This window comes from Hippocampus bargibanti, linkage group LG17 (assembly GCF_051943395.1).
Source record: "Hippocampus bargibanti isolate YZ-2025 linkage group LG17, ASM5194339v1, whole genome shotgun sequence".
NCBI lineage: Eukaryota > Metazoa > Chordata > Actinopteri > Syngnathiformes > Syngnathidae > Hippocampus > Hippocampus bargibanti.
In genome coordinates, this window is record NC_142750.1 from 15,575,338 (window position 1) to 15,719,516 (window position 144,179).

Here is a 144,179-nt window from a genome sequence, read left to right on the forward strand (position 1 = left end):
CTCAAGGACATGACAACCCTCTGGTCACATGAAACTCTTCAAATCACAAAAATATAGTCAAAACTCGTTTTTTCACCATAATCTGTTCCATAAACCTGTTTAGTCTAAAACCGAAACATTTCCCATTATAATCAATGTGATTAATGTCTGTCTTTTTTTAATCGTGATTGAACAATACAAACACGCCTGCTCTGCTCACAACTTAACTCTACACGAGGATAATGCCTCGATAACAGTGAGACACAAGGAAGTGACGTATAAGGAAGCGGAGGGGAGTCGAGAGGTGCATTCAGGTGCGCTCAGTTTGGTCGAGAACACATTTTTGGTTCTAAACTGGCATTAAAAAACGATTTTTTTGGGGGGGGTCTAATACTGAATTGGTCGAGAACTGAGACGTTCGAAAACCAAAGTCTGACTGTACTTTGACACAGGATACCACAAGATGGTGCCAAAATAATAATTATTGCTCATGTCCGGACATTAAAAGAGTGAATAAAAAACTTCTTCGCAAATATGAAAAGATAGGTTTAAAAAAAGATAACATTTATATTCACCATACCGGGGTTCAAAGGATAGATAAATGAAAAAATGGCGCTTAGAAATCAAATCTATTTATTATTATTATTATTATTATTGAAGAAAAGGTTTCTTCAGCCGTCATCGTACTTCTTTGAAGGTGTCGGACGTTTCGCTTCTTATCCAAGATGCTTCTTCAGCAAACTAAAGTCTTACTGGTAGTTTTGGCCCTATACAGTAAATTCTCGTTATATCGATATTCTTGGGAGTCAGAAAAAATGTTGATATAACCGTACTATCGATGTGTCCAATCCTGTGCCGTACTGCATGAAGTGGGAGCAATAAATGGGGGATCTTTGATATGACATGTAATTTTCTCATTGGGTTCATGGATTGCGTATCGAGCATGCTTCTGTACTGTAGTGAAGTGAAAAATAAACTTATGCATTAAATAAAAATATCATTTATTATTTTTATAATGCACTCTTTCAATCGTGACTGAGTATCAAACCACGAACGCCAGCATGTACAAACATAAGAAAAACAGTGATTATTGCAAGTGATAAAGATATCTGAACACAACACAATTAAATACATGTATGGAAAACGAAAACTGCAACGTTTACATTACTTACGTTGACGACGGCACGTCGAACTATTTCGCAATGAAGGAGTTGCTTGTTGTATTGTTCCCCACAGCCACGATTGCCTTGTACGTTGTTCGGATATCACAATTTGTTTCCCCATGGTTGAAATTGATGTCAAACAACTATATACTGTATAAGAAGACTAGAGTATTGTGACGTTCTCATCCTCTTTGATCCAGGTCCGAATTCCAACGCTTCGTATGCCGTGTTTATTTTATCCTTACTCTTCAGCCACGTTGATAAAGTATTTTGCGGCACGTCGAATTCTTTTGCAATGGATGATTTTCTCCTTGTGTGGATTCTCCTCTACAGCCACGATTGCCTTGTACAGTATTTCGTTCCGAGGTCACAATTCTTTCATTTCGCCATGGTTGAAAATGGTAGAAAAATGGCGTCTGCTACACTGCGCAAGACACAAGTCACGTGACCAACGGTGACACTGATACAGAGATACTGAGATTTCGATAATGGTGGTACTGTATAGAGACCCCTAAGCAAATACCGATTCACCTTAAACTGCTCTTGTATCGATATAAACATAGCAAAACGGCCGGCGGGATATGAAAAAGAGCACAGTAGTAACCGGATTATCGTAATAACCATGTATCGTACTAAACGGAACTAATACGCCTGTGTAAGCTCTCAGTCATACAGGAGTGATCCATCGGTGAAAAGGTTTCTTCAGCCATCATCTGTACTTCTTTGACTGTAGGTTGGCTAGGTAGGTTAGGCCCTAGATATATATTCCTACTGTCCAGACATGGCGGTGCCGGACTCTGCTATGATAGGTCCCTGCTCTCAGGTTGGGGGGAGCAGAGGACTACTCCCTGCCACTCCACTGATTGTTCCTATTGTCCTGACTAACGACTGGCCTGAATGCCGGTATCACCTCATCAGTATTCCTTATCCTATTTTGCCCAAGTAGGCTGTTGTACGAACGATCCAACCTCACCCCACCAAACCGGTTTAATGAAGGATTTAGTTGTTTTATGAAAATAGCTTCTTTTACTCCCCTTTCAAGCCGATTGAGGCCCACTCAATCGGCAGTACATATGCACCTAAAAGCTAGCAACCACTCATTTGACGACAATGAGGTTAAAATCTTAGTGAAATAACATAGATGGTTACGAAGGGGAGTAAAAGAAGCGATTTTCATAAAACAACTAAATCCTTCATTAAACCGGTTTGGTAGGATGAGGTTCAATTTGGATCGTTCATGCAATAGCCTCCTTAGGCAACATAGGATTAGTAATACTGATAAGGTGATGCCGGTGGAATTGGGGCATTCAGGCCAGTTGTTAGTCAGAACAATAAGAACAATCAGTGGAGTGGCAGGGAGAAGTCCTCTGCTCCGCCCAACCTGAGAGCAGGGACCTATCATAGCAAAGTCCGGCACCGCCATGTCTGTGCAGTAGGGATATATACATAGGGCCTATCCTACCAGTAAGACGTTAGTTTGCTGATGAGGTTTCTTGGATAAGAATACTTTTAGTATCTTCAGAATGTTTTGTTTCATTCCCTATTCATTCCTTCTGACATTTGTTAAACGACCACTGAGGGTACCCACAGTTTGTGAGTGCTCTCCTGATGTTTTGACTCCTTTTCTCGACCTTCGACGCTTGTTGGTATTAGTTTAGCCCTATGCTGGAGGGTTCTGATAACTCCTAGTTTGTGTTGTAGAGGGTGGTTAGAATCGAAAAGTAAATATTGGTCAGTGTGCGTAGCCTTCCTAAAGACTTCTGTTTTTAGCACTCTGTCCTTTTTTATAATTTCTTTACAATCCAAAAAGGCTAGTTGGTTCTCTTTAATGTCCTCACGAGTAAATTTAATATTGACTGTCTATCGAGTTGTGGTGATCTGTGAAGGATTGAATTTCTTGTTTTTTAATTAGGACGAAAGTATCGTGCATATATCAAAACCAGTGTCAAGTTTTTCTCCCGGGAAGGATGTGAGGGCCTGTTTTTCCATCTCTTCCATGATAGATTAGCCACTATGGGTGAAACTGGTGAGCCCTTAGCACAACCATGAATTTGTTTGTAAAATGTATCCCTAAATTGAAAATGCGTAGTATTAAGGCAGATTTCCAATAATTGGCAGATGTGGTCCAGTTTAAGTTTGGTTCTTTCATGCAGAGAAACATCCGCCAGCAGTCTCGTCCTCACCACTGAGACTGCTGCTGGGGTTGGGACAGATGTAAAGGGAGAAGTCACATCGTAAGATACCAATGTTTCCTCAGGTTCCAATATGAGGTCTTTGATACACTGTGGTGTTCTCTACATGATATTCAGTGTTACCAACCAACGGAGCTTCGATAGTTTTTAAATATTTGGCTACATTGTATGTAGAGGAGTCAATGCTACAAACAATGGGTCTGAGGGGGAACCCTTCTTTATGTATTTTTGGCAGCGAAACGTCTGACACCTTGAAAGAAGTACAGATGACGGCTGAAGAAACCTTTTCATCGATGGACCACTCCTGTATGACTGAGAGCTTACACAGACATATTATTATTATTATTATTATTATTATTTATTATTATAATTTTATTACTTGATTTGGGTTAGAGCAGTTAAAAAAGAGACAGAATTAAGATAATTATTATTCTAATGCTTCATGTTTCGTGTTTACTGCTTCAACTTGTACATTGTCCCTTTGTTCTATAATGCTGCACTTTTCTCGGCTTTTAATCTTATCACTGACTTCACATCAGCAGTAGAAATGCTTACAAAATTTGAAGTGCAGCAAAGCAAATTGTAATGGCTTGTGGTGATTGTAGTAAAGGTAATTACAGCTAACTCATGAAACCATCCTCGTTCTCTTTTGCATTCCTGGAATTCATCTGTGCTGGCGCCTCAAATGAACAATAATAAGGCAAAGAAAAAGGCATGTTTTTCCAAGCCATAATGATCGGTCTCCAAATTGTATGACATTTATGGAGTTTTAGTTTGAAGAGTTTATTTTGAGTCAACAATTTAAAAAAAAAGCTCTTTATATTTATTCCTCAGTGTTCTATACTACTTTTAAAGGAATCACGACAACCTTGAGTGCACCGTATGGCTATCTCACTTTAAAAATGATGTTATTTTTATGACTCTACTGGTTAAAAAATGTAAATCTAATGCAAATATGCACATCTGTATTTTACTGTAAAGTTAATATTGTATGGTGTATGGTAATACTGAAAGACAGGTAATACACCCAATAAAAATACATATAAACATAAGGTAGTACAATAACTAAAAATGTTCCTGTAACCAAGATCGATGCAGTTTTCGCAATAGAAAAAACACTAAATTGTGACATTGTAGATGTTTGCCTCCCCTGAACAAAAAGTTGAAATTGTCGACAGAAGCATTTGCTACATCATGTAGAAAACAAACAAATAAAAAACTGGATAAGAGAATCGTCTTCATGCAGAAAAGCAGTCATTCTAACATTCATGGAAGAAGCTGGATTGTAATTATTATTCATATTTGTTTAATATCTTAGCATTCGTGCACGTTTACTGCATGTCTTTGCATAAATCTGATCAGCACGTGGCAATCATTTTGATCATTAAAAGAAGCACAGAAGTAAAGGGGGGTAAATCATGAGCTAAACATGTTAACATTTCTCTTATCACAAGTCTCTTAAGATCAATAGGAAAGTTGCTATACAAGACATAAGAAATGTAATCCCTCCCCATCCTGCAAAAATAAACTTTCCCACCCTTGCCCAGCCCCGTTACAGTACCTAGCTTGGTCTTGACGGATCAGTAGCATCATAGCATTTTGGCATGCATAATGTCAGCATGTCTCGCCTCTTTTTGCATTCAGAGATTTTTTTCATGCTTTTGTTAGTGCAGATGCATGTGCCAGAACACACTCACTCACTCACTCACTCACTCACTCACTCACTCACTCACTCACTCACTCACTCACTCACTCACTCACTCACAAGCGTACACACACGCACACACACAAACACACGCACACACATACACACACACACACACACACACACACACACACACACACACACACACACACACACACACACACACACACACATGCACACAGACACACAAACACACGCACACACACGCAAGTTGATTCTAATCAGCTCAAGACAAGAATCTGAACAAACACCCTCTCACATTATTTTCATACCAGAGTCCTTATTGCTTGCAATGGAAATCCATGCAGTTAATTACAATGCACATTTTACAAATTTTCTACATAACCGTGACATAAGTGGCACATATTTTCAAGAGGAGGCGAAACAAGAGAAACGGGTCTCAATGTGTGTGTATGTGTGTGTGTGTGCATGTGTGTGTGCGTACGTGCGTGCGTGCGCGCTCTCACGCACTGTGTCCATGCTACTTACAGTGAGCTACATACTGTATTTGTCAAGTACCCCCAAAAGTAAATAAATAAGGACATGAATGAATGAATACATCTAATCGTAATTCCTTCTGGGAAGACTGAAGCTTTTGCCCAACATGCCCATTTAGTGCAATGAACCTCAAACCCTGCAGGACCAACTCTCATTTAAATCAGTCCACGTTAAAGCTGCCTTAAATTGACTGAATCGTGGCGCAGTCGCACTGACATCGTTATGCAGGTCAGCATTTGTGCCGGTACAGTACATCGGCTACAGACTTCGAAGAGTGAGCACAAATTTCAAAAGAAAGCTCCAGTTTGCTATCGTTTGCTGCAAAATGAGGACTAAATCTAAAGCTGCTATGCAACAAGTAGAGCTGGAGACCTATTTTAGACAGTAAATTATGCTGACAGAAATTGCAAGGCTGACATTAAAAAGTTCAGAAACACGCTCTCTACATTTGTCTTATTGGCGCACAATCAGGGGGGAATCAATCATGGGCAAGAAAGCTCTTCTAATGTCTAGCTCGACTTTAAGCACTTAAGACCAATATTGATCTCCTCTCCTTTTCCACTCCATCCTACCCAGAATGAAAACAACCACATTTGATCAAATATCACTCATTTTCCTGTAAAAAAACATTTTCCTGTTAGGCAAATTTATGAACAGAACACCAGACACAAAACTATAAAAGCAACAGATTTTGTTTTTTGTGATGATCAGAATTGTCATCTAAATTATATGAACGATATTTTTACACCCCTCACACGGGGTGTAAAATTATTGGCTGAACACTCTTTTCCAATTCATCATGAAAGGAATGCTGAAAACAATAGCATAATATTAACCAGAGGCTAAATACATTCATCAATATGAAATAAATCATTTGCTGCTGTATTTTGAGGAATAAGGGGAACGGGCCTCCTATTTTGAAGAAAGTACAGAGGGTGATTGGGGAGGAGTGTCACATAAAAAGATGCTTCAGTAGGCAAAGAATCAATACAACCTTTGCTCAGTACAGTATTCCTTTCTCTTCTCAAAAAAGTTGACATTTGCGCATCTGTGCAGAGGTAGATGCATGTGCACATGTGAACACACACACACACACGCACACACATGCGCGCGCGCACACACACACACACGCACACATCCATCCATGTGCACACTAGTTGCGTCGGAATACAACATCACAGATCCCACAGTACAGTCTCTTTTGTCTCCTTTGCATATTTGGATGTAGAATGCTGTCTCGTTTTTGCCCTCAAGTTCCTCCCATGCAGCTTGTTGCTTTTGTCCATTTGCACCTCTACCAAGGGCTGTCGCTCCAGTAGCCGTTTATGGTGCCTCCTACTGAATTGCCACAGCCGAGACAAGAGATGGATGGCCAGAAGAGGAAGGGAGATAGGGGGTGGAGTTAGAAGGGGGGGGGGGGGTTCATGAGGGTTACAACAGGGAAAGAAAGAGAAGCCAAAAAAAGGGTGTGAACTAAAAATCTTGCCATTTCCAGCCAAATCACATTGGAGTCAGCGCAACGTTGTATCGCTGTTGGTGGTGATGGGCAATGAGATGAAATTCTCATATCCAGGCTGAGCTGCAGAGTTACTACGCTTGTCACGGCACATAAAAAGTGTAGCAAAATGTAGAATAATTGCGCCTCTATAGTTTTGTACATGCGGCGCCTTAACCCCCTTCCTTCACTACCCGCCACTTTTTTTGAAAGACTATTAAAGGACAACCGACAACTTCGGACAAGTTGCGTCCATATTTTTTTTAAATCACTTCAAATGAGTTCTACTGAGCGCATTTTACAAAGATTCCATCGCATATAGCTATATTTGACTTTTTAAAAGTCACGCTCAATATTCATGAAGTCTTGTTATCGAGTTGATGCCGATGTCGGAAGTGACATCACATTCGGTACGCCCCTGACCGAGAAAGCGACACACAATGCATTTTGGGGACTTTTTTTCATCTTAAAACACTGTGTTGATCGCGAAATTAGAAGGAAAACTACATAAATAACGTGATGGTGAATCGTGTGGCAGCCAATTGCGGTAAGACGCATAAAGAAGGTGTAAGTTTAGACAAATTCCCAGCGGACAAAGCAACAATTTCCAACGGACCAGAGCAATAGAGCACCAGCAGAGGTGAACGAGGAAAATAACCAGAGTTAGCGATTCGGCGCTTGGATAGCGGAAGTTTGATGCATGTTTACTCATTTATTCACACTGCATGCTAACTGTGAGCTCACCTGGTGAAAGAGAGCAATCGCTATATTAGTGGAGCAAAGCGATCGGACAAACATCCACTTTCCACCGTGTCATTTGTTACTCTGTAGCGCTGTCGAGCTCTCTCTCGTCTCAACATCTCTGATGTTCGTGTGCTGCTCAAATTGTGCCGCTGTCTCTTTTGTGTGTGTGCATAAAACCCACCCCAATGTCTTCTACCTCTGATTTTAACCAATCACACGGCTTTAACCGAAGGTCGGCTCTTATTAGCGGCTGCATATACTGGACGAAACGCCGTCTGTGCACCATGTTGTGCATTTTCTGGGCTGCTACACCAGAGTCCAGATCTTCACCGGTTTCATCGCTTGCAGATGGCTCAAATTGATACGGAAGGACTTCTTTAATCGATTGCAAATATTTATGATTTCCTCTTCAGAACTATTTGAATAATATTCATAACTGGATGAGTAACAAGAAAGCATCTTCTCCGAATCTGAACCCTCTGAAGCCAGTGTTTTGATTCTGGAGCAAGGCAGTTTGTGGGTGGGCCAATCCTAACGGGACATCACGAACACGGGGGCGGGGACTTTCTGAATCTTCCCAGTTTCGAGTTCATTTGTGGCAGTTTTGGGTCACTTTAAGTCATTTTTATTGATGTTTTCCATTTGACTAAAAATATCAGCCTGCACGTTTTGGGTATTTTAGATGCTATAAAACGTTTTTCTGATGTCAGTTAGGAAACAAAAAAATGGTGTCGGTTGTCTTTTAATGAGAACCCTTCAAAAATATTTTTTCCCTACTATTCTTGCATTTGTTCCTCATAATTCTTACAGGAGGCTGCCTCTTGAAATATGTTGACTCATTTATCAAACCAAACAAAAATAATCAACAATGCAGCTCAGTCCTTTACTGAGATCTCAGGTGAGATTGCGTGGGGAGCTCATGGGGGTGACACAGAAACTTTGCTCCCCAGGCATCCCATCTTTTTCAGTGACAGCGATTGCCAAAATTTATGTCTTTTGACTCACTCCAAAATAAAAGGAAGCTGCATTTCTAGACTTGTGATTGACATCAAACCAAGCAAACATTACAGTCCCACTTTGAGAATGCATACACTGTAATCCCACATTGACAGATTAAGCTTTGTGTCTAACAAAATTAATAAAATGACTGCGTTGGCGTATTAACCCTTTCAGGGACAGCGGTTAGTACCGTGGACAGCTTTTCATGTTATTGGGTGACAGGTTTTCATTATTGGTACATGAAAGGGTTAATAACAGCAAATGGGCTATGATGATTGACGTCACATTTAAATACGATATGTTACGAGAACGAGTTGTTCGCTTTAGGATGTAAAACATGTACGTGGTGGACAGGTAAAACCACAGATAATTTGCCTTTCTCCTTTAGGTTTATTGGAACACCTTTAAGAGGTCTAAAGAGTGTCGTAATGAGTCTAGAAAACTATGACTACTGCGGAGGATAAAAATGAAAGTAGAATACATTATTTCTTCCCAATATTTCTTTACCAACCACAGCGGGTTCCTACGTTCATGGTTTATCCATAATTAATGAAACATTTCTGATGATATTTTTCACCATTTCTCCCGCAACGTGACTGTGATGCATGATGACTGTGCATCAGCATGAGGCTCGAGTTGAAAGCAGGAGAAAGCTGATCGGTGTATATTTTTTTTTCTATTTTAGATTGTGGGGACATAATGCAATTCCTTCAAACTCTTTTCCCGCTTGCTTGGACTAAGCGAGAACTAAAGCGGTGCCTCGTGCATCTCAGAATGGCTTTCATTTAATATTGCATTGAAGGTGCAGAAGTATCAAAGTAATTTTTACATAGAATTTATTTTGGTTTTTTTCCCGATCTACTTGTAGATATATACCATCATGTTCTTTTTTCTGTCATTACATACAAATACATGCTAGTCTTTTGTGTGTTTGTGCGTTTCTTTTTATCTGTGCGCATGTACGATGGGCTTCGTTTCTTGTCTAAGGGCATTCCTCGAGTGCACTAAAGTTAGTACATCCTTCATATTTTGTAACAATTTAACACACATCCCCTCTAAGGCCAGTACTATAAAATCAAAGTTGGATATAGGTTAGAGACTGTACAGCGGTATATTTCATTTTTGTGATACTGTCGCTCAGGTGCAAAATTGCCGATAAACTAACCAACACAACACACTTTGTTCGGGTTGGATTTGCACTGAAGAAACTACAGATTAACCCAAAGTGTTTCTTCACATACTGTACAAACAGTTATGTATGTCATATGACATACATGACTGTTCTTTGTACAATATGCCAGCTACCTCTACACGATGCCACTGCTCTATTGTGCACTTCAACAAAGAACGGTTTAAGAGTTCGACGACATCGCCAACGATTAGTTGGGACGAGTGCAAGTGCAATTGACAGTGTGAAGTAGTAGCACAGGGAAGTTAGCTTAGCTATTTCTCCATTGTGGGACTATTAAAGGCTTTCTGATTCCGATATTATGTGATACCAAGCTAAACTGACCACGTCTTTGTCTTTATTAGTCACGCAGGTATGTTTGAGTATTAAAAATTATACACCTGCCAATCTACTGACCTATGTCAATATATTTAATGTTGAGCCATTTTGGGCCTTCATTTCCTTTACAATGATCTGTATTAGTAGAGTATGTTTTGAAAGTACAGCTTTCCAAGTGTGTCTTTTGTTGTTTTGCCTGCCGCCTAACTCAAAATGGGCTGTTGTTTTGTGTGTTGATATTTCCTCTGTAGCTATACTGTACTACAAGATGGAGGGGATTGGGGAGTGGCATCGCCTGAGGCCGCGTGGCTCGAAATGCTCAAGGGTGGAGTTGGTGATAGGGGTGAGACGCAGTGTAGCACCCGTCATCCCAGAGATGTTATTTAGACTGAGGGATTTCTCGTAACCTGCGGCTACATGACCATGAGATGCACAAGTCCAAGGACATTAAAAAAATGTCGACCACAATGCGCATCCATGTTTTTCGTGACAAAGTAGTTGTTTGTTATGGGATTGCGGTGCAAATTTGAAAGTCAACGGATGTTAAATACATGTATGTATAAATGACAGCAGCACACATTAGAACCAGCAAATATAGGCCATTTGGTTGACAAACAAGCATTTTGTGAAGTTCAAAACAAAACCAGCCAAACAGAATGCAATGGTTTAAACCAAAAGAGGAAGTTGGAAAAGACAGACAGATAGACAGAGGGACAAACAGATGAACGGATACAGACAGGACAAAACAGAAACATGGGTTACAAAAATCAGTTGCCACAATATCCCTTGAATACATACAATTGTTTGGCACAGGTGTGTCCAAGGGACGATACAATCGTTGAATACAAATCCTCAAATCTTCAAATATTTGTGAAAATTCAATCATAATTTGAGTCCTTCTTTGTCTCATTCCAAGGTTGCTTATAATAATGGTTCATGTTCCTTGGAAACATCACCTGTGGCGAGCAATACATGCAAGGGTAAGTCATCTGGAACTGAGCTCAGACAATTTTCAAAACACAGATGTCGCTCTGGCAGCACTGCAAATGTTTTTAGGTCAATATCTTCTTGTATACTTATGCAACAATGGTCCAGTGGCCTGCATGTCTGTTTCACAATATATATTTTACAAATAAAAAAAATCTTCACAAAACCTCTATAAATCTCCAAATGTATATTTTCCATGAACATTTGGGATCAGTTCGATTCCTGTGTGGAGTTTGTATGTTCTCCCTGTGCCGATGTGGGCTATCTCCAGGTACTCCGGTTTACTCCCAGATTTCGAAAACATGCAAGGTTAATGGAACGCTCGAAATTGTCTTTAACTGTGATTGTGAGTGTGAAATGTTGTTATGTGTGCCCTGTGATTGGCTAGTAATCAGTTCAAGTGTAAATCAGCTCGGATAGACTCCAGAATATATTAAGAAATAAATGGATGGGTGGATTTGGGAACAAAACATCCCAAACAGGACAAAATCACAGAATGTGAAATTTTCAAGGTACAGTGATACCTCGACTAATGAACACTTTAGCTAACGAAGTTTACGCCTTACGGACATTAAATTCGCGAGAATATAATCTTGGCATACAAACTAGTTTTCGGGAAACACGGCGCGCCACAATGGCTGGCGCACTAGTTTTCGGCAGAGAACACCAAACCACACGGCCAAACAGCGCCACTGTGGCTCCCGGACTACTTTTCCAGACATCCTTTCTCTGAGTGCATACGTGGTTTGTTATCAAGAATACATTTACTATTATGTGACCGAAAAAGACCCCACCACATGCTAGTGTTCAGCCGAAGAGGACACAAAGCAAAATTACGGTCGAGCAGAAGAAGGAGATCATCGAGAAACACGAACGAGACGTTTGTGTGACTTAGCGTCCCAGTACAGGTATGCTAAGTTTATCATTGCTAAAATCCTTCGGAACAAGGAAGCTATTAAATGTGCGTGTGTTGCTAAGGGTGTTTCCATGTTCTCTAAGCAACGGTCTTAGGCAATAGAAGAGTTTGAAAAACCTCTGTTAATTTGGATTAACGAAAAGCAGCAAGTAGGGGACAGCGTGAGTGAAGGAATTATTGCCGAGAAAGCACGGCAACTTCACTTGGATATCGTCAAGAGGCAACCTGGAAGTTTGTAATCCATTGATGATTTCAAGGCTAGCCACCGATGGTTCGAGAACTTTAAGCGTCGTACATAGTGTCATTCGTCATGGTGAGGCAGCCATTTCTGACGATAAAGCTGCCTAAACTGTTGGGGTAATTCGCCATACGAACATCTTTAAACATCGATTTCTAATCTTTGATTACGTTTTGGACTTCCTGATACGTCATATCCTGCCTTCCCTTACATGATGTCGCATCTACATTACGTCACAACCTATTGTGTCGCACACTGTCCGCCATGTAAATGCCCTACCAGTCCGTTCTCTCTCTCTCCCTTCCTGCGTCCCCCTCGGACGACCTCCCACAATGTCTCCGCTGTCTTCAAGATTAAACTAACTTTCTGTCCAACACTTGGCTTCCTGCTGATTTAACCATCCTCTGCCATCATGATCCGTTGAAGCAATAAGCCAGGGACGAACGATCAAGATAAACCCTTTATAATTGGTGCTGAGAAGACTCCGGGTCCTAGCTGATAGCATCGAGAGGGGGGGAAGGAGTGGGCCCCACGTTTCTCCCAGTAGACTAAGCCTTCTTTTTCCTTCGAGAGTGTTCGAGTGGGCCGCCCCTCCCTTCTTGGTGTGTGTCGCTCAGGATTGCTTCATGGCTGAGTGGCGCCGCTAGCATTCAGCTGTGTTGAGTGAATGCATTGATAAGAATTTTTCAGAAAAAAAAAATCAAAAAATTCTAATTACGATTAATCTGCGCATCGGTGATCTTGTGGGCAGGTGAATGTGGTAAGGTAGACCAATTCTAGCCAAGCTCTGTGGGCGTAGACTTACTACGGGAAACTCTAATGCCTATTCCGATTATGAGTCGGTTTCCGGGCGCCGAGCGTACTGTGGATTAGTCGGTTGTCAGACTCGGGTCACACACGAGGGCTGGTGATTGATTAATTTTTAACCGGACGATTTAAGTATTTTTTTGTTTAATTGCAGCTGCAGTAGATTGTGGATTTTCCGTAACATTAATGCTTTCATCAACACTAGCGCATTATACGCATTGATAGCCGTTGCTACAGGGCTTCCGAGGGAGTTTCATTGTCCAGGGGATAGTTCGTGGGCAGGGGGGTCGGCTGAGGGGGGCATTTTGGAGGAGCCGTCTGTCCGCCTTTCTTCCCTTTTGTGTGTCTCTTGTGTACGTCTGTGAATGTGCGTGCATTGTGTTTGTGTGTGTGTATGTGCGCGATGTTGACGCAGAGGGGTGCTTGGTGTGAGCTTCGCTGAAACAAACGGACGGGGGGGGGATGGGGGGGCTGCCCAGAGAGAGTGGGCAGCCCATCCCTCCTCCTCCTTCTCTGCCCTAAAGGAGTTGGTTCAAGATTCACAAGAGCAAATCAGGACCTTCTGTCCATTGTATCAATCTGATCATTTTCTGGGACGCCTGGAAACAATCAACATAATGGAATTGAAAACATTTTTTGGGGACACCTGGAAAAAAGTGGGAAGTAAAGTGCGGAAATAAATGCCAAAAATTATACTTTTGGAAATATAAACCTTTATCAATAGGGGCTTTGTCATCGATCACAAATCATCAGTTGGGTGTGCCAAACTCTAGATGTGCAGGTGCATTACACCAGCCGTTGTGGCTATGCGTGTCGGCTCTCCTATGACAATTGAAACAGACAATTGAAACAAATACGTATAAGGCAGCCGCATTCGAGAATCAGCGAATTGATTCGTTGGCCGAATGGGTAAATAAACGTAAAGAAATGGAATAAGGCTGTTGCGTTAACATTCATGAACGTATTGTGCGAAAAACTTTGTTCCTGCCTACGTGTAAATTTGCCGCCCAGGTCTCTCTTCCGTCCACTTAAAACATAAACTAAATTAAATAGGCAGGCAAATTAGACTGAGTGACCAAATAAATAAGCCAACGAACAAATGAATAAACAGAGGCTGAACTTGAGTGGATTTGAAGGCAAAAGTAAAGTATTTTTGTTAGATTGGATAGTGTTTTCACTAAGAGAATTGAACACCTTGAAGTCAGGATTCCAATATTTTTGTCTGCGATCGGGACAAGTAATATTGTTATCTGACTTCGGGCGACCTCAAAATGGAATTATATGTAATTCTGATGATGATTGCTGGATCATTAGATAGGGATGTTTTTAATTATATAAAATGATATGATTATTCACGTTTAGATAGAGCTAAACTTTCTTTTGTATACGGCTTGATTAAGCCATTTCAAAGAAGCCAGAGTTATTTACGATGCCTCTTATCAATGGTTTTGTCAGCACATAACTTCAAAGAGGGGTTTAACACCCAGAGGCAATTCTGGGGCCCCCACAACATTCCACTGTGTTGACCTCTCGTAAATGACAGTTCAATTGGAAAGAGTAATGAAATAGTCAGGGAAATTAGACTAATTGATAGGAACATTTATCTCGAATATGATGGAATTGGCAATTCAGAATCAGAATGCCTTTAGTAGTCCCACAATGGGGAAATTGCCAAGGTAAATGTTGCTTGATGCGCTGGTGATTAATTACTAAAAGAAATGTTTATAGATTTATTGAGATAATGATCGTGACACGATCATTGCACTTGTTTTGACCTGACAATTGTCATCCCCTGAAGTCAATGAACAGATGATTTGATTCATATATACAATACATATTGAATTTGATGACGATACAAATTGGATAAGGTTGATTCGCAAAATATGATGACTAATTTTTTTTCATTATGCTTTTCATGCAGATGATGTGGACCGCAACAATTCGCAAACAGAGCTGGCATTTGTGATTGAGAAATTGTTCAATTTGCAGGACGAATTGATGAACTGTGAGATTCACAAGCCACTTGCATTCACCCATCCTGTTATTTTCTCAGCGCCGACACTGCTGAATCCCAGTTGTAGCATCCGAACTGCATTTTGATTCTTGGTGTCTTTGGAAACTAAATGTAATCCCTGTTTCAATTGTCATAGGAGATCCAACACGCGAAGCCACAACGGCTGTCTGTTTTGTGTGTGCGTAAAACCTACTACGGATTTTAACCAATCAAGGCTGGCTTTACAGCTCTTATAAGCGGCTTCATATACTGGACGAAACGCAGCTTGTGCGCCATCTTGTGCATTTTCTGGGTGCTACATCGGAGTCCAGATCTTCACTGGTTTCATCGCTTGCAGACTACTCGAATTCATACGGAAGGACTTCTTTAATCGATTGCAAACATTTATGCTTTCAACTATTTAAATCATATTAATAACTGGATGAGTAACAAGAAAGCATCTTCTCCGAATCTGAAATCTCTGAAGCCATTGTTTTGATTCTGGAGCAAGGCAGTTTGTGACCTAAAGTGACGTCACGAACAAGGGGCTGGGACTTTCTGAATCTCCCCAGTTTCAAGCTCATTTGTGGCAGTTTTGGGACATTTTAAATAAGTCATTTTTATTGGTGTTTTGCATTTGACTAAAAGTATCAGCCTGTGTGTTTTGGGTATTTTAGATGCTACAAAACGTTTTTCTGATGTCAGTTAGGAAACAAAAAAAAGGTATCGGACACAAGCCAGTGTCTTATTGTGCCGGTTCCAAGCCCGGATAAATATAAAGGGTTGTGTCATGAAGGACATCTGACGTAAAAGCTTGGCCAAAACAAACATGCGAATCACCTCTGAAGATGGAGGACATTGATTCGCTGTGGCAACCCCTGAAGGGAAAATCCGAAAGGAAAAGAAGATCCATATATAAGGTGCATTGGATTATAACGCGCACAATCAAAAAATGAGAAGGACATTATAATGCCAACGAAATCCAAAACATGCTGCCGATTGTTTTGATATTTTTTATATTAAGTGTACATCTGCCTTCTTAAGGTATTATTTGCTTCATTCAAACTGCATGTGGCTGGTGTTCATGAATTAGACACTGTTTATCAATGAGGCTCACTTACATAAAGGTGGACAATTTCTCTGCCAAATATATGCAGATTGCCTCATGTAATGCGTGCAAATAACACCGAAGCACTGCGAGAGAATGTGCTTGGCAACGCTGTTCATGATGCATTCAACAGACCAATGAGTCGCTATTTGATACATTTTACCGGTTAACATCATGCACAGTCACACAATTCTTGAGTGAATACAAACCTTTTTCACAAGGAAGAAACATTCACAAAAGTTACAAGAACCCCATGTGTGAGAAATATGTTTTTAATTAACATGACAATACGCAGTTGGAGCTTCAAGTGAGAAAAAGGAACCATTTCAAAAAATAATCATCATTTCAAATTGTTTCTATAATTTCCCAAATCACAGCTGACAGTATGATCTGTACAGCAAACCTCTGTGATGCCGGCCAATACAAATTGCTGTGTTTATGAATTACTATTTTTATTTTTTAATGTCTGCAGGTTTCCATCCAACTGACTCTCGAATTAACGCAGCCCTTGAAAAATGTCACTTATTTCAAACGCCAACTACAGATTGTTGAGTCACTCAAGCGATCAGAAATCAGTAGTTGAGGGGCAACAAAAGCACCACGTGACACCAATTGGTAGTCAATGCTATGTTTATATTTGGGTATAAATCAAAATGGTTCTTAGTAAAATCCAGTCAGATTCTGTAATGCAATTTTGGACTGCAGTCCTTTGTCAGAGGGCTGTGGTCTAAAAGACTGTGTTGGGCTCAGTTCCAAAGGAGACAGAGAAGATCAACCAATCAACCACCAACTCTCAATGGCCTGGCACAAAAACCTGCTGTCCAGTGCAAATTGGCCGCTTTCACTCTGGCACCTACGTTCCCTGGGACTATAATCGTCGTAATAAAAATAACAGTAATACTCTCTCACTCATGACTATATCAAGCTTATATTGCCAAATACAGAAATTGTCGACAGTAAATAACATGTGTCGCAACATGTGCAACTCGAACAATTGAATTGCAATGGTTGCTTTTGCAAATTTTGTTTTGCTTGGATGAATCCATTCCACCATATGGGTGTTTTAGCATCCCCTATCAGTAGATACCAGAGTGAGAAGAGACGGGGTTTGAGGAGGAGGAGCAGGATGAGGCGAAGACAGCTGAAAAAGGAACAGACAGAAACAAATATGAACCAAATTAGAACACAAGACAGGAACAAAAAAAAACAGGCTGAAAAAAACAACAGATGGATCATGTGACTGTCAGTCACAGACAGACAGTCAACATACTTTTAACATACAAAAAAAAACACCTGGACTCCAGCCACCTTATGTTGACTCAACACAATTACATCTATCAAATATACTTTTTTTTAATACTTGCACTATGCACATTTATTTATGAAACGTTTTTACACAGTTACAGTATACATCTCAGCACTCTGACATTTCTATTATGCTTAGAAGAACCTGTTTTTTACCTTTTCGCCCCCCCCCCCCCCCCATCCCCTTTCAAATTGCTGCTGTGGACTGCAAATTACCCCATTGTGGGACGAATAAAGGTTTTCTGATTCTGATTCTCTGATCCTCTGACTTTGTACAACCATGTGACTTGTCACAATGCAAGGACTTAAACGGGAACACAAAAACAAAATGGAATTTGACTGTCAAAACACTGACGTACTGACTGGCTGATATCGTTGTGAAAACTCCATTACCTTGAAGCAACATGGCATTCTGGAGGATCATTCTCACTAATACACAAACGCGCATTCTAAACAGTGATGCACTCAGCTAATCATAAAAATGTGCTGACTGTGTATGTGTGTGTGCGTGTGTGTGCACGTGCGTGTGTGTGTGCGGTATGCGTGTGTATGTGCGTGTGTGTGCGTGCGTGTGCCTGTGCGTGCGCTTGTGTGCGTGCGTGTGCAAACGTGCGTACGTGTTTGCGAGTCGGAGGAAGCAGCGGTGGAATGTGGATGTATGGAATCATTGTGATTTTGTTTGTTTTGGGGATGTTTTTTTCCCGTATTGCATTAACCGTTTGAGAGATAGCGGTCGTGACAATGGACATTTTATCATCGTTATCAGGTTACAACTCAACTCACCTTTATTGATCGCGTACTTTAAAACAACCATCGCTGTGTACACTGCGCTGTAGCAAAGGTCAAATATACAAGAACAAACATATTGGTGGATGAATGTCATGATCTGGTTGGCGACCAACAGGGGGCTCTGTCGGCCCCGCCTGCACCTGCACAGGTGCTGGTCGTCCCGATCAGATTGGCGACCAACGGGTAGAGACGCCAGCCCTGCCGGCACCCTTGCAGGTGCTGGTCGTTATAATCACTGTCACTTAAAAGGACACCCGGCACGACCATTCGTTATCGGTTCATTGTTTGCTGCTTGTTGGCTGCATGCATTGTGTATGTGTTTGTTTAACCTTGGCGGACTTTTACTTTTGGTCTTTTGCTACTTTGTATTTTTTCCATTCAGATGATTTTGATGTTTTACATTTTGTACCTGCTGACCTTTATTTTAATACAATTTGTCAAACAACCTCCTACTCACTCCTGCCTGCTTTTTGGGATTCGCACCCGCCATCACCACCTCGCAAACCGTGACAATGAAAGGGTTAATGTATTGTATAATGTATTGATGTAGTTTGTTTCAATTTTAATTTAGGCCGTTTGGAGAAAGAGATTTGAAATCAACTAGCTAAAGGATGTCTTGGAATTATTTTGCAAGATTTTGAACTGTTTTCTTTTCTGCTTCTCCTGTAAGCAAGATATGAAAATTCATCATTAAAAAAGATTACAGTTCATGGCTTGCATCTAAAATTTATTGTTGTAAATGTGACATTTAATAATTGAATTTGGATGATTGTGCTCTGCGATTGGTGGCTTTACAATCTCTCCCATTCGATGTATAAACCAAATTAATTTAACGGCAAAAGAATGTGAATCTTGTATAACAAAAAGAAGAAAAAACTCTTTATGACAGATGACACTCGGAAAATGCATTAGATGTGTAATATTTAAGACCACAGTTGGAAAAATTAAGCAATCAACATAATCTTTAAAATCAGCATATTTTTTTTTTTTATAATTTTTTGACTTGCAAGGAAATGTTGCAAGGTGTCACAAGTACCATGTGGAGAGAGTGTATCAGTTGTAAAGCACTGTTACAATTCTCATAAAGTGTGCAGGGTGGCTGATTTTCTTTTAAAGATACAAGGGTTTTGGTGCATGTTTTTGGAAAAAAATAGATTTAAAAAAATAAATTTTTGGCATTAATTTAGAAATTTTAACAACGAGATAAAGATAAATTGGATAAAAAGGCTTCTTCAGCTCTCATCTGTACTTCTTTGAAGGTGTCGGACGTTTCGCTTCTCATCCAAGAGGCTTCGTCAGCGAACTAAAAGTTCTTGGTCGTTTGGCGCTACAGTCCAGAGGTGGCGGTGCCAGACCTCTGCTATGATATGTCCCTGCTTTCAGGTTGGGGGGAGCAGAGGACTATACCTTTAGGCTACACTGATTGCTTCTATTGTCCTGACTGATTGCTTCTATTTTCCTGCCTGATTATGGGGTCTACGACTGGCCTGATTGCCCCATTTGCTCTGGTATCACCTCATCAGCATAACTAAACATATGTTGCCTTAGAAGTCTATTGTAAGAACGATCCAAATTAAACCTCACCCCACCATGGCGATTTAGTGAAGGGTTTTGCTGTTTTATGAAAATACCTTCTTTTACTCCCCTTTCAAACCATCTATTTTCTTTCACTAAGATTTTAACGTCATTGTCTTCAAATGAGTGGTTGCTAGCTTTTAGGTGCATATGTATTGCAGATTGAGGCCCACTCGTATTATCCCTGCGATGTTTTTTCCGAATTTGTTTAGTCTCCCCAATGAATTGCTCTCTACAATTTTCATTTTTACGATGTATTGAATACACTACATTACCTTGTTTTTCATTTGGCAGCCTATCTTGACGAAGCCTCTTGGATGAGAAGCGAAACGTCCGACGAAACGTCCGACACCTTCAAAGAAGTACAGATGACGGCTGAAGAAACCTTTTCATCGATGGACCACTCCTGTACGACTGAGAGAATGGTTTAAAAAATGTACGATATGGAAGGCTAAAGAAAATCCTGATTATTTGTTCTTCTCAAGTTATTTAAAGGTTGGGAATTAATTCACTATCTGTGTGCAAGTGATTTAAATATGCAGTCTCACCCGCAGCAGCAAAGACGTCAACTAAACAACCGAGAGTTTAGATTGAATATTACCACCGAATTCTCAGTCTGCCAGGTGAAACTCATACTTCGCTCCCTATGCTGTGTCGTCACGGCTAGTCTGTCGGAGGCCAGTTTACCAAAGTAGTGGGTCAACCAAGATCCGCCACATTGTAATCCACCGCGAATGCCCTATTCCAGAAAATAAAGCCCCATGCGTTAAGAACCAGCGGCCTGTGTTGTAAAGTTCTTGCCACCTTCGGTTTTTCTACACACCACTTGCCTCGCCTACCTTTCCGAACGTTGCCATCCGTTGTACGCTGGAATTCCCCAGCACTCAGTAGGAAGCAGGCTCGATCCTGTGGGTAACGTTCGCGGCTGGTGGTGGAACCGTGACCCCTGATGGCTGGGCTCCGCTCATCCCCCAAAACCTGATCAATGGTGGGACAGTCTTCATTAGCCAGTGCTGCTGCATTCGCTGCCGCATCACCATTTGGTTTGGAATCTGCGCGGGAAGGAAATAAAGCAGTAGGAAATCAAGGGTGAGGGGGCATTTAAGAGCAGAAAAATAGTAAATTGAAAGCTGACATAAGAATAGTGGTAATGACATTGTGGAACATGATACGGATGATGTAAACAAAGGAAGTTAGTAATATCCGTTTTCTAATCCGCTTCTCCTCACGAGAGTCACGGGTGTGGTGGAGCTGATCGCGGCTGTCTTCGTGCAATAGGTGGGGTATACCCTAAATTGTTTACCAGCCAATCGTAGGACACATAAACGGAAAACCGTTATCACACTCACAACTAGGGACAATTTGGGCGGGTCAATCAACCTGCTGTGTATGTTTTTTGGGGAAGGTGGGAGGAAACCGGGATACTTGTAGAAATCCCACGCAGAACATTACGAAAAACATTTAACCCTAAAGTTTTCACATGAAAAGCACTATCTGCTCAGTATTTCAATGTATTGGCTGGAAATGATAGGGCTTTATTCTTACAAGATGAATGTACTCTACATGGAAAAATACTTGTCACGTTCCGCCGGCGACAGTGGCAGCTGACGAGTTGGAACGTAGTAATTGGGGGTTGATCGCTATGCAGGTGACAGAGGCGTTGGTGCTGGCAGATGATTTATTAACAAAAAGCGCGGGTCCGATATAACGCGGACCCGGAAACAACTTGTTGAACAAAAAGTGACAAACAGCAAGGCTAGTGGGTTAGCGGGGGCAACCCGCCTACCTCACTATCGAGAAGAAAAATAAAAAGGCACACGAGGGTGCAAAACAGCATACGATACAGGGCGTACAAACCGACACGATCGTAGCTAATAAATTCCTCGGGCGAAGCAACTCACGTACTGAAAACACATTCGAGGTACAGGCAAGGTGCGAGGCGTAGTATCTTCCGTCGGGTTTAAATGTCCAAGTGATGAGGGAATTGACAGCAGCTGGCGGACGTCGGGAGCGGAGGCCCCGCCCAGCTGTCAACTCGCTCATGACAATACTAAAGTCATCAAATTAATCAGAGACAACATATTTGCTTTTTATCGCTGTAAATGTGATACATATATGTGCAGTGATACCTCAGCTTGCAAACTTAATTGGTTCCCAAAAAGTGTGTGTAAGGCGAAACATTTTTTTTTCCAATAAGCAACCATTAAAATGAGAACAATCCGTTCCCAGGTCCCCATACAAAATACACACACAAATACACAAAATATACCTCATTTTATGTATAATAAATGTGCTATTATTATTATAATTAGTATTAGTATTAGTATTAGTATTAGTATTAGTATTAGTATTAGTATTAGTATTAGTATTAGTATTAGCTAGTATTGTAATTAAAGAAATGAACTTTACAGTATAATAAAGTTGTTTTATTTACCTTTGTGATGGTAGTTGATGTAGGTGCCTCTTGATGCTTGATGATGTCCGAGTAAAGTTGCAGTGCTTTCTCAGCGATAATACCTTCATTCACAATGTCCCCTGCTAGCTGCTTTTTCTTCATCCAAATCAACAGAAGTTTTTCAACCTCTTCTATTGCCTGAGACTGTTGCTTAGACAACATAGAAACACCCTTAGCCACACGTACTGTAGCAATGGTCGACTTAGCATACTGGTACAGGGACACAAAGTCACAGAAACGCACACCTCGTTCCTGTTCATTGATGATCTCCTTCTTCTGCTTGACCGTAATTTTCTTTTGTGTCCTCTTCGGCTGAACACTAGCCTGTGGTGGGGTCTTTTTCCGTCCCATAATAGCAAATGTATCCTCGATAACAAACCATGTCCGCACTCAAAAAAAGGGTGTGAAGAAAATTAGTCCGGCAGCCACCGTGGCGCTGTTCGGCCATGAGGTTTTGTGTTGTTCCGCTGGAAAGTAGTCCGCCAGCCACCGTGGCGCTCCGCATGGTTTTGTTCATCTGCCGAAAACTAGTTTGTCAGCCGAGATTATATGTTCGCGAATTTAATGTTCATGAGGCAAAAAGTTTGAGGTATCACGGCATCTACCTAATTGGTCTTGGATTCTTTTTTACATTGTCCAATATCGTCTCCACTCTCTATAAATAGGTGAAGGCAAACTCTTGTAAATAAGTCCCCCCTTTATGTTTTCTCTCTCTCTCTCTCTCTCTCTCTCTCTCTCTCTCTCTCTCTCTCTCTCTCTCTCTCTCTCTCTCTCTCTCTCTCTCTCTCTCTCTCTCTCTCTCTCTCTCTCTCTCTCTCTCTCTCTCTCTCTCTCTCTCTCTCTCTCTCTCTCTCTCTCTCTCCAGTCTTGACGTTCACTGACATTTTAAAAATCTTGATATCTGTCTTGGGGTTGTGAAAGACAACAACCTAAAATCACAAGGCGTCACAAGAGCTGTCAGATGCTTAGTGCATTATGAGCAAACACCGCAGCCATTTGCACATTGAACAAAATGATACCGCCGGATCTCTTTGTAGATGTGCTGGTAGATCAGCTGGTCCAAACTGAAGCTCATGTATGTAGTTTATGTTTTAAATACATCATTTGTAATATGAGTCCTGGAACTTTTTTGGACACCATTCATGTACATAAACACCTCCCCTGCCATGTTTGACAACTGGTGTGGTATATTTTGTTGCCTCTGCGTCAATCATGCTGAAGCAAATTTTATTTATCTCAAATACAGATTCTTTGACGTGCATATACATTTTTACGTGGCTTTTTTAAAGGCCTTTCTCGACATGAATGTTACCGGTACTTTGCACTTTGTTGTAAATACACATTATTACACCAAGAGCACCTTCTTCAAGGGTATTTTTGACTTCTATTTGATGTGCGTTTTTTTTCTTCTTTTTTTCAAATTATGATTGAAAAGAATCTGGCATGCACTTTACTTGTTTTTTGAAAAATTATTATTATTATTATTATTATTATTATTATTATTATTATTATTATTATTATTATAAGGTGAAAAATTGTGTTGGTGATGGTTAAAAATGTGGATTGTATCACCTTCGCATAGGTCAGCGCTACAGATTGTAATGGGCAATGTGGGTGATTAGACCTCTTCAAAATTGACCTTTTTCTTTAAACATATGGAAACTGATATTATTCCCATTCTCCAAGGTCTAAATTAGCTAAATATACCAGTTATTGTTGTTGTTTTTTTTTTTGTATTGTTTGTATTGTTGTTATTCGATGAGAAGGTTTCTTCAGCCGTCATCTGTACAAAAGTGAAGGTTTCGGACGTTTCACCTCCTATCCAAGAGGCTTCGTCAGCGAACTAAAGTCTGCCTGGTCGTATCGGCCCCATTTATATATCCCTAATGTCCAGACATGGTGGCGCCGGACACAGCTATGATAGGTCCCTACTCTCAGGTTGGGGGGGGGGGGGGCAGAGGACCCCTCCCTGTGGTCCCACTGATTGTTCCTACATTCCTGACTAACGACTGGCCTATTACCCCCACTCCCACCGGTATCACCTCATCAGCATAACGACTCTCATCAGCATTACGAAAATTGCCTAACCTGTTTTGCCTAAGCAGGCTATTGTATGAACGATCCAAATTGAACCTCACCCCACCAGACCGGTTTAATGAAGGATTTTGTTGTTTTATAAGAATCGCTTCTTTTACCCCCCTTGCAAACCATCTATGTTCTTTCGCTAAGATTTTAATAGGGCCGATACGACCAGTCAGACTTTAGTTCGCTGACGAAGCCTCTTGGATAGGAGGCGAAACGTCCGAAACCTTCACTTTTGTACAGATGACGGCTGAAGAAACCTTCTCATCGAATAACAACAATACAAACAATACAAAAAAAAAACAACAACAATAACTGGTATATTTAGCTAATTTAGACCTTGGAGAATGGGAATAATATCAGTTTCCATATGTTTAAAGAAAAAGGTCAATTTTGAAGAGGTCTAATCACCCACATTGCTCATTACAATCTGTAGCGCTGACCTATGCGAAGGTGATACAATCCATGAGAAACCTTCTCATCGATGGACCACTCCTGTACGACTGAGAGCTTACACAGACGTATTGTTGTTATTGTTATCTTGAAAGAAGCCACAAGGGGGCACAAGCCAGTTTCTTATTGTGTCGGTCCCAAGCCCGGATAAATACAGAGGGTTGTGTCATGAAGGGCATCCGACGTAAAAATCTTTGCCAAAACAAATATGTGAATCAAACCTCTGAATCCCATACCGGATCGGTCGAGGCCCGGGTTAACAATGGCCACCATTGGTACTGTTGACCTTCAGGGTGCCAGTGGAAAATTGACTACTGTTGGTCGAAGAAGGAGAGGAGGGAGGTGTGCCCGGAGGAAAACAGAGAAATGGAACGCCAAGACTATAGACCTAAGAGTAGGAACTTTGAATGTAGGAACAATGACAGGTAAAGGTAGTGAGGTGGTTGACATGATGGAGAGAAGGAAGGTAGACATACTGTGTGTCCAGGAGGCCAGGTGAAAAGGGAGCAAGGCTAGAATCTTAGGGTCAGGGTTTAAGTTGTTCTATCATGGTGAAGACAGAAAGAGAAATGGAGTTATCTTAAAAGAGGAGTTTGTTAGGAATGTCTTAGAAGTAAAAAGAGTATCAGATAGAATGATGAGTCTGAAGCTAGAAATTGAAGGCGTGATGTTAAGTGTTGTTTGTGGGTATGCCCCACAAGTAGGATGTGAGCTGGCGTAGAAGGAGAAATTTTGGTTGGACTTTGATGAAGTCATACAGGACATCCCGGGATGTGAGAGGGTTGTAATTGGTGGACACTTCAATGGACATGTTGGCAGGAAACAAAGATGATGAGGAGGTGATGGGCAGATTTGGATTCCAGATGAGGAACGCTGAAGGACAGATGGTGGTTGACTTTGCTAAGAGAATGGGAATGGCTATTGTGAATACTTTCTTTCAGAAGAGACAGGAACATAGGGTTACCTATAAGAGTGGAAACAGAAGTACACAGGTAGACTACATTTTGTGTCAACGGTGCCATCTAAAGGAAATCAGTGGGTGCAAAGTAGTGGTTGGTGAGAGTGTAGCCAGACAGCATAGGTTGGTGGTGTGTAGTATGACGCTGGCAGTGAGGAAGATGACGATACCAAAGGCCGAAGTGAGGACAAAATGGTGTTAGTTGAAAAAGGAAGAGTGTTGCATGACATTTAGGAAGGAGGTAAGACAAGAGATTAAGGATAGAGATGGCAACGTATTAACAGGTGCCATTAGTGTGATGGCAAGATGGAAAGAGTACTTTGAAGAATTGATGAATGAGGAAAATGAGAAGGAACAAAGAGTAGAAGACGTGACTGTTGTGGACCAAGACGTAGCAAGCATTAGCAAGGATGATTTTTTCAACAGTAGCCAAAATGGAACTGTATAGTGCCACTTAGCAGTTTTTTTTGACGACAATACTAGTACAGCGTGTTCTACCGGAAACAAATTCCTTGTGTGTTCTACATACTTGGCAATAAAGATGATTCTGATTCTGATGAAGTGAGGAGGGCGCTGAAGAGGATGAAGGGGGGAAAGGCACTCGGGCCTGATGATTTCCCATATGAGGGATGGAAGTTTCTTGGAGAGGTGGCGGTGGTGTTCCTGACTGGGTTATTCAACAAGATCTGAGATGGTGAACAGATGCCTGAAGAATGGAGACGAAGTGTACTTGTGCCCATTTTTAAGAACAAAGGAGATGTGCAGAGTTGTACTAACTACAGAGGAATACAGTTGATGAGCCACACAATGAAACTCTGGGAAAGAGTAGTTGAAGCTCGACTAAGAGAAGAAGTGAACATTTGTGAGCAGCAGTATGGCTTCATGCCAAAAAAAGAGTATGACAGATGCAGTGTTTGCTTTAAGAATGTTGATAGAGAAGTACAGAGAAGGTCAGAAGGAATTGCATTGTGTATTTGTAGATCTGGAGAAAGAGTATGACAGGGTGCCCCGAGAAGAGCTGTGGCATTGCATGAGGAAGTCTGGAGTGACGGAAAAGTATGTCAGAATGGTGCAAGACATGTATCATGACTGTAAGACAGTTGCGAGGTGTGCTGTCGGAGTGACTGAGGAATATAAGGTTGAGGTGAGACTCCACCAGAGGTCAGCTCTGAGCCCCTTCTTGTTTGCTATGGTAATGGAAAGGCTGATAGACGATGTTAGACAAGAATCTCCTTGGACCATGATGTTTGCAGATGACATTGTGATCTGTAGCGAGAACAGGGAACAGGTGGCGGAGAAACTAGAGATGTGGGGATATGCCCTGGAAAGGAGAGGAATGAAGATCAGTCGCAGCAAGATGGAATATATGTGTGTGAATGAGAGGGATCCAAGTGCAAGAGTGATGCTGCAGGGAGAAGAGAGAAAGAAGGTGGGGGATTTTAAGTACTTGGGGTCAACTGTCCAGAGCAATGGAGAGTGTGGAAAAGACTGTAAAGAAGCGTGTCCAGGCAGGCTGGAGCGGCTGGAGAAAAATGTCAGGTGTGATGTGTGATAGAAGGGTTTCAGCTAGGATGAAAGGAAAAGTGTATAAAACAGTGGTGAGACCAGCCATGATGTTTGGACTGGAGACAGTGCCACTGAAGAAAAGACAGGAAGCAGAGCTGGAGGTACAGAGCTAAAGATGTTGAGGTTTTCTTTGGGAGTGACAAGGTTGGATAGGATCAGGAATGAGTACATTAGAGGGACAACTCATATTAGAGGCTTTGGAGAGAAAGTCAGAGAGGCCAGACTGAGATGGTTTGGACATGTCCAGAGGAGAGAGAGAGTGACTATATCGGGAGAAGGATGCTGAGCCTTGAACTGCCAGGCAGGAGACCGAGAGGAAGACCGAAGAGGAGGTTTATGGATGTGGTCAAAGAGGACATGAAGGTGAGAGAAGAAGAGAAGAGGATGCACATTGTGCTTTTTTGCGCCTGTAATGGGCAGCATCTTCACAGCCCCGCTTTGTTCAGTGGAAGGTCGGTGCTGTTGGACAGTCTGCGGCTGGATGGATAAATGGCTTGAGGAGCCCGCGATAAGAAGGAAGGAGCGTCAGCGCAGAGCGCCGATGCGTATATGGAACTGTCGCGGGATGGAATTGAAGCTGATTTATGGGGGACAGGAGGTGTGAGACAATCTCTTTTCGTCAATGGATGCTACAGCTGCGTGTTTGCTTTCAGCATTTAGCTTATAGTCGACGTGCACATTCCACCATGATGTCCCTGATCCACTGGTGAAGAGACGCTTTGATCCTCTCGTCTTTCATCTGGAACTGCTTTATGTAACAAAGAGGGTACAGAAAGTGCTTAAGAATGAATGTCTCTCTGTGTCTTTGTGTTGTCATGTTATTTGTTATTTAGTTTATTTTGTTCTTTTGACTTCAAGACTCCTATGTTTTGCTTTTCTACTTTCATTTCTTTCATAACTTTGCTGCTGTGAAATGTAAATTTCTCCACTGCGAGACTAATAAAGCCAAATCCAATCCAATCCAAAACCGGGATGGGTGGAAGACATTGATTCGCTGTGGGGACCGCTGAGGGGAAAAGCCGAAAGGAAAAGAAGAAGTTGTCATTGTAATCTTGGACCTTGGCTATGACTACCTCAAGAGCCATGTAATTTTATTGTTGACGTTTATCAAAAACGCTGCAAAATTTGGGATATTATGTCCTTATTTTTATTGTAACTTTCCAGAGGTTGATGCTATAGCATTGAAAGTGGTACCAAATAAAGGCTAATAAAATGTTCTTGAATATGGTGGTAAGCACAATAAAACACATGAACACCTGTGTAAATTTTAGCTAATTTTAATGCTGACAAACAGCTGGGACACTACAAAAAAAATCAGTTTGGTAGTATGATAGCACTGTACTGACACATATATTGCATAAGAAACTAGGATGTTACTAATACATGTATTATCACTTGTTCAATGTGGCTTTTTTGAAACTGTTATTTTTTTCCTGGGGTACTCCACAACTTGTAGTAAGCAGCTTCTTTGCTCTGGGTCAGTGGTGATCTGAGTTGCAAAGTCACTCATTAGTTTCACACCTCTCTCAGCCATATCATTGGTCACTTTCACTGACCAAACTTCTGTGCATTCCTGTAGCTGTCATTGTCTTCCCAGGTGTCAGCAGGAGTAGTGAGCCAGTCACATTTCACTCGAAGAGCATCAAACAGAAAGTGAGACTCTGGCCCTACCAGGTCTGTGAGAAATGTAGCTGCCTTGATGACAGGAAACACTGGCTTGCCTTTCCTGTAACACTCAGGTTTCTCTGTTTCTGACAGCTTGACTGCGAGCTTCTCTTTGGCAAACTTGGTCATGCTGGCATGTGAACTGAACAAGATGAATGGCACTAGTTCCTGGGTCAGATACCAGCGGTGGTTGTTCATTTTCTTGAGAACAGAGGTTGCCAGTTCATAGTCATACTGCTTATATTGCAGCATGTTCTTCAGAAACTGTAGGTCATGGATAGGTGCATCAGCTGCAGATGTGGTGGTCACCTAGTGGCTGGTGTAGAATAAGGACAGGAACTTGTTCCCCCTCGCCAGCTTGAAGATAGTGTCCGTGTTGTATTTTAGTTCCTTGTTAAACATGAGCATCTTCATACAGTAAATGTTCCTGGCCATCCAGCGGGCTTGGTGAATGGCACCTGGCTTGGCCCAGTGGATACCTCGAGGAGGTTCCTCACCAAGCAGGATCAGGCACAGCTCTGCCACCTCTCTGTAATCTGCCCTCGGACTTGCTTCCTCAAGGAAATTGCTTAAGACTGCAATTGTGCTTGTCTTCTTCTGTTTCAAATCTTGTTCAACTCGGCCCAGAACTTTTGGGCAGTCCTTAACCAACTTGTCCCACTTCTCTTTCACATTGCTGAACATTGGGTTGTCAGGACTCTTGACCGTGCTAACACAGCCTTCCATACACTTCCAATTATTATCTCTGATATGTGATGGCGACAAGCGAAGTAGAATAGCTTTGTGCCTAGTTTTTCTTCAATAAGCTTCGCTGCACCCTTGTTGATGCCACTGCTGCTTGCTGTGGTATCAAAATTAATTGATTGAAGTGATGAAAGGAATGAAAGTAGAAAAACCAAATACACGAGCTGCTGGAAAGCCAGCCACTCTCGCGGCACCGTTTTGAAGTCAAAATAACAAAAAAAAAAAAAAAAAAAAAAAAAAAAATTAACACAGGTGTTCATGTGTTTACTACCATATGCAAGAACATTTTATTAGCTTTCATTGGGTACCATTTTGAATGTTATAGCATTAACCTCTGGAAAGCTACAATGAAAATAAGGACATAATATCCCAAATTTTGCTGCGTTTTTGAAAAACGGCAACAATAAAATTACATACCTCTTGAGGCAGGCATAGCTAAGGTCCAAGATCACAATAACTGGTATATTTAGCTAATGTACACATTGGAGAATGGGAATAATATCAGTTTCCATATGTTTGAAGAAAAAGGTCAATTTTGAAGAGGTCTAGTGGGTGATATATAAAAGGCTCTCCCAGTAACCGTATAAAATACAAAAGACTTACTTTCCTGTCAATCACATACCTGCCCTGTTGATTTCAATGATCTCCTCTTGTGCCAGTGGACAATCTCCGGCACCCATCATGCTGCCAGATCCCACCATGCCAGGCCCGAGAACATTGCCCATAAGTCTGTGTGGCGAGGCGGTTGCCATGGCGAGGGCATCCGGTTTGCAGTAGTTGGGACTGCCTGGCTGTGGTGCACGGGGTATATGCTTGTTCCTCTTCTTAGGGAGTTTTTGCTTCGCCATGGCCAAGGAGTAGTACATCCCAAAGTTGTTGACAATGACTGGGACAGGCATAGCGATGGTCAACACACCGGCCAAGGCACAGAGGGCGCCCACCAACATCCCTGACCATGTCTTCGGAAACATGTCTCCGTAGCCCAGTGTTGTCATGGTCACCACTGCCCACCAAAACCCAATGGGAATGTTCTTAAAGTCAGTGTGGGCACCGGCGGTTGGATCATCTGGGTCAGCACCTACGCGTTCAGCATAGTAAATCATGGTTGCGAAGATGAGGACCCCAAGTGCCAGGAAAATGATGAGCAGCAGGAACTCGTTGGTGCTCGCCCTCAGAGTGTGGCCCAGGACCCGCAAACCGACAAAGTGTCGAGTGAGCTTGAATATGCGCAGGATTCGGACAAAGCGAACCACACGCAGAAAGCTGAGCACGTCTTTGGCTGTTTTGGAGGAAAGGCCACTAAGTGCTACCTCCAGGTAAAAGGGCACGATAGCAACAATGTCTATGATGTTCAGGGCACTGCGGAAGAACTCTGTTTTGTCAGGGCAGAAGATAACACGCAGTAGCACCTCAATTGTGAACCAAATGACGCAGACACCCTCAACATACGTCAGCCATCCATCTGTGACCACTTCAAACACTGTCTGTAGAATGGAAGCAACACAAATTAGACTGAATCAACCAAATCCTTCATTGACACCTTCAGATAGTACTGTACTGCAGCAATAAGCATGTGAAATGAACACAAAATGACAGCGAAAACATTCAATTCAGATTGTTAAATATTCAATGAATATTTCAAATTTGAAAATGCTTCACATTCTTTTTTTTGATTATTAAAATGCTGTGAAAGTGAAATGTGCCAAATATCTCATTTCAGTAACCTGAATTTGTCTATAAAGTATGGCTGTCCAAACGTTTTTGTTTCAGGGCCGCATTTAGAATAATAAAAGGATAGAAGGGGAACTTTGTTTTTTTACTTTTTGAAGTTAAGTGAAGAAATGAGGTTTGGATTGTCTCATTAATTTCATCAGCTTTCTGTTAAACGTGAAGGGAAACAATAAATCAACTGTAAAGCACAATGTGGAAGAAACCAGTTTTGCTTCTAAAATAAAGTTATCTTTATTCAATCCAGTGTTTTGAAGAAAAACAATGTTATTCTTTTAATCCTAAATGGTTTATTTGTATCTTCAAATATCAAGCAAATACAATAGTCGACGTGCACATTCCACCATGACGTCCCAAATCCACTGGTGAAGAGACACTTTGATCCTCTCCTCTTTCATCTGGAACTGCTTTATGTGATAAAGAGTTTACAGAAAGTGCTTAAGAATAGATGTCTCTCTGTCTTTGTGTTGTCATGTTATTTGTTATTTAGGTTTTTTTTGTTCTTTTGACTTCAAGACGGCGCCGCGAGAGTGGCTGCCTTTCCAGCAGCTCCTATATTTGGTTTTTCTACTTTCATTTCTTTCATCACTTTGCTGCTGTGAAATGTTAATTTCTCCACTGCAAGACTAATAAAGGCAAATCCAATCCAATCCAATCCAATCCAATATATAAATGTATGGCTTGTAAAATCACCTATTTTTCTGACACACTGCTTACTCACTCTGCCCACCATCCCCTTTTTTCAGTCATCTTGCAGCCCATGTCAAATGTCATTTTTAGATTTTCTCGATGTTTTTGTTGTTGGTTTTTTTTTGGTCATGTTGTGGGGCATTGAAAAATGAATGGAGCCGAAAATGACAACTGGGCCATATTTTGCACAGCATAGGTTTTACCAAGTCAGTTTTAAAGGACAACCGACGCCTCCGGACAAGTTGTGTCCATAATTTGTAAAATCACTTCAAATGACTTCTACTGAGCGTATTATACAAATATTCCACCGCATATAGCTATATTTTATGTTTTAAGGGTCGCGCTGATGCCTGACTGATGCCTGACGTGACGTGACGTCTGGAACGCCCCTGACCGAGAAAGCAACACACAATGCATTTTGGGTACTTTGTTTGGTCTGAAAACTTCGTGTTGATCCGTTTTGATGGCGAAATTAGAAGGAAAACACGTACATAACGTGATGGTGAATCGTTGTGTGTTGCAACAAGACTACTATTTGATTCTAGTTGACACAAATTCCCAGCAGACAAATCAGCCCATTTCCAACGGAGCTTGGGTGCCATCATCTGGGACGCCACATTGCAGTCTTGACGGCTCGAATTAATACAAAAGGACTTCTTTAATTGATTGCAAGCATTTATGCTTTCCTCTTCAGAACTATTTGAATCATATATCATAACTGGATGAGTAACAAGAAAACATCTCCGAATTTGAAGCCATTGTTTTGATTCTAGAGCAAGGCAAGACGTCCTGGCGTGACGTCACGAACAAGGGGACGGGACCTTCTGAAATTCGCCATTTCCGGCGTCATTTTGAAGTAGTTTTGGGGCACTTTAACTCATTTTTATTGGTGTTTTGCATTTGACTAAAAATATCAGCCTGCGTGTTTTGGGTATTTTAGATGCTATAAACCGTTTTTCTGATGTCAGGTAGGAAACAAAAAAATGGCGTCGGTTGTCCTTTAAGTAAGCTTTTATGAAGCGTTGCTTATGTCAATGTGATGTTATTTTACTGGCCATTGTTTATTTTTACATCTTTAACCCTTCTGGGGACATGATAATGGACAACCTATCTTGTAAACAAGTATACAGGGTGCATAAATGAGTTAAAGAAAGGGTACCAATAATATTGTCTTGATTGACTTGTGGTTGTGAATGCGTGTTATTTATTCCTCTTAAAATATTCTTAAAACATTCAAACCAATCTCAAATGGCAATCATTTTCAGTATTTTGGCTATGAATGCAAGATAGACCCCACAAATCTACAATGGGGCACATTCCCACTAATCAACTGATTCAAATCACATACCTCCTCGTGCGTCACATTCTTGACAGTGACATTCTCAGTCAGGTTGTATATAGTGTAGAAGGTTTCGTGGGTTTCCAGGCAGAACGTAGAGATGGAGAGGAGGATGAAGAAGAGGGAACCAAATGCCACATACTGCAGAGGCAGGGGGTTGAGGGAGTGAGAAGGGGTTGGGAGGGTTAATATGTTTCCAGTTCGAAATGTGTCGAAATTTGACAGAAAATAACCACATCCAGCTGTCATATTTGTAACCAATCTTTTCTTTGGCTCGTTCCAAACTAAACACTGCATTTAGGTGTTCAATAGTGTGTTCAAGACTAACTTTGCGTTTCTGAGCCATTGCACCATGTGAAAGCTGTAATAACGGCAAGCAACCGTTAGGGGGTATCTGTAACACCGTGGATAGTGGAGCAATGATGTGAGAGCCAATGACCTCAATGCTGCAAACTCAGTGATCGCAGCACCCTCGGCCAGAGAGACATGATGGATACAAGTTGGAAAAAATGGTGTGATATGTATGAGGATAAGGAAATTCAAGTCCAGTAGGTACCATATCAATAATGAGAAAATGTAATTTTTTTTTATGAAACGGTTTTGCACATTTACAGTATACATCTCAGTCTGCTGACATTTTTACTATGCTTAGGATATCTTGTTTTTCTATATTTTCACCCCCTCCACCCCATCCCCTTTCAAATTGCTGCTGTGGACTGCAAATTTCCCAATTGTGGGACGATTAAAGGTTTTATGATTCTGATTCTGATTAGAAATTATGTCAGGTACCCTGCATATCTTCTTCTTTTCCTTTTAAGGGGTCGACACAGCGAATCAGTGTCATCCACCTTCAGAGGTTTGATTCGCATGTTTGTTTTGCCAAGCTTTAACGTCAAATGCCCTTCCTAACACAACCCTCTGTATTTATCCAGGCTTGGGACCGGCACAAGAAGACACTGGCTTATGTCCCTTGGTGGCTACAGATCAAGCAACTCGATGAATTTAATAAAGATGAAGATGCTCAGTAAAAGGCTCCCAAACACAAAATGGTCATCAGCACAGCAACATTCAAAAAAGCAAAACTGTACTCACCATTTGATGACAATACTGTAATCTTACCGTGCCCGGATAAATACAGAGGGTTGTGTCAGGAATGTTGAAAGACTATTCTACATATAAGTTAAGATCTATCATTTTTCCAACATCAAACACCCTTTATAGACTATACACATACAACTAGTATTTTTTTCAAGCCTTCAGTGTATTTTTTCTCTATTAAACTCAAGTGTGTGTATGCGTGTGTGTGCGTGTGTGGGTGAGTGTCTGTGCCTGTGCATGTGTGTGTGTGTGTGTGTTTGTGAGTGTGTGTGTCAGGTCACCAAGTCTTCGTCTAATCTAAAGAGAGCACATTGGGTCCCACATCTTATTAACCATGGTCTAATTTAACACTCCTATCTAGAGCTGTCCTGGTTACACAAACTTTCTCATATGCACACACAAACATGCACTCATTAGGTGGATTGAAGCATATTAAAAGGGACCCAGACAACATAACTTATGTTTTCTACTGAATCTTTGTCCACGTGGGGTGTTTTTACATCAACAAATTACAGTCAATATAGTTTTAACCCTTTCAAACACAGCGGTACGACGGCCAACAGCATATCATGCTATCAAGTAGCAAAAAATACTTAAAGGACAACCGACGTCTCCAGACAAGTTGTGTCCATAATTTGTAAAATGGCTTCAAATGACTTCTACTGAGCGTATTTTAATAAGATTCCATCGCATATAGCTATATTTTACGTTTTAAGACTTGTGCTGAATATTCAGGAAGTCTTGTTTTTAAGTTGGTGACGAGTCCGTACGTGACGTCACGAAAGGAACACCCCTGTCCGAAAAAAGACGCATTGTAGCGGTCCTTCCATCACGTCAATGTATTTTGCTGTACTTGTTTGGTCTGGGCACCTCGTGTTGCACCAAAAAGCCGCCAGAAGAGGATGTACAAGCTCCATATAAGGAATTTATCAGCCTGTGGAAACAGAGGTGGGCACAGGAGGTCGCCATTTTGTGCCTCTTTTTCGTTGAGACATCTCCTCTCAATGTTTCCTCATAATGGCAGCAAATAAATTATTTAATCGATTGCAAACATGTATACTTTCCTCTTCAGAACTATTTGAATCATATTCATAACTGGATGTGTAACAAGAAAGCATATTCTCCGAATCTGAAGCCATTGTTTTGAATCTGCAGCAGTGCAAGACGTCTTGGCGTGACGTCACGAACTGGGGGCAGGACTTTCTGAAAATGCCCAATTCGCAGCTCAATTTTTTTGCAGATTTTGGACACTTTAAGTCATTTTTATTGGTGTTTTGCATTTGAATAACAATATCATACTGCGTGTTTTGGGTATTTTAGATGCTATAAAACGTTTTTCTGATGTCAGTTAATATATATATATATATATATATATATATATATATATATATATCTATCTATCTATCTATATATATATATATATATATATATATATATATATATATATATATATATATATATATATATATATATATATATATATATATATATATATATATATATAGATATATATCACTTGGGCAGAGAAAATTAGCACAAAAACATCATCCAGTGTGGGTCCTTGGGCAAGACCCTTCACGCTAATGCCTACCTCATACAATGATGAGAGTCAATAAATGGAATGACATGCCGGCTCAGACGTCGCCCGGCCAAAAAAAGGTCTGCGTCAGGTGCTGGGAAACCAGAGCACCTTGATGAAAAATGGGCTACTGGAACAAAGCGGAGATGGACGAGATGCGATAACATGGCACTGTTGGAATGCTACTACTCAAGCAACCCTAGTAAGAGGGGTTACATGCGGAGAATGGGGGCTGAATGGTTACTTCGAAACCCACAGTCACGGTTGACCACGAAACAACTAGTAGCTCAGTGTTCCAATATCCACAAACGGCAATTGCTATCACAACTTGAGATTGATGAGGTACAACACAAATTCCGAGGTGAAGGGCCCCAGGCTGCCACATCAGAGGAAGAGGTTCAACCAGAGATTGGGAGGCAAGCCCCAATGAATGATGAGATTGGGAAGCTAGCCCCAAACAACTGGGCAACTGAGAAACCGATTACAACGGCTATGTGAAGTACCACCTGAAAGTCTCATGGAAACTGTGAATGCAGCACTGAGAACGATCCCGACCGAAACGATCACGGAAACCAATGAGCTGATATACGCCTCGGCATGAGTGATCCTAGAGATGCTTGGCTACAAGAGCAACCATGAGAGCCACGAGATCCATTACCCACCATGGAAAAGACGGTTGGAGGATAAGATCAATGCGGCTCGGAAAGATGTGAGTCAATTGAGAGGTGTGAATAAAAGGCCAATACCCAAGAGCTACATGCAGATAACCATACCTGAAGCACTCGAAACTGCCAAACAAAGGCTCCAGGCCTTGTCAAGTCGCCTGAAAAGGTACACAAAAGAGAATGAGGCCAGAAGAATAAACAGGCTGTTCGCAACACAACCTGCGAAAGTGTACGCTCAGTGGCAGGGTTCTAACAGCAGAGCAGACCCTCCAAGGCTGGAAACTGAAAGATACTGGAAAGGCATAAGGGAGAAGGAGGTCGCACATAACAGCAGTGCACAATGGCTGGTGACTCTGAAAGAGGAGCACAGCAACCTCCCTGAACAGAACCCAGTTACCATCACAGCGGCAGATATACAAGAAAGAGTCTCAGGTATGAAAAACTGGACGACACCAGGCCCGGATATGGTCCACACCTACTGGCTAAAGAAACTCACAGCTCTCCACGAGCGCCTAGCAGCACAAATGAACCAGTTGCTGATGGATGGGACTCACCCAGGATGGCTAACCGAAGGGCGAACAATCCTGATCATGAAGGATTCCTCAAAGGGTGCAGTTCCTTCTAACTATCGGCCAATAACCTGTCTCTCCACAACATGGAAGCTCATGTCAGGCATCATTGCGGCTAAGATAAGTGGACACATGGATCAATACATGAGCAAAGCACAGAAAGGCATTAGTAGAGATACTAGAGGTGCCAAACATCAGCTGCTGGTTGACAGAACAGTCGCACAAGACTGCAGGTCCCGACATACCAACCTGTGCACAGCCTGGATTGATTACAAGAAAGCATATGACTCAATGCCACACACATGGATCACTGAATGCTTGGAGTTGTATAAGGTCAACAGGACAATCAGAGCCTTCGTTGCAAACTCGATGAGGATGTGGAAAACCATACTTGAAGCCAATGGCAAGCCACTAACGCAAGTGTCCATCAAACGTGGCAAATACCAAGGTGATGCACTCTCCCCACTGCTGTTCTGCATAGGACTGAAACCCCTCAGCCAGATAATCGCCAAGACAGGCTATGGATACCGCCTCAGAAATGGAGCTACGATCAGTCACCTCCTCTACATGGATGACATAAAGCTGTATGCTAAGAGCGAAAGGGACATAGACTCCCTGATCCACACAACCAGGATCTACAGCAGTGATATCGGAATGTCATTCGGGCTGGAGAAATGTAGTCGGATGGTGACTAAGAGGGGCAAGGTAGTCCACACTGAAGGGGTCTCACTCACTGAAGGAACAATAGCAGACATTGAAAACAGCGACAAGTACCTCGGTATACCACAGGCCAATGGCAACCTCGAACTAGCAACAAGGAAAGCGGCTACGACCAAATACCTCCAGCGGGTGAGGCAAGTCCTAAGAAGCCAGCTCAATGGCAAGAACAAGACCCGGGCAATAAACAGCTATGCCCTGCCAGTGATCAGATACCAGGCAGGAATAAAAAGGTGGCCGAAGGAAGAGATTCAGACCACGGATGTTAAGACCCGAAAACTCCTCACCATGCACGGAGGGTTCCATCCCAAGTCCAGCACCCTGAGACTGTACACAAGCTGTAAGGAAGGAGGCCGGGGACTAGTGAGTGTGAGAGCCACTGTCCAGGATGAAACATCCAAGCTCCATGAATACATCAAAGAGAAGGCTCCAACGGATGATGTACTCAGAGAATGTCTCAGGCAATGGGGAACAGAGAATAAGGTGCTGGAAGAGGGACAATTATGGGAGGAAAAGCCCCTACACGGGATGTACCACCGAACCATAGCAGAAGTGGCTGATCTCAAGAAGTCCTATCAGTGGCTAGAGAGGGCTGGCCTAAAGGACAGCACAGAGGTACTCATCCTGATTGCCCAAGAGCAGGCCCTGAACACCAGAGCCATAGAGGCAGGGATATACCACACCAGACAAGACCCAAGGTGTAGGTTGAGCAAAGAGGCACCTGAGACAATCCAACACATAACTGCAGGGTGTAAGATGCTGGCAGGGAAAGCCTACATGGAGCGCTATAACCAGGTGGCTGGCACAGTCTACCGAAACATCTGTGCGGAGTATGGACTGGAAACCCCAAGGTCAAAATGGGAAACACCTCGCAAGGTGGTGGAGAATGACCGAGCAAAGATACTGTGGGACTTCCAGATAGAGACTGACAAGATGGTAATGGACAACCAACCAAATATCGTGGTCATAGATAAAGGGGAAAGGAAAGCCGTTGTCGTGGATGTAGCGGTCCCGAGTGATGGGAACATCAGAAAGAAGGAACATGAGAAACTCGAGAAATACCAAGGGCTCAGAGAGGAGCTGCAGAGAGCCTGGAAGGAAAGGAAGGAAATGTATATGTATATAGTACACGCTTTTACCGTCAAACTTATCGACTCAAAAAGAAAAGAAAAAAGAAAAAAAAAAACTTAAAAATCCGGTGTGCTAAAAAAAGTCATTAAAAAAATTGGTATCAAAAATATGACAGCGGCGGGCACATGAAGCCATCACTAATTCATTCACTTTTCTCTTATAATAATAATAATAATAATAATAATTCATAACTTTGTTGCTGTGAAATCAGAATCAGAATCAGAATCATCTTTATTGGCAAGTATGTAGAACACACAAGGAATTTGTTTCCGGTAGTACACGCTGCACTAGTATCGTTGTCAAAAAAAAAACTGCTAAGTGGCACTATATGTATCCACTGTGAGACTAATAAAGGCTAATCCAATCCATTCCGATTTGTCATTAGTCATTCTTCACAGGAAAATGTCCCAAAACATTGAGCTAAAAACACCCATGAGTGGAGAAGGACAAATTAATGCCCCACTTTGGTGAGTTCTGTCTGAAAAAATTGGGCAAATAAATGATGACTGAAGCGCATCAGTTCGGATGTAACAATTAACCAGGAAGGCGGTGTCAAACTAGATTTTGTGTGATCTTTTTTGATAATTCAAATCAATCGAGTGACCAAAAGTCAATTATGGTGCGGTGACTTTACACTTCAGCTGTTAGCTAATCGCTCAGCCTACACCCCCCTGCGGGAATACGAAAAAGACCATATCATTTAGCGGAAGTTATTGGATGACGTGACAGGAAATACTACAACATCATGCAGTAAGAAGATTCTAATTACCTAAGTGCATTTATGTGCAGGAGAATGTGCAAGTAAGCAAGAGAGAGAGAGAGAGAGAAACTGTCAGTAAGGGGACGAGAGAAGGATAGAACGAACAAGTGGTTCCCAAATAAAAAGGCAGATGGTAGAAAAGAGATGTGTGGCCAAGCCATGGAAAGCACACCCATATCGCATGTTGAATTTGGAAAATATAAACCATTGATCCATTTTCAATGCAACTTATCCTGGACAGAATTGCTGCAATTTCCGTATCCCAGCTGCAATTTCCGTATCCCAGCAGCTTATATATATATATATATATATATATATATATATCATCTCATTTTCCGTACCGCTTATTCCTCATTAGGGTCGCGGGGGTTGCTGGAGCCTATCTCCGCTGTCTTCGGGCACGAGGCGGGGGACACCCTGAATTGGTTGCCAGGCAATCGCAGGGCACACAAAGACATACAACAGTCACTCTCACACTCACACCTAGGGACAATTTGGAGTGGTCAATCTGTTTTTGGAGTGTGGGAGGAAACCGGAGGACCCGGAGAAAACCCACGCGGGTCCGGGGAGGACATGCAAACTCCACGCAGGGAGGCCAGACCGGGATGCGAAGCAGCGACCTCTGCACTGTGAAACCGGTGTGCTAACCACTCGGCTACCGGGCCGCCCTATATATATATATATATATATATATATATATATATATATATATATATATATATATATATATATATATATATATATATATATATATATATATATATATATATATATATATATATATATATATAAAATCTACCCTTAGGGGACACAAGCTCACGTCTTATTGTGCCGGTCACAAGCCTGGATAAAAATAGAGGGTTGTGTCAGGAAGGGCATACGACATAAATTTTTTGGCAAAACACATCTGCGAATCAAACCTCTGAATATCATACTGGATCGGCCGAGTCACGGGTTAACAACGACTGCCATTGGCGCTGTTGTTCGAGAAGTGGAACGCCAAGAGTATAGGACTGAGAGTACAAACTTTGAATGTAGGAACAAGTCAGCTAAAGGCTGTTTGACATGATGCAGAGAAGGAAGGTAGACATAATGTGTGTTGAGGAGACCAGGTGGAACGAGAGCAAGGCTAGAAGCTTAGGGTCAGGATTCAAGTTGTTCTATCATGGTGAAGACAGAAAGAGAAAAGGAGTTGGGGTTATCTTGAAAGAGGAGTTTGTTCGTGTCAGTGGAGAAGTGTGTGATGTTGATCATTTACCCCCCACCCCACCCAATAATAAAGGCGCTTGACGGAATTGTTCAGTCACTGTCCTAAAATATTATTTGAGACCAACTTCTGTTTGTGCTTGGACGAATGGGCTCAAGACATGACAAAATTGACCTTAGAAAACAATTATACTGTTATTTTTTTCAATTTAAAAGGCAAACGATGAGTTACAAAACTACAATCACAACATGCTCTCCAATTCAGACACACACGCTCATAATCCACCATGTGACAGCAGTTCGAATGCAGATCCATCCATCCATCAATCCATCTTCTGCCGCTTATCCGGGGTTGGGTCGCGGGGGCAGCAGCTTCAGTAGGGAAGCCCAGACTTCCCTCTCCCCAGCCACTTCTTCTAGCTCGGCCTGGCGGATCCTGAGGCGTTCCCATGCCAGCTGGGAGACATAGTCTCTCCAGCGTGTTCTGGGTCGTCCCCGGGGTCTCCTGCCAGTGGAGCATGCTCGGAACACCTCACGAAGGAGGCGTCCCGGGGGAATCCTAATCAGATGCCCGAGCCACCTCATCTGGCTCCTCTCGATGTGGAGGAGAAGCGGCTGTAGCATCCATTGATGAGAAGAGATTGTCTCACATGTCTCCTTGTCTCCGCTTCAATTCCAAGCCGCGACCGTTCCACATAGGCATCGGCGCTCTGCAATGATGCTCCTTTCTTCTTCCTCCTCCTCAAGCCATGCATCCATCCAGCGCGACTGTCCAACAGCAACAACCTTTCCGCTGAACAAAGCGGGGCTGTGAAGATGTTGCCCATTACAGGCGCAAAAAAAGCACAATGGCCCCAGAGCTGTCCAGTAAATGATAGTCAAATGGCACCGACATTCCTCCCAGGCAAAAACAGTACTGGCATATTCATGCTGCCAAAAAGGTGCAATAACTAGTCACTTTGATGATTTTGTGGTTGAGTATAGTGATAACGATGGGGCACACACCACAGTGGACTACTGTTACAGAGCAGTGTGTGGTGTTCCGCAAACATATGCAGAGGCCATGATATAAACTTATTCTCAATCATGGGCAAAAGCCGTGCATAAGAAAATTCAGTCATTAAATGACAACTACACATTTACTGTAACAACCCTACCAGCGGGCAAGAAAACAGTGTGGGGTAAATGGGTATAGGCAATCAAACGTGATGTAGATGGCAGAGACAAATACAAAGCACGATTTGTAGCAAAGGGCTACAGACAGGTGAAGGACATAGACTATGGAGAGACATTTTCACCAACGGCTAATCAAACAAGTATAAGAGTGGTGCTTCAAAAAGGAGCTCAGGAAGATTTACTCCTTCACCAGATGGGCGTGAGAGCAGCGTATTTACATGCGCCTTTGGAATATAACATTTACATGAAACCACCACAAGGTTATGAAGAAATAGATGATGGGCTAATTTACAGACTAGAAAAATCACTTTACGGTCTCAAAGAATCTGGCCGAAACTGCAACATGGTCTTACATGATTATTTAACTGATAATGAGTGCAAGCAAAACCGAGCCGATTATTATATGGATGTTGAATAGTCAAAAAGTGACAAGGTGATCAAAATCATATGGGTCGGTGATTTCATTATTGACGACTACCAATATGCAAAAACAATTGTATTTGAGAGTTTACACCCATTGTTTTCAAGTTCACATTGTTCTATCTATCTTTGTTTACATTACAGCAAACTGAGTATCAGTGGGGGTGTGTGTGGGGGGGGGGGGGGTTAGGTAACAGTTATTTTGTATCTGTGGCGTCACCGGTGCGCACCGCAGCTTTAATGTTTTTCAATTCCTTGATCTCCTTGATGTGCGTCTCACCCTGACACATATCACACACTTGAAAATGGTATAAAAGCAGCTGATGTTTCTCTTTATTTGTAAGTAGGTTCGTTGTCAGATCTCCCAGGCAGGTGACGCGCAGAGCTTGATTGTGGCTTGATCCACGCCACGATCAAGCTCTGCGCGTCACCTTCCTGGGAGATCTGACAACGAACCTACTTACAAATAAAGAGAAACATCAAACTCTTTAGATCCTCCATTTTGTGCAATGCTGTAATATTTTTTACTAACATGAATGATGCATAATGCTTGATGTTGAGCGAATCTGGCAACCCAGCCACAACGCTACATCCGGTCCATTGACAGCCATCAAAGTCACAGACTTCTTGTACAATGCTGAGAAATTCGGTTGCATACTGGCAAATAAACATCCTACTTGTACGATCTAAAGAAGTAGGACCATCTCAAGTCATTATTCTCGCAAATGCATCGTGAGCACGCTAAAGATCTCAACGAGTTCTTTCTTTTGCACTTTGTTCATTCCACCAATTGGGTGTTTATTAGTCATTAACTGCTGCGGTTATAGAATGTAGTCAATTTGGAATCATGTGATACACTAGGTACACTCACGGTCCAACAATAAAAATGAAAATACAGTGGTCGCTCTATTTACTAGCTCCACTCCATACAAAATTTTATGAAAGTTATACAAAGTTACAACAGGAAAATATTGCCTCTTCTTTCAAACTAAATGTCAGGGTTTGCAAGGTGGTGATGGCGGGTGCGGATCCCAAAAAGCAGGCAGGAGGGAGCAGGAGGTTGTATTTGAGAAATTGTATTAAAATAAAGTAAGCAGGAACAAAATGTAAAACATCAAAATCATCTGAATGTAAAAAATACAGAGTATCAAAAGAAAACCAAGATTAAAAGTCCGCCAAGATTAAACAAACACATGCACTGCACACGATGCATACAATTGCATCCAACAGCATACAATGTGTTCAACAGCATTCAATGCCATTTAACAATTACCCGACACCGAATGGTCGTGCTAGGTGTCCTTTTCAGTTTGACTGATTTGAAACGACCGGCACCTGTGCAGGTGCAGGCGGGGCCGACAGCGCCACCCATTGGTCGCCAACCAGATCATGACAGTACCCCCCCTTCAAGGGACTGCTTCCAGAAGTCCCAACAGTCTCCCAAAAGGTCCAACTCGCCTGGAAACGATGGTGGAGACGGCAACCGTTGCCTCTCCAGCATATGATGGGCGGCCTGATGGGAACGGGACACAGCCTGGGGTGGACGAAGACGTGGCACGGATGGTCGTGGGCGTGAGTGCGATCCCTCCCGCACGTTCACGCGGCGACGCATGGGGCAGCGTGGACGTTGCACTGACAGGCGCAGAGTGGCACCCTGGACGGCCGTATGGGAACGGGTCTCGACTGGACGTTGGCGTGGACGTTATGCCTCGTCGAGTGACGCAATTCAAACTCGACAAGGCGTGGGCTAACGTGGACACGAACCGCCCGGCACCGGGGAAACGAGACCAGTCCTTAGCCGCTTCGACATCCAGCGATGAGTGGGGTCTCGGACTTACGTGGAACGCGGATGTTGCACGGCTCGTCGTGGATGTGACTCAATTCAAACATGCACGACGACAGCGTGGCTGGACGTGGGTGTGCACTGCCAGACACCCAGTGTCACCCTGGACGGCCACCTGGAAGGAGGTCTCGGCCGGACGTTGACGTGGACGTTACGGCTCGTCGAGTGACGCAAACTTGACGAGGCGTGGGCTAACGTGGACGTAGCGTTGCTAGGCACAGGGTGGAAATGAGAGGGGTCCGTTGTACCTGCGGGATCCGATGGTTGGTGGGGGTAATTCTGTCAGGGTTTGCAAGGTGGTGATGGCGGGTGCGGATCCCAAAAAGCAGGCAGGAGGGAGCAGGAGGTTGTATTTGAGAAATTGTATTAAAATAAAGTCAGCAGGAACAAAATGTAAAACATCAAAATCGTCTCAATGGAAAAAATACAAAGTATCAAAAGAAAACCAAGATTAGTCCGCCAAGATTAAACAGACACATGCACTGCACACAATGCATACAATTGCATCCAATAGCATACAATGTGTTCAACAGCATTTAATGACATTTAACAATTACCCGACACCGAATGGTGGAATTGATGACCGCCATCTTTTTGATTGGAAACGACCGGCACCTGTGCAGGTGCAGGCGGGGCCGACAGCGCCAACCAGATCATGACACTAAATTTTAAGGTGCAAAAGGTAAAAATACAGCATGCTTGCTGGTCGCAGCTCCGAGTTACCTGCACGTAACATATTAATCGTTGTTCTGCTATTGGCTATTACCAAGCATCATCCTGACATCCTAAGATAAGAATGGCTAAGAAGGACTTCTACGTTATGCGTCTGTGAGGAGATAGATGGATGGATGGACAGACAGATGGACATAAAGACAGGCAGACAGATATATAGATGTCTTTGCAGCGACCTCTTCATTCGTCGATAATGCCATGAGGCATTTCGTTTGACGTAAATGTGAATCATCCATGAAAAGTGTACACCAGTTCTTCACAAAATGCCAGGCAAACGCCACAACACGGACTAAAGAGTGCAAAAAATGACAAGGACACAATTAAAATGTTAATCCCCATAATATTTATCCTTTTGTCATGAAATGTTAAGACCAAAAGAAATGTTAAATAATTTCGTGTTTTCTGGATTTTGGAGAGAAAGGACAGCCTGGAGAGCAGTGTTACTTGTGGTCTGCCGAAAACTGATTTCCACCACGACGTCAAATAAAGAAAACTCAAAACATCCTTCCTGGATCTGGCTGAGTGAACTTTTATCATCTTTCCACCCGCTTGCTGTCTCGCCGTATAACAATTAGTGGCAGAGGTGGGATCGTTTGGCCCTGCTTGAAGAAGTTGGGATCGTTACGCCTTACTTAAGTGGAAAAGATAAGAGGAAGACGATATGAAGAAGGTGTGACGAGGAAGAAGTCGTGCAGCACAGGCGGACCAAACTGAACTGAAGAGTTCTGAAGAGGATCAAGGAAACCAGAAGCTTGAGTTGCCACAAGAAGATGCCGTTCTCCTTTTTCATGAGGCGTCTGACCAAGCCAAGGCTGGAACTGAGCAGAGTGAGCTGGAACCAGTGGTGAAGCCTAAGACTCAGATAGTGAGTGCCACCAGAGCCCAAGTTGATGAGGAATTGGTGAAAGAAATCATTTGGAACGAATTAGGCCATTTACATGGAAAATATGTCTCAACTTACAAAATTTTCAAGTTAAGAGATTCTTCCAGAACCAATTAATTTCATAAGCAGAGGTACCTGTGTACTGAATATCACAGAACAATTTGGATCATGGATGGCTGGCTGGATTTTCTTCTTTTCCTTTCAGCTGGATATGACCTTTTATTTGTCCTTTCATTTGACAAATTTATTTTGCTCCATATGCCTCCTGCCCCTCTAAAGTCTCTTTTTTATCCAATCATGATCGACTAACCAACCAACTTTCATTGCAGTCAAACTCAACTGCACATAAAACAGAGTAAAGCTGTGCATAAGCAAAAACCATACACAGCAATGAATCGGCAAGGTGACTGACTGCCGGTACAAGGAAAGGAGATCAATGTAATGAAAAATAAAAGAGCAGCAATAACTTTTTCATTATATATTCATAGATGACATCACAATTCATCTTCATGAGCTATAGTATTTCAAGCTGTTGGGTGAGAAAAAAAAAGATGGCGGTCATCAATTCCTAATGCTATTTTGTTTCAATGCCAGTATGAACTTCAAAAGAAATAGTACTAAGATACCATCACTGAAAGAGGTACTTGTCCTGTCCCAACAGAGTTTAGCAAACAGAGACCAAAACAATTGTATTTTATTTTCTTTTTGCAATGTATCATTTGCATCTTAAAAAACAAGTGTGTGTGCTTTCAAGATATGAATCAATATACAGTAAAGTCTCGTTATATCGATATTCAAGGGAGTCCGAAAAAATATCGATATAATCGGGACTATCGATATATCCGACCCTGTTTGCATGTAATTTTCTCCGTGCGTGCATAGAAATAGTATCGATATAACCGGGACTATCGATATATCCGATATCGATATAACGAGACTTTACTGTAATTCAGACTCAAGACACAAAAAAAATCCCATCCTTCCACCTTGCACGACTGCCGTAATACAGGCGACAGCTTGCTGCATTGCTGCAAGTATAGGCAGTGGCCTTCCAAATATTGCCTTTGGCATGCATGTTGGGCCAGAAGTACAGTACCTGCTGTCAGAGAGCAAATACTGCACTTACCACTTACATTTTTAAGAAACTTTTGAATTGATTCGTCCCAAGATACCCCATTCCAAAAAAAATTAACTCCAGGTAAATTGATTTTTGCACTCTAGGATTTCATGTGCATTCAGCATCGGGGTAAGAATGGCTTGCGGATGGTTATGGTTTGTGTTATGCCCATGGCAGAGAAGAGGGCCCAAAATTAGCGAGGCAACGCAGGATTGCAGTAGCTAAACAAAATATGTCTTCATTAAAAATCAAACAAAAGAATACAAACCATGAACAAATTATCGGCTATGATAGTGGACAGCAAAAAATGTGATCGGGTCACTTTATTTATTAAGATACATGCATGAAATTGTTAGCAAAAGCTCAAAAACTGAGACACAAAATAGAACACCAGAAGTTTGAGTACTAACAGAAGCAATAATTTAAAAAAACACACTGAAAGAAAGCAGGGAACTAAATATAAGCAAACTGACGAGATGAACAACTGGAGAAGATACATGCCCGAGGCAGATGACTGGTCGACAGACACAAGGGACCGGGGGTGATGAAAACAGTTGTCCTTAAAAAAACAAAAAAGGACAATAACAAAAAAAAAACACAAATTAGAGAAAGCACAGGGAAAACAAAACTTAAAAGCAGACAAAAAAACGTGATAAACTGACTGTTCCACTTTTGTAAGCCCATAAGAGGCATGTGTCGACAGAATGGTGCAAATGTTTTACACCAACAACCGAAACTGAACCAAAAAACACTCGTCAATACATTTTTAAGCTTCGTCCGGAGTTGTGCAACAGGATTTAAACGAGTTACTCAGAACAATCTGATATATATTTTTTTGACATTATTGAATAATTATTCAATTATTGAAGAATAGGGGCGGTCCGGTAGTCCAGTGGTTAGCACACCGGCTTCACAGTGCAGAGGTCGCCGGTTCGCGTCCCGGTCTGGCCTCCCTGTATGTTTTGTTCCCATGTTCGCCCCGGACCCACGTGGGTTTTCTCCGGGTCCTCCGGTTTCCTCCCACACTCCAAAAACATGCATGGCAGGCTGATTGACCACTCCAAATTGTCCCTAGGTGTGAGTGTGAGAGTGACTAGTGTACGTCTTTGTGTGCCCTGCGATTGGCTGGCAACCAATTCAGGGTGTCCCCCGCCTCGTGCTCGAAGACAGCTGAGATAGGCTCCAGCACCGACCGCGACCCTAATGAGGAATGAGCGGTACAGAAAATGGATGGATGGATGGACATTATTGGATGTTCTAAAAAACCATAACTACAATGTGACCCATGATGACAATAGTTTGACACTTCTTTCATTGTGCATTAATACACTGACATCAGGCAGCAAACAGTATTTCCTGTACTTTCCTGTGCAGATTATTTCAAGGCTAGCCACGGATGATTCGAGAACTTTCAGCGTCGTACAGGGTTTCATAGTGTCACTCGTTATGGTGAGGCAACCAGTTCTGACGATGAAGCTGCCAAAGCTTACAAGGAATCATTCGTTAAGATGGTGGAAGAAGAAGTCTTCGTTCCTCATCAAGTGTTTAATGCTGATAAAACCGGCCACTCCATTCCATCAAGCCATTACAAAGGTATATATAACGACTTTATTATATAGTACAATTTATTTATTTAATTACAATACCATAGATGGAGGACACTGATTCGCTGTGGCGACCCCTGAAGGGAAAAGCCCAAAGGAGAAGACAAGAATAATGGGTCAGTCGGTCCTAAGGGATGGGCGAGCGCCGTTCGGAAGCGCGGGGCGATGGCCTACGTCGCCCCCGGCCGATCGAAATCCCCGAACCTGGAGGGGCGGAGAGGGGCGCGCGGTCGTCGGCGCCGTCCGTTTTCCGGTTTTCCGCGCCCCGCCGAGTCTCTTTCTCGCGCCGGGAGGGGGGCCCGGGCGGGTGCCGCGGGGTTCCGGTGCGGTGGCGTCGCGCCCGCGCCCAGTGCGTGATGCAAACGATCCCGGAGAAGCCGGCGGGTGCCCCGGGGAGAGTTCTCTTTTCTCGGTGAAGGGCAGGGCGCCCTGGAATGGGTTCGCCCCGAGAGAGGGGCCCGCGCCCTGGAAAGCGTCGCGGTTCCGGCGGCGTCCGGTGAGCCCCCGTCGGCCCTTGAAAATCCGGGGGAGAAGGTGTAAATCTCGCGCCAGGCCGCACCCGGTCTTTGCAAGTCTCTTTGAGTCTGTGAGTCCGAGATGAGTCTGATTCTCTCTGTCCCACGACAGCTGCTTTTATACCATTTTCAAGCGCGTTATATGCGTCAGGGTGAGACGCACATTAAGGAGATCAAGGAATTGAAAGACATTATTCTCAAGAAGACAATACCATTGCACATTTATTATACATAAAATAAGGCATATTTTGTGTAGTTTTAACGCTTAGAAAATTATGTTTTATAGGGACCTGGGAACAGATTATTCTCATTTTAATGGTTTCCTATGGGAAATGAATGTTTGCGATACACACTTTTCACTTTACACACTCTGTTCGTAAGCCAAGGTATCACTGTACTTTGAAAGAGGCCATGTAAATTGAGTTGGGCTTGAACACAAACTGGGATCTTTGAAGTGATGCATCGGATCCTACTTTGTACAGATGACGGCTGAAGAAACCTTCTCATCGATGGACCACTCCTGTACGACTGAGAGCTTACACAGACGTATCGGATCCTACTGTCAATGTCAGTAAATCAAAAGTGACACGTCTCCAGTGTTGGCACAACATTTCATATTCAAGGATTGAAGATAGCCACATGGAAAAATAATTGCGGAACTTCCTGCTCTCGTCTACGGTGAATGACAGCTTGGCCAACCTACTCACATTGATAAACTATTTCAGATGAAGTCCTTGGGTGGTGAGGGCACTCACTTGAAGGCCATATATTGATCTCCTACATTTCAGTATGGAAGTTTGTGTAGCTCTGAATATCTGTGAGCAGGGCTTGCTCGCACAATGCAAAAAAAAAGGAAAACATTAATGGTGCCTTGACTTCCAGGGCACATCACAGGGAAATAAAATATCCTCTTCAACAAAATCATCCCCAAAAAGCTATTTTTATCAACCTTTGTCCATGTTAAATTGTCAACCCTGTTTACGTGCTTTGTGGGATTTATGTTGCCATTTGAAATGTCCTGCTTTAATGAAGGTCACTGGACCCAAAGTCAAGTTAAGAAACACCCATTTTTGCGTCTCTCACAATGCTGCATCTTGAGAGCTTGTGCAGTCAGCCTTTGCCTTGCCAAATTGCTTGCGTCCCTCACATTTGTTGTTGTGTTTGTGTTCAGTGCTTATTCCATAGCCTATATTTCATTATTTATGTGTGATGTCACGCGCTTGCAAATTCTTCATTATTTAATATGCTAGCTCAGTGTTTCACAACCTTTATTGAGCCAAGGCAACCAAGACAAATCTCACAGCACATCAAAAGCAAAATTGCCCCAAATCGTATGAAGACTGAAATATTTATGAGCTTGTCTCAATTCCTGAGGACTGTTCTTGCTGATGGTGAAATATGGGCATGTTTAATTGAACATAAAGTCGGTATATGCAAAGGAAGCTTATTTTGATGTAAATACACATTTTGTTTTGGCGAGTTTAGTTTATTTAATTCCTGAATCGTGAATTACTGAATAGTTATTTGTGTAACTTTCTAATTCTTTTTACTGTGGGGTTGCTCACAATGCCAATCCAAATGGAATAAAATTCACAACATGAACCCCTCGAAGACATTCAAGTTCTTTTTCTGAGAGGCACTCTTTGCTCCATACAGGGAATCTAGTATAAAACGCAACAATAACAGTGTACAGTGACAAAGAAATATCAATAAATAAAGAAGTGAATAAATAAATAGTCTGACAGACAGATAAGTGGATAAATAAATAAATGAAGTGCGTATGTACCTACCTACCTCCATCCATCGATCCATCCATCCATCCATACATACATACATACATACATACATACATACATACATACATACATACATACATACATACATACATACATACATACATACATACATACATACATACATACATACATACATACACACGTTGTCTGTAACTGTAATAAGGTACGACGGCTGCACTTTTTAATTGGATTGGATGTACAATTATTCTTCTCGCAGTGGAGAATTTTGCATTTCACAGCAGCAAAGTTATTTGGCCCCAAGATCTATGTCGGTCGTCTGCACTTTTTGTCACTCCCTCTTCTTCTTTCTAATTTTTCCACTCTCACCTTCTTGGGTGTGTAGGATAGCATTTGACTTGTTCATTTGAATGCATAACACACTGCTGCTCTTCAAATGTGCACTTTTGCTTGCTGCTAGTTTGCGGCAGTTTGAAAAGGACTAGTTTTCTTCTTCTAGTTATGCACCACGGCCAGGAGAAATATCTAAAACACAGCAAGCACAGGGGCTGAGTTACATCGCCCAGGCAGACCTCCAGTTATGGCAAATCTGTTATTTGGGCTCAAGTACACAGTGTTAACTTTCCGAACAGTATTTCTGTTTATACCTAAAATGGATTTGCTTGCAGATGAGTCCAATAGTAGATTAAGGCAAATCTATTTGGGCAAACTCCGATTACTTCTCTTCATAGAAGCAACTAATAGCAAATTGTTGACTGCTCAAGTGGGATGCTATAAAGCTCCAGTTAAATAAACAATATGATGTCCCATACATCTGTATTTCACTCACACTGTTAAAATCACAGGAGCAAAAGGTGCATTACCAGCAAAACAATCGAGCCAAATGTACCAGTTAAGTTGACAACACCTGAAAAAAAATGAACAAATGTGGAGCTTAATTGCCACATTGAGTTCAACAGAGCAAAGATAAAGTGCTAATGAGAAATTGCTTGCGACACTGTGCGGTTACTGTACGTGCAGTTGAACAAACCATTTACGGAAGCTGCACAACATTAATTCTTTCATGTCATGTTCCTGATAACATGATTAGATGTCCACAGCGGTAACCTGTGTCCCTAAAAGGGTTAACAACCTCGACAGCTTACTCATTCCTGCTTTGCCCTCTTCGGATATGATTTTTATTTTTAAAGTCTGAATCTACTACGAATCTACTACGACCCAAACGAAGCGAAGTTTCATTTGGAGCGAAATGAATCGCTGCATCCAAAAACGGCGGAGATAGGCGTACCGTACAAAAAAGGTTTATCCGGTGACGTAAATGTGCACTGACAAAAATGAAACTCAAATCGCTGGTCAAATAAGGATCAGGAAAAACAAACTACAAGTTAGCAAAAAAATGCTTGCATGAAACGCAAGGAGAAAAAACAATCACAGGACGTACAAAATGAAATAGAAGTAGAGTGGGGCCTTGGCTTACGAACTTAATTGGTTCCTAGACAGAGTGTGTAAGGCGAAAAGTGTGTATCTCAAAAATTAATTTCCCAAAGGAAACCATTAAAATGGGAATGATCCGTTCCCAGGTCTCCATAAAATATAATTTTCAACTAAATAAGCCTTAAAACTACAAACAATATACAGTGGTACCTGGGTTCGCGCTGTCAATTCTCTAATCACGGACACGGGGCATTTATACGGTTCGCGATCACCTCGCCAATGCCGGATGATTGACTCTCCTCGCCACCGTACCTAGACTCTTCCTTCGATGCACGAGTGTATCCGGTCCGAGGTAGTTTCCATGCGTCCCGTAAATTTATGTCATCTTCCGGGATTGTGTAATTTTGCACCCTCGTGTGCCATCTGCTTTTTGGCGTAGTAAGCGGGTCGGACCACCCCCTGCCTTCTTACTCACTGTGTTTTCTTTTATTTGTGAATAAACATCCTGCTTGGTTAGTACGTGTCTGTTTTGGGATCCCAAACATTCCACTACGTTCCGACAAGTCAGCTGCCGTCACTCTCGCTCGGAACGTGACATCTACGGATGACTCGGCTACAGGATGTTCTTTTCTCTTCAAATATCTATCCAATGACACTTGCTCTCACTCCCACGGTCACATCACTAGATTTCGCAGCCTCCTTATTCTTTAATATCGTACTGATCGTAGATTTCGCCATGCTGTATTCCCTCGCTAGATCAGACACTCGCACACCTCCTTCATATTCTGAGATTATTTCTTTCTTAAATGCAATAGTTGTATGCGCTACTTTTCTTTTGTCACTTTAAGCAGCACTTACTTTCTTTGGAGGCATGATTAGGGGCTAAAACTCTTGGTACACCTGTATTAAACGCTAGAGCAAAACACAGCACGTCCGCTAACGACAACAGTTGGTCACGAACAGAGCGATACACCCGTGCGCCGCTCAGCTCCCCACCCTCGCGTACGCACTCACGCGTCGTATTGGCGTTCGAACACCGATTGATGTTCGAACACCGAAGCAAGAACATCTCAAATATTTTGTTCGAACACCAATTTGTTCGAACTGTGAGGCGTTCGAGAATCGAGGTACCACTGTACCTTATTCTATGTAAATTGTATTTTAATGAAAGAAATACACTGCACTGTTAACAAAGTTGTTTTATTTAAATTTGTGATGGTCGTTGATGGCTTGATGGAATGGGGTTCAGACTTCTCTTCCTGTGTCATGAAAGTCCGGTTAGGCATCTTTTTCCAAAAAAGGCCGGTGTCATCTGCATTGAATACTTGCTGAGGTACGTAGCATTCTTTTTTCACCATTTCGAGGAATGATCCTTTGTAGGCTTCGGCGGCTTTACTGTCAGAACTGGCTATCTCACCATGACGAGGAATGATCCGTTGCTCGCTTTAAAATCATCAAGAAACGGCAAACTTCCAGGTTGCCGCATGACGATATCATGGTGAATTTGCTGTGCACACACGCACCTTTAATAGCTTCTCTGTTGCAAAGGATGGTAGCAATGGTGGACTTAGCATATCCGTACTGGGGCGCCAAATCAGACAAACGCACACCTCGTTCGTGTTTTTCAATGATCTCCTTCTTCTCCTCGACTGTAAATTTGTTTTGTGTCTTATTCGGCTGAACACCAGCCTGTGGTGTGGTCTTTTTCGGTCCCATAACAGCAAAAGTATCTGTTAAAAAAATCCTTGGAGACGATCGACGTGTGCACTCAAGAGAAAGGGGGTGTAGAAAGGTAGGCCGGCTGGGGCGCTGTTCTTCCCCCGAAGATCACTCCGCCAGCTGTGGCGGCGCTCCGTGTGTATCCCGAAAAGTAGTGCTTAATCCAAGGTTTAATTTTTCTGAAATTTCACGTTCGTAAACCGAAAATTTCGTAAGGCAAGGTGTTCGTAAACTGAGGTCCCACTGTACTCAATTTGTGCAAGTACAGAATAAAGAGCACCAAGAAAGACTATGACAAGAACACTAAATACCAAACCTGGTGCCAAATCAGAATATGTCATAATCCATCTGTTCACTAAATAGTTGTTAACCTTCAATGATTTTTTTTGAACTTTCATATGGCGCTCTGGCACAGACAGACCAACAGCAGGTAGTAAACAATGGTGGGTTCTGTTTAGGGAGGTCGTGTGCTCCTCTTTCAGAGTCACCAGCCATTTTGCAATGCTGTTATGTGTGACCTCCTTCTCCCATATGCCTTTCCAGTATGGAAGATCTTGGAGGATCTGCTCTGCTGTTAGAACCCTGCCACTGCATACACTTTCGCAGGTTGTGTTTCAGCAAAAAAGACAGACCACCAAGTCGGGAAAACATAAATTTTGGAATGAAATTCCAGATTGCATCGGGGCTCCACAGATAATTACGCAGCCAGTTAATCTTAAACATATAGTATAGAGAAGTAAAGTCCAAAAATTTTAGGCCTCCCTCCTTTAGCGTCCTGGATATGACAGAGTTTCTGAATGAGTGAATGAGAAACAGAATGAGTTATTTTTCTATACAAAGTTATACATTATTTTGTCCATTGTCTTACATGTACTTGGATCCATATTTAAAGCCATTGCAGGATATACTAACCGAGAGATTCCCTCACTTTTTGCTAGCAGTATATAGTGATTAAAGCGCTTCTTGGTTTTATCCATTATTGGTTTTCTTTGGCAATGACAACACCTAGGTACGTCACTTGACTTTGACTTCACAGCTAACAACTCACATTTATTTATATTTAGCGAGAGACCTGACACTTTGGAAAACTGTTTAACCAGAGCTATGGCCTTTGGAATTTGCTCAGAATTTTTCAGGAAGAGTGTGGTGTCATCTGCCACCTGGCTAATCACAACCTCCCTGCCCGCTACTTCAATACCTTGGACCTTGGTTTCAGTGCCCAACAGTGATAAGATTTGTGCTGAAAGTAAGAATAAATAGGGAGAAATAGGACAACCTTGACGGATGCCACGGGAGACGTTAAAGCGAGGGGACGTACCATATTTAAGCATTATTGAGGAGTTGTAGTTGGTGTACAGTGTCTTAACAGCCTGAGTAAAGTAGCTTCCAAAACCAAACTTAAGTGATTGAAAAATAAAATGGTGTTCCAAAGTGTCAAAAGCTTTGTAAAAATCGAGAAATAAAATAAAACTATTGTGGTTAATAAGTTCCTGATAATCAAGAATATCCAATACAAGACGAACATTATTGGCAATGTGTCTTTTACTCAAGAAGCCTGACTGTGTTTCACTAATTATATGCGTTAAGGATTTTCTAATTCGGTTTGCAAGGATGAAGGCTAAAACTTTATAGTCTGTTTTAGTAGGTAGATAGGGCGCCAGTTTTCAAGAGATGATGTGTCTTTTTTTGGTTTTGGAATGAGAGACCTTGAGAGAGTGAACAGGGGAGGGAGCCTTTTGAGATGCTTTCAGAAAAAACATTGAGCAGGAAAGGAGCCAAAGGTTCAGAGAAGGTTTTATATAATTCTGAAGTAAGCCCGTCGTTTGCAGGAGATTTATTCATTTTGAGCTGATTAATTGCATCCTGCACTTCAATTAGATTGATTGGTTGATCACATCGTTTTTTTTCTCGTTAATGTCAATAGTTTTATTGGACGTAATGGATTCTAAAATTGACACTGGCTCTGCTTGCATATGGTTAGAAGTGTATAGGTAACCATAGAATTTTGAGCAGAAAGGGGAGATTTTGTGGTAGTCTGAAACAATTTTGTTATCCATTTTTAATGTGTCTTTTTAATGTGTATTTGACCTCTTTTTTTTCCAATGAAATCCTGCATCTTATGTTGCACTTCATAAACCTGAAAGTGAAGAGGTCAATACATGACTCGAAGTCTTGAGCATTGGCATAGATCGGCAGATGAGGAAATAGGCGTCGAACTGTGAACACGTTCAATTGTGACCTGGAGGCTGCAGTAACAAGCAAGAGTGGTAAGCTCACTCCGTCCAGTTCCACTGTGCACCACTTGAATGGCTTGAGCCCTCGGAATGGATAGTGGTCCGCCTTGGCTGGCCAGGTGACCGGCGTGTATGTCGACATGGGAGCAGAGCAGCACATCCTAGCAAAGTGATTCATCTTCCCGCAGTGCTGGCATCTATGTCCGGTGGCTTTGCATGTGGGGTGCCAGGCAGACCCGCAGTTGGCACAAGGCCTGTGTTTGTCGGCCTCATGACGTATGGCCACATTTATCTCAGCACCGTCATTGGTGCAGGTGGAATCTGGTGGTTGAGGGGTTGGAGCAACGATCCGTGCCAACACGGGACAGCATGAAGGGATGGGTGGGTCCGCAAACCGAGCCTCTAATGGTGCTGCATTCTCCGGATGGAATGCCATTACACAGTCTTCGAGAGTGGGAGGTCGTCAGGTAAAAGTAACAGCTTCTTTCTAGTTTGGGATGAATCGTGTGCTCCGCTAATTGATCCAGGATCATCTCTTCTAAATGGCCAAATTTACAGAGGCCCGCGAAGCATCGCAAGTCGGCAACGTAGTGGTGTACCGACTTGCCTGTGCGTTGCTGGAAGGCAATCCGCTGGACGATCACGCTATGTGGGGGGGAGGGTGTCTGTCCAATAAAGTGACGCAATCTTCATATGTCTGCGCTGGTCCGAGGGTACGAAAAATGTGCTACCCCTCAGAACCCAAGCTGTGCACGATCACAACCGTTAGCCGTGCATCACTTGCTTTGTTTAGTCCGATCACTGTTAGTTATATCATGAAAGAATCATACCAACAGTACCAGAGGACTGGTGGCTCACCAGGGAGCGTGAGGAACAAGGGGAGGGGAGCTGCTTAGAATCCCATCCTCATCGCCAATGTTATGTCCGGAAGAATGAGAGGAGATGACTTGCTTTGTCAACGTCTTCATTGTACCGCAATATTCGTCTCCCTGCGGACGTGTCGTCAACGCTGCTTTACGACACTGTCGCAACGTTATGTAGCAGTGTGACATATGCTACACTCTGGACCACATTGAGCAGCCACAACAGACTTTTTATATTTTCTGAAATCAAATAAAATCAAATCAATTGAATTTGTTGCTAAAAATGTAAAATAATGTCAAAACATGGTAATCATGATAAACTACATGACATGACATAAACTAAATGGCAACTACAAACAAGTACTATAATTACTTGCTGTGAATAAATCCATGTTAATAAATAGTAAATTTCTCCACTGCGAGACTAATAAAGGTAAACCCAACCCAATCCTAAACCAAACCCAAATATGAGGAAAAATTGGTGAACCAGGCTCAATGCTAAGACCTCAGTGTTCTCCTTTATATATATTAATTTCATTGTCAAATTGAGCGATCAAAATAAAACCTTAAACAGAGGTGACAAGGTGAAGATGCAAACTCCACACAGGGAAGCCAGAGCAGGGATTGAACTCACGACCTCTGTACTGTGAAGTCTATATGCTAACCATTTGATTACCAGGCCCGTGTTTGCATAAAGTAAAATTCAAAGAATTGAATGAAGAATAAAAATGACGGTCATTTTTTTTTTTTACCTTTTCACTGCGTCCTTGTTGTTTTTTGCCCTCTTCTCTTTAGTTCATGTTGTTTCTCAGCAGTGGTCTTTGCCATTTTGTAAAGAACCAATCCAAGGTTGTTTGCTTTTGTCAGCTTTTGAAAATCCTTTATCCAAAGATAATATTAGCATAGTTAGCACCTGACTGATGAATACTTCTTCTGGATAATAAGAATCAGAAATCCTTTAATCGTCCCACAATGGGTAAATTTGCAATATATATTTCAGTACAATTATAGGGACGTCGAAATGTCAAATGGGCGAATGATGAAGATGCTGCATAAACACATTCTATCTATCTATAAACACAGGGAGAAAATCAGTAGAAGTCCCTTTCAACCAATTGAATGCCAGGATGACTCTCGGTAATAGCCAATGGAAGAATACCTACAAGTATGTTGTTCAGGAAACTGGGAGCTGTGAGTATCTTGAAATTTCTTAGGTATCAACAGGAAATACTTTCCGTTTGTGGCATTTCAGAACTTGAAAATTTCGTATGAGGAGACATTTGTAAGTAGAGTTAAGACGGTACTTAAATCCATAAACATTTTCACATGACAAAAGTTTTGAGGGCCACCAAGATAAATGTATGAGTTTAAAAAAACACTTCTTGAACATAACCAGAGTCCATCCCGGTTTTCATTTGGCTAACACACAGATGCTAATGCATGCTTTTATCTCCAGTCGGATTGACTGTTGTAATGCTCTGCTTTTCCGTTCGTCAGGTTTACAATTATCACAAAACATCAGCCGCAGAAGGTGATGACATGTCAATTTTAAAGTTCCTGCATTGACTGCGTATGTCTTCCAGGTTTGATTTTAAGGTGTTCATCCGCTTTAATGGGTAGTATGTGAATTTCACTCAGTAGAAATTCACCTTTTTCAATGTTTTAACTTAATTTATTAAACACACGGATCCCAACCAACTAAGCACTTATTACATTTTATATATTTAACATGGAGAATAAATACTGAGCTGCTGATTATAGCCTGAGTGTGGACACGTGCTTCGCACCCTGGTAGTAGGACGACAACAAAACACTGGCTTCAGAATGATGTTCAAGTTTGTATTGGTTTTTATCTTAATACATCTGAACCGCTTTATTTTAGTCAGAGGTAGAATCCCCATGGAGTAATCTGTCTCATGAATCATTTGGAAAACGAAAACAATTTGCCATGATTACTGTTGCTCATCTTTTTTTGTATCACCCAAGTGGTTCCAAGCCAAGTAAGGAACTACAAAATACATCAGAACGTCAATGTCAATACTCAATATAAGATGACTGCTCAAGGGGAAATAAGTTTCAGCGACCAACAGTCTGCAGATGGATGACAGGAGTAATGATGTTCAAGGACAACCATAATAAAATACATTATATGCAGTTTTGTTGCAGCAGAGGATGAGGATTTTGTCCTTTTTTTTCTCCAAATAAATGTGAAGTCGTTGCTCCACATAAATGAAGAACTCCAGGACAAAATACGAGCAGATAAATTATGGCAATTTTGGAGTACAGTGATAATATTGGTTTACGAACTTAATTGGTTCCCAGAAAGTGTTTGTAAGGTGAAAAGTGTGTATTCCAAACATTAAATTCCCATAGGAAACAATTAAAATGAGAATAATCCGTTCCCAGGTCCCCATAACACATAATTTTAAACTAAATAAGCCTAGTAATAATTCCTTGTGTGTTCTACATACTTGGCAATAAAGATGATTCTGATTCTAGAAACTACACACAATATACCTTATTTTATGTATAATAAATGTGCCATGGTATTGTAATTAAAGAAATAAACTGTACTATATAATAAAGTTGTTTCTATGTACCTTTATGATGATCGTTGATGGCTTGACGGAATGGATAGCTTTTTGCATAGTGTCAAGGAGCCCTGGGTTGTATATCTTAGAAGTTGTGATATTGCAACAGCAACAGATGCAGGCAGACACACTAGAAACTTCCTTAATAGCTGTTTCCCTTGCTTGTATGTTCTCTTCAAATTGTACAGATGTCTTGTGCGGGTTATTTGTGGGGCCTGATTGATGGGATATTTTAACCTTGCAGTCTACACTCTGCCTTTGAAGTATCAATAAACTTGAAACTAGTCCAAATTTCGCCGTGTTTTCTACCCATTTTGTCACCAATTCACTTTTTTTTCACTTTAGTTTTTTTTTTGTTTCAGGCTATGTTGTCTCCCTTTCGTGTGTGTGTATGTGAATGTTTCCGTTTCTGTAACCCCCCCCCCCGCTCACTGCTGCGTGAGTCTTGCTGCGTGTGTCGGCACCCTCCTCTACCACGGATTGTGACGAATCACGTGCGGCTTTAACCGAAGACTGGAGGTGGGAAATAGAGGGGAAAAAAAGTCGGCTGCCATTTTCAGCTTCGTTCACTTCAGAGATCCAGCTCCAAGAGCCAGCTCATTCGCGAACGACACATCAATCATTGTGTGTTTCCCGAAAAATAGTTTGTATGCCAAGATTATATTCTCGCGAATTTAATGTTCGTAAGGAGAACATTTTCTTAGCTCAAGCGTTCGTAAGCTGTGTTATCACTGTATCTTAAAAATTTTCAACTTAAAAAAAGACTATACTGATGGGCAGCAATTAAAAAAATCAAAATGAGCCAGTCAGTTTATACATTTTTGCCCAAACCCATGATCATCACTCCTTTTTAATAAGTCTTCAGTTCTTGCGTAATGATCCCTTTCTTGATTCAGATTCGTAGTGTCAAAGAAGAATATGGCACTATTTTCCTTGTAATGTTGATGGAGAAGTAAAGAGAAAGTCAGAAGGTGTCTATGTATGTGAAAAGAAAACCTCCAACATCGTACCCAGCAAAAAAATGTGCTACTGAATCGTGAACCCTAGAGTGGCAAGTACAGTGGGGCCTTGGCTTACGAACTTAATTGGTTCCCAGACAGAGTGTGTAAGGCGAAAAGTGTGAATCCCCAAAAAATAATTTCCCATAGGAAACCATTAAAATGAGAATAATCCGTTCCCAGGTCTCGATAAAATATAATTTTCAACTAAATAAGCCTTAAAACTACACACAATATACCTTATTCTATGTATTATAAATGTGCTATTGTATTGTAATACAAATACACTGCACTTCATAATAAAGTCACTTGATGTACATTTGTGATGGTCGTTGATGGCTCTTAAATGACACCTGTTGCTTTCTGACTTGTAAGGTCTTATGAAACTGAGGCATCACATTATCATTCATCATGTTGATGATTCTCATAGCCACAGTCTTTTCTGGATGGAACTGTTCAATAAAACCCTGCACATCATTCCACTTAGCCAACATTGCCGTGATGCTCTCAATTGATGCTGCAGCCATCTCCTCCTCCTCGCCCTCAGATGACAACTCCTGAATGGCTTGCTTCTGCTTGTCCTCTTGAAGGCAAATCAAATCCTCTGTGTTGAGGACCGCATTATAGGAGGAGACTGTGCTGAGCGGTTGCGCCTTTTCGGCAGCATGAATATGCCAGTGCTGTTTTTGAATGGAAGGAAGGTCGGTGCTGTTGGACAGTCTGCGGCTGGATGGGTGCATGGTGTGATGAGAAGAAAGGAGCGTTAGTGCAGAGGCACGATGCGTATGTGGAACTGTCGCGGGTTGGAATTGAAGCGGATTTACGTGGGACAGGAGATGTGACACAATCTCTTTTCGTCAATGAATACTACAGCTGCATGTTTGCTTTCAACATTTAGCTTGTAGTCGACGTGCACATTCCACCATGATGTCCCTGATCCACTGGTGGAAAGACGCTTTGATTCTCTCCTATTTCATCAAGAACTGCTTCATGTAACAAAGAGGGTACAGAAAGTGCTTAAGAATGAATGCCTCTCTGTGTCTTTGTGCTGTCAAATTGTCTTTGTGCTGTCATATTATTTATTTAGTTTTTTTTTTGTTCTTTTGACTTCCAGACGGCGCCGCGAGAGTGGCTGCCTTTCCAGCAGCTCATGTATTTTGTTTTCCTACTTTCCTTCCTTTCATCACTTTGCTGCTGTGATGTAGATTTCTCCACTGCGAGACTAATAAAGGCTTTTCCAATTCAGTAATAATAATAATAATAATAATACCCATATTTAACAATGCTAAAAAAGCTAATCATCTGGTTCTTTTCCTTTCCGCTTGTCTCGTCCAAATTGTGTTATACAGTAATTTTCTATTAAAATGTATTGTCTGCTTTCCCCTCTCTCATGGTACATGGACAACAAATCCACCTCGCTTTTTTGCTAGTGCTAGGCCATGGGAGTTCCTGTTGACACAGCGATTTCATTTGGGCACACATCATTTTCTTTTCTGTACCACTCATCCTGTTCCAGGTGAAAGATGGGCTGGTGTCCTTCCAAGACTGAAGGTGAGGGTCTGCCCAACAGTCTTTCCTTTATATTTTTTTTCTCAAAACATCCTAAATAAATGGTTTTCGACCAGAGAGCTGATTTGGCTTCCTCACAAGTGGCGAAGCAACGTTTAAAAACATATTCTGCACCACTTTACAAGAATCTCAAATGGCAAATTGTTTGGACATTGATTATTCATGAGCTTGTTAATACTTTATCACAACTGCATTAAGTCATTGGAGAATCAGAGTGAAAATGACCTCTTGCTATAGTCGGCCTACATCTTACTCCCATACTTTGGTAATTTCTTAGTTCTTGAGAGATTCATGTTATTTGATGGGTGTCCCAGTGGTCTCGTGTTTAGCGAGTCAACCTCTTTGTATGGGGTTGGATTCCTGGGTGGAGTTTGCATTTTCTCCCCATGCCAGCATGGGTTTTCTCTGGGTACTCGGTAAGTCGGTAAGTACATTCAATTGCAGTTATCATGAAATGATTGCCTACATAGCCCAATCAAACACTAGCAGATCATTTTGTCAGTGTGTGCGCATGCGTGTGAGCGCGCGTGTGTGTGTGTGTGCGTGTGTGTGTGTGCGTGCGTGTGTGAGTGTGTGTTCTCGTTTGTGCGCCACGGTGAGGACATCAACCTGACTGTACACAGCCCGGTGGGGACTCGTCTATCCGTGGGGACCTAAAATGTGGTCCCCACGGGCAAATTGCTCTGAGACTCTGCAAAATGAGGTCCCCACGGGCAAATTGCTCTTAGAGACTTCAAACCACAAGAGCGCTTGCCACGTAAGGTGCTTTATGGCCAGCTCCATCTCGGCCGTCGCCTGGCAGGAGGCCACAAAAAAAACACTATAAAGACCAGGTGAAGACTGCCATGAAAAAATGCGGCCTGAATCCGACCGACCCAGCCAGAGGACATTGCAACTCAACGCTCATCTGGCGGCAGCTCCTCCAACAAGGCAAACAGAAACTTGAGGAAGACCGACGGACCAGGAAACGTCAAAGGATACATCATGCCAGTGCCATACCCACAACCCCAGTCAATGCCTTCACCTGCTCTGCCTGTGGCAAGCAATGTGGATCACGGATTGGGCTATACAGTCACATGAAATGGTCCCACAAGAAGTAGAGCTGGACTGTCATCATCGGACACGATGGACAACCTTAGGCAAGTAAGACATTGTAGCAGTAGAGCAAGGAGCATGCCCACCACAACATATTTATATGTGAAAATATGTATAAGTAACACGAGGCCTACAATTGGTGCGTTGCATGTAGCATTCGATGTCACGGCCTTATGCCAACAACGTGGCACACTAGCATCGAGAGCATTAAAATTGTTTGAATATTAGAAAGATAGATTTTAGACAAATGTTTTTTTTATTTGCAATTTAGAAATATCATGCTCCAATGAATGTATTTTGGTTTATTCATATCAGTTTTGTATACTTGGGCAATCTAGTTAAATATGACCCCATCCATTTTAGACTTTTGCCCCCTTTTCAGACACAACCCTTTTTTTAAATTTCCCAGATGCATCCTTGCACATGTTCAAAATATATCAAGGCGATTTATTGGAATTCTTGTCAGAAATAAGGACAGTGATTATTTAGTTCTATGCATTGAATAGAGCAGATCAAGCCATTAACCAATATTGGCGGTTATGGAAAAAACATGCAACAGTATTTCCAAAAGTGCCACAAATGACAATCAATAAAAAAAACATGATTAACATCTCAAAATGTAATTTTTGTTTTTGCAGGATCAAAGTCGTCGGATGATATATGAGATGGAGCGATCTGAGAAGACTCAAGTTATAAGGACCGCATTTGACTGAACTATAGTCTGCCACGAATGAAATGAAGTTAACCTTAACTTTATCGACACTTTTTTAAAAAACTTGCGACTTCAGTTCTCCTCTTCTTTTCCTTTCGGCTTTTCCCCTCAGGGGTCGCCACAGCGAATCAATGTCCTCCATCTATCCCGGTTTTGTGCATCCTCTTCTCTCACACCAGCTACCTTCATGTCCTCTTTGACCACATCCATAAACCTCCTCTTCGGTCTTCCTCTCGGTCTCCTGCCTGGCTATTCAGTTACAGTGTCAAATCCTTAGACTTCAGCCACCTGCACATTGTGACACATAATATCTGAAGAGAGTAACCCATTTATGCTAAAGGTCAAAGGGAATTGCTGTTTGGAAAGAGGCACATTACATGAGGACTGTAATTAAAGAAATAAACTGTGCTGTAAAATAAAGTTTGATTTATCTTTTTGATGGTCGTTGATGGCTTATGGAAGGAGAGTCACCTTCCATAAGGACTGTTGGTAACTTAACCTCTGGTGTGGCTTCTCTCTTTTTTCTTTGGAGACTCCTCATCATTTTTGCTGATTAAAAACCTCTTAATTGACACCTGTTGCTTTCTGACTTGTCAGGTCTTACGAAGCTGAGGCATCACATTATCGTTCATCATGTTGATGATTGTCATAGCCACAGTCTTTTCTGGATGGAACTGTTCGGTAAAAGCCTGCACATCATTCCACTTTGCCAACATTGCCTTTATTACGGCGTGAATTAGCCGTGCTTTCTCGCATAAAATAGCTTTACTCACGCTGTCGCCGGATAGCTGCTTTTCGTTAATCCAAATTAACAGAAGTTTTTCAACTTCTTCGATTGCCCGAGACGCTTTGCCCGTCGCTTTGAGAGCACGGAAACACCTTTTGCAACAGATGCACCTTCGATGGCTTTTCTGTTCCGGAGAATGGTAGCAATGGTTGATTTAGCGTAGCCGTGCTCGGCCACTAAATAACACAAATGCACACCTTGTTAGTGTTTTTTAATTATCTCCTTCTTCTCAGCGACGGTGATTTTATTTTGTGTCTTCTTGAGCTGAACACGAGCCTGTGGTGTTTTTTTTTTTCGGTCCCATCATAGTAAAATTATCAGCAAAAAGCTCCAAGTAGGCGATCGACGTGTGCATTCAACGAGAGGGGGACTGGAAAGTAGCGCTGGCTGGAGCGCTGTTCGGCCGTGTGCTTCCGCCGAAGATCACTCCGCCAGATCCGAAGGTTGTGTGCTTGATGGACCAGCCGTGGTGGGTGTGTATTATGAAAATAGTGCTTATTATAAGGTTTAATTTTCATAAATTTGACGTTCGTAAGATGAAAGGTTCGTAATATAAGGTGTTCGTAAGTTGAGAGCTCACTGTATATGTATATGTATATATTTATGTATATGTATATATGTGTATATATATGTGTGTATCTATCTATCTATCTATCTATCTATCTATCTATCTATCTATCTATCTATCTATCTATCTATCTATCTATCTGTCTATCTATCTGTCTGTCTGTCTGTCTGTCTGTCTGTCTGTCTGTGTCTCTGTCTCTGTCTCTCTCTGTCCGTGTCTCTGTCTGTGTCTCTGTGTCTCTGTCTGTGTCTCTGTATGTGTCTCTATATCCATCTATATATACATCTATATATACATACACACACAAGGGTGGGGGGCACAAATTATGTACAGGATTTTACGGTGAGTAATCTCTCTCTCTGTCTCTCCCTCTTTCAGCTTAACATGAAAATGATTGAACAAATCATGGACGTTTCTCTGTCGAGTTCTGACAATACTGATGATGAATATGTTCCCAAACCTAGAGAACAAACAAGTGACAGCTCAGTAGAAGAAACAGAGCAGAAGAAGAAAAAGAGGACAAAAATACGGAAAGTGCCTTCGACCAACCCACGGAAAGTACATGTAACTTCTGGTGGGGTGAGGTTCAATTTGGATCGTTCATACAATAGCCTGCTTAGGCAAAACAGGTTAGGCAACTTTCGTAATGCTGATGAGGTGATACCGGGGGGAGTGGGAGTAATAGGCCAGTCGTTAGTCAGGAATGTAGGAACAATCAGTGGGGCCACAGGGAGGGGTCCTCTGCCCCCCCAACCTGAGAGTAGGGACCTATCATAGCTGTGTCCGGCGCCACCATGTCTGGACATTAGGGATATATAAATGGGGCCGATACGACCAGTCAGACTTTAGTTCGCTGACGAAGCCTCTTGGATAGGAGGCGAAACGTCTGAAGCCTTCACTTTTGTACAGATGACGGCTGAAGAAACCTTCTCATCGATGTAACTTCATATAAGAAAAAAGACACGTGACACCTTCTTTTACCCTGGACACGGATAAACCTCATGAATCAAAAAGCTTACATCTGGCCAATTCCTCTAAGCCACAGACACAAAGACGCGTGACTTGTGCCGACTCATCTGACTCATAACACCAGCAAACAGCTTCCTCCAGTGGTTCTGATATGAAGGTCATGACTTTTAAAAGGAAAACAGATGGCGGCAGGCTCTTCAACAAATCTCACTTCTGTGTGTTTCGCACACATGGCACAAGCGGAGGTGTCACTTAAACATGCATGTGCAAAATTTGAAACCAGGAAAGACTAGGGTTCAGGCCTTGTGTCAATATGTTCAGCCAGTTCCAGATGGTGTAAATGAACAGTTTTGGAAAATGGTGCTTGCTATGCATCAAGATGCAATCACAAATACTGTGTGTAGCGAACAGGTGATTCTGAAATTTGGGGAATGCCTCTTCAATCAGCATGGGCATGATGTCTCAAAACATGACTACATCAGACAGAAGATGCTTGAGACAGGACGACTGCTTCTACAGGGGAAGAAACATGGAAAGCTTCAAGACATAGTGGATTTCTCAATCCCAGTAAATTTCCCTCGTGTGATCGAAGCAGTGAGGAAGGTGGCTGGCTTAAATGAGCAATTAAATGCATTCAAAATACCGTCCTTAGCACTCAAGTTTGCCCACAACCTCAGGAAAATTGCAAATATTATTGAATGTGAAGGATTAATCTCAGGTGATGACAATGCCATTAATAATGCACGGGTGTTTAAACAAATCTGTTGCACCAGGCCCTCAGAAACCTGTGTGAGGCAAAATGGAATGTTCCTCAACTTCTGCCTTTTACCGAAGATGTGAAACAGATGCATGAGTATCTTGAGGTCCAAAGGCAGGTGTACCAAACAAAACTCAAAGAAGACACAAGTAGGAAACAATGGGGAAAACTTGCAAAACTTACACTTTACGAAATTATCCTTTTCAACCGGAGAAGAGAAAGGGAAGTTTCTAAGATGCCAGTACTGCGTTTACTTTGAGAGATACATCGTCAACACATCCGGATGTGGAGCTGGCTTTGTCTGACCTTGAGCGTAAACCTGCGTGAGCACTTCCAAAGAATTGAAATACAAGGTAAACAGGGCAAAAGGTTCCCATTCTCCTGACACCTGAAGTGCAGACATCCATGACGTTACTTGCCAATACTCGTCATGAATGTGGGATACTGGATGAAAACACATTCTTTTTTGCAAGACCACAAGCCCCCAGTCACTTCAGAGGATCTGATGTAATTCGTCAGATAGCCCTAAACTGTGGGGCAAAAAAATCTGGAAGCATTGTCTTCCACAAAATTGAGAAAGCACATGGCCACAATGTCCAAAGTTCTCGATTTAAAAGACAATGAAATGGACAAGCTGGCAGACTTCCTCGGCCATGATATCAGAGTGCACCGTCAATTTTATCGGCTTCCGGAGGGGACATTGCAGCTTGCAAAAATTAGCAAGGTACTCATCGCTCTGGTTCCAGTTTAAGGGCAAGAATTTGGATGAAATAAACATTGATCCCCATGGTAAGAACACATCTGCATATTTTAGGAAATAATTGCACCCATTTTTTTCTCTGCCAGCTGAGGTTTTATCTGTGTTTCCTCTGTTCCTCAGAAAAACTGTGTTGACACTGATATGTCAGGCACTGATGATGAGGACGATGAAGATATGACAAAATGTACTCCTACATCAACATCATCGCCACAATCATCTGGTATGTTTATGACTTTAATTTCTTTTAGGTCAACATATATGTTGTTCAATGCCTTCCCAAAAATGTAGACCATTGGTGTCATACATGTCAGTATATATTAATGTTGACACAGAAAATAATTGTAAATTCAGAATACTTGTGAATTTCTCCAAAGTGAGTATAATAAAGGGTAATGTAATGTGATCTAATCTAATATTGCACAAGGAGAGTGAGAGAAGTTACAAGCAGTCATTGATGCTGAGACAGCAACGTACCCAACCGAAATCCAGTTATGTGTTTGGTGTCGGGTATATTACAGACGGTACACATATGTTCTGTTTTATTTTTATTTACAATAATAATAATAATTATTATTATAATGATGATAATGATGATAATAATAATACATTACATTTGAAGTGCCTTTCAAAGCTCTCAAGGACACTTTACAGTCACAGACAAGCATAGGTACTATAATAAATAAAATACAATCACAAATAGAATGCAATAAATAAAATACAATTATAAATAGAAACAAGAGACCTGTTTTTTTTGTGCAGGTAGGTCAGATTGGATGATGCTGCTCATCAAGAAGGTGCCTGTTCCACCACACTGTAAATTGTTTTCTCTTGGTTCGTGACTGAGTTATCATCTGACAAGCAAGAGTCGTATGGGTCTATATACTGTATGGGTAGGGGAAATATGAGACATTATTTTTGTTTTTGATTACCATAAAGTATTATTATCCTACAAAAAATGCTCTATATCTCTTCCTCCTCATAACATTCTATGGGATATTTAGTATTGAACAACTTCAAGTGAGGGTGTATAGAAATCGGAATGGAATCTTTAAAATCATGTTTTCTCAGTAGTAGTTAGATAAGCATTTCTTCATGTAATGTGAACCCTTACAAAAGAAATTGATCCCACCAAAAAAATCTGAATTGCATTCAGACCTGCACAGTGAACATAGCCCTGAAGTACATATTCCTGATTTTGTTGAACTCAATATATTGATTCTGTGTTTACTACTAATAGATCTCTGAATGTAAACTTTTATCTAGTGGCTTGTGAATGTGTTATCATTTGATGTATAAAAACTACAAAACTGTTACAAAACAGACCAATGATGACTTTAGACAGCAATGGCCTGTGTCTTAACTTTTGGAGGACTATTAATTTACTGTCCCATTTTATATTGGGAAGGAAGAAGTAAAAATGAAGGTAAAAAAGTGAACAGAAGAAGAAATCCACGCTCACAGTGGAGAAATTTACATTTCACAGCAGCAAAGTGATGAAAGGAATCAAAGTAGAAAAAAGAAATACATGAGCTGCTGGAAAGGACTCCATCAGGTCTCTCAAGGTTCCAGGCAAAGACGAATGCATGAACTGCATTAAGGCTTCACCAGAAGCATTGAAAGGGAGAACTTGGAAGCGAGTGAAATATTTCATGAAAAAACGCATTGATAAATTAATGAGAATGTCCGCAAAACGCAGTTAAGGTTAGGTTCGAAACTAAGGAAAGGTTAGGTTTGGCAGCTGGAACAATGCATTGTTTTTATGTATGTTATATGTGTCATGTGCACTTGTTTCTGGCACATTTCAATACAACACAGAGACAATAGCTTTTATTTCAACATATTGAGTGTTTTTTTTTTCTTGAATATTTGTCGACTAAACTTCTGGACACACCAATTTTGTCCAGCACTTTTATTTCAGTCTTCAACGTTTTACACACATTTGTTAATATGAAATCAATTTGTATTTATTTTCTTACCACAATGTCTTGAATGTTTGAAGTTTCAGGTTGATGTATTTCAATTATTAAAATGATTGAAGGCTGCCATTGAAATTGGTACATGAGCAGTGTTAAGTTACTTGATTCTCTTCAATCTATTTTATAATTGTCATGTTATTTGTTATTTAGTTTTTTTGTTCTTTTGACTTCAAGACGGCGCCGCGAGAGTGGCTGGCTTTCCAGCAGCTTCTGTATTTTGCTTTTCTACTTTCATTTCTTTCATAACTTTGCTGCTGTGAAATGTAAATTTGTAACTAATAAAGTCAAATCCAATCCAATAAATATGCAAGAAAAAGTTTGTTCTAGCTACTTAGATTGAAAATTGAGAAAATTAAAACATTGTCAAGTAGGTCCGATCTGCACAGGTTGTTAGTCAATATGTAATTAAAAGACAAGAGATATTTTCCATAGATTAAAAAACATAAAAATCTAAAAACTACACAAATAGCATACCAAGTGTTGGAACTCAACACTCAACTGGCTGGCAGCACCAATGGGATGTAATTCACAGATAAATAATAAAGAATAGCACAAGCTTGGCCAAAACAAACATGCGGATCAAACCTCTCAAGATGGAGGACACTGATTTGCTGTGGTGACCCCTTGAAGGGAAAAGCCGAAAGGAAAAGAAGAGACATTGAAAATTCCAATACAGGATGCAGTCAAACTTTTGGTTGTGACAAAACCTGGCAGAACTACATCTGGTGCTTGATTATTCTGTCGGATATCGTGTCAGAAAATGGGAGGGGGCTTGGACCCAGTTGTGCATGTGAACAAAATATTTCACAATTTATGTGTTCAAAATTTACAATTGTCAAAAAATATACGATCATGGCTCCTGCAAAACACAATTGCTGACCTTACAGGCTCTAAATATTGTCTCTTGAAAAAAATAAGCGCCACCTGCTGGTAGTTTTGGATTGACATGATTTGTTAAGTCCCCACGGAGTTGAGAAAAACCTGGAAAAATTAAATCAATAATTATGCCGTTTTAAAGTGATTTCTGAGTGAGCACAGGCTAAAAAATGTGGGTCTTAAAATCAAATTTTTATGAGTTCCATAAATGTTTTTTTGTCATCAGAGTCAGAATAAGAATCATCTTTATTGCCAAGTATGTAGAACACACAAGGAATTTGTTTCCGGTAGAACACGCTGCACTAGTATCGTCGTCAAAAAAACTGCTAAGTGGCACTATACAGTTCCATTTTGGCTACTGTTGAAAGAGTTCAAAGAGTTCAAAGAGTTAATGGCTTGGGGGAAGAAGCTGTTTAAATGTCTGCTGGATTTGGTGCGCATGGATCGGTAGCGCCTGCCTGAGGGGAGTAGCTGGAAAAGGTGGTGGGCAGGGTGCGGAGCGTCCAGTAGGATTTTCCGCGCCCTAGTTTGGATTCTTGCAGTGTGCAAGTCCTCGAGAGTGGGTAGGGCGGTGCCAATGATTTTTTCCGCCGTCCTAACTGTCCGTTGAAGTCGGATTTTGTGGCGGCCCCGAACCAAACGGTGATGGAAGAACACAGGATGGATTCGATGACAGCCGTGTAGAAATGTTGCAGCACCTCCTGTGGCAGGCCATGCTTCTTTAGCAGCCTCAGGAAGTACATTCTCTGTTGGGCCTTTCTCAAGACAGAGTTGGTGTTGACCTCCCACTTCATGTCCTGGGAGACATGTTTGAAATTGGGTTCCCACGGGTCAAAACTTTTGCACACCATGTCCCCACCATGTAGCAAAACGTGTGTGTGTGGGTGTGTGTGTGGGTGTGTGGGGGTGGGGTGTGTGCGCATGCGTGCCCACCTAGTGGTTAAATCAAGAATGAGGTTTCGCCACACAACCTCTTCATTGGCTATGCTTTGCATGTTGGGATGCTTTGGAGCTTGATGTCGTTACGGACGCGTTATGTGGTGCCAGGAAAGATTATGCAGAGGTTAAATACTAGTTCTTGATGCATCACCAAATACAGTGCACACACCATCATGCCCACTCCCTTCCCCCCTGCCTCCCTCTCTCTCTCTCTCTCTCTCTCTCTCTCTCTCTCTCTCTCTCTCTCTCTCTCTCTCTCTCTCTTGACAGAAGAGAGCATGAAAGCTCAGTCGCAGAATTATCCTGAAAACGCAGAGGGCGAAGGGGGACCCTGGTGGATATATTGTTTAATGGCAAAACAAACCGGCAGATAAGGAAGTGCAAACTGAGAAGGCAATGTTTAGAAACAATGAGGTCTCGTGATCAATGTAATCAAAACCGAGGTCATGGTAAAAGAGACTTCTACACCCCCCGCCCCGTGTTCACCCTCAGTGCTACACCACTCCATGTTGTCGAGCAATTCAGCTACCTCTGCAGCGTTCTAACACCCTCCTGTCAAATTGATGATGACATCCAGGCCCGCATCAACCAAGCCTCCAATGGTTTTTGCAGATTGCGTACTCGTGAGTTCGAGGCGAACCATGTAAGAATATCAACAAAAGTCGCAGTCTACCTGGCAGTGTGTGTGTCAGAAGCCTGGACCATCTATGGACGCCATGTCAGATACCTTGATGCATTCCACATCAGGTGCCTCCTAGACATCCTTGGCATCACCTGGCAAGATCGTGTCCCACACACTGACATCCTTTAAAGCACTGACTCATCAGTATCGAGGCCACACTAGCAAAGAGGCAAGTCCGGTGGGTTAGACATCTGGATGCCTGGCTGTCATTTGCCTTGACATGTGCTTTATGGACAACTCTTGTCAGCAAATAGGAAACCTGGTGGTTCAAAGCTGCGATACAAGACCACACTCAAACAGACTCTCAAGCGGTCCAACATCAAGCCCAGGGATCTGGAGTCTGCTGCAGCTAACAGGCCACTCTGGCGTTCCTTGTGCCACAAAGGGGTGGCACACCTGGAAGATAAATGCACCCAGTGGAGAATAGTGCGGTGCCAGTAAAGACACCTTTGTGCTGTTCCAGTGCCGCCTTGGCAACCTGATCTGGGCCTCACATGTCCTGAATGTGGCAGGATTTGTGGCTCCAGAATTGGGCTTCATAGTCTCCTACAGTGGCATCGTCGCCAGCAACCACTGTCCAATACACCACAGGAGAAGGAAGCTACATCATCTTCGTAACCGATGGACTGCCAAGGAGGAGGTCAGTATGTATTTTATTATTGTGAATGATGTCGACCTTGCATGGTAGCCTCCTCTGATTCGTTCCTTCAGGTTTGATGCGGTTTGATGCAACGCCTCCAGTTGAGATGTGCCACCAACTTGTTGCATTCCTGTCACATTTCACTCAACATTTGCAAAGCCTATACAAGGCAAAATTCTTATCTAAGGCTTATTATAAATCTCCTTCCTTACTGCCATACTCAATGTTGATCTGTGATGATCTGTGCTGCGTAAGTAATCCCGCTGTTGACTAGATACGAAAAATTTTGAGTAATATCATTATTTTGTTCATTTGTTCAATTCATCAATGACATAAAAATGATATGTGGCCAGCATCGATATACACTCTTTCATGATTGCATATGGCTCGCTAATAGAACAAATACATATTCTCACTTGTTTGCTGTTCATTTCCTGTTAGGGGCTGCAGTTGGCGGAAAGTGCACTTTTGATTGGGTGATACTGGTCGTCATGTTGAAACAGGTAAACGCCTGTTTAAAAAGCCCAACGACTAAAAAAATGGCGAGTACACTTCAGCTTGAATGCACCGGAGGATTTGCCTTTGTGGAAAGAAAAGGCTGTGATTCTAATTTGCAATGAAACAATACAATTGATGAAACAGTCGAATGTCAGTGGCATTTTAACAAGCCTCGTGCTAACGTTAGCATCAATATACTTCTGCGAGAGACAGCAGAAAGCAAGTGTGGAAGCTAATGAGCCGTATGCAGGCTAGCTAGCAGTAACTTCGCCTATGGACCCGGCAAGTTGACTTTCATTACAATCATTTGGCTGGATTTTTACAAATCTCGAGGAACGGAAAGCCATTCATGTTAACGGTGAGTACTATCACAAAGTTATTTTAAATAATACATTCTGACATTTTGTTGAAAAGTGGCCCCGCACATGTGCGTATTTGCGTGCTAGTTTGCGTGTGTGTGTGTGTGTGTGTGTGTGTGTGTGTGTGTGTGTGTGTGTGTGTGCGTGTGTGTGTGTGTGTGTGTGTGTGCGTGTGTGTGCGTGTGTGTTGCTCTCACTGAAAAACATTTCCAAATACAGTAAAGTCTCGTTATATCGATATTCAAGGGAGTCCGAAAAAATATCGATATAACCGGGACTATCGATATATCCGACCCTGTTTGCATAGAAATAGTATCGATATAACCGGGACTATCGATATATCCGATATCGATATAACGAGACTTTACTGTATTTTACTTTTATGGTTCTCTTCGTCAAAAAGGTTCCCGACCCCTGATATAAACTCAAGGCCCAGGACCCAGCTCATTTTGTTTCGCGAAAGCAAATCAATGATGTCAACTTTTATGATGCTTGCTACAATCTTGACCACATTTTTTTAATTTTTATTTTTAATAAATAAGATTAACACTGTAAGCATTTTTTCAAACCCTCAATACAGTAGCCTAAGATATGAACAAGAAAAACATTATTCTTAACTTCTTTATTTAGTTTCAATCATAACATCCCTCCAAGTGAAACTGTAACTAAAATCTGGCCCATGGAAAAAAGAGAGTGTGACACCCCTGATGGACACAGTTCAGTCGAGATCGATGTCGCTGGATCGCACGGCAGGCCCATTGATACATCGGTTAAATAGATGTATTGTTACACCCCGAATGAATAATACTAAGTTAACACATTTTTGCAAAATGGGCTTATTGACCAAGCATTTTGTCTGGAACTGATTATTACCATCCCAATCATCTTATTGAATGTGAGGTGGGAGATTGAGAAAGAGACAGGGAATGTGTTTGGGAATGTGTTTGTGAGACTTTGCTTACAAAGGAACACAAATGAGCTGAGAAATCCGCCTAAATAACACGAGCAAAGACGTACACCCGGATCGATAAAGGGGTATGAGTAAACCAGCATGCTGAGCTCAGCAAAAAAAGAAATAGGGACTGGGTGATGTGGTGGTGAGGTAGGAAATGACCCCTACCCTGTCCCTCATCCTCTATGACCGTTCCGTCCTATTTGCGCCTTCTCATCCACCCCCAACTCCTGCAGACCAAAAACACCCCTTTTCTCAGTGCGTGGCTCTGTCCTATGCTGCAGAGTACCGCACAGTCAGCTACTAGAGGCACTGCAGTGTGATGCCATAGCACAAGTGTCAGCTGGATGACATCCACCAATGAACGGGAGGAGGTGTGAAATGGGGGTGGGGTGTAGGGAGACACGTAGCAGATAATGGATGATTGAAAAGTATACAAGGGGATTTTGGGGTATCCGAATAGGAATAATCTGCTTACTTGCAATACTCGGAAAAAGAATCTATTTTCTAGGTGATTACAAAAAAACGGCTTGTCTCATGAATGCATTGAACAAGCGTGCTCTTTAATATTCTCATGGCGTCTTTCAAAATTCCCATGGCCATCAATTGAGCTAATCGGGTAAAAGTAAAGCGCTGCCAAATCTGAAGTGCTGCGGCTGTTACTGCAGATGCGGCTGCACTGGCACCCTCCCCTTCATCTTCCCAAGCTACCGTTTTGCTACTGTACTGGCAATCACATTTTAGACTGCACTACTTTAAAAGTCACCTTTGTTTTCATTTTGACTCTCCCCTTCCCCAACAAATTCCTTTTTGTTTTTTCACTGCCATCGTATTTGGTTTTCCCATTATTCATTTTGCTGTCATATCATTTTCTGACTGTGGGTTTTGTATATCAAGGGTAAAAAGGCAGGATTTGGCTGATTAAGATCATGGATGTCTGAATTTATGGTCAACCTTGTGCAATCATTGCAGCTATGATGTCATGCTAATTACAGCTAAATGTTGATTATTTAATGGCTCCACTAAGGGAAAAAAACTGAATAAAAAATATTCTGAATCGCCAGCCAGTATTGAGCCACCTTTAAATTCAGCTTCAGATATGTTTTTCTACACACAGCTTTACATCTGTGTAAACTCTCAGTCGTGAAAAGGTTTCTTCAGCCGTCATCTGTACTTCTTTGAAGGTGTCCGACATCTCGCTCCTAATCCGAAAAGCTTTGTACTCCTATTTCAAAGCATCTATTTTGTTTAGCTAAGATTTTAACCTTACTGTAATCAAACGAGTGGTTGCTAACGTTTAGGTGTATATGTACTGCAGATTGAAGCCCAGTAAAAATACAAAAAATGCTTCCTTATTTAAAAATACAAAGGGTCCTATGACAACACAAAATTCATTGTATAACAAATGCTCAAAAAATATCTTATCAACATCGCAAGGATAAATCTCCATTAGCGCAATCTGCCTCAATCTGCAGTACATATACACCTAAAAGCGAGCAACCACTCATTTTACAACAACGTGGTTAAAATCTGAGCTAAACAAAATAGATGGTTTGAAAGACGAGTACAAGAAGCAATTTTTGTAAAACAGCAAAACATTTCACCAAATTGCCATGGTGGTTTTAGGTTTTAATTGGATTTAATAGACTTCTTTGATCGTTAACACTTAGGGTTAGTCAAGCTGATGAGGTGATACCAGAGTGAATTGTGAAATCAGAGCCAGTCATAGAACATAATCAGACAGACAAAAGAAGTCATCAGATTAGCTTCAGGGAGTAGTCCAGTGCTCCCCCCAACCTTAGGGCAAGTGGACTGGCACCGCCACCTCTGTCCATTAGGATGCTGAGCGAAATGTTCAAAGAAGTACAGATGATGGCTGAAGAAACCGTTTCATCGATACACACAGCCTTGTTTTACAGCTCAGATTTATGCGTAATTCTATTCACCCCATACACACACACGCACACACAGACACACACGCACACACTAATTCCTGTGCAAAATTGCTTGTGCGCAAACACAAATTAAACGTCTTCAAGTAAGATTATGTTGAAGTTGACTGACATCAGCAAAGGAAGGTACAAGTAAAGTTTTAAAATGCTGTCTTTTTTTGTCATACATACTTTAATATACAACAGCCCAGCATTACTACACTCTGACGCACCACGAACGTTCTCTGCCACCTGCTAATTAGGAAGAAGAAGAAAGACAAGTAGAAGGAAAATGAAGAAGCACAAAGAACACCACACAACTAAGATATTCTTTGACCACTGTTGACCATGCATGCTCCGGTGACACATCCAGAATAGACATGGTGAGTATATTTATTTTATGCATTGGTTAACGTTTGTGTTTTGGACGTCCTGGAGAAACTATGTCAACGAACTGGCCTGGGAACGCCTCGAGATCCACCTGGGAGAGCTAGAAGAAGTTGCTGGAGAGACAGACACCTGGGCTTCCCGACAGATGCTGCTGTCTCCATGACCCGAAATGGGAGTGAATGTGACTCTTTAGTGAGAAAAGGAAAATGGATGTATTGAGGGATGAATGTTAAAGCAATTTGTTACAGCCAAAGCTGTTGTGAAAGTGCAACATAAATAAAGTTGTATTGGATGGTATCTGGTAGTCGAACAGTGCAAATGTCGTTTACTTTAGCAAGTTCCATAAATGAGACAAGGGGAGAATCACTGAGAATTATTCTTCAAACAACATCCAACAAAAGGATCTGGTGATTAAAATCATGATGCGGCTGTGGAAATTCTGCATTTTTATCCATCATGTATTCAACTACGCAATAGTCATAGCCCAACATAGCCATGTGGCCCAATGCCCACAACGTATATAATCCATTTAATCAAAATTCATTTGGCCTCAGGGGTGTCCCACCGTGTCTCGTACCATCTGTGCTCAAAAATGAATCAATCATCTATATTCAATACCGCCAATCCTGCTAACGGTTGTGGTGAGGTTTATTCCATCTGACTTTACACAAAAAGCAGACTGCATGTAGAACTGTTGGCAAGAAATGTACTTTTAGAGACACACAACCATTCACACAGTCACTGAGTGGAAGCGGAAGCCTGCTGCCTGGAACTAAGTCAGGAGAGTGTCTCGGCTATCTGGCTGTCTAGCTAACGATCTAGCTGGCTACCTAGCTATTTGCTATCTGTTAGCTAGCTAGCTCACTAGGTAGCAAGCTATATATTTACTATCTATAAGCTATTAGTTATCTATTAGCTAGCTATGTATTTGCTATCTATAAGCTAGTTAGCCATCTATTAGCTAGCTAGCTAACTTTTTATCTAAGTCATTCGGGCTTCAGTGAACGCTGGCATGTGTGGCTGTCGCTGCTCACCCTCAGAAAAACTGTAAAATGACCTTGAGAGTTTTGAAAGGTGCTTAGAAACGGAAATTGATTATTAATTATTATTATTATTATTATTATTAGTATTATTATTATTATTATGTGACATGTTTCCTATTGATTACATTTTTCAAATGAAAATTTCTGGAGTGTCCACCAGACTATGGTCTTGTATAATTATCCCAATGATCCTGAAACTTGAAAGCTGGCGGCAGACACACATTTATTTCAAAGGCATATGTTGGGCATTTATCTCGACTTCCAATACTCCCCCCAGGAATACGCAATTCCGCGATGCTGAAATTTAATGTGGACTTCAAACTGAATAGTGCATTTACATGTTCAATTCCATCACAGTAGCAAGATCGAAAGCTACTTTAGACTGCCAATTCAGATTGGTTTTCTTTAATGTAAGATTTTATGAATATTAAAGCCTTTCTGATTCTGATTACCTCATTTACATGGTAAAAACAAAAAACAAATGTGTAACGCATGCATGATGTGACACAAAGTACAATGTCAAGAGACACGCGTAAAACAAGTCGTCACATGGGAGTGCTTGACGAAGTAAATATCGTTATTTTTATTATCCTATATCTACAGATAAACAATGTGGGAATTGGTCCAAATATTCTTGGGTAACGAGATTTTGGGTGACATCTCATTTCATGAAGACGGCTAGAAAAGATGATATCACAGAAATCCCCGTCCAAGATAAAATGGTAGCTTAATTAAAACTATTTCTTAGCAGTGTGTTCCCGATATCCAGTGCAAGTGGATGTTTATACTTTGATAAAAGCTTTGCTCTCAAATAACTTGTTCCGCCTCAAAAATGAAATCAGGTTTGCAGCAAAAAAAATGTTCACAACAGGTGTAAAAATACACACTCACACACACACACACACACACACACACACACACACACACACACACACACACACTAATACACTTACACCCAAACGTATGTGCACTCTAAAATCATGAAAGAAATTGCTACATTTATGATCACCATTCACTTTCACTTTCCTCAATGTTTTGCAGAATGTGTTTCGTGGCTGCCGCTGCTCACCCACACAAAAACTGATCCTGTGACTGAAAAGTGACCTTGAGAGTTTTGAAATGCGCTTAGAAACGAAATTGATTATTACTATTGTTATTAAATAAATGTACCCAAAGACAACCCCAATGTTTATCCGTGATTGTTTTGTGACCACAATGTTTCACAGTATTGGTTTTGCTTTTTTTTCATGAACGCTCACAGAAAACCAGTGACGTGCGGTGAGGTTCATGGCTGGTGAGGCACTGACGTCATCACAGTCAGATTTACAAACATGCACTCTACAGAGTAGCTTATTCACCATTTGATTGGCAACAGTTATGGTTTGTTTAAAATGTCATTTGGCATGCTTAATATGAACTGTAGCATAGAAAAAAATAAAAAAAATGTGATTACCGTGTTCCCTTTACTTATAAACGAAGAATCTAATCACCAGCGCCCCCTGTCATGAGGCAGGAGAACTGTGTGCCTCACCTATACACACAGTTTTGATAAAAATAAAATAAACACTATAGTACTGTGTTTAGAATGTAAAGTGACTCTACATTATATACACCAGCTAAACTGTAGAAATTTAATTCATATACTCAAAGTGTTTGAACACTTAAGTAGCGATATGCAGAGGGACAGCAATGCGGTCTCACTGCAGAGCAAGCCAGCTCAGCAGTTAGCATAGTCATTGCGCAATCCATGGTGAGGCTCAGCCGGCTAATGCCTCCCCGCTCGTCTCTACTTAGTATTTGAACGGTAAATGTGAAAAATTCAGCGATTTTGAAAAAAAATCCAAAAATGGTGAAGTTAAATGGAAAAGAATTTTAAAGGACAACCGACGTCATTTTTTTGTTTCTTAACTGACGTCAGAGAAACTTTTATAGCATCTAAAATACCCAAAACACGCAGTATGATAGTTTTATTCAAATGCAAAACACCCATAAAAATGACTTAAAGTGTCCAAAATCTGCAAAAAATTGAGCTGCGAATTGGGCATTTTCAGAAAGTCCCGCCCCCTTAGTTTGTGACGTCACGGCCAAGACGTCTTTGCTTGAGAATCAAAACAATGGCTTCAGATTCGGAGAATATGCTTTCTTGTTACACCTCCAGTTATGAATATGATTCAAATAGTTCTGAAGAGGAAAGCATACATGTTTTCAATCGATTAAAGAATTTATTCCATGCCATTTTGAGGCAACATTGGGGAGAAATGATCACCAGAAAAGAGGCACAAAATGGCGACCTCCTGTGGCCACCTCTGTTTCCACAGGCTGATAAATTCCTTATATGGAGCTTGGACACCCTCTTCTGGTGGCTTTTGGGTGCAACGCAACGTTTTCAGACCAAACAATACAGCAAAATACATTGACGTGATGGAAGGACTGCTACAATGTGTCTTTTTTCGGTCAGGGGGCGTTCCTTTAGTGACGTTGCATGCGGACTCGTCACCAACTCAAAAACAAGACTTGCTGAATATTCAGCACGAGTCTTACGTGAAATATAGCTATATGCGGTGGAATCTTTTTAAAATACGCTCAGTAGAAGTCATTTGAAGCCATTTTACAAATTATGGATACAACTTGTCCGGAGACGTCGGTTGTCCTTTAAAGTACAAATCACTAAATACATATCACAGTTTAATTTATTTATTCATTTGATATTTCCATGATGACAGGTGAGGCACTGCCTCACCTGACTGCACGTCATTGCAGAAAACCAACTTTCAAGCGGCGGAATCAAGAAATGCCATCTGCAGAATCAGAAGTGCACTCCGCGAAACACATTTTCTCCGAATATTTCTGGGGGGACTATTAAAATCAGCAGTGCGGGGTACAAGAGTTGTCCTGAATTGTCAAATGTACCAATGTCAGCAATGATTAGTAATAGACTGTCATTCAGTGCCGAAATTATTATAAATTAAAATCAGAAAAGCATGATCGAGTGTTATGTCCTACAGTCGAACACAATACAAAGACCCACGGTCACTAATTAGACCTGAATTGGAGATTCACTAGAGCCATTAAGGGATTTTGCGCGAATTATCTATACGTATATGAACAGCATGACGCAAGACATAAACTCTCTTTTTTTCTGTCCAAGGACGGTGATTCTAAATGAACATTTTATGCAAAAATATCAGATTATAGCTATGGACTAGTCCCCATTTCTAGCACATAGCATTGAGTATCATATGCATTTCATTTGTCTGTTTTGAGGATCCGACTTTGCGGTTAAACTATTGTTGCTTCAACTTTTTTCCATGTGCATGTCTTTATGCATGCTGAATCTGCGGTCATTTCTCTAACCGATGCAGGTTTGAAGAAACTCTTCCCGCAGCAATGCGCAAAGTCAACACTGGATTGACCAATTCAGTGAAAGCTGCATGTCGAAAAAAAATCCGATAATAACCCAAGGCCACTCGACCACTCACCCGGGCGTATTTAGATGAGTACGGGTCCTCAAACAGCGCCCACATCTTGGGCTGCCATACCTCCCACCACGTCGCCCTTCGACCGTCTTCCTGCATGCACAGCCGCTTCAGGTCACCGTCCGCTCCACCGGTAAGAGCCGGATCTTCCTCGGGTGCGTCTGGCTCGGGGTTCTCGAAGCTGTCCAGTGCTTCCTCTGCGTCGCGGTGCTGCCGATAATTCATCCAGCAGCATGCTTCCACGTCCGTCTCATCGATGCCCCAGAAGGCGAGTTCGTCCTCGAAGAGCGGCCCGCAAACATCGTTTGGACAATGAAGTTTCCCGGTGCGGTAGTAATTGAGGATGAAGGCAAAAGTGGCGGGGTGGCGGTCAAAGAAGAACTCGTCCGACTTGGGGTCGTAGTCGAAGTTGCTGTAGGCGTCGGGCTCCGTCAACCAGGACAAACGCGTGCCCGGCAGCGTCTTCAAGGTGCTCCGGTAGGTCTCGTGTCGGATCCCGCCGCAGTTGATCACGATCTTCTCGCTATCTGACGCCGAGCAAGTCATGGCTGCGATCGGGCATGCTTCAGTCGGTGCGCTCGAGTAGTGGTGGTGGGGTGCTGATTCTGCTAAGAGGCTGTCCCATTCGCTGCCGATGCCCGCTGTGCGCGTCGTCTCCGCAAAGGCATCCTTGCAAGGTGTCAAGGAGACGAAGAGGAGAGAGGGGGGAGCGAAGGAGGAGTCAGTGCTGGCGCCTGTGTGCTGGGGTGGGTTGAGGCTTGAGTGGGCAGGGGGGGTCGATATATAGGCTATAGCACCGGTGTCAAAGTCAAGGCCCGCGGGCCAAATCCGGCCCACCAAATCATTGTTTTCGGTCCGCGAAAGCAAATCAAACTCGTTAAATTCCATGATGATTGCTAAAATCTGAGCCAAAATTTCATATTTTTGGATGTCAACCACAATAAAAGTCATTATTCTTGACTTCAGATTTGAAAACGAGTTATTCATTAATTTGCTGTGTGCTCTATATGTATTATTTGAAGGGATTTAAACATTCTAATGGGTTCACCAAATTCATAACGGCCCTCGGGAGGAAACCATAACTACAATGTGGCCCGCGGCAAAAAAATGACTTTGACACCCCTGGGCTATAGTGTATATGAGAACCTGGTTTTATGAATCATTTACATTGCCACTGCGCAAGGTTTTTGGCCCATGGACTGTTGAAATTCCTATTATTGGATCCAATCAATCAAATTGCCAAGCACGACCACAATTATCCGCGTTGTACATTATTGTCCAACTGTGTCTGAGAATGGCTTTTGAAGAGATAACATTTTAATTAAGTGGGATTCAGCGAGAAAATGTTGTAATGAAATGTTATGCTGCTTTCTTCAAAAACAAAAAAAAAATCAAAGATGAAGATAAAGAAAGAAACAGAACGAGTCACTTAGACTTAACGTTTATGAACTGTGAGGCATGATATTTCTTTGGATTCCTTTCATAACTTTGCTGCTGTGTTACTTCCGGATAGAGTGAACGCTGACGCGAATAGCTGCCGCTGCTCACCCGCACAAAAAAAAAGTGCTTATCCCGTGACTGTAAAGTGTCCTTGAAAGTTTTGAAAGGTCTGTAGAAATAAAATGTATTATTATTATTATTATTATTATTATGTGTTTTATGGTAAAAGACTCAACAATCAGGGAGGCAAGAGTAGGTTGGACTGAACAAAATATATTGACAAAAAAATACTCCAGGAGTACATTGGAAACATTCACTTACACTCACACTAACATGAGATAAATTCTGAAAACCACATTAAGCACATCCCTCCTTGTAAAAAAATTATGACGAAGGAATGTAGGAACAATCAGTGGGGCCACAGGGGGGGGTCCCGCGCCCCCCCCCCCCCCCCAACCTGAGAGTAGGGACCTATCATAGCTGTGTCCGGCGCCACCAGGTCTGGACATTAGGGATATATAAATGGGGCCGATACGACCAGTCAGACTTTAGTTCGCTGACGAAGCCTCTTGGATAGGAGGCGAAACGTCCGAAACCTTCACTTTTGTACAGATGACGGCTGAAGAAACCTTCTCATCGATGGACCACTCCTGTACGACTGAGAGCTTACACAGACGTATTGCTGCCAACTTTGGGAGAGACATCCTTCTGCTGGTACGTAACTTAGAAAAGGCCACCTTTAAATTAGCTGATTTAAAGAACCACCTCAGATTCAATCTTAGATGTAGACAGAGCCGGTTAATTCCTAAATGCTTGAAGCAAGCACCCCTGATGATGACAGGTGAGGCACTGCCTCACCTGACTGCACGTCATTGCAGAAAACCAACTTTCAAGCGGCGGAATCAAGAAATGCCATCTGCAGAATCAGAAGTGCACTCCGCGAAACACATTTTCTCCGAATATTTCTGGGGGGACTATTAAAATCAGCAGTGCGGGGTACAAGAGTTGTCCTGAATTGTCAAATGTACCAATGTCAGCAATGATTAGTAATAGACTGTCATTCAGTGCCGAAATTATTATAAATTAAAATCAGAAAAGCATGATCGAGTGTTCTGTCCTTCAGTCGAACACAATACAAAGACCCACGGTCACTAATTAGACCTGAATTGGAGATTCACTAGAGCCATTAAGGGATTTTGCGCGAATTATCTATACGTATATGAACAGCATGACGCAAGACATAAACTCTCTTTTTTTCTGTCCAAGGACGGTGATTCTAAATGAACATTTTATGCAAAAATATCAGATTATAGCTATGGGCTAGTCCCCATTTCTAGCACATAGCATTGAGTATCATATGCATTTCATTTGTCTGTTTTGAGGATCCGATTTTGCGGTTAAACTATTGTTGCTTCAACTTTTTTCCATGTGCATGTCTTTATGCATGCTGAATCTGCGGTCATTTCTCTAACCGATGCAGGTTTGAAGAAACTCTTCCCGCAGCAATGCGCAAAGTCAACACTGGATTGACCAATTCAGTGAAAGCTGCATGTCGAAAAAAAATCCGATAATAACCCAAGGCCACTCGACCACTCACCCGGGCGTATTTAGATGAGTACGGGTCCTCAAACAGCGCCCACATCTTGGGCTGCCATACCTCCCACCACGTCGCCCTTCGACCGTCTTCCTGCATGCACAGCCGCTTCAGGTCACCGTCCGCTCCACCGGTAAGAGCCGGATCTTCCTCGGGTGCGTCTGGCTCGGGGTTCTCGAAGCTGTCCAGTGCTTCCTCTGCGTCGCGGTGCTGCCGATAATTCATCCAGCAGCATGCTTCCACGTCCGTCTCATCGATGCCCCAGAAGGCGAGTTCGTCCTCGAAGAGCGGCCCGCAAACATCGTTTGGACAATGAAGTTTCCCGTGCGGTAGTAATTGAGGATGAAGGCAAACGTGGCGGGGTGGCGGTCAAAGAAGAACTCGTCCGACTTGGGGTCGTAGTCGAAGTTGCTGTAGGCGTCGGGCTCCGTCAACCAGGACAAACGCGTGCCCGGCAGCGTCTTCAAGGTGCTCCGGTAGGTCTCGTGTCGGATCCCGCCGCAGTTGATCACGATCTTCTCGCTATCTGACGCCGAGCAAGTCATGGCTGCGATCGGGCATGCTTCAGTCGGTGCGCTCGAGTAGTGGTGGTGGGGTGCTGATTCTGCTAAGAGGCTGTCCCATTCGCTGCCGATGCCCGCTGTGCGCGTCGTCTCCGCAAAGGCATCCTTGCAAGGTGTCAAGGAGACGAAGAGGAGAGAGGGGGGAGCGAAGGAGGAGTCAGTGCTGGCGCCTGTGTGCTGGGGTGGGTTGAGGCTTGAGTGGGCAGGGGGGTCGATATATAGGCTATAGCACAGGTGTCAAAGTCAAGGCCCGCGGGCCAAATCCGGTCCACCACATCATTTTTTTCGGCCCGCGAAAGCAAATCAAACTTGTTAAATTCCATGATGATTGCTAAAATCTGAGCCAAAATTTCATATTTTTGGATGTCAACCACAATAAAAGTCATTATTCTTGACTTCAGATTTGAAAACGAGTTATTCATTAATTTGCTGTGTGCTCTATATGTATTATTTGAAGGGATTTAAACATTCTAATGGGTTCACCAAATTCATAACGGCCCTCGGGACGAAACCATAACTACAATGTGGCCCGCGGCAAAAAAATGACTTTGACACCCCTGGGCTATAGTGTATATGAGAACCTGGTTTTATGAATCATTTACATTGCCACTGCGCAAGGTTTTTGGCCCGTGGACTGTTGAAATTCCTATTATTGGATCCAATGAGTCAAATTGCCAAGCAAGACCACGATTATCCGCGTTGTACATTATTGTCCAACTGTGTCTGAGAATGGCTTTTGAAGAGATTAAATTTTAATTAAGTGGGATTCAGCGACAAAATGTTGTAATGAAATTTTATGCTGCTTTCTTCAAAAACAAAAAAAATTCAAAGATGAAGATAAAGAAAGAAACAGAACGAGTCACTTAGACTTAACGTTTATGAACTGTGAGGCATGATATTTCTTTGGATTCCTTTCATAACTTTGCTGCTGTGTTACTTCCGGATAGAGTGAACGCTGACGCGAATAGCTGCCGCTGCTCACCCGCACAAAAAAAAAGTTCTTATCCCGTGACTGTAAAGTGTCCTTGAAAGTTTTGAAAGGTCTGTAGAAATAAAATGTATTATTATTATTATTATTATTATGTGTTTTATGGTAAAAGACTCAACAATCAGGGAGGCAAGAGTAGGTTGGACTGTACAAAATAAAGTAAAGTCTCGTTATATCGATATCGGATATATCGATAGTCCCGGTTATATCGATACTATTTCTATGCACGCACGGAGAAAATTACATGCAAACAGGGTCGGATATATCGATAGTCCCGGTTATATCGATATTTTTTCCGACTCCCTTGAATATCGATATAACGAGACTTTACTGTATATTGACAAAAAAATACTCCAGGAGTACATTGGAAACATTCACTTACACTCACACTAACATGAGATAAATTCTGAAAACCACATTAAGCACCCCTCCTTGAAAAAAATTATAATAAATTAAATTATAATAGTAACATATTTACATATTTATAACTGTGGGTACCCTCAGTGGTCATTCAACAAATGTCAGAAAGAAAGAATAGCGAACGAAACCAATAATTCTCAAGAGTCTAAAAGGAGAGGAGTAGCAGTACCGTACATTGCAGGAGTTTCTGAAAAATTACAAAGAGTCCTTTGGCAACATAAAATTCCTACTTATTTCAAACCGATAAACACGTTAAGGCAAAAATTAGTGCATCCAAAAGATAGGCTACCAAATGAAAAACAAAGTAATGTAGTTTATTCCATACATTGTAAGAATGAAAATTGTAAGGAGCAGTACATTGGGGAGACTCAACAAATTCTCAAAAAAAGACTTTATCAACATCGCAGGGATAATACTAGTGGGCCTCAATCGGCAGTACATTTGCACCTAAAAGCTAGCAACCACTCATTTGACGACAATGAGGTTAAAATCTTAGCGAAAGAACATAGATGGTTTGAAAGGGGGGTGAAAGAGGCGATTCTTATAAAACAACAAAATCCTTCATTAAACCGGTCTGGTGGTGTGAGGTTCAATTTGGATCGTTCATACAATAGCCTGCTTAGGCAAAACAGGTTAGGCAACTTTCGCAATGCTGATGAGGGTCGTTATGCTGATGAGGTGATACCGGGGGGAGTGGGTGTAATAGGCCAATCGTTAGTCAGGAATGTAGGAACAATCAGTGGGGCCACAGGGGGGGGGTCCCGCGCCCCCCCCCCCCCCCCCAACCTGAGAGTAGGGACCTATCATAGCTGTGTCCGGCGCCACCAGGTCTGGACATTAGGGATATATAAATGGGGCCGATACGACCAGTCAGACTTTAGTTCGCTGACGAAGCCTCTTGGATAGGAGGCGAAACGTCCGAAACCTTCACTTTTGTACAGATGACGGCTGAAGAAACCTTCTCATCGATGGACCACTCCTGTACGACTGAGAGCTTACACAGACGTATTGCTGCCAACTTTGGGAGAGACATCCTTCTGCTGGTACGTAACTTAGAAAAGGCCACCTTTAAATTAGCTGATTTAAAGAACCACCTCAGATTCAATCTTAGATGTAGACAGAGCCGGTTAATTCCTAAATGCTTGAAGCAAGCACCCCTGGAACCCGGATACTTAGCCGATAAAATGCAACAAAATTATACTAGGAAAATTCTAAATTTGCGAATTAAGAGACTTAACATAGAGATAAAAAACAAACAGTCAGAAATAGAAACTTATTATCAGCGATTACAAACTAATCTTACCCACAAAATCTATCAGGAAGTGTGTGAATTTACTAAATCCGGTTATATGAGGCACCACAGCAAAACCAAAGAGAGACAAAAGGGTAAATTTCAAAAATTACTTTTACTGAAACAATCTCAGCTACTGGTAAACACGCGTAAAATTAGGTATGAACAGTTTGCAAGGGAGAATTGGATCAAAAATTTGTCAGACAGAGATCTCTCAGAGACAGAAAAGGCGGTACTTACCAAAGGTTTAAATTTCTCAGTGACTCCTAAAACTATACCTACAATAGATTATATCACAGCTACTGAATCGGCTATTAAAAATAACAAACTTTCGTATGCAGAGGCAGATGATCTACGCATTAAAATATCAGCTCTTCTCAGTAGTGCCAAACTTCCTCCGTCCAACATAACATTAGAAGAGAGAAAGGCGTTAACTACTCTACAAAAAGACAAAAATATTACTATTTTGCCAGCAGACAAGGGCAGATGCACAGTGCTGCTCAACACATTGGATTATGAAGACAAAATAAATAGGTTAATCAGTGATTCTAACACGTATGAGCAACTAAAAAGGGACCCTTCCAATAGATACAAGAAAGAAATGATTGACTGTCTCCAAAAGCTAGAGAAAGGAAAACATATACATAAACAGATGTATTTTAGATTATACCCGGGAGAGGCCACGCCATGTATCTATGGCCTGCCAAAAATACATAAAGAAGGGTTCCCCCTCCGACCCATTGTTTGTAGCATTGACTCCTCTACATACAATGTAGCCAAATATTTAAAAACTATTTTAGCTCCGTTGGTTGGTAACACAGAATACCACGTAGAGAACACCACAGGGTTTGTAGAGAGGATCAAAGACCTCATATTGGAACCTGAGGAAACTTTGGCATCATACGATGTGACTTCTCTCTTTACATCTGTCCCAACCCCAGCAGCAGTCTCAGTGGTGAGGACGAGGCTGCTGGCGGATGTTTCTCTGCATGAAAGAACCAAACTGAAACCGGATCACATCTGCCAATTATTAGAAATCTGCCTTAATACTACGTATTTTCAATTTCGGGAAAAATTTTATAAACAAATCCATGGTTGTGCTATGGGCTCACCAGTTTCACCCATAGTGGCTAATCTTTACATGGAAGAGATGGAGAAACAGGCCCTCACATCCTTCCCAGGGACAAAACCTAGACACTGGTTTAGATATGTGGACGATACTTTTGTCATAATTAAGAAACAAGAAATTCAATCCTTCACAGATCATCTCAACTCTGTAGACTTCAACATTAAATTTACTCGTGAGGACATTCAAGAGAACCAACTAGCCTTCTTGGATTGTAAAGTAATTATAAAAGAGGACAGAGCGCTAAAAACAGAAGTCTTTAGGAAGGCTACGCACACTGACCAATACTTACTTTTTGACTCTAACCACCCTTTACAACATAAACTAGGAGTTATCAGAACCCTCCAGCAATAGTAACATATTGTGATTGGACAAAGAAAATTGATTTCCCAGTCGAGTTGAGGAACTGAATAAGTTTGTTGAAGTGACCTTCGGTGATTCCTGACTGTCGGTGGGATTCATCAACGCAGCCAACATGTACAATTATTCTATGGTCAGATGGTGGGAGTGAATGAGTGAATGAACCCACCAAAACTAAATCCAAGTAGAGTGACAAGACAAGAACAAAAAAAACCTGAACAAGAAACAAAGAGCTGAGGGGGCTGATTGATTGACACAAGGGACCCGATAACAAGAACAAGTGGAAATGTTGCACTCTCCACTATGGTAAGGGAGATACGTGTTGTGGGATCCAGAAAAAAAAAACACAAGCCAATCAGTGCGATGCGTCTTGACTCAACAATGGTTTACTTTGAATGCCCAGATGTAATGCAAATGCGTACAACGACTTCCTGTCCAACCCTGTAAATCAGTCCGACACGAAACACTAACCGAAGCAGGCGTTCCTTGTTTAAATAAACATTTTCGATATATATCATTTGTAAACCAATGTAACTATGCGAATGTAACCAAAATACTAAATAAGATACATTTCAACCTGTCACATACTCCCCCTCAAAATAGATGTTGTCCCCAACATACATGAATGCGCTGGACGACATACCCAAAACAATTACACATGGTATTATGAACTGCATCAAAATATGAACTATAATAATGAACAGTTTACAGACTGGAACTCTTTTCATACATTCTGTTTACATTATAATAACAGTTTACAGACTGGAACTCTTTTTATACATTCCGTTTGAATTATACTCATCAGAGGTCTTCTTGGACTGTACTATCAAACAGAAGTGTCGATTAACCATCTCTGTAGTACTCCGGAACATAATAAGGGTGTGCACCATACATCCAAGGCATTGTCTGTTCACCATAACATGGTACTGTCCCTACATTGTAACAAGATGGCGAACCAAGCCTATCATACGTGAATACCTTGGGTCTCCTGTGCTCTCGTCGTGGCAGTTGATTTTCCCCAATATCAGAATTACTGGGGGGTGGATGGGACAAAGGGGGGCACACCATCACAGGTGGATAATTTTTCTGACCAATGTTGCCCTCTGGAGGTTGGTCAACTTCCGCAGCTTCCGGCTCTGTCCCCGGCATTTCATTCGCCGGTTGATTGTCATCATGATGTATTGTCTCCACGAAGCTCACATCCCGCAGTTCTGGCGAGTCTGGTCGGCCGCTCTGGTGATCCAACGCTGGATAATACTCATCCTCCTCATCATCCTCTTCTGAATCCATCTCTGGCATCTTGTTCGATCGTTGCCGAGTGGACTTTTTCTTTGACTGGGGCTGTAGTGAAGTCTCTAATGGCAAATGATCACATGGCAGCAAGAGATTGCGGTGGAGTATCCTAGATCTGCCCTTCCCCCTCTCAGGTTTCAGCTCATAACTTTGTCTTTGCTGACTTGACGAACCACTGTATGAACAACATCCTCCCAGTGGTTTCTCAGTTTGCCTGGAACTCCGCGTGGGGTTAAGTTTCGAACTAGAACACGAACAGAATCACGATTGTCATATAGTCTCTTACTCCTGGCAGCAGCGTTGTTGTTATTTTCTTGCGTGATCACATACGCTTCCTCCATACCCTGTTTCCACTTCTTCACATAGTCCTTCAGGTTGGTGTCACCCTGGTTAGAGTCTGGATTAAAACTAAACAACATATCAACTGGTAAACGTGGTGAACGTCCATAAAGTAAGTAAAAAGATGAAAACCCTGTCACCTCACTTTTTATAGTGGTAAGCATAAACTAGTTTGTTTAGTGAGTCTTTCCAGTTACTCTTTTGTTTCTCTGTCAGTGTCTTTAACATCTGGATCAGTGTTCGATTAAATCGTTCAACCTGTCCATTTCTCAGTGATCGCCCACTTAAGCGCCAAAAAATTCAACTTGCCCGAGTGTAAGTTATAATTCTTCTCAGCTGCCGTTAAAGTCCGAGAGCCATAGGCTATCACGCGAAGTTTGCCATTTTGTCTTTGGTACAACACAGCTCCTAAACCCCAGTTGTAGGCATCTGTATGCAAAATGAAAGGCTGCGCGAAGTCAGGAAAACCTAAAACTGGTGGTTGGACTAAACAGTCTATTAGCTGCTCTAAAGCTGACTGATGCTCATCACTCCACTCAATACGTGTGTTGGAAGACACACTGTTATGTCTCACTTTCCATTTTTTTCTTTGGTGCTGCTGAGTTTCAACATTGAGAGGGGCTTTAAGCAAATCATACAAGGGACTAGCAATACAAGAGAAATCTTTGATGTATTGTCTTGTCTATAATAGCTTAATAGTCCCAAAATGGCTTGAAGCTCACCAACAGTGCCTGGCTGCTTGTTTTTCAGGGCACGTACTGCTGCTGTATCTCCCGGGTCCATTCTGCTCCCCTCAGCAGCGACAATCCTGCCGAGGTACCTCACTTCCGGCTTGAAGAGGTCACACTTTCGGGATTTGAGTTTTATTCCATTTTCTATGAGACGTCGCAACACTCGCCTGACGTCCTCAACGTGGTTGTCAAATGTCCCGCTGAAAACAAGAATGTCATCGAGATAGGGGACACATATTTCATCCCGTAACCCCTCCAGACATTGTTCCATACACCGCTGAAACGATGCTGGTGCATTCGTGAGTCGAAAAGGGATTCAAATCCATTCATAAAGGCCCCAGGGAGTCACGAAGGCGGTCAGGTGTCGGCTCCCTTTGGACACGAACCCCTGGTGGTATGATTTGCCTTGGTCCAGGAGCGAGAAGATGGTGTTACCCCCAAGGCTGTCCACCACGTCCTGTACCCGTGGGATGGGGTGCCGGTCAGGGTGCGTTTTCCGATTCAGTTCTCTCTAGTCAATACATAAACGCAGTGTACCATCTTTTTTCCTGACACAGACGACAGGGAATGAGTAGGAGGAAGTGGACTTTTCCACCCACCCTTGCACTATCAAGTCCTGTAAATAATCTTTAACCTCTCTGTACAATTGCTTTGCGACAGACATATATGTCTTTGAAACGGGCTCTGTGTCTTTTAACAAAATGCCCATTTGTAGTTTTTCCACACACCCTATGTCGTCGTCCGATTTTGAAAATGATGCCGATTCCTCTCTCAACATCTGCTGAACGGTCATTCTTTTATCTTCGTCCAGATGAGACAGGTCAATTGGGGGGTCCCACTGCTCTATGAGAGGGATGGTGGTATCCTGGACATGGACCTCATTGACAACCGCTGAAGGAAGGTCTCTTTTAAATATGTTAGCTGGGTAGACAACCCTACTGACTGCACTGTACCAATAATAGGCTTTACTGGCAACCTAATGTCATGGTTAGTAGGGTTCTGGACACTAACAACTATCTTAGAGATAGAACCTGCCTTTACTGAGACCAACGAGGCACAAAACTCTAGGCCATCTGACCACTGTGGGTTTTCACTTGGCTCAAAAACCAATGTAATATCTTCCTTAAAGGGCTTAGCCTGGACTTTGCATGGAATAAAAAGTGAGCTATGCCTAGCTATAGTGAATCTCTCATTTGTTGTTTTTACACGGTACTCATGCGCTTGTCCCACACTAACTGCTTTTATGAAAGTGGCAGCTTTATTGCGCCTAAGGTGGGGAAAAGCTAGTCTAACCGATTTCAAGAGCTTTTCTGTTTCCCCTTTTTGTGTCTCATTAGAGAGGCAATCTAACACAAGACGCTCAATGACATTAAACCCTATGATAGGACACTGTTGCTGGTTACCTTTTAGTACTAAAACTGGTACAAGTAGCCCTGGATCATTAGCACCAAATTTAAATGGTATCTTAAGCCATCCTACATAAGGCATATCTGTTACATTAGCTGCCACAATATTGAGAGTATTATCAGGGTCAATAAGCTCATTCACCTTTTTAAATGACACGTCAGGTAAGTTCGTTTGTTTCCATAACTCATCGACAGCACACACCTGTGTGTGAATGCAAACGTACAACAACTTCCTGTCCGACCCTGTGAATCGGTCCGACACGAAACACTAACCGAAGCAGGCGTTCATTGTTTAAATAAACATTTTCGATATACAGTAAAGTCTCGTTATATCGATATTCAAGGGAGTCCGAAAAATATCGATATAACCGGGACTATCGATATATCCGACCCTGTTTGAATGTAATTTTCTCCGTGCGTGCATAGAAATAGTATCGATATAACCGGGACTATCGATATATCCGATATCGATATAACGAGACTTTACTGTATATCATTTGTAAACCAATGTAACTATGCGACTGTAACCAAAATACCAAATAAGATACATTTCAACCTGTCACAGAGACAAAAAAAGGCACATCAGGTTAAAAAAAAGCCTTGTGTAATCGAAAAAATACAAATAAAAAATTAGTCCGTATTTAATGTGTGTTTCAAATTAGGTACAAATTAATTCATGAATATTTATTTTGTGAAGTTTGGAATTGTGTTTCAATTATTCCACACTGTTCAACAATGTGAACAACAGAATATTAACCTTTGTTACGCGATAACTAAACAAACAGATATATTAAAATGGCATCCCGACACTTCTCCCTCACCTCACTGAGTGCCTTCGGCGCTCACGTCAACCAGAAGAGTTTGTTCTCCGAGCTGCTCTCTGGCTGATATCGCCAGTAAGCTAATGGAGCTAGTGCCAGAGCATTCGCTAGCGAGGTAGCGAGCAACCGAGCTACAACAAGTGGCGTACGGTGAGAGAAAGCACCAGCTATCAAGCTCCCATGTGACCACGACTGCTGCACCCGCCTTGCTGAGAAAGTTGCCGAACTGGAGCAGAGAATCTCCAAACTCCACTATATCCACAATGATGAGCTGCAGATGGACACAATCATCTTCGGTCTTGGACAACCAGAGTATCCATCTTTCACCGACACAGCTGCTACTGCCAAACCTGATTCTCCTTCGTTCAACAAGGCCACCACTCCTGAGCCCACTCTCAAAGTCTCATTCCCACTTGCTGATTCCGATGACACATGGTCACGACTAAGCGTCAAGCTCAGGTCCATGTTCAGCTCCACCCCGCATGAACCTATGTCAAGTTCGCTGGTCCAACACAATGGGATAGACGTCTGTGTAAGCTCTGAGTCGTACAGGAGTGGTCCATCGATGAGAAGGTTTCTTCAGCCGTCATCTGTACTTTTTGAAGGTGTCGGACGTTTCACCTCCTATCCAAGAGGCTTCGTCAGCGAACTAAAGCCTGACTGGTCGTATCGGCCCTATTTATATATCCCTAATGTCCGGACATGGCGGCGCCGGACACAGCTATGATAGGTCCCTACTCTCAGGTTGGGGGGAGCAGAGGACTACTCCCTGTTGCCCCACTGATTGTTCCTGACTAACGACTGGCCAATTTGAGAATTGGATCAAAAATTTGTCAGAGATCTCTCAGAGACAGAAAAGGCGGTACTAACCAAAGATTTAAATTTCTCAGTAACTCCTAAAACAATACCTACAATAGATTACATCACAGCTACTGAATCGGCTATTAAAAATAACAAACTTTCGTATGCAGAGGCAGATGATCTACGCCTTAAAATATCAGCCCTTCTCAGTAGTGCCAAACTACCTCCGTCCAACATAACATTAGAAGAGAGAAAGGCATTAACTACTCTACAAAAAGACAAAAATATTACTATTTTGCCAGCAGACAAGGGCAGATGCACAGTGCTTCTCAACACATTGGATTATGAAGACAAAATTAATAGGTTAATCAGTTATTCTAACACTTATGAGCAACTACACAACAGGTCAGACTGGGAAATATATCATCCACAACACGAACCACGAGCACTGGAGCCCCGCAGGGATGCGTCCTCTCTCCATTGCTCTTCTCTCTCTACACGAACGACTGCACCTCAACGCACCCAGCTGTCAAATTCATAAAGTTCGCAGACGACACCACGGTCATCGGTCTCATCAAAGACGGCGACGAGTCTGCGTACCGACAACAAGTGGAGCAGCTGGAGCTCTGGTGCAGCCGTCACAACCTGGAGCTGAACACGCTCAAGACAGTTGAGATGATGGTGGACTTCAGGAAACATCCATCACCACAGCTACCCCTCACACTATCCAACTGCCTGGTGTCAACCGTTGAGACCTTCAAGTTCCTGGGAATCACAGTCTCCCAGGACATGAAGTGGGAGGTCAACACCAACTCTATCCTGAAAAAGGCCCAACAGAGAATGTACTTCCTGAGGCTGTTAAAGAAGCATGGCCTGCCACAGGAGGTGCTGCAACATTTCTACACGGCTGTCATCGAATCCATCCTGTGTTCTTCCATCACCGTTTGGTTCGGGGCCGCCACAAAAATGGACAAAATCCGACTTCAACGGACAGTTAGGACGGCGGAAAAAATCATTGGCACCGCCCTACCCACTCTCGAGGACTTGCACACTGCAAGAATCCAAACTAGGGCGCGGAAAATCCTACTGGACCCTCCGCACCCTGCCCACCACCTTTTCCAGCTACTCCCCTCAGGCAGGCGCTACCGATCCATGCGCACCAAATCCAGCAGACATTTAAACAGCTTCTTCCCCCAAGCCATTAACTCTTTGAACTCTTTCAACAGTAGCCAAAATGGAACTGTATAGTGCCACGTAGCAGTTTTTTTGACAACGATACTAGTGCAGCGTGTTCTACCGGAAACAAATTCCTTGTGTGTTCTACATACTTGGCAATAAAGATGATTCTGATTCTGATTCTAAAAGGGACCCTTCCAATAGATACAAGAAAGAAATGATAGACTGTCTCCAAAAGTTAGAGAAAGGAAAACATATAGACAAACAGATGTATTTTAGATTATACCCGGGAGAGGCCTCGTATCTATGGCCTGCCAAAAATACATAAAGAAGGGTTCCCCCTCAGACCCATTGTTTGTAGCATTGACTCCTCTACATACAATGTAACCAAATATTTAAAAACTATCTTAGCTCCGTTGGTTGGTAACACAGAATATCACGTAGAGAACACCACAGGGTTTGTAGAGAGGATCAAAGACCTCATATTGGAACCTGAGGAAACTTTGGCATTTTATGATGTGACTTCTCTCTTTACATCTGTCCCAACCCCAGCAGCAGTCTCAGTGGTGAGGACGAGACTGCTGGCGGACGTTTCTATGCATGAAAGAACCAAACTTAAACCGGATCACATCTGCCAATTATTGAAAATCTGCCTTAATACTACATATTAACTACATAATTTCGGGAGAAATTGTATAAACAAATTCATGGTTGTGCTATGGGCTCACCAGTTTCACCCATAGTGGCTAATCTGTACATGGAAGAGATGGAGAAACAGGCCCTCACATCCTTCCCGGGGACAAAACCTAGACACTGGTTTAGATATGTGGACGATACTTTTGTCATAATTAAAAAAAAAAACAAGAAATTCAATCCTTCACAGATCACCTCAACTCTGTAGACATCAATATTAAATTTACTCGTGAGGACATTAAAGAGAACCAACTAGCCTTCTTAGATTGTAAAGTAATTATAAAAGAGGACAGATCGCGAAAAACAGAAGTCTTTAGGAAGGCTACGCACACTGACCAATACTTACTTTACACAAACTAGGAGTTATCAGAACCCTCCAGCATAGGGCTAAACTAATACCCACTAGCATTGAAGGTAGAGAAAAGGAGTCAAAACATATCAGGAGAGCACTTACTAACTGTGGGTACCCTCAGTGGTCATTCAACAAACGTCAGAAAGAAAGAATAGGGAATGAAACCAAAAATTCTCAAGATACAAAAAGGAGAGGGGTAGCAGTACCTTACATTGCAGGAGTTTCTGAAAAATTACAGAGTCCTTTGGCAACACAAAATTCCTACTTATTTCAAACCGATAAACACGTTAACGAAAAAATTAGTGCATCCAAAAGATAGGCTACCAAATGAAAAACAAAGTAATGTAGTTTCTTCAATACATTGTAAGAATGAAAATGGTAAAGAGCAGTAGATTGGGGAGACTCAACAAATTCTCAAAAAAAGACTATCAACATCGCAGGGATAATACTAGTGGGCCTCAATCGGCAGTACATTTGTACCTAAAAGCTAGCAACCACTCATTTGACGACAATGAGGTTAAAATCTTAGCGAAAGAACATAGATGGTTTGAAAGGGGGGTAAAAGAAGCGATTCTGATAAAACAACTAAATTAAACCGGTCTGGTGGGGTGAGGTTCAATTTGGATCGTTCATACAATGGCCTGCTTAAGCAAAAAAGGTTAGGCAACATTCGTAATGCTGATGAGGTGATACCGGTGGGAGTGGGCCAAATAGGCCAGTCGTTAGTCAGGAATGTAGGAACAATCAGTGGGGCCACAGGGAGGGGTCCTCTGCCCCCCCAACCTGAGAGTAGGGACCTATCATAGCTGTGTCCGGCGCCACCATGTCTGGACATTAGGGATATATAAATGGGGCCGATACGACCAGTCAGACTTTAGTTCGCTGACGAAGCCTCTTGGATAGGAGGCGAAACGTCCGACACCTTCAAAAAGTACAGATGACGGCTGAAGAAACCTTCTCATCAATGGGATAGACATAAATGACAATCACTCTTTGTAATCCAATACCCAGTTGAGAAACACCTTGAACATCTTCAATCTTCATGACTTCCCTCCTCTTCCTGGAGTACCGAAAACTTTAAAGAATCCCAAACATCTCGAATTGATACGGAAGGACTTCTTTAATTGATTGCAAACCACTTATGCTTTCCTCTTCAGAACTATTTGAATCGTAGAGACCTCCTTGGTGAGGTGTTCCGGCCATCCCCCACTGGAAGGAGACCCCGGGGATGACCCAGGACACGCAGGAGAGACTAGGTCTCCCAACTGGCCTGGGAACACCTCGGGATCCGCCAGGACGAGCTGGGAGAAGTGGCTGGAGAGAGGGAAGTCTGGGCTTCCCTACTGAAGCTGCTTCCCCCGCTACCTGACCCCGGACAAGCGGCAGAAGATGGATGATTTTATCTATTTATTTTTTCCCCCAAGATGGCGGCACGTGCACACGCAGCGGCTCCTCTCTCTCCCGGCAAATTGTTTTTTTTTCGTGTTTATTATGTTTGTCTCACTCGTGTAAATGTTCGTCTCCGTCTGCCTCGCTACACCTGGGGCGTACCTACTCCCGTGAGGTTCTGCTCGACATCGGCAGTTCATTTTTAAAACCAAAACCAGCTGAAGCAGAAGTGCTACGCAAGCATGGATTGCTCAGGGAGTCGGCTCGTCCATTGACCCCCACTCTTCCACCGACCCCCACTCCTGCACCTAACCCAAAGTGTAGGCGCCACAAGCGCTGCATGAGGAAACAGAAGAGGGGAAAGCGTGGAGGTATCTGCACTAGGCTCGCGGCTAGCCCCCACCGGCCTTGCATTCCTACCATCACGCTGGCTAACGTGCGGTCGCTGGACAATAAAATGGACTACATCAGACTTCTCCGCTCAACTTCCAAGACCGTGGGTGAGTGTTGTGCCCTTGTGTTTGTGGAAACATGGCTGACCGACAGCATACCGGACAGTGCCATCCAGCTAGAGGTAACAACATTTTGGACAATGTTTTCACCACACACAAAGGAGCCTACAAAGCCTACCTCCTCCCCCACCTAGGAGCTTCGGACCACTCCACTATCATGTTAATGCCCGCATACAGGCCACTTGTAAAAGTCGTCAAACCAGTCAAGAAGCAGATAAGGGTGTGGCCTGATGGGTCGTCAGAGGTACTCAAAGACTGCTTCTCCAACACTGACTGGAACATGTTCAGACAAGCGGCCACCTACAACAACACCACAGACCTCCAAGAGTACACAGACTCAGTTACCTCCTACATGAGGAAGTGCATGGATGACGTGACTGTCACCAGATCTGTCACCATCCGGGCCAACCAGAAGCCATGGCTGACGGGTGAAGTCCACAGGCTCCTTAGGGCTTGGAACGCTGCCTCCAAAGCTGGCAATGAGCTGGGCCTGAGGACAGCCAGGGCCAACCTGTCACGTGGCATCAGGATGGCCAAGAGACAGCGCTCCAGGAGGATCGCCAACCACTTCAGGGACAGCAGAGACACCAGTAACCTGTGGCGTGGGATACAGACGATCACAGACTACAAGCCCTCTCCACAGACCTGCGAGAACTCCACCACTCCCCTGAACCAGCTTAATGACTTCTTCGCCCGCTTCGAGGCAGACAACAGCACTCCAGCACAGAAGACCCAACCGCCTCCCGGCGAACAGGTGCTGACACTGTCCCAGGACAGCGTGAGGCAATCCCTCAGAGGGACCAACGCACGAAAAGCCCCGGGTCCCGATGGCATTCCTGGCCGTGTTCTGATAGACTGCGCTGAAGAGCTCACAGATGTCTTCACGGACATCTTCAACACCTCTCTGAGCCAGGCTGTTGTGCCCACGTGCCTCAAAGCCACCACCATTATCCCGGTCCCTAAGAAGTCGTCCACCACCAGCCACAATGACTACCGCCCGGTCGCACTCACTCCCATCCTCATGAAGTGCTTCGAGCGGCTAGTTATGAACCACATCAAGGCTGCCCTCCCCCCCCCAACCATGACCCTTTCCACTCTGCTCGACCGATGATGCCATCTCCACTGCTCTCCACACAGCGTTCACCCACCTGGAGACCAGAGACTCCTACGTCAGAATGCTGTTCATCGACTTCAGCTCAGCATTCCACACAATTATCCCCCAACAGCTCACCGACAAACTGAGCAAACTGGGGATCAGCACCTCCCTGTGCAACTGGCTGCTGGACTTCCTGATGGGGAGACCACAGGCAGTCAGCGTTGGAGACAACACTTCCAGCACCATCACGCTGAACACAGGGGCCCCCCAGGGGTGTGTGCTGAGCCCCCTCCTCTTCACTCTGCTCACGCATGACTGCTCACCATCATCACCCAGCTCCAACCTCTTCATAAAGTTTGTGGATGACACGACTGTGGTGGGGCTCATCAACAACGACGAGGAGACAGCCTACAGGGACGAGGTCAGCCGCCTAGCCACGTGGTGCAAGGACAACAATCTCCGTCTGAATGCGGAAAAGACGAAGGAGATTGTTGTGGACTTCAGGAGAGTGCGCCCCCAGCATGCTCCACTAACCATCAACGGTGCTGCAGTGGAGAGAGTGAGCAGCACCAAGTTCCTGGGAGTGCACATATCCGAAGACCTGTCCTGGAGCCACAACACGGCATCACTGGCCAAGAGATCCCACCAGCGCCTGTACTTCCTCCGCAAGCTCAAAAGAGTTGGAGCCCCAACCTCCATCACGACCTCCCACTGCTACACTCACCGAACTCTGAGTACACGCTACATGCTGTACTATCATCCTGAACTCTATTTTTTTTGTTCTTTCTCATTTTTTTCTGCAAGACCTCACTTCAACCCTCTCTTGTTGTTTGTATTTGCATTACATTACGTCACTTTATATACGTCACTTCCTCACTTTACATATGTCACTACCTCACTTTACATACGTCACTACCTCACTTTCCAGACAACACTACCTAACTTCACATTCAGAAATTACAAGTATTGTCTGTTGTCAATTGTATGTCTTTTTAGCCATGTTATAAGTGCCTTGCATGCCTTGCACGCTGGGTCCGAGAGGACATTAATTTCATCTGTGCTGTATGTCATGCATATTAGCATATTTGACAATAAAGCTGACTGACTTTGATGATGGAGGGATGGATGATAGAGAAGTACGGAGGGAACTGCATTGTGTCTTTGTAGATCTGGAAAAAGTGTATGACTGGGTGCCCAAAAAAGGACTGTGGTATTACATGAGGAAGTCTGGAGTGACAGAGAAGTACATATGTGTCATAGCAGTCGGTACAGGACATGTACAATAACTGTAGGACAGTTGTGAGGTGTGGTATCGGTGGGACAGGAATTCAAGGTGGAGGTGGGACTTCGCCAGGGGTTTGCTGCTCCGAGCCCCTTCTTATTCACTGTGTTGAGGCTGACAGACGAAGTGAGAGGAATCTCCATGGACTATGATGTTCGCAGATGACATTGCAATTTATAGCGAGAGCAGGAAACAGGTGGAGGAGAAGCTAGAGATGTGGATATATGCCCTGGAAAGGAGAGGAATGAAGATCAGTCGCAGCAAGACTGAATATATGTGTGTGAATGAGAGGGATCCAAGTGCAAGAGTGATGCTACAGGGAGAAGAGATAAAGAAGGTGTAGGATTTTAAGTATTTTAGGTTAACTGTTTAGAGCAATGGAAGAGTGTGGGAAAGAGGTGAAGAAGTACAGACAGCCTGGTAAGGCTGGACAAAAGTGTCAGATGTGATGTGTGACAGAAGAGTTCCAGCTTTGATGAAAGGAAAGGTATATAAAACTGTGGTTAGACCAGGTATGCTCTTTGGACTGGAGACAGTGCCACTGAAGAAAAGACAGGAAGCAGAGCTGGAGGTTCCAAAAATGAAGATGTTAATGTTTTCTTTTGGAATGAGCAGGTTGGATAGGATCAGGAATGAATATATCAGAGGGACAACTCATATAAGAGGTTTTGGAGACAAAGTAAGAGAGGCCAGACTGAGATGGTTTGGGAGAAGGATGCCGAGTCTTGAATTGTCAGGCAGGAGGCCGAGGGGAAGACCAAAGAGGAGGTTTATGGATGTTGTGAAAGAGGACACTAAGGTCTCTTGTGTGAGAAAAGAGGATGCTAAAAACGGGTTAGATGGATGATACTGATTCGCTGTGGCGACCCCTGAAGGGAAAAGCCGAAAGGAAAATAAGTCTTCACCAAATTTACCAAACATTGAATATTCAATTAATTTATTTAATTAAACAAGTGTGCAAATATGTTTACGTTGAAAATACAGTGGGCTCATTTTCATACAAAAATACTGTAGTCTGTACCCCCATGTTGACAACTTCAATGAACATGAAGTTGCCACTTAAAAGAAGCCAATGCCAATAGTTGTAAGCGGGTGTGCACGTGTCATTCAAACACAGTATCGGGTACTTTTGCGTTCATTCTCACAAAAAGAAATGTATGCATTTGTACAGGTTATACAAAATATGACAATAATGGAGAAAAGTGTTTTGAAATTATTCGATAAAATTATTTTACAAAAACTTGGAATATAAACTGTGGTTTGTACTTTTCAAATCAACCACTGTAGATTAACCTGCACCATAAAATATAATTTATTAAGCATTCATTTCAAGTGTAAACAAGGAGAGAATATGTCACACAATGCCCCCACCTTGTGCTTATTTACTGCCTTGAAAATATACAGTGCAATGAATAGCACTTCTCGGGGTAATTTCTCATGAAGCACCTACCTTTGGTGGCAATTTTAGTCATACAGTACTGCAGCATGAACAAAATTTACAACTACAATTTTTCCGTTCATGAAACTACCGGTAGTGTTTAAATTCTAGTACAGTGGTTCTTCTACTTATGAAATTAATTGGCTCTCAAAAGAAATTTCTCAAGCAGAAAAATCTAAGTACAGATGTAAATGTCCTCCCGCCCCCCAAAAGACCATAACAATGCATCAACGTATGTAACAAATACATGTTACAATTATTGCAAAATAAATTAGTTGTGCATAATGTAAAAAACGCCGTGAGAGTGGCTGCATTTCCAGCAGCTACTGTATTATGTTTTTCTACTTCTTTCTTTCATAACTTTGCTGCTGTAAAATGTAAATTTCTCCACTGGAAGACTAATAAAGGTAAATCCAATACAAAACAAAACAAAGAACAGATTTAACAATAAAAATGATGGTCACTTAACTTTTAACTGTGACATTTTTGACCTATGTAGTCATTGTTGTCTCTCAGATGTGGTTTTTGCCTCGCGTTTTGTTAAGAACCCATTGAAGGATGTTTTCTTTTGTTGACTTTTCACAAACAACAGCGCAGTGAGCGATCACGTAACTGGTGAACACTTTATCTGGGTGATTCACATTTACATAAAAGTATCGGAACACCTCAAGAGTGAATAACGAGGATGCTGCATACACATTTAGATTTATCTACACGCATGAGCACATTCGGTAGAAGACAATGGGATGATGCTTGATAAGAATAACGATGTTGCTTTCAGGAAACTGTGCTGCGACAAGCAGCCCATACTTTATTTTCCCTTTTGCATCTTGAAACATCAAGATATTTTGTGAGTTGAAAATTTCATACGAAGTGACATCGTACGTAGAGGCACCACTGTACTTTCACATAAACAACTGTAATACTGTAAACAATTATTTGTATATTCCCCTCACAAATCAAACAAATGGTAATTACTGTACGTTTGTTTTAACATTCAAATCACAATATGCCAGCCAATTGCAGGACACACATAACAATTCACAATCACAACCGGGACAATTTAAAGCAGGAGTTGGGAACCTATGGTTCAAGAGCCATATGTGACTCTTTTGATTATTACATCTGGCTCGCAGATAAAACAAAATATTCTCGCTTGTTTAATGTATCCATCGATATTTCATTGCTCATTTCCTGTTCAGGGCTGCAATTGGCTCCAGAAGCAATTTTGAGTGGATGATACTGGCCTATGTTGACAGCTGCTGCGTAAATAGGAAAACAGTGCCTTTTGAATCAGTCTGCTTCGTCATTAACTCAGTGCAAATTTTTTGAACAAGATAGCAAATAGAAAAATAGATGACGAGAATGATACACTTCAGAATGAATGGACAGAACGATTCACCTTTGTAGAAACAATGGGTTCTGTGGTATGTCTAATTTGCAACAAAAAAATACCATAGATGAAACGGTGGAATGGAACAAGGAACTTTGACGTGGACCATGCTGGATTTGTAGCAATTGTGAGGAACGGAAAACCATTTAATCTAATGGTGAGAATTATCACAAAATTGTTTGAAAGAATACATTAAAAGGCTTATTATATTGACATTTTGTTGAATTCACATTTAAAATAAAATAGCCACATTTTTAATTTTGTGTGTGTGTGTGTGTGTGTGTGTGTGTACCTGTTTGCTTCTCACTGAAATACATTTCCAAATATTTTTTATGGCTCTCTTACTCAAAAAGGTTCCCGACCCTTGATCGAAAGTGTTCCATGAACCTGACACACGTTTTTCTAATGTGGGAAGAAACCGGACTGCTCAGAGAAAATCCACACAGGTACGAGGAGAACATGCAAACTCCACACAGGAAGGCCAGACTCGAACCCTGCACTTTTGCACTTTGAGACTGACGTCCTACCCAGTCGACCACTGTGGCACCCATCACAACAATAATGCTAAGCCAACTCTTGAGGTTGGAGTCTCACTTTTGTCGGTTAATTGTGGAAATAATTTAAGTTGTCATTTTTCATAATTTGGTGTCTGACAAGCACACCCGACTTAATGTTTGATAAAATACAGTATGACTAGAAGGATGAAAAAACCAATTCCTGGATTTGACAGAGTGGTGCCTAGATTTTTTTTTTTTTTCAAAAAAAAAAAAAAGAAAATAATGGAGGGATTTGGGTGGGCGAGACCTAGTGGCATTAAGTTGATTGGAAGGTTCTCAGGAGTGTTTGGTCAGCTTCCAGGTGATAAAACTTCCGACAGCGAGGCCACCGCAGAAGATGATGATGAGGCTGTAGAGTTGGGAGTTCAATCCCACGGTCTGCATGGAGGATGTTGCCAATTCAGAGAAACTGTTGATCTGTTTACAAAAACAAACCCATTGTTCAACCAGATGACAAATATTATTGCTTGATGCCCCCACCCCTCCAACACACACATAAAAACAATATTTTTCTGACATTTACAACACACGCACACATAACACATACAATCACATTTTTACTTCATGATTGGATGATTGGGTGCGCAGAGGCGGAACTTCTCCCTGCAACCACAAAGGCTCTCCATTCACACATGTGACAACGTTAAAAAATAGATTCGCTTTTGACAAGCAACCACGTTAAAAGTAGATTTGCTTTCGGGCTCGTAAGCAAATGATGACAAAACAAAACTTCCCCAGAGGGACCGAACTTGTGTTTGCTGTCACGTTACATGACGGCGAATCACAGATTTTGGATACATTTCAAAATATCTGATCTAAACAAAACAGATTGGTGAAACTTCCACTTTTGATATCAAATGAACTGCATGAATTCTTATTCCAAAACGATGTGACAAAATAGATTACTGTATTTGTGTTTGAAATCATGACACTTATGTTTCAATACAAACACAAATGAAACAAAAAGAAGCAAAATGTAAACGTGTCGTCTCATAGCAATAATTATCAGCGGTTTAGTGTTTGCTTTGTAAAGAAATGTCTCTGTGATCTTAGAAGAAGAGACGCATGGGAAGTGAAAGTCTGAAACGGAAGACATGAAATCAGGCAGGAAACATACCCATCCTCCATGTTCCCGAATCCAGCTTAATAGGTTATTCCGAAAGAAATCCACAGTCCAAATCAGAATCTCCTTCACTGACTGTGGGAGATGAGCCTCCACCATCTAGTGGACGCAGAGAATCAAAGCACACAAATTATACGCGTTAACACATCTGAGCGCTTCTCGGTTAAGAGTAACTGTGAAAATACATTTTAGCTCTAAATTTTCAGCACACTAACTTTGCAAGGTCAGTTATAGTCTAGTCATTAAGGTCAAAGTCATAAAGAAAGAGTACAGCGATGGGAAAATTCACATTTGGGGGAGCTCAAGATTAGTTCAAAATTAAAAAAAAGCTCCAGGTTGCTTATCTGTTTTTTTTTTTACTGAGCAGAATGTTAAATATCAGTTTGGTCTGTGTCCTCCAGTAGCGAGAATTTAATTTGCTACTACTAATGGAAACATTCGGGGTGTTCACATGGCACACATTTGCAACGGTTCTGCACTGAGATGTTTTGTTGCAATATACTGTATCTTACACCGGTGTAAATGTTATGAAGTGTTCACGCGTGTAAAAGTATTTAAAAAGTAGTTCACGGGGAAGTTTCTGTGGCCGTGCGATACGGTAGGAATAATACAGAAATAAAACGTGCGTAAAGTGTAATTGGTTTTCCCCCACCTTGTTTATGACATAAAAAAAATGGATTTATAATTCTCCAGACAAATCAACAGATCTATCAGACACCGTAAAAGACAAAGGAAAGATGGCAAAAGTACAACAGACCACCCACAGTATTCGTAGTATGAGCATACACTCGTAACGTAGCAAGTCTACTTCTGTCGCGTTCACACGTTTCATTTTATATTGATCCTACACTGCAAACTACCAATTATTCTGGGGTAAATTTTTAAACCACCTCCTGAGTAGGGTTAAATTTGCTCCAGTTTAAGCGGTTTTCAGGGGCTACACTGGTGTAACTTTGTATGTGTGAACGCTCTATGGGGTGCAGCCACGGTGCTACACTGGAGTAAAAGTTGGCGGGCGAATACCCCCCCAAGTTCATAATGTTTAACAGTTAATGATTGAAATGCACAGAAAGTCAACACCTACCTTGAGTGCGAATTTCCCCGCAACATAGAAGAGAACAGCAATTCTCTCCCAGGTAATGCCATTCTCAAAAACTTTGTCGGCCACTTTCTTGAATTTTTTCCCCTTGGATCCCTCCACACAGGCTATACCATCAATGGCACTATTCCATAAAAACAAAATATCAGAGTGATAATGATATAAAAATAACTAAACAAAAATCATTTTAATAATAATAATAATAATACATTTAATTGAGAAGCTACTTACAATTTTTTAACGTTTAATATGCATTTACACCATAGCATGAAAAAGAGAAAAAAAACTTACTCCTGGAATTCTTTATCATCTTTGACCCTGTCGCCAATTATTCGGATCATTTTGCCCAACTGGTTCACAATCTTCTGCTCCTGACTACTTCTTACATCCCCAATCAGCGGAGTGAGAGGAGGTATTTCTTCTAATGGCACATCCTTCAACTCTTCCTCAATGACCCTGGAGAAGAGCATGGACACTTGGTCAAAATTTAGAACATTGAATTGGCCGACAATACGTTTTAGGTTGGAATCTACAGGGTGACCCAAAAAGATGCGTACCCATGAAAATGTCTATTCTGGCTTTGATTCAAAATCTATGTATTTCAAATTACAACCAAACATTATTCAGTTTATGGAAGACAGTTCACCAGATATTTGTCAATTTTTAGTCAATTTATGGCCTACGTTGGATGTGCTCCAAATGTCCACCATTTTATTGCAAGCAAACCTGTACTCATCTGACAAAGTTGTCAATCACTTTTCAGGAGAACTCAGTAGGACGCATCTTTTTGGATAACACTCCCGTGATGTGCATCACCAGAGTAAATGAACAGTCAAAAAAACTAACATTCAGAAATTATTTTATTTACTGATGGCATGGTCTGTTCAAAGTTGAAATATATATGTTTTAGGTGTTGGCATCGATGGTCTGTGATGAAAAGATTTAGGTTAACATTAAAATGAATAAAGTTAAAGATATAGAGGCCTGATATTTTTTTCAGTGTTTGTTTTCATTATTTTCTTAAACCCGTTCTGGTTTCAGTATTTAAGCAAAAATTCAATTGTAATATATTAGGATGGTTAACAGTAGTTTACTGTATTGAAAGATAAAAAAACATAAACAAATGAATTAAAAAATGTTCTGGCCCTCGACAATGTTTTTTTTTTTTTTAATTTTGGCCTTCTTTGAGTTTGACACCCCTGATCCTGGGAGGTCACCAACGTTATTGTAGACCAGGGGTGTGAAACATACGGAACCGGCCCCAAGGAGGTTTAATCAGGCCCGCACTATTTTAAAAGTGGAAAAAAAATGCACAAACGACATGGAATTCATATTTTTAATGAGGTGCAATTCAAGTATTGTCCACTAAGGGGCAGAGTGGTGCTGTTTCGATCAACGTAGAAGAAAACAACGCTGTTTTTTTTTTCAACCCGGTTATTTTTTTTCAACCGTGGTTTCAACACGCAACTGGCAAGTGGCAACACCGCTCATTTCCACTGTCTGAGAGATGTGTGTGTGTACGTGTTTGTGTGACCAGACCTGATGCGGAACTGAGGCGGTACAAAGACAAGATTGCAGGATTACTGTGGGAGTTTGAGAAACTTTTTCAGGTATTTGGTGAATTTGAGACAGAATTTTCAATTTTTTGCTCACATTTCACAGTTAAAGCTTCTGTTCTACCGGTCGAAATCCAGCTAGAAATAATTGATTTGCAATGTGATGCAGATTTGAAGGGCAAATTTGCCTCTGTAGTTCTGGACAAACTTTAGCAGTATCTACTACCAGGGTACCCCAGATTAACAGCTCTGGCTGCTAAAGTTTTGTGCATGTTTGGAACAACCTACCTTTGTGAACAATCTTCTCAGTAATGAATATTAATATCGTGTAACAAATAGGGTACAGAAAGTGCTTAAGGATGAATGACTCTCTGTGTCTTTGTGGTGTCATGTTATATGTTATTTTGTTGTTTGTTTTTGTTCTTTTGACTTCAAGACGGCGCCGCGAGAGTGGCTGCCTTTCCAGCAGCTCCTGTATTCATTCCTTTCCTAACTTTGCTGCTGTGAAATGTAAATTTTTCCACTGCGAGACCAGTAAAGGCAAATCCAATCCAATCCAATATCAATATCAATAAAACAAAAAATGTATTCAAAGCTCACGAGCAAGCACTTATAGGACAACCGACGTCTCCGGACAAGTTGTGTCCATAATTTGTAAAATGGCTTCAAATGACTTCTACTGGGTGTATTTTAATAAGATTCCACCACATTTAGCTATATTTTACGTTTTAAGAATCGCGCTGAACATTCAGGAAGTCTTGTTTTTGAGTTGGTGACGAGTACGGACTCAGTAAAGGACCGCCTCCTGACCGTAAAAAAGACGCATTGTAGCATCCTTCCATCACGTCAATGTATTTTGCTGTACTGTTTTGTTTGAAAACCTTGTGTTGCACCCAAAAGCCGCCAGAAGAGGGAGTCCAAGATTGGAAGGAATTTATCAGCCTGTGGAAACGGGCTGATTCATTCCTCACAGGAGCTGGTCACCATTTTTTTTGCCTCTTTTGTGGGATGCTACATTGCAGTCCAGATGCCTCACTGCCTCACTTCTTGACTTCTTCTTCACTTCTTTAATCGATTGCAAACACGTATGCTTTCCTCTTCAAACTATTTGAATCAGATTCATAACTGGATATGTAACAAGAAAACATATTCTCCGAATCTGAAGCCATTGTTTGGCTTCTCCAGCAATTCAAGACGTCTTGGCGTGACGTCATGAACTGGGGGCGGGACTTTCTGAAAATGCCCAATTCGCAGCTCAATTTTTTGCAGATTTTGGACACTTTAAGTCATTTTTATTGGTGTTTTGCATTTGCATTTGAATACAAATATCATACTGCGTGTTTTGGGTATTTTAGATGCTATAAAACGTTTTTCTGATGTCAGTTAGGAAACAAAAAAGTGACACCGGTTGTCCATTAAAGTAGAGAACAGTGCAAGCCCTCCACGCCATTCAAACTTTTCTGAATCATAATAATAAAAAATATAACCAACAATCTTGTCTCTGTGTGTGTGTGTGTGTGTGTGTGTGTGTGTGTGTGTGTGTGTGTGTGTGTGTGTGTGTGTGTGTGTGTGTGTGTGTGTGTGTGTGTGTGTGTGTGTGCGTGTGTGTGTGTGTCTCGATGGTGAGTTCATGTAAAATCGCAATAACTACTTACTAATGTAAACATTTCCCTAAGGATTAAAAGGTAGCTGGAATTTGGAATCTTGTTTTTTTTTCTCAAACTGCCTGTCAACTAGAAAACAAATAGGATGTTCCTAGCTGCTCAGATGCCTATCAAAACATGAAATGGAAGCCTGGAGGGTTTTTTTTTTAATTGCGAGCCTACATGCAGTCTGAGACCACAATACAGAGATTTAAGATAGCCGATACCTAAATAGTATATATATGCGGACAAAATAATGTGTTTGCCCGAGAAAGGGAAGGAAAAAAAACAGCATGCAACAGATTATCAAAGATGTGCAATAATGCCAATGGGTCTCATTGTTATTGACACATATTTTATTTCTGGTTTAATAAATATATTTAACGACAACAAATTTGAGTGAAAGCTGGCACGTCTGGCTGCCGCTGCTCATCCCCAGAAGAACTTAGTGACTTGTGACTGTAGTATCCTTGAGAGTTTTGAAAGGCACTTATAAATGAAAAGTATTATCATAATTATTATCAATATTATCATTATTATTATTATTGTTATTGCAATTAATGGGCCGTAAGAGTACATAGTTAATTAAAACCGATGATTGTTGAGAACTGTTTACTTTTCATTTCTCAAACGTGGTAAATGGAATCATTTTTTTGATTATCTTTATCTCTGTACCAAAAAGACTATATACTTTTGGAACGTTTTACTCGGCTTTATGATGGCAGATGTTTTTGTTGGGTTGGTTTTGTTGGTTAAATTAGAAAATACGATATACGTGCAATGAACATGTGCATTTGCGGTGAGGCACTTACTCCTTTATCAAGGCTTCTCCGATCCTCTCATCTGTGGAGAAAAAAAACACATTTATCATAAGTAGACGAGAGTGTGACTTTTTTAATCGGTCATACGAGTGTCACAGTTTTTCGCGTTCGTTGGTGGTATTTTACCGACTCAACCACTATTATTCTAGCCGGATTGTAAACAACTTTTAACTATTAGAAATAATGAAAGTGTATACAATATCTCAATGATAAACAGTCCATGTTCCAATGCCAAGCTTACCCGATATACCGTTTCCTTCACACGCCATTGTATTAAAATAAAACGAAAGTAACCGTGTTCAGTTCACTTCCTGTTATTTGCCGCGCGCTCGAACCAAAGACAAGGACAGTCAAATCGATAACTCAGAAAAAAAAATATTCCATGACACGGGGCAAAATATAAAACAAACTTTGTCAAGAGGAATCCCCAAGTTTTCGCTTTATTTCGCTGTCGTTATTGGTAGTAGCCCAGCAACACTGCAATTGTTACTGCCACCTTGAGGATTAAAGTAAGCATAACCATATGGGCGGGCCCCTGTCCTATTGCTTTTTTTAAAGGACAACCGACGTCCTCGGACAAGTTGTGTCCATAATTTGTAAAATGGCTTCAAATGACTTCTAATGAGCGTATTTTACAAAGATTTCATCGCATATAGCTATATTTTACGACGATATTTTAAGACTCACACTGAATATTCAGGAAGTCTTGTTTTTGAGTTGGTGACGAGTCCGTACGTGACCTCACTAAAGGACCTCCCTTTACCGTAAAAAAGATGCATTGTAGTGGTCCTTCCATCACGTCAATGTATTTTGCTGTACTTGTTTGGTCTGAAAACCTCGTGTTGCACCCAAAAGCCGCCAGAAGGCCAGAAGAGGGCGTCCAAGCGCCATATAATGAATTTATCAGCCTGTGGAAACAGAGGTGGCCACAGGAGGTCGCCATTTTGTGCCTCTTTTTTTGGGTGAGAGATTTTTCCCCAATGTTGCCTCAAAATGGCACAAATAAATTCTTTAATCGATTGCAAACATGTATGCGTTCCTCTTCAGAACTATTTGAATCATATTCATCACTGGATGTGGAACAAGAAATCATATTCTCCGAATCGGAAGCCATTGTTTTGATTCACTCGCAATGCAAGACGTCTAGGCGTGACGTCACGAACTGTGGGCAGGACTTTCTGAAAATGCCCAATTCGCAGCTCAATTTTTTGCAGATTTTGGACACTTTAAGTCATTTTTATTGGTGTTTTGCATTTGATTAAAAATATCATACTGCATGTTTTGGGTATTTTAGATGCTATAAAACGTTTTTTTCTGGTGTCAGTTAAAAAAACAAAAAAGTGACGTCGGTTGTCCTCTAAGTATTGCGGTCATTTTTCAAAATGAAATAATAATACAGTATGGGCAAAATACATAAACACGTATTTATGGAAATACATTTGCTCAGAGACACAATCTTTTTAGAATCGCATTTTCTGTGTACCTCTTTCTCTTGTTTCCATTTATAACTGTATTTTATTTATTGTATTCTATTTGTGATTTTATTTTAGTTATTATAGTACCTATGCTTGTCTGTGACTGTAAAGTGTCCTTGAGAGCTTTGAAAGGCGCTTCAAATGAAATGTATTATTATTATTATTATTATTATTATTATTATTATTATTATTATTATTATTATTATTATTATTATTATTATAAGCAACTTTCAATTCTCTCAGTGTCACTTTACAGTCACAGGATAAGTTTTTCTGCAGTTGAGCAATGGCAGCCACGCGCCAGCCCGGCGCGGCCCCGGCTCAACCCGGAAGTAACTCAAATAGATAGAAAGCTTGCTAGCTAGGCAATCGTTAGCCATCAGATACCTACCTAGATAGCCAGCTAGCTAGATAGTGAGTAGATATCGAGCTAAATAGCTAGCTAGCCATCCAGATAACTAGCTAGCCAGCCAGAACTAATAGCGAGCAAATGGTAACAATAATACTAATAACAATACTAATAATAATACATTTCATTTATAAGCGCCTATTTTGCACTGTGTTAACTTTAGTAACTGACGTGTACTGTTTTAAAATGCTTCCCTTGGTCCGACAGATTCCCATTCTTTGCTAGTTCCCTCAGTGAATTGGACATGAAACCGTTTTTTTTCTCCAACAGCCAGACACCTGGCATCCCACACTGCTAATAAAAACTCGGCTGTCACACAAATCTTCATTGACAGAAATGTTAAAATGTAATTTTAATTTGGCACATTTTTGCACCACTGGAAAATGTTAAGAATATTTGTTCTCCAACAGAAACCATATTCAAACAAAAAATATATTTTTCTATTTATATTTTTCTATTTGCAAGCATTTTTAAAAAAGCTCAGAGTAGCCACTACGGCAGGGGTCTGGAACCTATGGCTCACGAGCCGTACATGGCTGTTTTGATGATTGTATCTGGATCGCCGATAAAACTAAATACACATTTTCACTTATTCGCTGTTCATGTCCTGCTTGAGCTGCAGTTGACGGTAAGCGCAATTTTGATTGGCTGACACTGACCTAGGTTGGCTGAATGCGCGATTTTGATTGGATGATACTGACCTAGGTTGACTGAATGCGCAAGTTTGATTGGATGATACTGACCTAAGGTGGTTGTTGATGATCAAAGAGAAATTTTGATTGGATGATACTGACTTAGGTTGGCTGAATGCGCGATTTTAATTGGATGATAATGACCTAGGTTGACTGAATGCGCAAGTTTGATTGGATGATACTGACCTAAGATGGCTGTTGATGTTCAAAGAGCAATTTTGATTGGATGATACTGACCTAGGTTGGCTGAATGTGCAATTTTGATCGGATGATACTGACCTAAGGTGGCTGTTGATGTTCAACGCGAGGCCCTCTAGCTGGCTTTACTGTGCCAACTCGTGATCTGATTGGCTATCGCAACTGTATATCAAGTACATGTGCCCGTTCATGTACAGCGCACAGACGCCCTCACTGTTGATTCTGAAGGCGTCGGTCAGATTTCATACAGCCTGGCGACACAAACTACAGTAAAGTCTCGTTATATCGATATTCAAGGGAGTCCGAAAAAATATCGATATAACCGGGACTATCGATATATCCGACCCTGTTTGCATGTAAGTGGTTATTGGCGCTCCGTGCGTGCATATATATATAAATAGTATCGATATAACCGGGACTATCGATATATCCGATATTGATATAACGAGATATTATATATATATATATATATATATATATATATATATATATAAAATAAAATCCTCGTCTCACTCCCCATGGGTGGTGTCTGTCCCCCATTTCAGCTCGGGTCCTCAGGAAGCTTGAGGGTTCTGCGTAGTATCCGTGCTGTTCCCAGCAGTGCGCTTATCTTTTCTGTTGACCGAGCTATCTGATGTTGTTCTGTTGATCTGTTATATATATATATATATATATATATATATATATATATATATATATATATATATATATATATATATATATATATATATATATATATATATATATATCTACTAGTAAGACTTTAGGTTGCTGACGAAGTTTCTTGGATAAGAAGCGAAACGTCCGACACCTTCAAAGAAGTACAGATGACGGCTGAAGAAACCTTTTCATCGACATTATCATCAATGAAACAGTCGAATGTTAGTGGCACTTTGACAAGCCCCGTGGTAACGTTAGCATCAGTATACTTCTGCAAGACACAGCAGAAAGGGTGCAAGCTAATGAGCCGTGTGTAGGCTAGCTAGCGGTCACTTCGCGTATGGACCCGGCAAGTTGACTTTCATTCCAATCATTTGGCTGGACTTTTTTTTTATCAATCAAATTAGTTTTAAATAAAATTAGTTATATAATTAGTTATATAAATGTGCTGTATTTCTTTTCTACTGCTGACTCCACTTAGGTTCGCAGGGATGCTGGAGCCAAACGCCTACTCTTGCACACAGCCAAACATGTTTTGGGGGCTGCTGGAGTAACCAGAGAAAACCCAACTTGTGGAAATATACATACGTATGTATGTGTGCACTGGTGAAGTATGATTTATCGCATGGCATGTGATACATTCAATACATATTCAAATAATACCTTTAAAATACAAACAGCAATCACTTTTTCGTGTTTACATTTATTATGACCACACTATTCCTTTTCCCGTGATTAGAAGAGACAGACATGACACAAATCTGACAATTGTTTTTTATGTGCAGATTTAAAACCAAGTGAACATGGAAAACCACAATACTGTATAGACCCACAGTATTTTCCGCATTACAAGGCGCACCTAAAAGCATTAAATTGTCCCAAAAACTGAAAGGGACTATAATACGATGTGCCTTATATATGGTGTCAGCCGAATCTGAAAGGGTTCTTGCCAATACGAATTGACATGTTCATTCGCCAACCCACACTCAAACAAATGAGATCTGCTTTGGCCATTCTGAAACAAAAATAAAACCAAAAGTTAACTCCTGACAAACAAACAAAGGAAGATGAAGAAAAGTGACAATAACAAAAACCCTGGCACTGGAGTGGACACATTTTTGCACGTCTGGGTAGTGAATGAGTTAATGGTGTTCTATTTGCTAACTATTAGCTATCTATTCGCTAGCTGGTCATTCCCAATCAGTGACAGTTAAAAGAACTCCCGGCACGACCATTCGTTGCCGGGTCATTGTTTGTTGTGTGCTTTGTATGTTCTGTATGCAATTGTATGCAATGTGTATGCATTGTATGCTGTGCATGTGTTTGTTTAATCTTGGCAGACTTTTACTTCTTTACGTCGTTTTTTACGTCTTTATTTGATACTTTATATTTTTTTCTGTTTGAATGACTGATGTTTTCGATTTTGTTCCTGTTGACATTATTTTAATACAATTTCTCAAACACAACCTCCTGCTCCCTACTGCCTGCTTTTTGGGATCCACATCTGCCATCACCACCTTGCAAACCATGACACTTCTGAAGCTATATATATATATATATATATATATATATATATATATATATATATATATATATATATATATATATATATATATATATATATATATATATCCCTATATATGAAAAAACACTTTAAAATACTAGGTCATTCATTCAAGCCGCACCTTATAGTGCGGTAAATATGGTCATAAAAAAGTATAACGTGTACATAAGTGCGAATGTCTATGTGTGTGTGTGTGTTTCTTTGTTTACTGGATGAAGAATTACCAGTACCCAATAATCCTTGTTGCACTTTTGATACCACAAGTACTTCCTGTTTTTCTCTGTTCAGTCCTCAAACTTCATGACTGCTTCAAAGCCTTTGTATGTGAAGGGTTCCAGCACAGGGCTGCAGGTCTCTTGAGCAAGGCAGGCCATTCTGTTGTTTTCACAGGAATCTTCACTGCCTGGACCGAAGTACACCCCATCAGAAGAGTGAATGGAAGGGTCTTCGTCAAAGTAATTATGAGGTCGTAGCAAGACTCCGCCACCATTGCCCACAGAAACAGTGTTTGGTATATCTTCAGCATGCGGGATGTGGAGAAATCCTGTGGTCACCCAGGCAACCAAATCCTACAATAAACATTCGGGAGATATATCCACAAACAAAAGCACAGCTGCATAATTAATGGCTTTTGTATACATTTCAATCAGGATTTGTGACTTCCATCACGACATACTGTACCTCATCTTCAATGTTTTCATTGTCTTCAATGTACTTGCTGAAGTCAACTGCTGGGTTCCAGATATTGTTTTGATTGTATAAACTGCTGCTGGTCTTCTCCAAGTCCTTATACTTAGTGATGGCAACTTTATATCTGCGCAAAAAGGAGTAGAGGATCCCGGAGAATGGGGAAACCGAAAATGGGTGAGAAATGCAACAAACAAATGCAATTCAAAATAAGTAAAATACCGTAAATTTCGGACTATAAGCCGCTACTTTTTTCCCAAACTTTCAACCCTGCCGCTATCTCAGTGATGCGGCCAATTTATGTAATCTTTCTGAAACTGATGATACAGCACAACCATGAATTTATTTGTAAAATATCTCCCTACATTGAAAATACGTAGTATTAAGGCAGATTTCCAATAATTGGCAGATGTTGCCTGGTTTAAGTTTGGTTCTTTCATGCAACGAAATATCCGCCAGCAGTCTCGTCCTCACCACCGAGACTGCTGCTGAGGTTGGGACAGATGTAAAGAGAGAAGTCACATCGTAAGATGCCAATGTTTCCTCAGGTTCCAATATGAGGTGTTTGATCCTCTCTACAAACCCTGTGGTGTTCTCTACGTGATATTCTGTGTTACCAACCAACGGAGCTAAGATACTTTTTTAATATTTGGCTACATTGTATGGAGAGGAGTCAATGCTACAAAAATGGGTCTGAGGGGAAACCCTTTATGTATTTTTGGCAGGCCATAGATGCATGGTGTGGCCTCCCCTGGGTATAATCTAAAATACATCTGTTAGTCTATATGTTTTCCTTTCTTTAACTTTTGGAGACAGTCTATAATTTCTTTCTTGTATCTATTGGAAGGGTCCCTTTTTAGTTGCTCATAAGTGGAAGAATAACTGATTAACGATTTATTTTGTCTTCATAATCCGATATGTTGAGAAGCACTGTACACTTACCGTTGTCTGCTGGAAAAATAGTAATATTTGTATCTTTTTGTAGAGTAGTTAACGCGTTTCTCTCTTCTAATGTTATGTTGGACGGTGGTGATTTGGGACTTGTAAGAAGGGCTGATATTTTAATGTGCAGATCATCTGCCTTTGCATAGGAAAGTTTATTTTTAATAGCCTTTTCAGCAGCTATGATGTAGTCTATTGTAGGTATTGTTTTAAGGATTTACTGAGAAATTTAAACCTTTGGTTAGTCCCTCTCCCCAGCCATTTCTTCTAGCTCGTCCTGGCGGATGCCGAGGCGTTCCCATGCCAGCTGGGAGACATAGTCTCTCCAGCGTGTTCTGGGTCGTCCCCGGGGTCTCCTACCCGTGGGGCATGCTTGGAACACCTTACTAGGGAGGTGTCCCGGGGGCATCCTAATCAGATGCTCGAGCCACCTCATTTGGCTCCTCTCGATGTGGAGGAGAAGCGGCTCGACTTTGAGCCCCTCCCTGATGACCGAGCTTCTCACCTTATCTCTAACGGAGAGCCCGGACACCCGACGGAGAAAGCTCATTTCGTCCGCTTGCATCCGGGATCTCGTTCTTTCGGACACAACCCAGAGCTCATGACCATAGATGAGGGTTGGGACGTAGATCGACCGGTAGATTGAGAGCTTTGCTTTGTGGCTCAGCTCCTTCTTCACCACGACAGATCGGTACAAAGTCCGCATCACAGCAGACGCCGCACCGATCCGCCTGTCGACCTCTCGCTCCCTTACACCCTCATTCGTGAACAAGACACCCAGATACTTAAACTCCTCCACTTGAGGCAAAATCTCCTCCCCGACCCGGAGAGGGCACTCCTCCCTTTTCCGACTGAGAACCATTGTCTCAGATTTGGAGGTGCTGATTCTCATTCCAACCGCTACACATTCGGCTGTGAAACGCTCAAGCGAGAGTTGGAGAGCTCCACTTGAAGGCCCCAACAGTACCACATCATCTGCAAAAAGCAGAGATGCTATACTGAGGCCACCAAAACGGAAACCTTCAACGCTTCGGCTGCGCCTAGAAATCCTGTCCATAAAGGTTATGAACCGAATCGGTGACAAAGGGCAGCCTTGGCGGAGCCCAACCCTCACTGGAAACGATTCCGGCTTATTGCCGGCAATGCGAACCAGACTCTGACATCGGTCGTATAGGGACCGAACGGCCTGTATCAGGCGCTCCTGTACCCCATATTTCCGAAGTACCCCCCACAGAACTCCACGAGGGACACGGTCAAACGCTTTCTCCAAATCCACAAAGCACATGTAGACTGGTTGGGCGAATTCCCATGCACCCTCGAGGACCCTGCTAAGGATGTAGAGCTGGTCCACTGTTCCGCGGCCGGGACGAAAACCACACTGTTCCTCCTCAATCTGAGTCTCGACTTTCCGACGGACCCGCCCCTCTAGGACCCCTGAATAGACCTTTCCAGGGAGGCTGAGGAGTGTGATCCCTCTGTAGTTGGAAAACACCCTCCGGTCCCCCTTTTTAAAAAGGGGGACCACCACCTCAGTGTGCCAATCCAGAGGCACTCTCCCCGATGACCACGCAATGTTGCAGAGGCGTGTCAGCCAGGACAGCCCCACAACATCCAGAGCCTTTAGGAACTCCGGTCGGATCTCATCCACCACCCACCAAGGAGCTTTTTAACCACCTCGGTGACTTCAGTCACAAGGATCGAAGAGCCCACCTCGGAGTCCCCGGACACTGCTTCCTCCAAGGAAGGCGTGTTGGTGGAGTTAAGGAGGTCTTCGAAGCACTCTGCCCACGGTTCACGACGTCTCGAGTCGATGTCAGCAGCGCCCCACTCTCACTGTACACAGTGTTCGTGGTGCACTGCTTTCCCCTCCTGAGACGCCGGATGGTGGACCAGAATTTCCTCGAAGCGGTCCTGAAGTCGGCTTCCATGGCCTCACCGAACTCTTCCCATGACCGTGCTTTTGCCTCGGCGACCACCGAGGCTGCATTCCGCTTGGCTAATCGATACCTGTCAGCTGCCTCAGGAGTCCCACAGGCTATATAGGCCCGATAGGTCTCCTTCTTCAGCTTTACGGCATCCCTTACTACTGGTGTCCACCAGCGAGTACGGGGGTTGCCGCCACGACAGGCACCAACCACCTTATGGCCACAACTCTGATTTGCCGCCTCAGCAAGGGAAGTACGGAACATGGTCCATTCGGACTCAATGTCCCCCACCTCCCCCGGGACATGTGTATAGATCTGCCGGAGGTGGGAGTTCTGACTCCTTCTGACAGTGGATTCAGCCAGACGTTCCCAACAAACCCTCACAACACGTTTGGGTCTTCCAGGTCGGACTGGCATCTTCCCCCACCAACGGAGCCTACTAACCACCAGGTGGTGATCAGTTGACAGCTACGCCCCTCTCTTCACTCGAGTGTCCAAAACATGAGGTCGCAAATCCGATGATACAACTATAAAGTCAATCATCGAACTGCAACCAAGGGTGTCCTGGTGCCACGTGCACATATGGATACCCTTATGTTTGAATAAAGTGTTTGTTATAGACAATCCGTGTTGAGCACAGAAGTCTAATAACAAGACACCACTGCTGTTCTGATCGGGGGGGCCATTCCTCCCAATCACGCCCTTCCAGGTCCCACTGTCATTGCCCACATGAGCATTGAAATCACCCAGCAGAACAAGGGAGTCCCCAGGGGGAGCGCTCTCCAGCACACCCCCTAAGGTCTCCAAAAAGGATGGGTACACTGAACTGCTGTTTGGTGCATATGCACAGACAACAGTCAGAACCCGTCCCCCCACCCGAAGGCGGAGGGAAGCAACCCTTTTGTCTGCCGGGGTGAATCCCAACGTACAGGCGGCGAGTCGGGGGGGGGCAATATGTATGCCAACACCTGCTCTACGCCTCTCACCGTGGGCAACTCCGGAGTGGAAGAGAGTCCAACCCCTTTCGAGAGGGCTGGTACCGGAACCCAGGCTGTGTGTGGAGGCAAGCCCAACTATGTCTAGTCGGAACTTTTCCACCTCGTGAACCAGCACAGGCTCCTTCCCTGTAAGAGAGGTGACATTCCACGTCCCAAGAGCTAGCTTCTGCAGTCGAGGGTCGGACTGCCAGGGTCCCCGCCTTTGGCTGCTGCCCAGCTCACAATGCACCCAACCCCACTGGCCCCTCCCATGGGTGGTGGGCCCTTGAGAAGGTGGACCCACGTTTCCTCTTTGGGCTGAGCCCGACCGGGCCCCATGGGTGCAGGCCCGGCCACCAGGCGCTCGCCAACGAGCCCCATCTCCAGGCCTGGCTCCAGAGAGGGGCCCCAGTGACCCGCGTCCAGGCAAGGGAAAACCAGATCCATTTTTCTTTCTCTTCATACGGGGTCTTCTGAGTCATACTTTGTTTGGTCCATCACCCAGGACCTGTTTGCCATGGGTGACCCTACCAGGGGCGCAAAGCCCCAGACAACCTAGCTCCTAGGATCATTGGGACACACAAACCCCTCCACCACGGTAAGGTGACGACTCATGGAGAGGATATATATATATATATATATATATATATATATATATATATATATATATATATATATATATATATATATGTAATATCCAGATTATAAATATGAAGAAATTATGTCAGGTTAAATAAATTATACATTAACATTCAAGATGTTTAGTCTCACCTGGCCCAGGACATGGCTCGTTCCTCGCTCTCACTCTCTGGGAGATGGTCTCCAGTGAAACTTGTCACTTGAAGTCTATAGGAACGCTGATGGCCCCAAGCGTTGGTTTTGTTGCTTGCAATGTGCAGATACCGAGGACTTTTTGTGCCATGACGCAAAGCTGCCTCCTGGAGAGGTGGCCAAAGTAGTCAATCAGACATAATCAAAAATGGCTTTAAGTATTACATTTGAGAATATTTCTGGAAATTGACTCTTGGTGTAGTAATAATTTAATTAAATACATACAGAACATTTTTGATAAAAACATGTTTTGACTTGTCCAATAAGTATTTATGAACCCTGGAACCAGTATTATTACAATCATAATTATTCTCCTATCAAAGCTTGAATGTTGTCAATTCCTTGAGTCATTTTATTTATGAGAATAATGGTTTACCTTTTCAGTTTTAAGTTGCTTCTCCACCAGCTGAGGAACCATAGCATAGCGATTGGGCATCCACGGTAATGACACATTAACAAACTCCATGTCTTTGGTTTGGAATACATTCTTCACTCCTGGGGAAATATATATTCAATATAAAGAACTGTATTTTCAATCTGACTCAAGCACCATGAAGCTTAACATTAAAAATGTGAACAAAGTTCAAGAGAGTAAGTACACTCGTCAGATGAAATGCTTGCAATTAGGAATCACTTGCAATTAGGAATTAGGAATCACCTGATACACCTTGTACATGAGTAAAAAAAGTAGCTTCACAAAAAATACACATTCTGAGCTCAGGAAATGTATTTAAATATAATTATTTCTTTTTAGGGATATTGGGGGGCTCAAATTATTTTTGTTATGACACCACCTGCTTTATACTCATCAAACCTGTATCAAGTTCGAGTGTCACTGATTGGGAACGACCAGCACCTGCGAGGCAGCACGCAGGGCTGATAGCGCTACCCAGTGCCTGGAACATGGTAGTAACACAGCAAGCGTTACGGTAGCAACAAAGCCTGAACAGGGCTGGTTAAAAAAACCCAGGGGATTATGAGTGGTTGACCCGACCACCTCACATCAAAAGCTGTCTCTACACTGGAAGTTGCCTTTTGTGATTCTAAAGTGTCTTGGATCTACCGAAGAGGCATTTGGAGTAACTTATAAGATCAAATATCAAGTCAAAGTCAGATTTATTGTCAAATATGCTAACATAGATGACATACAGCACAGATGAAATTACTGTCCTCTCGGACCCAGCATACAAGGCACTAAAATGACTTCAACAAACATACGTCTGTGTAAGCTCTCAGTCGTACAGGAGTGGTCCATCGATGAGAAGGTTTCTTCAGCCGTCATCTGTACAAAAGTGAAGGTTTCGGACGTTTCGCCTCCTATCCAAGAGGCTTCGTCAGCGAACTAAAGTCTGACTGGTCGTATCGGCCCCATTTATATATCCCTAATGTCCAGACCTGGTGGCGCCGGACACAGCTATGATAGGTCCCTACTCTCAGGTTGGGGGGGGCGTGGGACCCTGGACCTATTACACCCTGGAGTGGGTGTAATAGGCCAATCGTTAGTCAGGAATGTAGGAACAATCAGTGGGGCCACAGGGGGGGGGTCCCACGCCCCCCCCCAACCTGAGAGTAGGGACCTATCATAGCTGTGTCCGGCGCCACCAGGTCTGGACATTAGGGATATATAAATGGGGCCGATACGACCAGTCAGACTTTAGTTCGCTGACGAAGCCTCTTGGATAGGAGGCGAAACGTCCGAAACCTTCACTTTTGTACAGATGACGGCTGAAGAAACCTTCTCATCGTTCAACAAACATAATAAACATGAAAACGGCAATTTGCCGGGAGAGGGGAGCCGCTGCGTGTTCACGCACCGCCATCTTGGGAAAAACTAAACAAAAATAACAAATATGACAACACAAAGACACAGTCACGGTTTGCGAGGTGGTGATGGCGGGTGTGGATCACAAAAAGCAGGCAGGAGGGAGCAGGAGGTTGTTTGACAAATTGTATTAAAATAAAGTCAGCAGGAACAAAATGTAAAACATCAAAATCATCTGAATGGAAAAAATACAAAGTAGCAAAAGAAGACCAAAAGTAAAAGTCCGCCAAGGTTAAACAAACACATACACAATGCATGCAGCAAACAAGCAGCAGACAAACAATGAACCGGCACCGGATGGTCGTGCCTTTTAAGTGTCAATGATTAAACGACCAGCACCTGCGAAGCTGCAGGCAGGGCTGACGTCGCTACCCGCTGGTCGCCAATCTGATCGGGACGACCAGCACCTGTGCAGGTGTAGGCGGGGCCGACAGCGCCCCCCGTTGGTCGCCAACCAGATCATGACAGTATTCTTCCCCCCCCCCAGAGGAGAGGATCAAAGCATCCATGTACCCCCCCCCCTTCAAGGGGCTGCTTCCAGAAGTCCCAACAGTCTCCCAAAAGGTCCACTCGCCAGGGAACGGTCGGTGGAGAGGGCAACCGCTGCCTCTCCAGCATACGACGGGCGGCGGCCTGATGGGAACAGGACTCGGCCTGGGGTGGACGAAGACGCGGCACGGATCGTCGTGGGCATGAGTGCGATCCCTCTCGCACGTTCACGCGACGGCGCATGGCTCTGCGTGGACGTCGACCTGCCAGGCGCAGAATGGCACTCCGTACGGCCGTATGGGACCAGGTCTCGGCCGGACGCCGACGTGGGCGTGAACTGCCCGGCTCCGGGGGAACGAGACCAGTCCAGAGCCGCTCCGGGATCCAGCGGTGAGTGGGGTCTCGGACTGACGTTGACGCGGACGTTGCACGGCTCGTCGTGGATGAGACTCAATTCGTCATGCACGACGACAGCGTGGCTGGACGTGGGCGTGCAATGCCAGTCACCCAGTGTCACCCTGGACGGCCACCTGGAAGGAGGTCTCGGCCGGACGTTTACGTGGACATTGCGGCTCGTCGAGTGACGCAATTCAAACTCATTGAGACGGGTCCGATGTACCTGCGGGATCCGATGGTTGGCCGGTTCATTCTGTCACGTTTTGCAAGGTGGTGATGGCGGGTGCGGATCCCAAAAAACAATCAGGAGGGAGCAGGAGGTTGTTTGACAAATTGTATTAAAATAAAGGTCAGCAGGAACAAAATGTAAAACATCAAAATCATCTGAATGGAAAAAAATACAAAGTAGCAAAAGAAGACCAAAAGTAAAAGTCCGCCAAGGTTAAACAAACACATACACAATGCATGCAGCGAACAAGCAGCAAACAATGAACCGACAACGGATGGTCGTGCCGGGTGTCCTTTTAAGTGACAACGACCAGCACCTGCGAGGCTGCCAGCAGGGCTGGCGTCGCTACCCGTTGGTCGCCAATCTGATCGGGACGACCAGCACCTGTGCAGGTGCAGGCGGGGCCGACAGCGCCCCCCGTTGGTCACCACCCAGATCATGACAGACACAGTGTCATTCATTCTTCAGGACATGCTGTACCCTTTTTGTGATGACATGAAGCAGTACTAGATGAAAGAGGAGAGGATCAAAGCATCCATGTCAGCAGTAGATCAGGGACGTCATCGTGGAATTTGTACGTCTACTACAAGCTAAATGTTGAAAGCAAACACGAAGCTGTAGCATCCATTGACGAAAAGACATTGTCTCACTTCTCCTGTCCCACATAAATCCACTTCAATTCCAAGCCGCGACAGTTCCACATGCGCATACTGATTGTTCCTACATTCCTGACTAACGACTGGCCTGTTTGCCCCACTCCGTCCGGTATCACCTCATCAGCATTACGAATGTTGCCTCACCTGTGTTGCCTCAGCAGGCTATTGTATGAACGATCCAAATTGAACCTCACCCCACCAGACCGGTTTAATGAAGGATTTAGTTGTTTGATGAGAATCGCTTCTTTTACTCCCCTTTCAAACCATCTATGTTCTTTCACAAAGATTTTAACCTCATTGTCGTCAAATGAGTGGTTGTATTATCCCTGCGATGTTGATAAAGTCTTTTTTTGAGAATTTGTTGAGTCTCCCCAATGTAATGCTCTTTACAATTTTCATTCTTACAATGTATTGAATAAACTACATGACTTTGATTTTCATTTGGCAGCCTATCTTTTGGATGCACTAATTTTTGCCTTAAGGTGTTTATCGGTTTGAAATAAGTAGGAATTTTGTGTTGCCAAAAGACTCTTTGTAGTTTTTCTGAAACTCCTGCAATGTAAGGTACTGCTACCCCTCTCCTTTTTGTATCTTGAGATGTTTTTGTTTCATTCCCTATTCTTTCTTTCTGACATTTGTTGAATGACCACTGAGGGTACCCACAGTTAGTGAGTGCTCTCCTGATATGTTTTGACTCCTTTTCTCTACCCCCCAACCTGAGAGTAGGGACCTATCATGGCTGTGTCTGGCGCCGCCATGTCTGGACATTAGGGATATATAAATAGGGCCGATGGACCACTCCTGTACGACTGAGAGTTTACACAGACGTATTCAGTTTATGATGGTTTTGGCTTGTTTGTGTGATTGGTTGGAGGAGGGCAAGAAGTGTTGTCTGCCATCTACTTTCAAATCAACTGTCTTTGTTAAGCAGCTGTGGCTGCTTATGCGTATCCGATTATTCTATTGCTCACCCTACTTTCTTGACTGTATTTTGCCATCCATAAATTATTCTTTTATAGTTCGCTCTGCCTAAAAAGGCCCCTGTTTTCTTGGGACTACAATTCCTTAGATTTTCAGTAGTTCTCTTGTTTTGTTTTCATGCACAACTTTACACCCAGGCAAGAGGGGAAGACAGCCCCGTCAAAAAAATTTAAGAGCTCAGGAATGCCAACTCTGTAACCTGGCAACAAATGTTTCTGTTGCAGGCACATAGCCAGGATTTTTTTTATTAACTCCTGAAAGGACCTTATCAGATATTGGAGGAAGGGCAAAGTAAAAAAAGAATGTTCATGATTTTAGTTACTTGAGAGCTTCTGTCGTTTTTTTAATGGAAGTATAATTCATAAAATTTGCAGACGACACCACGGTCATCGGTCTCATCAAAGACGGCGACGAGTCTGCGTACCGACAACAAGTGGAGCAGCTGGAGCTCTGGTGCAGTCATCACAACCGAGAGTTGAACACGCTCAAGACAGTAGAGATGATCGTGGACTTCAGGAAACATCCACCACAGCTTCCCCTCACACTATCCAACTGCCTCGTGTCAACCGTTGAGACCTTCAATTTCCTGGGAATCACAGTCTCCCAGGACATGAAGTGGGAGGTCAACACCAACTGAGAAACCATCCTGAGAAAGGCCCAACTGAGGATGTACTTCCTGAGGCTGCTAAAGAGGCATAGCCTGCCACAGGAGGTGCTACAACATTTCGACACGGCTGTCATCGAATCCATCCTGTGTTCTTCCATCACCGTTTGGTTCGAGGCCACCACAAACATGGACAAAATCCGACTTCAACGGACAGTTCGGACAGCGGAAAAAATCATTGGCACCGCCCAACCCACTCTCGAGGACTTGCACACTGCAAGGATCCAAGCAAGGGCGTGGAAAATCCTGCTGGACCCTCCACACCCTGCCCACCACCTTTTACAGCTACTCCCCTCAGGCAGCAAATCCAGCAGACATTTAAACAGTTTTTCTCCCAAGCCATTAACTCTTTAAACAGTAACCCAAATAAAACTGTATAGTGCCTCCTTGTAATTTTTTGATGATGATGAGTGAGGCGAAGGAGAGACATGTATTCAGTTTAAGTTAGGGATTTCCCCGAAGATCAGGATATAGACCTAGCCTCAACTTGTTTCCTTTCTGTTGGGTCAATAGCTCCATCCCTGTGTGGCACCATGCATATTATGATGAAAACAGTGATGGGCATGACAGATAGTAATGCCCATAGTAAAATAAAACTAATATGGATGCATTCATTGGCATGTGATCCTTAATTTGCCAAATGACAAAACATGTACCTTTAAAACACATATCAAGCAACAGGTTTGTAAAGTTTTGTATTTTCAAAGTAAATGAGATGAAACCTCATCACTGCGAATGCCAATGGGTTTCAGTGTCCCCTTTCATTCAACATCAGGCCAATTATATATTGCTGTAGTTATTTTTAACCCCCTGTTAAGCTTAAAAGGAACACAACTGTGGGAAATCAGAGACCTCTATGCTTTTTTTTAAATCTCAGGAGATGATCAAACAATTGAGGGGAATTTCCCCGAAGATCAGTATATAGACCCACGGGAGTGCAATGACTTACATCTATTGGATACAAAACATGAGCTATTAAGGAGTGCCCAATCATAAAACCAGTTTGTTTAACGTTGTCCTTATCCCTGAAAATGTATTCACAAATTACGTTTTATAAAGATTTGTCCATCCCAAATTTGGACAGAAGGAAAGACAAAGAATCGTGGTTTACTCAAATGATTGTTTTTTTTTTTTGTTTACCATATAAGGCAACTTGAGACTCACCCAACACGTCCAGATCCACCTTGAAGTTGATGAAGTGTGTATGGATGTTCCCAAGGACATTTTCTGCCACCTGGTGGCCGTGTTTCAAACTGCCGTCCACCAGATAAGATGACGAGATGTATCCAGTGGCGTGGACCTTGATTTCAACAGATCCACTTTGGTAGAAAATGAAATCCCACATGTAATCATAATTTCCTATCGCAGTGATCGTCCGGAACACCAATGCGCTGTTCACCATCCCTCCGTAACTATTCCTAAAAAAGTCAGAAAAGTGTCTCCTCAGAGGCTGCCCAAAGTTGTGCTCAAACACACAGATTGAATTCTTGGCTCGAACGAATGATTTTACATCAATGTAGCGGTATGTGTCAACATAGGTGGCTTCATGGGGGCAATCAATGCCACGGACAAGCTCGTGTGCGAAACGGCCTATTCCGATGCTGGAGTCCAAAAACTTGGTCATCATCATTCCGGGCGTCACCGACCCATACACCGACATTGCTTCCTGTACGCTCAGCTCATATGCAATCCGCTCACCCTTAAAGCGCACGTCGAAGACTCGCATGCCAGTGAGGGAACTCAAGCCAAAAGCAAAGCTCCAGTCCAGGTAGAGGACATGGTTCCCACTGACGCTGAAGCGTTTTCCTTCTGTGTAGTACTGCAGTGGGCTAAGCTGCAGAGGTCTGTTCTTGGGTTTCAGAGAACCATAGTCAGGTGTCTCCTTGTAAATAATTCTTTTAACAGATCCTGCCGCATATTTCTGTCGTAGTTCTTTGACTGTATTGAAATACTGACCATTATACATAAGTTTCTCCACTTTCCATTCGGATTCATTTAAGCTGCTGTGATTGATGAGAACCTCGAAACCCACCGGGTGGATGTAAATGCCACTCATATCCCTGAAAAGAGACACCCAGGTTTTTCTGTCTGCTAATTGCAGTCCGCGGGGCATTTGCTCGAATGGGTGTAGCTGGTTGTCGACGCCAAAGCTCTCTTTCATAAGCTCCGGCAGCTTAGCAAACAATTCTTGCTTCAAAAACTCAAACAATAGTTCATACTCTCCGATGGTAACCGTGCGTGCGTTGATTGGCAGCTCCGTCTTGTACCTCTTTACGGTGACATCCTGGTGATATGTGGGATTAGGAAGAGGCCCTACTACATACTCCTTAATGAGGCCCTTGGATCCATAGAAAACCACTACGGTGGCTTCACGCACTGGCTTGGAAGCGCCCTCATCCAAGTAAGACAACACATCCACCTTTTTGGGAAGAGAAACTTCTATTAAGAACAAAAAGTTTTCGCAGGGCTTGGAGAGCTGCCTTGTTGATATATCCAAGTCTTCCTGTTTGAGCATATACTGTTGGACCTGCAAGTACTCATCCTCAGTGAGATCAGCGAACACGCGGCTCCGCACATCGTGTTTGCCTCTCAGAGAATGTGTGCGCTTAGAAGAACATTTGGGTGCTCGGGTGGAGTATATTCCAATCAGAATAATATTCAACAGAAGAGACACAAAGACAAAAAGAAAGACAATCCATTTCACCAAGGAATTCATCGTGTGTTCTCCGATTGTTGTGGAAAATGTGGAAAGAGAAGGGAGCAAAGTTGAAAGGAGAGCAGATTTTATATGTCCCTCCCCTATTCCTCTGGACCCTGCCTCCTCATTTTTACATGGGGATTTGGTGGCACTGTGTGAATTCCCATGCAGCAATAGAGGCAAAGGAAAAAGCAGAGTCAATATCTTCGATGTCCTTTGAGAGTCGAAACATGGGTTTTTGAATAATGTTATTTTCGTGGAACAAAAATAAATTAGTTTAATCTGTTCCACACCCAAATCTGACTTCACTTTAAGAGCAAAGATATCAAGAAATCTCGGCCATACAATGTACTATCCCCACCAAAGAAAAATATTTTTTTTTATAAAAGAACAGACCCTCAATAATAATAATAATAATAATAATAATAATAATAATAATAATAATAATACAGTAAAGTCTCGTTATATCGATATTCTTGGGAGTCCGAAAAAATATCGATATAACCGGGACTATCGATATATCCGTCCCTGCGCGCATGTAATTTTCTCCTTGCGTTCATAGAAATAGTATCGTAATAAGCGGTACTATCGATATAACCGATATCGATATAACGAGACTTTACTGTAATAATAATAATAATAATAATAATAATAATAATAATAATAATAATAATAATAATACATTTCATTTCACAATAACAATCTTAATAGTAATGCATTCCGTTTCTAAGCTCCTTTCAAAACGCTCAAGGTCACTTTACAGTCACAGAATAAGTTTTTGCTGTGGGTGAGCAACTGCAGGCACATGTGCCAGCGTTCACTCAACCCGAAAGTAACTCAAATAGATAGAAAGCTAGCTGGCTAGCCAGCCAGCTAGATCGCTATATAGCTAATAGATATCCAGCTAGATAGCCGGCCAGGGAGCTAGATACCATATAGATAGCAAGTAGCTAGCCAGCTAGATAGCTGGATAGCTAGATACATAAATCACGAAATATTCACACTAAATGCTGATTTTATACCATTGCCCTCCTGACTTATTCGACTTTCGACGAGACGGCTGGCATATCGTACTTGACTTTGTCCCATAAAGTCTTAAATACCGAATGCTGTACAAAATATGGTGATAATTACTCAAATGTATCAGACAACAAGGCAAAGGAACAAGCTATCAAATGAAGTGAAAATGAGGGGGTTCTTAACTACAGTAAAGTCTCGTTATATCGATATCGGTTATATCGATAGTCCTGCTTATTACGATACTATTTCTATGCACGCACTGAGAAAATTACATGCGCTCAGGGTCGGATATATCGATAGTCCCGGTTATATCGATATTTTTCGGACTCCCTAGAATATCGATATAACGAGACTTTACTGTACTTGCAAAACAACACAAATCTAGTTATTAATTTTATTCAATGATTTAATTGGTATAGTTTACGTTTTATTTGGAGGCACTGGGCTGCTATTACTATTACTATTACTATTACTATTACTATTACTATTACTATTACTATTACTATTACTATTACTATTACTACTGCCATTACTCTGTTGTTGCATTTAAAAGAAAAAAAATATCTTTTTTAATGTTTTATTTATAATTTAAAGTCGCCGATGGTGTAGTGGCCTTGTGTCTGGGCACTGTGGATCGGTTCCCACTCAGTGACGATGGGAATGTGGGTGCAAATGTTTATCTGTCTGTCTGTCTGCGCCCGAGCAACAGGCTGGGTGAAGTTTGCCTTGCTGGGATAAGCTCCAGCAACTCCTTGCGACCTCGTTCAGGATAGGTGGTTTTGAAAATGGATAGATGCGTGGATTTCTCATGTAACTCTATCCAAACCCTTGATTGTTCATGTGCCACCGATCGGACTAATATTATCCCATCCCATTCCACCAATTCAATGATGTAAAATCGAAAACCATGATTATCAGAAAAAAATACATAGAATGCATTCAATGTATTGATTTCAACAATTGTTCAGATGGTTTGATGCTCACTCTTTGCCCTGATCCTATTCTCCCAATTCTCCCAATATAATATCGGTCTGACAGTGTGTCTGTCTGTAAATCTCTCTGCCCCCCCCCCTCACCTCTCTCTTTCTCTTTCTCTCCCTCGTTCATATTTGAATGGTACCCGTCAAATGCAGACACCTTAAAGGACAACCGACTTCACTTTTTTGTTTCCTAACTGACATCAGAAAAACATTTTATAGCATTTAAAATACCCAAAACACCAATAAAAATGACTTAAAGTGTCTAAAAAGTAATCGTTGTACTAAGTTCATCCTGTCTACTTGATATCTAATTTAAAGCAGATTCTTTACTTACAGACAGTGTAGGTGTTCAAATACCTGACATGTTTCAGCGTATACTAAATGGAATGGAAGGCGTAAGTATAAATACGCTCAATAGAAGTCATTTGAAGCCATTTTACAAATTATGGACACAACTTGTCCAGAGACGTCGGTTGTCCTTTCAAAGGCAATGCAGAAGAAATTAGTAATTAAGTACTGACTGTTTATACCTTGTTCACTGTTGGGAGCATATGTATTTATTGAATGCCTGAGTTCTCTTCAATGACATTTAAAAAAGAATACATGAGGTGTTCTGTCTTCAATTATATACAGACTTGCAGTATTCACAGACCAGCGGCCATTGGAGGTCCGGGATTGCCTGCATTTCCCTTTGTCCTGAGCTATTGCTCATCGTGGCCAAAGAGATATGTAACAAATGTTTGTTTTCCCTGTTACTTTACAAATAAGCTTAAAGGACAACCGACGTCTCCGGACAAGTTGTGGCCATAATTTGTAAAATGGCTTCAAATGACTTCTACTGAGCGTATTTTACAAAGATTCCACCGCATATAGCTATATTTTACGTTTTAAGACACGCGCTGAATATTCCGTAAGTCTTGTTTTTGACTTGGTGACGAGGCCGTATGTGACGTCACTGAAGGAACGCCCCTGACCGAAGAAAAAGGACACATTGTAGCAGTCCTTCCATCACGTCAATGCATTTTGCTGTGCTTGTTTGGTCTGAAAATGTCATGTTGCACCAAAAAGAGCCAGAAGAGGGCGACCAAGCTGCATATAAGGAATTTATCAGCCTGTGGAAATGGGCTGATTAATTCCTCACAGGGAGCTTGATCGCCATGTTCTGCCTCTTTTCTGGGACGCTATATTGAAGGCCAGATGCCTCAAAATGACACGGAAGGACTTCTTTAATCAATTGCAAACATGTGTGCTTTCCTCTTCAGAACTATTTGAATCATTTTCATAACTGGATGTGTAACAAGAAAGCATATTCATAATCTGAAGCCATTGTTTTGATTCTCCAGCAATGCAAGACGTCTTGGCGTGACGTCACAAACTGGGGGCGGGACTTTCTGAAAATGCCCAACTCGCAGCTCATTTTTTTGCAGATTTTGGACACTTTAAGTCATTTTATTGGTGTTTTCCATTTGAATAAAAATATCATATTGCATGTTGTGGGTATTTTAGATGCTATCAAACAGTTTTCTGATGTCAGTTAAGAAACGAAAAAGTGACTTCGGTTGTCCTTTAAGTTGTGTGTCAAGAGTTACAATAACTGTTACCAGTGTTTTGATGTATGTGTTTTTTGGTAATCAGCAACAGTTTTTTTTAACCATTAAAGTGATTTTATGTCTATTGTCTTTTTGTCATCTGAATGTTTTTGTTATTTTGTGTTTGTTATTGCTTTTGTTCATCATTTAATAATTGACAAGTTGAATTTTGTTGTGTCTGTGTCACTGTGTTTGAGTCACCAATTTGGGGTTGGCCATAGTTTGTCAATGACAGATGGTGTGGGAGTCATGGGAGGTGATGAATAATTGCAACAGATGTATTTACTGGAATGTGCACACACACACACACACACACACACGCACGCACACGCACACACACACACACACACACATGCAAACACTCGCACACACATGCATACACATACACAAACACGCACACACACTCACAAATATGACTTCAAGCCATGAAAAATGATTACACTGCAATTTTTTCTTATTCATGTGATACAAACCCCAATCCGAAAGAATTTGGATTGTCTAATAGTTCAGAAAAAAAGGAAAAAATACCATGCTTTGCAAATACTTTTCAACCTATATTCCATTGAATACAGTACACCCACTTGGATTGGATTGGATTTATTTTTATTAGTCTCGCTGTGGAGACATTTTCATTTCACAACAGGAAAGTTATGAAAGGAAGATGAAAGGATTGAAAGAAGTAGAAAACAAAATACAGGGGCTGCTGGAAAGGCAGCCACTCTTGCGGCACCATCTTGAAGCCAAAACAACAACAAAAAAAACCGATCCATCCATTTTCCGTACCACTTATTCCTTATTAGGGTCGCAGAGGGTGCTGGAGCCTATCCCCCCCCGGCTAGCCCCCACCGGCCTTGCATTCCTACCATCACGCTGGCTAACGTGCGCTCGCTGCACAATAAAATGGACTACATCAGACTTCTCCGCTCAACTTCCAAGACCGTGGGTGAGTGTTGTGCCTTTGTTTGTGGAAACATGGCTGACCGACAGCATACCGGACAGTGCCGTTCAGCTAGCCCAGCTAACTAGCTTCCGGGAAGACAGAGCGCTCGTCGACGGGGGGAAGACTCGCGGCGGGGGACTCTGTGTTTACATCAGTGATGCCTGGTGCCGCAACGCTGTTGTGGTATGCAAACACTGTTCACCACTGATGGAACTTATGGTCATAAAATGTCGGCCATTCTACCTGCCGAGGGAATTTAGTTCCATACTGCTGGTAGCAGTTTACATTCCCCCGAGCTCAATTAACAACAGGAGCGCGGCATTGAATGAACTCTACCAGCACATCAACGAGCAACAGACAGCCCACCCAGATGCTTTCCTTATCCTGGCTGGCGATTTCAACCATGCCAACCCGAAAAGTGTTTTTCCACAACTCCATGGACACATTAACTTTCCGACGAGAGGTAACAACATTCTGGACAATGTTTTCACCACACACAAAGGATCCTACAAAGCCTAGCCCCTCCCCCACCTAGGAGCTTCGGACCACTTCACTATCATGTTAATGCCCGCATACAGGCCACTTGTCAAAGTCGTCAAACCAGTCAAGAAGCAGATAAGGGTGTGGCCTGATGGGTCGTCAGAGGCACTCAAAGACTGCTTCTCCAACACTGACTGGAACATGTTCAGACAAGCGGCCACCTACAACAACAACACCGACCTCCAAGAATACACAGACTCTGTTACCTCCTACATGAGGAAGTGCATGGATGACGTGACTGTCACCAGATCTGTCACCATCCGGGCCAACCAGAAGCCATGGCTGACAGGTGAAGTCCACAGGCTCCTCAGGGCTCGGAACGCTGCCTACAAAGCTGGCGATGAGCTGGGCCTGAGGACAGCCAGGGCCAACCTGTCACGTGGCATCAGGATGGCCAAGAGATAGCACTCCAGGAGGATCGCCAACCACTTCATAGACAGCAGAGACACCAGGAACCTGTGGCGTGGGATACAGACCATCACAGACTACAAGCCCACTCCTCAGACCTGCGAGAACTCTACCACTCTGCTGAACCAGCTGAACGACTTCTTCGCCCGCTTCGAGGCAGACAACAGCACTCCAGCACAGAAGACCCCACCACCTCCCGGCGAACAGGTGCTGACACTGTCCCAGGACAGCGTGAGGCGATCCCTCAGAGGGACCAACCCACGAAAAGCCCCGGGTCCCGACGGCATTCCTGGCCGTGTTCTGAGAGACTGCGCTGTGGAGCTCACAGATGTCTTCACGGACATCTTCAACACCTCTCTGAGCCAGGCTGTTGTGCCCATGTGCCTCAAAGCCACCACCATTATCCCGGTCCCTAAGAAGTCGTCCCCCACCTGCCACAATGACTACCGCCCGGTCGCACTCACTCCCATCCTCATGAAGTGCTTCGAGCGGTTAGTTATGAACCACATCAAGGCTGCCCTCCCCCCCAACCATGACCCCTTCCAATTTGCATATCGGCCCAACCGCTCAACCGATGATGCCATCTCCACTGCTCTCCACACAGCGCTCACCCACCTGGAGACCAGAGACTCCTACGTCAGAATGCTGTTCATCGACTTCAGCTCAGCATTCAACACAATCATCCCCCAACAACTCACCGATAAACTGAGCAAACTGGGGATCAGCACCTCCCTGTGCAACTGGCTGCTGGACCACAGGCAGTCAGAGTTGGCGACAACGCTTCCAGCACCTTCACGCTGAACACAGGGGCCCCCCAGGGGTGTGTGCTGAGCCACCCAAACAACAAATAATATAACAAAACAAAGACAATATGACAACACAAAGACACAAAGACACAGAGAGTCCCCCTCCTCTTCACTCTGCTCACGCACGACTGCTCACCATCATCACCCAGCTCCAACCTCTTCATAAAGTTTACGGATGACACGACTGTGGTGGGCCTCATCAACAACGACGAGGAGACAGCCCACAGGGACGAGGTCAGCCGCCTGGCCACGTGGTGCAAGGACAATTCCTAGCCGCGACAGTTCCACATCCGCATCGGCGCTCTGGGCTGAAGCTTCTTTCTTTTCATCGAGGCTCTTCAAGCCATGCATCCATCCAGCCGCAGATGGTCCAACAGCACCGACCTTTCCGCTGAACAAAGCGGGGCTGTGAAGATACTGCCCGTTACAGGCGCAAAAAAGCACATTTTGTCCAGCGATGACAGTCAAATGGCACCGACATTCCTCCCATTCAAAAACAGTGGTGGCATATTCGTGCTGCCGAAAAGGCACAACCGCTCAGCACAGTTTCCTTGATGAATGTCGTGGCCAAAAATGCTAAAAAACAATCCGTATCTGTTCCACATGACGCACAACAACACAAAATGACAAAGGAAACACAAAAACAAGACAAAAACAACAAAGAAAGCAAGACTTGCTGACGGGTGTCTACTCAGGCGCCATCTTGGACTTCTTTGTTGTCATCCAATCGCAGGCACATACATAAAAGCATTCCATTCACTGTTCCTTTATTCTCCCGTAAGAATGATTCAAAGTTTCTATTCATTTCATGTTTGTATATGTGCAAAAGCCCAGAGGATGGGGTGAATATGTAAACTCTCCGAGATCAGAAACACTACTGCAAATCATGTTTTTTGGCTTTATCATGTCAGAATCAGAATCATCTTCTTTGGCTAAGTATGTAGAACACACAAGGAATTTGTCTCCGGTAGGACATGCTACACGAGCATCATCATAATCAAGAACATGACAAATAAGTATGGAAGGACATTCCTTAATGTAAGAGGTACAGTGATACCTCGGCTTACGAGCGCTTTCGCTGACGAACTTTTCACTTTACGAACATTAAATTTGCCAGAGTATAATCTTGGCATACAAACTAGTTTTCGCCATAGTGGCGGAAGAACACCAAACCGCATGGCCGAATAGCGCCACGGTGGACTGCTGGATTTTTTTTCCACACCCCCTTTCTCTGAGTGCATACGGGGCATACGTGGTTTGTTTACAAGATACAATTGCTAATATGGGACCGGAAATAAAACACCTTTGGCTAGTGTTCAGCCAAAGAGGACTCAAAACAAAATTACAGTCGAGCAGAAGAAGGATATCATCAAGAAACACGAACTCGGTGTGCGTTTGTGTGACTTAGCGTACCAGTACAAGTATACTAAGTTGACCATTGCTATCATCCTTCGGAACAAGGAAGCTATATGTCTGTGTGTTGCTAAGGGTGTTACCGTGTTGTCTCAGCAATCGTCTCAGGCAATAGAAGAGGTTGAAAAACTTCTGTTAATTTGGATTAACGCAAAGCAGCAAGCAGGGGACAGCGTGAGTGAAGGAATTATCGTCGAGAATAAACTTTATACACAACCTGGAAGTTTGTCATCCATTGAGGATTTCAAGGCTAGCCACGGATGGTTCGAGAACTTTTCGTACAGGGATTCATTGTGTCATTTGTCATGGTGAGGCAGCCAGTTCTGACGATAAAGCTCGTAAAGCTTACAAGGAATCATTCCTCAAGATGGTGGAAGAAGAAGGCTATGTTCCTCATCAAGTGTTTAATTCTGATGAAACAGGCCTTTCTTGGAAAAACATGCCAAACGAAGACTTTCATTACATAGGAAGAGAGGTCCATCCCTGGGCATAAGCCTGTGACTTTCCTTCCAAACAGTAACTCCCTCCCTCCGACCTCCACCCACTCCATTCCATCAAGCCATCAATAAAACGATAAGGTATTTTTTGTGTAGTTTTAAGGATTATTTAGTAGAAAATTATGTTTTATGGGGACCTGGGAACGGATTATTCTCATTTTAATGGTTTCCTGTGGGAAATTAATGTTTGGAAGACACTTTTCGCCTTCCACACACTTTCTGGGAACCAATTAAATTCATAAGCTGAGGTATCACTGTACCTCTAAGGAACAACTGTCAGATGTGCAGTGTTATAATATCTGGCTATTTTTTGCGTCTTTGAAGCCTGGGCAGAGTGATCTCATATAGAGAAGGGCGGAGCCGACAAGAGAGTCCGCAAGCAGTCTGATTGAGGAGAGCAGGGGTGTGAGTGGTGGCTAACAAGAACTCCTGTCTGAGTATCCTAACTGCTATGTTTGTTTAATAAAGGCCTGACCAGCTATGTCAGCGACTGTGCACATCCTTTACCATGCTAAGGGGCTCTGGATTCACCTGTCGCACGTCCAACTTTTGAGGAAAGATGTTCAGCGACTACGGTACTCGGCGGAAGGTAAAGGAGGAGTCCATGCCATGCGGTATTGATATGCCAGAGTCAAGTGGCACAGAGAGTGGTCGTTTTTATGCTGGCAATCCACTCCAAAATGAGCGTGAGCCCGCCATTACGGCGCTACGCCAGTATGTAACAGGAGTAGAGCCGCCACAAGGAGTGACGAAAACACTAATGACGGCGCCCATGGGTTCTCTTGGCCCTTCATAAAAGCACCGAAGTTCTCCGGGAAAGAAAGTTGGGAATCTTATAGAGCACAGTTTAAGTTTGTATCGAACTGGTCGGAAAAGATGAAAGCGGTGCAGTTAGCGCTTTCACTCACTGAGGAGGCTATGTCCTGTTTACTGCTGCTGACCCCAGTTCAGAGACACAGGGCACTGGTGAGTCTCCTGCGAATGCTGCGAGATCAAGCAGTGTGATCATCCTCCAGGTGAGCCGCCACGTTGTCTTGCCCATGAGATCGAGAGCCTGGGTCGACGGGCTTATGCAGGGGTGCCAAATGACATACAAGATGAACTGATTTGTGACCACTTCATCCAAGCACCCCGACCGGATGACGTGCGCCTGCACGTCCAGCTTGCCCAGCCAACGGCGGTGGGAGAGGCTAAAGAGTTTGATGGTTCTCTTTATTTGTAAGTAGGTTCGTTGTCAGATCTCCCAGGCAGGTGATGCGCAGAGCTTGATTGCGGCGTGGAGTCGAGCAAGTCATGCTGTGAGACTCCGTGCGATGCTGAGCTATGTCTGCGAGCTGTATCTCTTTGAGGCTGTGAGTCCGAGATGAGTCTGAGATGATTCTGCCCCGTGGTTCGCCGAATCTCTCTGTCCCGCGACAGCTCCTTTTATACCATTTTCAAGCGTGTGCTATGCGTCACGGTGAGACGCACATCAAGGAGATCAAGGAATTGAAAGACATGAAAGGGTTGAAAGGCGCACTTCAAAATCATACACACGTGTGACGCCATAAGGCACTTGCTTTCACGACGGAGAGGGAGATCACAGTCAAGGGAAAGATAGTATACCCTCCCAGCACAGTAGGAGAAAGGGAGTGGTCGACATGCATGCCCTCCTGTCTGCTGGGGGTGTGGACAGCCAGGTCATCTGCTACGGCACTGCTTAACAATGAAACGGCAAAGGGTCCCTCCTGGAGACCGGGCAACCAGACAGCTTCAGTGGTCAGCCGGGAACTGCAATCCACATGCGGAGCGATAAAGGTGGATTTGACAGACGTGGGGGACCCCAGTAATCTACACATCCAGATTAGAGATGTTTCCTGGACAGCCTTGGTGGGCAATGGGTCACAATTGGGAGTTCTGACGTTGTTCCAGTGGGAATCGTCCTAAAATCGAACCGCACAAAACTGAGGACAGTGACCGGTGAAACGGTCAAGATGAGGGGCAAAGGGACATTTGTTGACAACCCGCTCAACTTGGGTATCTGACGTGAGTAACCCCTGTATCCTAGGACGGGACTTTTTAAAAGACGCAAAATGTGTGGTGGACTTGACGGTGTCACGTTCCGAGCCAGGTCGACCACAGAGACGAAAACGAAAACCACAACAGCTCAAATTCTTTTTTTGGTTGACCCCTCGGGGCGAGGGTTTCATAAAGGTGAGGTTAGTGTAATGTCCATGGTTATTATTCGCTTTGAAACCTGGGCAGCATGATGTCTTATAGAGAAGGGAGGAGCCTACAAGAGAGAGAGTCCACAAGCAGTCTGACTGGAGAGAGCAGGGGCATGTGTTGTGGTTAACAACTCATGTATATGTATGTTAACGACTACGTTTGTGTAACAAAAGCCTGACCAGCTATGCCAGCGATTGGGCGCATCCTTTAGCATGCTGAGGGACATTACAGTATCAAGCAGAGCTAAAGTGATCAGTGGTAGAATACAATATAATAACAGTTGTACAGTTGGTGCAGAAGATCTCTACGAACCATTCCAATCTGGTTTCCGCCCCCTCCACAGTACAGAATCAGCTCTCTTAAAAGTCACGAATGATCTTCTTTTAGCAGATGACGCCGGTTTACTCTCCATCATCGTCCTTCTTGACCTCTCTGCAGCCTTTGACACCATTTCTCATCCCATCCACTTTGACAGACTTTCCTCCATAGGGATCACCTATGCTCCTACGCTTGTTCCACTCTTATCCCTGTAATCGCTCTCAGTTCATCCAAATTAACTCCTTCACTTGACAGTCCTCTCCTGTATCTTCTGGTGTGCCTCAAGGCTCTGTCCTGGGACTGCTCCTCTTTATCACCCACCTTCTTCCCCTTGGTAATATTCTCCGCTAATTTGGTATACAATTTCATTGCTTTGCGCATGACACCCAACTCTATCTCTCCAGCAAACCCGACGTCTCTATTCAACCTTCTTCCCTTTCACTCTGCCTCTCTGAAATTAAATCCTGGTTTACCCATAACTTCCTCAAACGTAACAGTGAAAAAGCTTTTCCTCGATGAAAAGGTTTCTTCAGTCATCATCTGTACTTCTTTGAAGGTGTCAGACATTTCGCTTCTTATCCAAGAAACTTCGTCAGCAAACTAAAATCTTACTGTTAGTTTAGGCCCTATATATACAGTAAAGTCTCGTTATATCGATATTCTTGGGAGTCGGAAAAAATATCGATATAACCGGACTATCGATATATCCGATCCTGCGGCATGTAAATTTTCTCCTTGCGTTCATAGAAATAGTATCGTAATAAGCAGTACTATCGATATAACAGATATCGATATATCGAGACTTTACGATATATATATATATATATATATATATATATATATATATATATATATATATATATATATATATATATATATATATATATATATATATATATATATATATATATATAAAATCCTCATCTCACCCACCATGGGTGGTGTCTGTCCCCCATTTTCAGCTCGGGTCCTCAACCAGAGGCCAGGGAGCTTGAGGGTTCTGCGCAGTATCTGTGCTGTTCCCAGCACTGCGCTTTTCTGGACCGAGATGTCCGATGTTGTTCCCGGGATCTGTTGCAACCACTCGTCGAGTTTGGGGGTCACTGCCCCGAGTGCTCCGACCACTACAGGCACGACGGTCACCTTTACCTTCCAGGCTCTCTCCAGCTCCTCTCTGAGCCCTTGGTATTTCTCGATTTTCTCATGTTCCTTCTTTCTGATGTTTCCATCACTCGGGACCGCTACATCCACGACAACGGCTTTCCTTTGCCCTTTATCTATGAGCACGATATCTGGTTGGTTGGCCATTACCATCTTGTCAGTCTGTATTTGGAAGTCCCACAGGATTGGATTGGATTTGGATTGGATTGGATTTGCCTTTATTCGTCTCGCAGTGGAGAAATTTACATTTCACAGCAGAAGAGTTATGAAAGAAATGAAAGTAGAAAAGCAAAACACAGGAGCTGCTGGAAAGGCAGCCACTCTCGCGGCGCCGTCTTGAAGTCAAAAGAACAAAAAAAAACTAAATAACAAATAACATAACACAATCTTTGCTCTGTCATTCTCCACCACCTTGGGAGGTGTTTCCCATTTTGACCTTGGGGTTTCCAGTCCATACTCCGCACAGATGTTTCGGTAGACTATGTCAGCCACCTGGTTATGGCGCTCCATGTAGGCTTTCCCTGCCAGCATCTTACACCCTGCAGTTATGTGTTGGATTGTCTCAGGTGCTTCTTTGCACAACCTACACCTTGGGTCTTGTCTGGTGTGGTATATCCCTGCCTCGATGGCTCTGGTGTTCAGGGCCTGCTCTTGGGCAGCCAGGATGAGTGCCTCTGTGCTGTCCTTTAGGCCAGCCCTCTCTAGCCACTGATAGGACTTCTTGAGATCAGCCACTTCTGCTATGGTTCGGTGGTACATCCCCTGTAGGGGCTTTTCCTCCCATGATTGTCCGTCTTCCATCACCTCATCCTCTGTTCCCCATTGTCGGAGACATTCTCTGAGTACATAATCCGTTGGAGCCTTCTCTTTGATGTATTCATGGAGCTTGGATGTTTCATCCTGGATAGTGGCTCTCACACTCACTAGTCCCCGGCCTCCTTCCTTACGGCTTGTGTACAGTCTCAGGGTGCTGGACTTGGGATGGAACCCTCCATGCACGGTGAGGAGTTTTCGGGTCTTAACATCCGTGGTCTGGATCTCTTCCTTTGGCCACCTTATTATTCCTGCAGGGTATCTGATCACTGGCAGGGCATACCTGTTTATTGCCCGGGTCTTGTTCTTGCCATTAAGCTGGCTTCTGAGGACTTGCCTCACCCGCTGGAGGTATTTGGTCGTAGCCGCTTTCCTTGTTGCTAGTTCGAGGTTGCCATTGGCCTGTGGTATACCAAGGTACTTGTAGCTGTTTTCAATGTCTGCTATCGTTCCTTCGGGGAGTGAGATCCCTTCAGTGTGGACTACCTTGCCCCTCTTAGTCACCATCTGACTACATTTCTCCAGCCCGAATGACATTCCGATATCACTGCTGTAGATCCTGGTTGTGTGGATCAGGGAGTCTATGTCCCTTTCGCTCTTAGCATACAGCTTTATGTCATCCATGTAGAGGAGGTGACTGATCGTAATATATAGCACCGATGCATATGTGGGACTGTTGCGGCTTGGAATTGAAGCAAATTTATGTGGGACAGGAGATGTGAGACAATCTCTTTTCGTCAATGGATGCTACAGCTGCGTGTTTGCTTTCAACATTTAGCTTGTAGTCGACGTGCACATTCCACCATGATGTACCTGATCCACTGGTGGAAAGGCGCTTTGATCGTCTCCTCTTTCATCTAGAACGGCGTCATGTCATCACAAAGAGGGTACAGCAAGTCCTGAAGAATGAATGACTCTAAGGAACAATGTGTCTGTTTTGTCATGTTGTCTTTTTGTTGTCATATTATTTGTTATTTAGTTTTTTTTGTTGTTCTTTTGACTTCAAGACGGCGCCGCGAGAGTGGCTGCCTTTCCAGCAGCTCATCACTTTGCTGCTGTGAAATGTAAATTTCTCCCACTGTGAGACTAATAAAGGCAAATCCAATCCAATCCAATATATATATATATATATATTTATATATATATATAAAAATCCTCGTCTCACCCCCACCATGGGTGGTGTCTGTCCCCCATTTTCAGCTCGGGTCCTCTACCAGAGGCCAGGAAGCTTGAGGGTTCTGCGCAGTATCTGTGCTGTTCCCAGCACTGAGCTTTTCTGGACCGAGATGTCCGATGTTGTTCCCCGGATCTGTTGCAACCACTCGTCGAGTTTGGGGGTCACTGCCCCGAGTGCTCCGACCACTACAGGCACGACTGTCACCTTTACCTTCCAGGCTCTCTCCAGCTCCTCTCTGAGCCCTTGGTATTTCTCGAGTTCCTCATGTTCCTTCTTTCTGATGTTTCCATCACTCGGGACCGCTACATCCACGACAACGGCTTTCATTTCCCCTTTATCTATGACCACGATATCTGGTTGGTTGGCCATTATCATCTTGTCAGTCTTTATCTGGACGTCCCACAGTATCTTTGCTCGGTCATTCTCCACCACCTTGGGAGGTGT

General features: G+C 42.6%; 3 protein-coding genes and 1 long non-coding RNA gene across 6 annotated transcripts; 1 reads left to right on the forward strand and 3 right to left on the reverse strand.

The window, feature by feature from the left end:
* Positions 1-5,481: 5,481 nt before the first annotated feature.
* Positions 5,482-82,967, reverse strand: LOC148885970 (voltage-gated potassium channel KCNC1-like). Of its 3 annotated transcripts, none has more exons than XM_089018991.1 (5): positions 82,271-82,967; positions 33,690-33,821; positions 30,546-31,407; positions 20,840-21,052; positions 5,482-6,872 (listed from the first exon to the last, which is right to left on the reverse strand). In XM_089018991.1, exons 1-5 carry the CDS (start codon positions 82,811-82,813, stop codon positions 6,832-6,834), a joined length of 1,791 nt encoding a protein of 596 aa, XP_088875117.1. In that variant the 5' UTR covers positions 82,814-82,967; the 3' UTR covers positions 5,482-6,831. The 3 variants fall into 3 exon arrangements, with proteins under 3 accessions (XP_088875117.1, XP_088875116.1, XP_088875115.1); XM_089018990.1 differs by having other exon boundaries at positions 5,482-6,875; XM_089018989.1 differs by lacking the exon at positions 5,482-6,872 and adding an exon at positions 9,814-10,695.
* Positions 82,968-104,153: 21,186 nt separating this feature from the next.
* LOC148885971 (apoptosis regulator BAX-like) lies at positions 104,154-112,056 on the reverse strand. Its single transcript, XM_089018807.1, has 6 exons — positions 111,812-112,056; positions 111,562-111,592; positions 107,842-108,006; positions 107,536-107,674; positions 106,446-106,550; positions 104,154-105,745 (listed from the first exon to the last, which is right to left on the reverse strand). Exons 1-6 carry the CDS (start codon positions 111,837-111,839, stop codon positions 105,605-105,607), a joined length of 609 nt encoding a protein of 202 aa, XP_088874933.1. The 5' UTR covers positions 111,840-112,056; the 3' UTR covers positions 104,154-105,604.
* On the forward strand, positions 108,929-116,595 carry LOC148885972 (uncharacterized). Its single transcript, XR_016118066.1, has 2 exons — positions 108,929-109,160; positions 115,486-116,595. It is a non-coding gene; the product is annotated as an uncharacterized LOC148885972 (long non-coding RNA).
* On the reverse strand, positions 115,767-129,924 carry aoc2 (amine oxidase copper containing 2). The gene is made up of 5 exons (XM_089018806.1): positions 128,332-129,924; positions 122,307-122,425; positions 121,871-122,037; positions 117,250-117,382; positions 115,767-117,137 (listed from the first exon to the last, which is right to left on the reverse strand). Exons 1-5 carry the CDS (start codon positions 129,881-129,883, stop codon positions 116,853-116,855), a joined length of 2,256 nt encoding a protein of 751 aa, XP_088874932.1. The 5' UTR covers positions 129,884-129,924; the 3' UTR covers positions 115,767-116,852.
* Between the last annotated feature and the right edge of the window lie 14,255 nt (positions 129,925-144,179).

Bases quoted from the DNA above. Each gene is read 5' to 3' on its own strand.
- LOC148885970 (XM_089018989.1), bottom strand. From the start codon at position 82,813: ATGACTTGCTCGGCGTCAGATAGCGAGAAGATCGTGATCAACTGCGGC. The intron at 21,053-30,545 runs GTATGTGATTGA...CTTCCCGCGCAG, and splicing joins CATTGAAATCAACAGGGCAG to ATTCCAAACCAAATGGTGAT. The intron at 10,696-20,839 runs GTAGGCGAGGCA...ATGGTCATGTAG, and splicing joins GGATGGCAACGTTCGGAAAG to CCGCAGGTTACGAGAAATCC.
- LOC148885971 (XM_089018807.1), bottom strand. From the start codon at position 111,839: ATGGCGTGTGAAGGAAACGGTATATCGG. The intron at 111,593-111,811 runs GTAAGCTTGGCA...TTTTCTCCACAG, and splicing joins TGAAGGAAACGGTATATCGG to ATGAGAGGATCGGAGAAGCC. The intron at 107,675-107,841 runs GTAAGTTTTTTT...TTTATGGAATAG, and splicing joins GATGATAAAGAATTCCAGGA to TGCCATTGATGGTATAGCCT.
- aoc2 (XM_089018806.1), bottom strand. From the start codon at position 129,883: ATGAATTCCTTGGTGAAATGGATTGTCTTTCTTTTTGTCTTTGTGTCT. The intron at 122,426-128,331 runs GTGAGTCTCAAG...ATATTTCCCCAG, and splicing joins GGTGGATCTGGACGTGTTGG to GAGTGAAGAATGTATTCCAA. The intron at 117,138-117,249 runs GTACAGTATGTC...TGTTTATTGTAG, and splicing joins ATGAAAACATTGAAGATGAG to GATTTGGTTGCCTGGGTGAC.